Raw genomic sequence first — 136,324 nt, forward strand, 5'->3', positions numbered from 1 at the left:
TAATCCATTAGTATTATATGTATATTCATTATTATAATGAATTCAATATATGTAATATATAATGAATATATATATAATTCTTATATAGCCTTTCATCCATTAATCATCCATTATTAATATATGTGTATTCGATATAAATAATCCTTATTATTATATATTCATTGTTATTACATTCACATTTTTCTTCTGATTTTAAAAGAAATTAAAATGCAAACATTAGTGTGGGCCCTGGGCCTGACGGGAAGGCGGCCCTGGCAGAGCCCTCGCCTAGCGGCGAGGCTGAAGGGGGACCGAGAGGGGTTTGGGTCAGCGGCATCTCCTTCAGTCCCTCCAGCTACACGCACAACCCACGGAAAAACAGTCGTGCTGGCTCTGCAAAGGGGTTTAGGGATAAGCCCCCACCCCCCTCATCGTCCGACCCAGCTGTGGCCCCTAAATACTCCTATCAGCACCAAGAAGGGTTTCCCTGCTGGGGTAAATGGAGGCCTGTCCCGCAGGAGGGCCCTGGCGGAAATGCTTACCGGCCTCCCGCAGTTAGTGCCCCTCCTTGCTCCTCCTCTGCGGGATCGTCAGGCGCCAGGCCCAGAACCTGATCCCAGCGACCGCTCCCACGATCCTGGTTAGCTCCCACTCACCCTTCCACTCCCAGATGCCATTCCCTCAGGAAGGCCAGCCCTGGCTGCCTCCTGCCCCGGCAGGCTGGAGGAATTAGATTATGGGGCACTTAGCGCTGTTTCTAATGACGCATCTGTCTTTATGAAGGCTGATTCACGCCCACCTTTCCCTCTCAGCTGTGATTTCTATGACGACAGCATCCCGTCTGAGCCTGCTCACCAACATGATCTCAGGGCCTTACGCTGTGCCTGGAATTCAGTACATATGGCAAATGAATGAATGAAAAAAATATTTATAATTCCTGAAGTTCCACATAAAGAGATTCAGTCCTTCTAATCTTAAAGGCTTTACATCTCCTGGACTCCTTTTAAAGTACAAATGCCCAGGGGTTGTTGGTTACAAAGGAAATGTAGTCCAGAATGCGCTGGGACGTGGTTTCCTAAGATGGACACACCTGGGACCGGCACAGTGCAGGGGATGCGGAGACACAGTCACCTTCCATGAGAATCAGGCTAGGACCTCAGAGAGTATTTTCAAAGACCCTCCTTTCTTACTTTGGACCTCCCCTCAGGGCCCCTTAATGAAAAGGACCTGGGCTTGGAAGTCTAACAATAATAATAATTGATCCTACATTAATAATTAGATGAATAGTAAGAATATGTGATCCTGCATTATTTTTATTATACTTGGTCACTACAGATTAATCTGGGGAAGAAAACTGAGAAGCCTGCCAAAAACAATTCTACAGCGACACGGTGGGCGCCAAAATCCCCAGCCCTGCCTGTTGCAGGAGCACCAGAGCTTTTGGGTTATTCTCCTGTTGGGAGCTCAGCTCGCCCCTGCAGCCTGCTCTGTCCTGGTGCGCTCCTTCCAGGGCTCCTGCGGCAGTCGCGCCACTTCTCCCCTTCCTAGTCAGATTTTACCTAGACTTTCTCTAGATTTCTGTAGCTAACTATATTCAGTATTTGAGTAGTTGCACATTCATTAGAGAGATCTTCAACCCATAATCGTTTTGAAAAATAAGTAGCACACAATTTGCTAGACGAAAGGCATATTGGGAGAGTGTCATGGAAACTTAGAGACCAGTAAGAATCTGCTAAAAAACAAAATCTGCCATTCTGATCTCTTGGCATAAATTGTTAGTTCAGCTCTAAATTGTGATTTTTAGTGTAATTTCAACTGTTTAAAAAATATTCTCTTATTTTTTGACTTCTTAAGTTTCTAATTCTGGGACCTGTGATATTCATGTGTCCATTATCAAGGGAGTAGTCATGTCTAATTCTTGAATCTTGCTTTATGCTTTCACAGTGATTATTTGAACACTGTAGCCTTGTATCTCTGAATTTTAAGTAGTATTTTAATTAACCGTACTGTGCATCTTACTATTCTCATCATGGTGTTTGTTCAGTATAGATGGACATGAATATGCCCCTTGATCTGGGGGAAATAATTTTTTAACCTATTTTTCTCTTTTTAAGTCTAAATATAACTTATAGTTACCATTATATTCTTCCCTCCATCGTACTTTCACCCTAGAAAAGAAATAATAAAAATGCAGACTTACTCCTTGATAAGTAAGCCAAGTCCTGTTTGGTGTGAATGTAGCATTATTATCAGCAGTATTGAGAAATACCTTGATTGCCAGCAGCCATTTACAGGTAAAAGTGTCTCTTTAGCCATTATTTCTTATTAATTCCCTAAAGTTCCCAGGCCTGCTTCTGGGGAAAGGCATGAAATATAACTAATTCAAATAAATGATGCGACAAGAATAATATTTTCCATTAACAGCAAATATTCGAATGGTTTTGGGGCCACTGATAGGAAAGGAGTGGCTTCTAATTTCAGAGTGAAGATAGTAACATCTAACCTGAGGGCAAAGAGAGGAGAAAGAGCATGCTTACATGGCTATTTTGTCTCTGCCATCTTAATGGGGACTTTTATTTGCTCACGTATGCTAAAAAAGAAATCGTTGAGCAGCTTCTGTGTACTAGGCAGAGAGCTGGTGCCGCGGCAGCTACTACACCCACCTAATTAAGAATTAGGACCAGTCTACAGATAACCAGGACACCAGTGCATTTCTGATCAGGAGAGAAGCCCCACACGCTGCTGCTGGGAATTCAAAGGAAAGGAAAGTGGGTGTTTCTGACTGAGACCAGCAAACACAGCTTCTCAGAGACCCTGAATCAGAACCAGAACAGGAAGGAGGTATAGCAGTTTCCTATCACTGCCGGAGCAGATGCCGCCAACTCAGCGGCTTACAGCAACTTATCTCATAATTCCAGAGGCCAGAGCCCCACCATGAGTGTCACTGGTGGAACCCGGCCTTCCTTGGCAGGGTTCGGCTCCCTTCTGGAGACTCTAGGGGAAAGTCTGCTTCCTGTCCATCTGGTTCACTAACAGAATTCAGTTCTTTGTGGTTGTAGGACTGAGGTTCCTGTTTTCTTGCTGGCTGGAAATTGAGGGCTTTTCAAGGCTTCCAGAGGTCACTGCATTCTTTGGATTGTAGTTCTTCCTCCACCCTCAAAGCTAGCAACAGTTCAAGTGCTTTTCACATTGTCACAACTCTCTACCTCCCCTCTGCCTTCTTCCACATTTAATGACTCTACTGATTACACTGAGCCCATCTGAGTACAGTATAAAATAGTTGTCCCATCTCAATGTCTGTAATCTTAATCACATCTGCAGTGTCCCTTTTCATGTAAAATAACATACCCATGGGTTCTGATATTAAGGCATGGCCATCTTTGGGGGTCCACTCTTCTACCTACCACATATGGGTAAGATTTCAACCAGGAGAGAAACTGGGGAGATGACATCCAAGCCTGAAGAGGCAGGAGCAGGCTGCAGAGACAAATACCATGCAGGAAATAGCCGTTTCATTTGACCCGCGGTCTAGGATTCATACACCCACACAAGTGCACGCACAGAGTGGAAGAGCACAAAACCATGCCAGAAGAACATTCTTTCACTTTATCATGGAGGACGTCAGCTATCAGAGTCTAGGCTTTATTCAGTTGGCAACAGGGAACTCCTGAAGGTTTTTGAGCAGGCTGCACTTTAGGAAAACGAATCTGGCTTAGAGTTGTGTAGAATGGCGGGGGAAAGGAGAAACCAAAGCTGGGGGCGTCCATTTAGGCCACTGTCCTGGTCCAACAATGAATGGGATTGGTGAGGCTGTGGTCTCCTATCCAAGACCAACTCTTCACCTGTGCTGTAGATGGTATCTTCTGACCTATAGGATGGCAAGGCAATAGGGTATGCTTCTTTTAGTCACTAATTTTGTGGTAATTGCCAAGCTGTGGAGCTCCCCATTAAAAATAAGTCTTCTCAAATAGTGACATCTTACTATGCTGATGGACAGTGACTGCAATAGGGTGTGGAGGGGACTTGATAATATGGGTGAATGTAGTAACCACAATGTCGCTCATGTGAAACCTTCATAAGATTGTATATCAATGATACCTTAATAAAAAAAATAAATCTGCTTGAACCTTCATTTTCCTCCAGCTAGTGCTTTATCACTTTCCTCCCCAGCTGTGTTTCAGGTTTTCTTTATTCTTACTCATCACAAATCTCACCCTCCTAGGTTCTCCTCTCGTCAGTCTACCAATAGAGCTCTCTGCTAAGGTCCAATGATTGCCATGTCTTTAAATCCAATGGGTGCTTTCCAGCTATTACTTTACTTGACTTTTTGGTAGCATGTGTCTCTGTGGATTCCTCCCTCCTTGAAACACTCCTCCCTTTGTTCCTGTGAAACCACATTTTCCTCCAGCTCTCTGGCAGCTTGTCTGTCTCCTGTGCAGACTCACCATCCTCCACCTCAGCATTAACTGTTGCATCTCTTTAACACCTAGGGTCCCCCAACCCCCACACTGCCCATCTAGGCAAATCCCTCCACATCGCAGCTTCAGTGACCATCCACAATCTATGTAGGTAACTCACATGCTTGTACATCCTGATCAGATTTCTCCTGAGCTACAAATCAGTGTCTACAACTGCCTCCATAGTATCTCCACTCCATCTCAAGACACCTCCAAAAACAAACTTAGGACCTCCGTTCAATGGATGGCACCATCATCCACCGATCATAGTAGTCAGAAACCCAGGTGCCACTTCCTTCTCCCTTGGTCAGCACAGGCAATCCATCAGTGGGATCCAAGGTGTCACTGTTGTTACTTCTCTATTTCATCTGCTTTTTTCCACATCCATTGCTACCATCCTGGCTGCAGCTGCATCACCTCTCTCCTCAACACTCACTATTCAGATCAGCCATCTTTCCGTCCTTCCTCTTGGCTCCCACTCATTCACCACAGAGTACCCAGCATGATCTTTCGGAAACATCCGATCCCATCATTCTTCTACTTGTGACCCTCTCATGATTTCCCATCGTTCTGAGTATAAAGACTGAAATCCTTATCCGGGCCCATAGCCCTGTGCAGCCTGATCCCTGCCTGCCTCTCCATCATCACCTGTTACCTCTCACCCCCATTTCTGCACTCCAGTTGCAATGGTGTCTTTCAGTGTTTGAACGGCTGCACCATTTTCCTCCCCCTCCCCAGGGCCTTTGCATGGTAGTTTTCTCTCAGAATGCATTTTTCATCTTGTTTGTTTCTTCTGACCTTTTGCATTTTAGCTAAAGTGCTTCCTGATTTCTTAGACTGGGTCACATCCCCTGTTATGAGATCTCATGTAAAGATATATCTTTCCTTTATAGTATTAATTACAATCCAGAATTTCTATTAGTTTGTAGCACTAGCTGATTACTACTTACCTCTCCCACTAGACTTGTAATCTCCATGAAAATGTCCATTTTCACTGTTTTGTCCCTGGTGTCTAGCACATTTGGGTGCCCAATATGTTGGACAAATTAGGTGTTGCTGGAGAGGTCCATAGCCTGGCGTATTGTAAGCTTTCAATAAATATTTGTTGAGTTAATTTGGTAGGTTGTCAAGACACAAACATGAAAATGTTTAATAAGTGGTTGAAAGTGTGGAAATGAAAATATGGGACTTTGTGATGTACATTGTAACTTTCAATACCCATTGCGAGGCTGTGCTTAACTCCCTTCGGGTTCCCGGGCCAATGCCAGTGTGTGTGTGGTGGGGAACAGCATCTTCCCACACTCAGCACAAGGATTCTCAAGCACCAGCAGGTGTCCCAGAACTCAGCTCAGTTCTGGTGCTATCTGCCCAGAGACAGCACCAGATTCCCCAGTGTAACTCCAGGAGTAAAATCCCAGGGCAAAATACCTCTAAAACCGAAATGAGTCAAAGGGAAATATAAAGTTAAGAAACTTGTTTATTTCTCACAAGCAGTCCTCCCTTCTCTCTCTTCACCAGGCTGCAGCAGAAAAGAGAGCTCCACCCAGCCTCTCCGGTCCAGAGAAACCCTCACATGCCCTTGTAATTACCTACTGATATGAGGATGGCCTAATTCTCCCCACCCCTTGGAAACACCTATTGATATGCAGATACCCTAAGATCAGGCAAGAGATTCTGGAAATATTGCAATTTTACCCACAGACCACCCCTCCAGAAATCTTGCCTCACAATCTACATATTCCCTATCTTCCGCAATAGCACCACCCCTTTTTTTTTTTAGAAAACTGGAGCATTATAACCAGGCTAATAACATAAAACAGCAGCAGTAATAAAATCATGACAGTCCTCACGCCAGAGGCTTTAGCTAGGTTCACAGTCCTGTGCAGATTAAGGCCATAGCTCCCCGAGTCCACAGGCAGGCAGTAGCTGAACAGGTAGGGAGTTCAGAGAATCATCACACGGCAGCTGCAGCCAGGGGGCGCATCCAGGCCACAGGGACCATAGGAGGAAATAACCTTGAGGGTGATAAGATACATGTTTTAATCTGAGACCAGGATAGGCAAATCTTGTCCATCAGGCAGTACGCATGCAAGACAGTGGCCCTGTGACAGGACAGTGGCAGGAGTGGGGTCTCGTCCTGGTCTAGTATACCAGACTTTCACCCCTGTCTCAGTGGGAGTTACAGGTGGATCAACATATAGGGCTAACAGGAGGTACACTCACTGGCCATAAAGATAAAACAAAACTTCCCTTTTGTAAGACTGTCTTACCTCCCGGACATTTTGGGTACACTACCATGATATTTGGGGGCCACTCTGCCGTTACTTCAGGAATACACATGAGGGCACCTTCCAGGCCTTTCCCCCAAGGTGCCAGAAGGGACAGCCTTCACTGGTCCATGTGTTTAAATGTCCAGGGCCACGTCCACTCAACCGTGTTTCCAGGTTTGAATGCAGTAGGGGCTGGCAGCAGGATGTTGCTCTGATGGCCATATCCTGGCTTCAGTAACTCCTCTTTGGTTTGCACACACTGTTGTATGGAAGAGACAGCAATGTGTGTTAGCATGTCCACAGGGCTCAAGGCTCCTTTTCGGGGCTTCTCATTCAAACACTGTAGCACTGTTCGTAAGTGAACTGACTGACCAGCCCATGGACTATTGGTATCCGACTTCAGGCCAGATTCCAACAAACCATTGTTCCTCTCTATCATTCCTGCCCCAGTAGGATTATATGAGTCATGAAACTTCCACTTTATTCCTAATTGCTGCACCCATCCTTGTAACGCACGTCCAGTAAAGTGGGTGCCTTGATCGCTCTCAGTCACCTGCAGCCGGCCATAGGCTGCAAACAGACGCTCCAGACCCATCTTGGTGGTTTGCTGAGCTGCACAATGTGCAGGAAAAGCAACCAATAGTCCAGTAGCCATCTTCAGACAAATCATGGCATACTGATATCCTTCTGATATGAGCAGAGGCCCAATATAGTCTATCTGCCACCTGACAAGGGGTATTGGCCCCTTTACTATTATCCCATGTTGCTGTGGGACAGGGTGTAAGTCCCTCTTAGAGCACACAAGGCACTCCCTCCAGGCTCTGCTGACTTCTTCAAAGGTCAATGGCAAGCTCCATCGATGGGCTACAGCCCACATTGTCATTTGCTCTGCATGCAATAAACGCTGATGTAGCCATTGGGCCCTATCAGAGGCAGGCTTTCCTTCTAGCCAGCGCACCTGGGCCAGTGTGTCTGCTTCATCATTCCCTGGGAAGGCCAAAGGCAAATGGCCAGTCACGTGATATATGGTAACAGCCTTAGTCTGACCAGAGGCCCACAGGTCTTGACACAACTCCTGCCCCCCAAAGGGGCCAGTGACTAACCATCCAGTTGGCATGGTACCATGTTGGTACCCACAGGGTCAAGCCCCAGTAGATGGCCCAGCTGTCAGTGCAGATAACTATGGGGGAGGGCTCCTGGGTGATCACGAGCCACACTGCCCACAGCTCAGCTCATGTGCTGCTCTTCCCCTCTCCATCCTCCATCCATATTGTTTGTTTTAAGATGGAAAGCCACAGCCCTCCACTTTGGGGGCTGACCATGACTGGAGCCGTCTGTGTACCAAGCATCTTCAGGTATAGGGGTTTTTCCCTCCTGATAAGGACTCTCAGCTACCAATGGCTCAAAAGCAAGTTCTTCCTGCTTTCCACTGGTATATGTCACTGGCCCCAGTAAGTGTTGGAGTTCTCCATTTAGGGCTGGTACAAAGGGCACTACGCTGCTGTAAATATGCCCCCCATTTGGCCAGTGCAGGTGTCTGCCACGCCACTCTGTGGCCTTTGGGTCCAGTCTCACACCCACCCTGTGATGGGATAAGTGGTAATTACCCTGGTTAAAGCTGTTCCAGTGATGGGTTCCATAGCCAGCAAGGCATGGTACACAGCAGCCAGTTGCTTCTCTATCAAGGTGTGCCGGACCTCTGCTGCTTTCCATTGTTTTGACCAGAATCCAATAGGTTGGTGTGTCTGTTCAATCTGCTGCCAAAGACCCCATCCATAACCAACCTTAATTACATGAACATCTAGCTCACAGGGCCTTGATGAGTCCATTACACTCAAGGACTGTATGGCCTTGACTATTCATTTAGCAGCAGTAAAATCAGCTACACATGTCTCATCCCAGTCCCACCTGAAGCCCTTCGTACCAACCAGTATAAGGGTTTCAGAATTTGTGCCAAGTGTGGGATAAACACCCTCCAGTAGCCCAAAAGACCCAAAAACTCTTGTAATACTGCCACAGTGGTGGGGGTGGGGAAGCCTGGACCTCATCTATGACTGCTTCAGAAACAACTTTAGTTTTATCTGACCAGACAACCCCCAAGAATTTCACAGACAAACTGGGTCCCTGAACCTTGGTGCTGTTCACAGCCCATCCTTTCTCCTGTAGATGTTGCAGCAGTCTAGGAACTGCCCCTTCTAAATCTGCAGGAGAATCAAACATGAGCATAATATTATCAATATAATGATACAGCCACACCATTTGCAGTTTCCTCCATGTGGCCAAGTCCTGGGCTACAAGTCCATGACAAATGGTGGGGCTGTGGAGATATCCCTGTGGAAGGACAGTGAATGTCCACTGCTGGCCTTCCCACATGAAGGCAAACCTTTCCTGACTTTCCTGTGCTATGTCAATAGAGAAGAAGGCATTAGCAAGGTCCACAACATAACAATATGTCCCCATTTCATGATTTAATGTGTCCATAAGGGCAGCTATTGAGGGGACAGCAGCATGCAAAGGGGGTGTGTCTTTATTCAATTCCCTGTAGTTCACGGTCACATGCCAGGAGCCGTCTGGCTTTCTCAATGGCCACATGGGGGAATTAAAAGGACTGTGAGTGGGCTTTATGATGCCCACCCTCTCCAACTCCTGTAGAGTTTCTCCAATTTCCTTGTGCCCCCCGGGCTATTTATACTGCTTAGTATTTGTCACCCACCAAGGTACAGACAGAGCTACAGGTGGGTGCTTAGCATGTCCCCTCAGAACTTCCTTTACCACATGTACCCTCAGTCTGAACTCACCTGCAGTGGTCTCTAACCACAGGCCCTGCAGGATATCCACCCCCAAAATATATTCAGGGATAGAGAAATGTACACAGTATACATCTTTTGGGGTAAGTGCCCTATCCCCAATGGGATTTGGGCCTTCTTCCCTCTAACTGCCTTACTCCCATGGCCATCTATCACAGCAGGGTTCAGGAAAACACTCAGGGTTGCCATGAACCAGAGAACACTCAGCTCCTGTGTCCACCGTGCCAGGACACATTGTTCATTCGCAGGGGACCAGTGAATTGCTAATTCTACATGTGGCCTCCGGTCCCCACCAAATCCCCCAAGGTGGGGGCCTTGACCCCCACCTCAGTCAAACCATGACCCCCAATCATCCTCCTGTGGGGGTGAGGGCTCGGGTGAATCCTGATTACTGTCACCCAGGAAGTCTTGCTGGGACACAGGCAGGACATGGGGCTTTGCCTCTGGCTTCAGTGTCCCAGACTCAGTGGCTGGAACTGCTGCTCTGGCTTTAATTGGTGCCACAGTTCTAACAAGATCCTATTGGGCTGCCCATCAAGTTTTTCTTTCACCATCCTTTCCTTTATCAAATCAACCCACATCTGGGTCCTCAAGGCTTTCACAGGGTCCTTTGCACCTCTCCTTTCAGTTATAGCCTGTACTTCCTGACATGCTCTTATTGTTTCAACCTCCCCCAGATCTGCTAAAGTATGAGTAGCCTCACTTATGGGTTGCCCTATTTGGGGAGCAAGAATAGTCACTAGGGACCCAAAGAGAGATGTGGGAGCTGTATGCAGCACCAGGTTTCTCATTCCTACGGTGAACAACTCCTCTTCAGGGCCCTGGGGGTCCATATTATAGACGATGTTTTTCATGCCCAATTCCTTCAGTACCTGTTGGAGCTCTGCATACATTTTCCAGCTAGTGGGTAAGTATGGTAAGTCACCCTGATTAGGCCAAACTGCCCTGATGGCTGCTGTCAGCCAATCCAGAAGTGCCTGATTCCCTGAGGTGATGGGCACTTGGCAGCTGCTGCGGGAGAGAAGGGTGTGTCGTCAGGGAAGCCAGTCTACTGATTTCAGAACCAACATAACAATGTTTTCCACCCCCATATCCCAGAGATGCAAAAGCCATGTAGGCAGATGTTCCGATGGCCTCTGCAGATACTGGACGTTCACGTCCACCAACTCATCCTGGGTAAGGGAGCGGAGCACAGAGTGCTCCACAACCTGGGGAGGGGGCAGCTCCTCCCCCTCAGGAGTCTGTGGTTGCTGTGTTTTTACTTTCTTAATTACAACAGTGCAGGCCTTTAATACAGGAGAGGCTGGTGCCTCAGGCAGTGACACCTCCACCATCTCCAGAGCTGAAGGCACCGCTCTTTCCTCCCCTGCTCCCTGACCTCCTGCAGTGCGGGCTCTCCTGCTGCTGCTGCTGCTAAGGAATTTTCCAAGGGCATGACATGTCCTCTCAATAACTGTCTTTCTTCCTTAAGGGCATCCCATAGGTCATCACCCAGCTCCTCCACATGATGCTGAAATGTGTCTCTCTCCTGCCTAAGTCTCTCTCTCTCCTAAATAACCCTTTCTCTCTCCTCAGTAACACTTTCCACTACCTTGACAAAAAGAGGTCCTACAATGCCAACTGCTACACGGCCGCTCAGGGCCTCTAAGCAGTCTTCTATCTCATAAGAGGGCTAATTCTGCCTAGACCAATTCCCCACTAGATGCTCCCCAATTGGAAATCCCACATACAGGGGGTTCCCAAGTGAAGCTGCACCCTCTACTGCTGCAGCCATTGGGGCCTCCCCATCCGTAGAGGTAGCCAGCCTAAGGGTTGCACCCATTTAGACAGAATTCAGGTTCAGCGGTCCTGCCAACTACTGTCAGATGTAACTCTTGGGGGCAAATCTTGGAGCAAAATACCTCTGAAACCGAAATCAGTCAAAGGGAAAAATAAAGTTAAGAAACCTGTTTGTTTGTCACAAGCAATCATCCCTGACTCTCTCTTGACCTGGCTGCAGCAGGAGAGCTCCATCCGAACTCTCCAATCCAGATAAACCCTCACATGCCCTTGTAATTACCTACTGATAGGTAGATGGCCCAATCCTCTCCACCCCTTGGAAACACCTATTGATATGCAGATGCACTGAAACCAGGTGAGAGATTCTAGAAATACTGTAATTTTACCCACACCCAGGTTAAGGTCTCTGTCCTATAAAACTGCCCTCCACCCCCAACTCCAGATGCCGGTCATCTGGCATGTTACCTGTGCTTCTGACCTTCTGGCTACAGATTGGAGGTTCCCATGACCTCCCCCTTAGGTTCGATTAATTTGCTAGAGCTGCTCACTGAACTCAGGAAAGCACACTTAGCAGTTTTGTAAAGGATACCATAAAGTATACAAGTTATCAGCCAGATGAAGAGATACATACGGCAAGGTCCCCAAAAAAGGAGCTTCTATCCTTGTGAAGCTTGGGGCTGCGTTGATGGCATGTGGGAGCGTTCTGTTTCCCCAAGCATAGAAGCTCTCTCCAACAGAGAAGCAGGATCTTCTCAGATCCTGTGAGGGCTTCATTGCCTAGTCATGATCTACTAAGTTATTGGCCATTGGCTGATTGAGCCTCCAGCCCCTGCCCTTGGGTGGGGTTCCAAAAGTCTCCATTAACATGACAAAACACTCTTTCACCTTTAAGACTTGCCGTGTTTTCAGATATTGTGGGTAAAGACCAAATACACCTGGGAAATATGTATTTGGTCATCTGAATAACCAAATATGTATTTCCTATGACTCACTGTATAGCACCTATGAACACACCAAAAAAATTCCTGTTTATGCAAAACACCAGAGAGAAAGGGTAGGCACACACAGATCTCGTTTTTCCTCATGGTTGCCTGTGAGTGTGGGCATGGACTATGCTCCATCCTTGTGTTCCGTGAACATGGGGCATTGTGCTGCTTTCCACAGAGATAGTCCTCTCATCAAATCTCTGCACTTAAGCCAGTTTAATTTCCTGTCATCTCCTATGTAACTCCGAGGGGAAAATTCCCAGGCAAAATACCTTTGAAACCAAAATCAGTCCAAGCGAGAAGTAAAGTGGGAGAAACCCATTTATTGCCTACAAGCAGTCATCCACTTCTGCTCGCCAGTGTCTCTCATGACCCGGCTGCAAAAGAAGGGGCCCCACCCAACCTCTCTGGTCCAGACATGCCCTCACTCCCCATTGTAACTACCTATTGATCTGGAGATGGACTACTTGTCTCCACCTATTGGAAACACCTATTGATATGGAGGTGCTCTAAGGCCAGGGGAAATATTCTTTTGCAATTTTACCCACATCCTGTCTCCCAAATATTTTTTAGCTCTTCTCCTCCCCCAAGTATTACTTTGATAATGTGTGACCTACAGCTGTACCATCTGACCTTCCCAACTTCTCCATGTACTTCATGTTCTTTTCCCACCATTCTCCCAACTCTCTCCAAAGTCCATTCACGACATGCCTGAAATACAGGCTTTCCCATGACTTTGTTTTTGCCCCTTTAGCCTTCTAAGTATCTTTACTGCAAACTTTGGTTCTTCCTCTCACCGCAGCCTTTCTGAAGGGTGTTAGCCCTGGGACATTTTCCAGGTTCTAACCCCAAACCTAGAAACTCTTCTCCTCCTGGCGCTACCATCTATTGGTCACAATCTGCATCATGGCTCCCTGACGCTCAGACTTCCCTTTCGCTCTTTGAAATTTGGCAGCCTCTCTGTCACTGGCCCCCTTCCATTTCTGCATATGAAACCACCTTATCATACATACTCATGGTTTTCATTATCAAAACCCATTTGTCAACATCTGAAGATAACACACTCACTTGTTCTTTTCAGATCTGGTTTATAAAGCACAATGCAAGGTCTTGAAAGCAACTGTTCAGTAACAGCTAAAATAAAATTTAGTAGGTAATATTAAATTGAAAGTTAAAAATCAACCATGAAAATGTTTCTTTTACAATTACACAATTAAATAGTTACTGTTGATTTAGATGACCTCAGATGTTTCCCTTTGAAAATATCAATTTTGTTACAGAAATTGATTTTATTAAGAGGTTGAGCCTTACACTTTTTGTTCTTCCTAGATTTTACCAGTGTTTACTGCAAAAGATTACAGTTTTGAATGTAAACCTTTAGAGCATATATATACATATAAACCTTTTTGTGGAATTTTTTGACAACATCCTGGTCATGTCTGAGAATGAAATGCAAACTTCAGCCATTTATAAACCTAATGAGAAATAAGTAGGTTAACTGTTGTTATCATAGCTCACTCATCATAAAAAGTAAGCTAATGGAGGATGTGGTAAGAAATAATGTTAAGTGTCAACATAAGAAGTCTTTAAGTGCAGAATGTGATTTTAATTTTGACAGTGTTTCTTTGAGGTTTCAGGGAAATAAATCTTAAATTGTTAAGCAGTCCTAACTTATGCAACCACATAATTCTCATCTGAGAAGCAGAGTGCCTATTCAGAGAATAAAACCACTCTCTGAGTTGTTGAAGGTAGCAAGAAAGACAGGTTTTCAGACACTGGCAAGGTGCTAGCCACACTGTAAAACTTGCTGGGACCCCAGGCCTTCCTCTTAATATGCATTAGAGGTCTTTGTCAAATTTTCCAGGAGGTTCTGTTTTCCAAATGGCTAAAAGTAAAGCCATTAGAAATAAGTTAAAATCAGAAAGTTTACTCTCTCAGTATTTTTAATATTGAAAAACACACATAAGAATTGAAATTTAAGACTGGGGATTTTTTCCCATTGGTATCAAAACTGTTTTCATTATTATAAAATATAAGAGTTTGTACACTTAAAAATGGTTAAAATGGTGAATTTGATATTAGGTGCATTTTACCAATATTTTAAAAAATAATAAAACAAATTAAATTTTAAAAGAAACCTAGCAATGGAACCTTCTAAATAAAGTCTTTAAAAAATATATAAGATATAAAACATTTCTGGTTATTCTTCTTCTATCTTTAATCTACTACTCTCTTAAAAACAGTCATAATCCACTTTCCTGTAAGTCTGACGTCCAGTAATGCACCCTTTGGGAAATGTCCAGGATCCAAGGAAGCCAAAGCTCTTCTCATAGCATCGGAGTCATAGCTCTTCTCTGCATAGCAAAGGCTTTTAGGAATAGGAAGTTCTAATAGCTCTTCACATAGTTTTGAAAAGCTACACAATCTTTCTCAGCCAACAGCAGATTAAAGCAGAAAATTAGTAAGGTGTAATATATTATTAAAGATTGGAATCTTGATAGCAGAGAAAAAGAAGAGCTGATTACCTAGCAGAGGCAACAAAACTAACAATAAAAAAATCCCTCAAAAAAACAAACAAGAGAGGGAAGGGAATTTGGGAGTTATTGCTTAATGGATACCAGAGTTTTAGTTTGAGATGATGAAAAAGTTCTGGGGTGGAGGGGATGGTTGCACAACATTGTGAATGTACTTAATGCCACTGAACTGTACAGTTCAAATGAGCTAAAATGGTAAATTTTATATTATGTATGTTTTATCACTGAAAAAACAAAACAGTAAAAGAGTTTGTCATTGAAACAGTCTTGAACTAATATCGTTGGTATTGTTAACTTCTGTAGAAGTTCCTATGAGTTAGCAGAACCAAAAACTCCAAAGAACAACGAGCCAGGTGATCTCTCGCGCGGACACAGAGTGGTTGGTTAAGAGAAAAAGGCAGTCCTCTAAATTTTGATATTTGAGATATTAAAGCAGCCTCTTAGTGCATTCAATGCATTTAAATTAGCAACTAAATAGTTCTTTCTGTATAGTTTTATGGGGCGACTATGGTCCCTGTTTATTTATTATAAATTCCTGGTGGAATTTGTAATCTAATCAAAGAGACAAACTCTATGGCTATAAAATGAATTAAACAAATCAGTGTGGCATGCCTTCTTTCCTAGTTTTCTAGGCCTTTCATAATCTAACCCTACTCTACTTTTTCACTCTTCCCCATAGAGAACATTCTTTTGCAGTTAGGCAGATTTGCTAAGTCACCTCTACAAATTAGAAACAAGGAGACCTTTTCTTTCCAAAAGCATGAAAATTCTGTCTTGAGAGACCAGAGCCTGCTTTCAGGGAGTAGGTATAAAAAGGCTGAGCCATAATCAGGATTTTTGCATTCACAGTTGGGGCAGGTGTGGGGAAAGCAGGTAGGCAGATTTAGGGCATATTCCACAGGAGCCTCAGAGAGAGCCCCTGAAATGTCCTGGCCCCACAGCTACAGGGGCTCACTGGTGAGAAGATTCTCTCCGCCTGCAGGAGGCGGCCTCTTTCTGTTCTGATTGGTGCTAGCGACACAGGTCTCTGGGCTCCCCTCTTCCTCACTCAGAAAAGACAGTTGGCCTTCCCTCAGACGAAGTATCAGGGAGTTAATTTGGTTTCAGTTTTCTTATTTTTGAGTACATTGTAATCATGACTTTTTAAGATTACCTGAAGAAAGCCTTGAACTTCAATGGTTCCAAACTCTCAGGTCAGGCCTGACACGGTTTGAATTCCAGCTTTTAGACCTTGAGTGACTTACTTGACAAGTACTTTGTGTTTTAGGGTTATCTTCTATAAAATGGGGTTAATAACATGGTTGTCTAGAGGATTAAGTGAGTTAATATGCAAATTTAGGGCAACACCTGGTATAGAATAGGGACTTAGACACACATACACATATATATATACTATGTTAATCAATTAATTTATATGGATGACATTGTCACTACTGTAGGCCTTGTGATCAGCTGGCCTTATGTTACCTCTCTCTTTTCTCCCCTTCTCAGCTGGACGCATTATTTAGATGTACTTGTTTAGCTGATTATTTAATTTAAACATAGGATTGTTTTAACTATTTTATTCAGAAGTATCAGGAATTGTAAGACAAAAATCATTCAGAATCACTATACCCAGAGACTACCACTTTTAACATCTGGCTGTATACTTTTCTGGGCTTGAAAAGAAAATGTATACTTGTGTGTGTGTGTATTATGCACACACAATATTTCTATGTTATAATCTATATACTATTGATCGTATGTGAGCACATCTACAGGACTCTAAGTTCATGTGGTTTTGCTGACCATAGTACCCCCTGTGCCTGGTTTTGCCCATGTCTCATAACAGGTACCTAAAAAATAAACCCAAAAGATCTGAAGCAATGAATGACTCCATATCAATAAACACATATCCACAATAATAATAAATATAATCATTAATCATATTCTCTTATATAGATGCATCAGTTTCCCCAAGAAAGCCCCTATTTGGAAACTTACTTGTTTCCAATTTGTTCATATATGTACATATTTGAAAAATGTACAAAGATGTTTTTCAAAAAAGCACAAAGGATAACACAGCACATATTATTGAACCTAACCACCCAGAGTCAACAAATTTTATGATCTTGAGTTTTGCTTCACCTTGTAAACTGTAAAAATAAAGCATGGGGGATAAAGTTGAAGTCTTCATTTTTCCCTATCAGTTTAATTTCCCTCCTTCCTCCCACACAGACAGCAGCTGTCATGAATTTGGTGTGTACTCTTGCAGTCCATGTCTATACTTACATGAAGTATGTGATTAGGTCCTGTGGGATTTGGTTTATTTATACATATGTATCATAGTGTATACATAATTTTGCAATGTGCTTTTTTCCATTTTACAGTGGTCTTGAATCCTCTCTACCATCATGTATCCTTTGAAAATGACAGAGCTAGTTCATTCAGTTAGCTATTTTATATATTTCATCACTTATCTACCTTTTATTTACCTACTTCCCCTATTGCTGGGCATTTAGGTTCTTCCTGATTTTTCACTATTGCAAGCAGTATTATAATGGTCATGTAAGTTTTAAATTTTATTAGGTGTTTTACACAATTTTAAAGTCCAGTTCCTTTTATTTACAATATTTCATTTGACCAGAAATGTTTTATTTAATTATGTTTACATCTTGGAAGACAGAGCAAGGGCAGAACCTTTGAACATACACAAAGACTGGCTGCCAGCCCTCTGTCTTGGAGCTGGGATGGAGAAGGTACGGTCAATGGGTGGGTGGAGAGGTACACATGTGCACAGGTGAGTGCAAGGGGGTCAGTCACAGATTACCAACTGGAGACTTCAATTGTGCAAGATGCCTGGATAGAGGAAAGAATAAGGGTGAAAAATAAAATTGAATTCTGAAGATTCCCAGTAAGAGCTAAGGCAGAGGGCAAGGCTGAAAGCCTGGGTGGGATTTAAAGAGGAAGAATCGGAAAGCGGCTAAAATAGTCTGAAGATGACGACCTTCAAGACTATTTCTTTGGAGATCAAATTTTTAAATTTCACAAGTTTGTTAGTTAAAAAGCAAACCGGGTTGGTTTTTAATAATATATTAACCCTCATCATCACCTGCCAGGGACTGTTGGCCTAGGAAGTGTGAGTAATGTTTGGAGAGCCAGGAGTGGATTAAGGTTTGGCTTCCCGTCTATTATTTCGACTCCCATCTCTGCATAATCTCTGCATATGTCCTTGTACTAAATCCATAGCCTTCTCAACAAAAAGGCAGTCGAGTGGGTGAAATGCAAAAGCCACAATCTCCCTTGTTGGTAGACATCACTGCTATATTTCCATACATCATAAAAAAACTTCTCATGAACAAAATATACACAGCACGGGGGGTTGATTTTTTTTAGAACTGATTAAATCGGATATGTATCCGACACCGTTCTTTATTGCTTGGTTCCATGGACGAACAGCTGTTCACTTTTCTGCCCTTAACTTTCAGTGTTGTGCACCCATTCGGGAGCTCGGGGGCTCCCTCGGGCCTGTGACGGTACCTCTCTCGCCTCAGCCGGTGTGAGATGCTTAAGAAACCAGCGGCTTTAACGACAGAGTTACCAACTTTCCCTACAAGGGCAGACGAGGGGGCAGTTCTGGAGTTGGGGGCGGGAGGCGAACGGGCCACAGGGCCCATGGGCCGGCGGGGAGGCCGCGCAGGTGGCGGCGGCTGCCCGGCCGCGAGCCGGGGGCAGGAAGCGGCGGCGGGCGGCGGCCGAGCGGCAGGGCCGCGGGCGCCCCGCCCGGGCTGGTGTGCGGCCGAGAGTGACGCGGGAGGCGGGGTCACGTGACGCCCGTGGAATGCCAACAATGTAGCGAATGTCCCGCTTGGGTCTGTGCGTCGGGACCTCGGCGTGAGCGCCCCGAGAAGATGGAGCAGCCGCCGCCCGCGCCGCCGTCGCTTGGGGCTCCGCGCTCCCCGCGGGGCCAGCTGCAGCTCCCGCCGCCGGCGCCCGGTCCCGCGGCGCGCGAGGCCCCGGAGCCACGGGCGAGGGCGGCCCGGCGGGCGTAGACCGCGCCCCAGGAGGTGAAGGGGCAGGGGCGGGGGGCGTGCGGCCGCGGCGGCGGCCCGGGGAGGGGCTCGCGGTGCTGCGCTCCCCGGCCGCTCCGGCCCGGCCCCGGCAGGGCGCCGACTCCGCCGGGCGGCCCGGCTGACGGGCAGCGGCGGACGGCCGAGGAAGTTCGTCCGGAGGAGCCCGCGCCCTTCCCCCACGGCCCCCGCCCGTCCCGGACCTCGCCGCCCCCGCCGGCAGCCGTCGTCGCGGGCCGAGCGGAGCCAGGGGCCCGGGGAAGTTGGGGGCCGCGCCGCTTTGTTGTGCGTCGGGCGGCCGCGGTGGGGGTGGGGGGTAGCGAGCGGGGCGCCCCCGCCTCCGCTGTCCCGGGGCCGGGCTTTCCCCAGGCGCCCCGCAGCGCGGAGGCGGCGGGCGGCCCCGACAGCCCCGGACTCCCGGCCGCCGCGCGCTCCGCTCCCACAGGCCGCCCGCCGTCCCTGCGGAGCCCGTGCCGCCTGCGGAGCCCGTTGCGCAGCCCGCGGCCGCTCGCACTTCTCCGGTCGCAGCCCGAACTTCAGGGACGCTTTCATGGCGCGGCGAGTGGCGCCGTTGCATAATTTGCTTTGCCTGCGCCCTAGTTGGGCGACTTTTCCGGAGCTGGTCTCTCCTGCCGCCTCGGGCGCCGGACTCGGATGCGGGCTCCGGGTGTTCGCGTCCAGCCGCCCTTGGGGACCTGGGCGAGAGCAGCGCCCTCGGGGAGGCTGGAGAGCCAGCTTGCAGCAACCCTCACGTTTGTTAGTTCCAGGCGCGCGGTGCAGGCGAGCAGGCAGGGCCCCCAGGAAAGTAAAACACACCTGTAGGCGCGGGGTCCCGGCTGTGCTGGGCTGCCGGCAGCACGTCCAGAGAGGCCCTAGAGTTTATGGCAAACATAACGGTGAAAGTACACTTTACTTGCAGATTTTGTTATGTTGACAAAAATCTTAAGAACTTTAACGTTTTCACACTCAAGTAGGATCTATCCGAGAGCGTTCGTAAAGTAATGTAATAGTAATCTAGTCTTTTGAAAATTACGTAACCTTAACTATTAAACTAGAGAATAACATTTGGTAGGTAAAAATTCAATGGCCGAACAGCTCTCTCCCCAAAGCATTCATCAAATATGTACATTTTAAAAAAGAAAGCTTGCTCACATTTTACTAAGAAACCTCAAAGTACTGAATGGTAAGTCGCACCATGTGTGCGATCTTCGTACAGGTGTTCTGTTTAAATTTCAACTTGGCATATGTGGGGGCTTCCTTTAGTAATTGAGAAAAGTAACTCATGACGTAGTATTAGGAAATCTGTACTAACTAGATCTTACTCCGTATTTTTGGTGAATCTCACCTTAAATGTATGCACAATGGATTACCATTTTTGAGTGCTAAATCCAAGTACAGTTGTTTTGCATCTTCAAAATTTTTTCTTTGGCAAGTGTAATAAGGTAGTAACAGAAAAATCTTCCACAATAAGAATGCAGAAGCTGTTGAAGAAAGCCTGTTTTAAATTCTAATTAATAAGACCCTATAATCTATTCAGTCTCATAAAATTTGGTTTCATTATCCAGGTATATAGAGAGAGCACTGTTTTTTTTTATTAAGGTATTATTGATATACACTCTTATGAAGTTTTCACATGAAAAACCAATGTGGCTACTACATTCACCCATGTTATCGTGTCCCCCCGATACCCCATTGCAGTCACTGCCCATCAGTGTAGTAAGATGCCACAGAGTGACTATTTGCCTTCCCTGTGCTACACTATCTTCCCCATGATCCCCCTGCCACCATGTGTGCCAATCAAAACACCCCACATAATACTCCTTGTCCCTCCCTCCCCACCCACCCTCCCCTTGGTAACCACTAGTCCCTTGGAGTCTGTGAGTCTCTTGCTGTTCTGTTCCTTTAATTTTGCTTCGCTGTTATACTCCACAAATGAGGGAAATCATTTGGTACTTGTCTTTCTCCACCTGGCTTATTTCACTGAGCATAATATCCTCCAACTCCCATCAATGTTGTTACAAATTGTAGGATTTGTTTCTTATGGCTGAATAGTATTCCTTTGTGTACCACCTCTTCTTTATTCATTCATCTACTGATGGACACTTAGGTTGCTTTTGTATCTTAGCTATTATAAATAGTGCTGCAATAAACATAAGGATACATATATGAATCTGGGATCCTGTATTCTTAGGGTAAATTCCTAGGAGTGGAATTCCCCGGTCAAATGGTATTTCTATTTTTAGTTTTTGAGGAACCTCCATATTGCTTTCCATAATCGTTGAACTAGTTTACATTTCCACCAGCAGTGTAGGAGGGTTCCCCATTCTCCACATTGTCGCCAGCATTTGCTGTTCTTAGTCTTTTAGATATTGGCCATCCTAACTGGTGTGAGGTGATACCTCATTGTGGTTTTTATTTGCATTTCCCTGATAGTTAGTGATGTGGAGTATCTTTTCATGTGTCTGTTGGCCATCTGAATTTCTTCTTTGGAGAATTGTCTGTTCATATGCTTCACCCATTTTTTAATCAGGTTATTTGCTTTTTGGGTGTTGAGGCATGTGTGGTCTTTATATATTTTGGATGTTAACCCCTTGTTGGATATGTCATTTACAAATATATTCTCCCATACTGTAGGATGACTTTTTGTTCTGTTGAGGTGTCCTTTGCTGTACAGAAGCTTTTTAGTTTGATGTAGTCCCATGTGTTCATTTTTGCTTTTGTTTCCCTTGACCGAGGAGATGCGTTCAGGAAAAAGTTGCTCATGTTTATATTGAGGAGATTTTTGCCTGTGTTATTATCTTCTAAGAGTTTTATGGCTTCATGACTTACATTCAGGTCTTTAATCCATTTCAAGTTTACTTTTGTGTATGGGGATAGACAATAACCCATTTTCATTCTCTTGTACGTGGTTGTCCAGTTTTGCCAACTTGTCGAAGAGGCTGTCATTTCCCCATTGTATGTCCATGGCTCCTTTATCGTATATTAATTGACCATATATGCTTGGGTTTATATCTGGACTCTCTATTCTGTTCCATTGGTCTATGGGTCTATTCTTGTGCCAGTACCAAATTATCTTGATTACTGTGGCTTTGTAATAGAGCTTGAAGTCAGGGAGCATAATCCCCCCAGCTTTATTCTTCCTTCTCAGGATTGCTTTGGCTATTCGGAGTCTTTTGTGGTTCCATATGAATTTTAGAACTATTTTCTCTAGTTCATTGAAGAGTGCTGTTGGTGTTTTGATAGGGATTGCATTGAATCTGTAGATTGCTTTAGGCAGGATGGCCATTTTGACAATATTAGTTCTTCCTATTCATGAGCACGGGATGTGTTTCCATTTCTTAGAATCTTCTTTAATTTCTCTCATGAGTGTCTTGAGTTTTCAGGTTATAGATCTTTCACTTCCTTCATTAGGTTTATTCCTAAGTATTTTATTCTTTTTAATGCAATTGTGAATGAAATTGTTTTCCTGATCTCTCTCTCTGCTAGTTCATCATTAGTGTATAGGAATGCCTCAGATCTCTGTGTATTAATTTTGTGTCCTGCAACTTTGCTTAATTCAAATATTAGATCTAGTAGTTTTGGAGTGGATTCTTTAGGTACAATATCATGTCATCTGCAAACAGGGACAGTTTAACTTGTTCTTTACCAATCTGGATGCCTTTTATTTCTTTGTTTTGTCTGATTGCTGTGGCTAGGACCTCCAGTACTATGTTGCATGAAAGTGGGGAGAGTGGGCATCCTTGTCTTGTTCCCCATCTTGAAGGAAAAGCTTTCAGCTTCTCACTGTTAAGTATAATGTTGGCTGTGGGTTTATCATATATGGCCTTTATTATGTTAAGGTACATGCCCTCTATACCCATTTTGTTGAGTTTTTATCATGAATGGATGTTGAATTTTGTCAAATGCTTTTTCAGTATCTATGGAGATGATCATGTGGTTTTTGTCCTTTTTGTTTATGTGGTGGATGATACTGAAGAATTTTCTAATGATGTACCATCCTTGCATCCCTGGAATAAACCTACTTGATCATGATGGATGATCTTTTTGATGTATTTTTGAATTCAGTTTGCTCATATTTTGTTGAGTATTTTTCATCTATGTTCATCAGGGATATTGGCCTGGAATTTTCTTTTTTTGTGGTGTCTTTGCCTGGTTTTAGTATTAGGGTTATGCTGGCCTCATAGAATGAGTTTGGAAATATTCCCTCCTCTTCTACTTTTTGGAAAACTTTGAGGAGGATGGGTATTAGGTTTTCACTAAATGTTTGATAAAAATCAGCGGTGAAGCCATCTGGTCCCAGCATTTTGTTCTTAGGTATTTTTTTGATTTTCAGTTCAATTTTGTTGCTAGTAAATGGTCTGTTCAGATTTTCAGTTTCTTTCTGGGTTAGCCTTGGAAGGTTGTATTTTTCTAGAAAGTTGTCCATTTCTTCTAGGTTATCCAGCTTGTTACCATATAATTTTTCATAGCATTCTCTAATAATTGTTTGTATTTCTGTGGTATCCATAGTGATTTTTCCTTTCTCATTTCTGATTCTGTTTATGTGTGTAGACTCTCTTTTTTTCTTGATAAGTCTGGCTAAGTGTTTTATCTATTTTGTTTATTTTCTCAAAGAACCAGCTCCTGCTTTCATTGATTCTTTCTATTGTTTTATTCTTCTCGATTTTATTTATTTATGCTCTAATCTTTATTATGTTCCTCCTTCTACTGACTTTGGGCCTCATTTGTTCTTCTTTTTCTAGTTTCGTGAGTTGTGCATTTAGACTGTTCATATGAGATTGTTCTTCTTTCCTGAGGTAGGCCTGTATTGCAATATACTTCCCTCTTAGCATGGCCTTTGTTGCATCCCACAGATTTTGCAGTGTTGAATTATTGTTGTCATTTGTCTCCATATATTGCTTGATCTGTTTTAATTTGGTCATCGATCCATTGGTAATTTAGGAGCATATTGTTAAGCCTCCATGTGTTTGTGGGCTTTTTCATTTTCTTTGCATAATGTATTTCTAGTTTCATACCTTTGTGGTCTGAGAAGCTGGTCAATTTGAATCTTTTTTAATTTACTGAGGCTCTTTTTGTGGCCTAGTACATGGTCTGTTCTTGAAAATGTTCCATGTGCACTTGAGAAGAATGTGTATCCTGCTGCTTTTGGGGGTAGGTTTCTGTAGATGTCTGTTAGGTCCATCTGCTCTAATGTGTTGTTCACTGCCTCTGTCTCCTTACTTATTTTCTGTCTGGTTGATTTGTCCTTTGGAGTGAGTGGTGTGTTGAAGTCTCCTAGAATGAATTCATTGCATTCTATTTCCCCTTTTAATTCTATTAGTATTTGTTTCATTTATGCTGGTGCTCCTGTGTTGGGTGCATATATATTTATAATGGTTATATCCTCCTGTTGGATTGATGTCTTTATCATTACGTAATGTCCTTTGTCTCTACTGACTTTCTTTGTTCTGAAGTCTATTTTGTCTGATACAAGTACTGCCACTCCTGCTTTTTTTCTCCCTGTTAGTTGCATCAAATACCTTTTTCCATCACTTCACGTTTATTCTGTATATGTGTTTGGGTTTGAAGTGAGTCTCTTGCAGGCAGCATATAGTTGGGTCTTGTTTTTTTTTTTTTAATTTTGAGATCATTAATCTACAGTTACATGAAGGACATTATGTTTACTAGGCTCCCCCCTTCACCAAGTCCCCCCCACATACCCGTTCACAGTCACTGTCCATCAACATAGTAAGATGCTGTAAAATCGCTACTTCTCTTCTCTGTGTTGCACAGCCCTCCCTGTGCACCCCCACCACACTATACATGTTAATCGTAATGCCCCCTTTCTTTTATCCCGCCCTTATCCCTCCCTTCCCACTGGTCCTCCCCAGTCCCTTTCCCTTTGGTAACTGTTAGTCCATTCTTGGGTTCTGTGATTCTGCTGCTGTTTTGTTCCTTCAGTTTTCTTTTGTTCTTATACTCCACATATGAGTGAAATCATTTGGTACTTGTCTTTCTCTGTCTGGCTTATTTCACTGAGCATAATACCGTCTAGCTCCATCCATGCTGTTGCGAATGGTAGCATCTGTTTTTTTCTTATGGCTGCGTAATATTCCATTGTGTATATGTACCACATCTTCTTTATCCATTCATCTACTGATGGACATTTAGGTTGCTTCCACATCTTGGCTATTGTAAATAGTGCAACAATAAACATAGGTGTGCATCTGTCTTTTTCAAACTGGAGTGCTGCATTCTTGGGGTAAATTCCTAGAAGTGGAATTCCTGGGTCAAATGGTATTTCTATTTTGAGCATTCTGAGGAACCTCCATACTGCTTTCCACAATGGTTGAACTAATTTACATTCCCACCAGCAGTGTAGGAGGGTTCCCCTTTCTCCACAACCTCGCCAACATTTGTTGTTGTTTGTCTTTTGGATGGTAGCCATCCTTACTGGTGTGAGATGATATCTCATTGTGGTTTTAATTTGCATTTCTCTGATGACAAGTGATGTGGAGCATCTTTTCATGTGTCTGTTGGCCATCTGAATTTCTTCTTTAGAGAACTGTCTATTCAGCTCCTCTGCCCATTTTTTAATTGGATTATTTTCTTTTTGTTTGTTGAGGTATGTGAGCTCTTTATATATTTTGGATGTCAACCCTTTATCGGATCTGTCATTAATGAATATATTCTCCCATACTGTAGGATACCTCTTTGTTCTATTGAGGGTGTCCTTTGCTGTACAGAAGCTTTTCAGCTTGATATAGTCCCATTTGTTCATTTTTGCTTTTGTTTCCCTTGCCCCGGGAGATAGGCTCAAGAAGAGGTCACTCATGTTTATGTCTAAGAGATTTTTGCCTATATTTTTTTCTAAGAGTTTTATGATTCCATGACTTACATTCAAGTCTTTGATCCATTTCGAATTTACTTTTGTGTATGGGGTTAGACAGTGATCCAGTTTCATTCTCTTACATGTAGCTGTCCAGTTTTGCCAGCACCATCTGTTGAAGAGACTGTCATTTCCCCATTGTATGTCCATGGCCCCTTTATCGAATATTAGTTGACCATATATGTTTGGGTTAATGTTTGGAGTCTCTATTCTGTTCCATTGGTCTGTGGCTCTGTTCTTGTGCCAGTACCAAACTGTCTTGATTACTGTGGCTTTGTAGTAGAGCTTGAAGTTGGGGAGTGAGATCCCCTCCCACTTTATTCTTCCTTCTCAAGATTGCTTTAGCTATTCGGGGTCTTTGGTGTTTCCATATGAATTTTTGAACTATTTGTTCCAGTTCATTGAAGAATGCTGTTGGTAGTTTGATAGGGATTGCATTGAATCTGTATATTGCTTTGGGCAGGATGGCCATTTTGATGATATTAATTCTTCCTAGCCAGGAGCATGGGATGAGTTCCCATCTGCTAGTGACCTCTTTAATTTCTCTTAAGAGTGTCTTGTAGTTTTCAGGGTATAGGTCTTTTACTTCCTTGGTTAGGTTTATTCCTAGGTATTTTATTCTTTTTGATGCTGTTGTGAATGGAATTGTCTTCCTGATTTCTCTTTCTATTAGTTCATTGTTAGTGTATAGGAAAGCCACAGATTTCTGTGTGTTAATTTTGTATCCTGCAACTTTGCTGTATTCCAATAATTAGCTCTAGTAGTTTCGGAGTGGAGTCTTTAGGGTTTTTTATGTACAATATCATGTCATCTGCAAATAGTGACAGTTTAACTTCTTCTTTACCAATCTGGATTCCTTGTATTACTTTGTTTTGTCTAATTGCCGTGGCTAGGACCTCCAGTACTATGTTGAATAACAGTGGGGAGAGTGGGCATCCGTGTCTTGTTCCCGATCTCAGAGGAAAAGCTTTCAGCTTCTCGCCATCAGTATGATGTTGGCTATGGGTTTATCATATATCACCTTTAGTATGTTGAGGTACTTGCCCTCTATACCCATTTTGTTGAGAGTTTTTATCATGAATGGATGTTGAATTTTGTCAAATGCTTTTTCAGCATCTATGGAGATGATCATGTCGTTTTTGTCTTTCTTTTTGTTGATGTGGTGGATGATGCTGATGGACGTTCGAATGTTGTATCATCCTTGCATCTCTGGGATGAATCCCACTTGGTCATGGTGTATGATCCTTTTGATGTATTTTTGAATTTGGCTTGCTAATATTTTGTTGAGTATTTTTGCATCTACGTTCATCAGGGATATTGGTCTGTAGTTTTGTTTTTTGGTGGGGTCTTTGCCTGATTTTGGTATTAGGGTGACGTTGGCTTCATAGAATGAGTTTGGGAGTATTTCTCCTCTTCTGTTTTTTGGAAAACTTTAAGGAGAATGGGTATTATGTCTTCTCTGTATGTCTGATAAAATTTCGAGGTAAATCCATCTGGCCCAGGGGCTTTGTTCTTTGGTAGTTTTTTGATTACCGCTTCAGTTTCATTGCTGGTAATTGGTCTGTTTAGATTTTCTGTTTCTTTCTGGGTCAGTATTGGAAGGTTGTATTTTTCTAGGAAGTTGTCCATTTCTCCTAGGTTTCCCAGCTTGTTAGCATATAGGTTTTCATAGTACTCTCTAATAATTCTTTGTATTTCTGTGGGGTCCATCATGATTTTTCCTTTCTCATTTCTGATTCTGTTGATGTGTGTTGACTCTCTTTTCCTCTTAATAAGTCTGGCTAGAGGCTTATCTATTTTGTTTGTTTTCTTCAAGAACCAGCTCTTGGTTTCATTGATTTTTGCTATTGTTTTATTCTTCTCAATTTTATTTATTTCTTCTCTGATTTTTAGTATGTCCCTCCTTCTGCTGACCTTAGGCCTCATTTGTTCTTCTTTTTCCAATTTCGATAATTTTGACATTAGACCATTCATTGGGGATTGTTCTTCCTTCTTTAAATATGCCTGGATTGCTATATACTTTCCTCTTAAGAGTGCTTTTGCTGTATCCCACAGTAATTGGGGCTTTGTGTTGTTGTTGTCATTTGTTTCCATATATTGCTGGATCTCCATTTTAATTTGGTCGTTGATCCATTGATTATTTAGGAGCATGTTGTTTAGCCTCCATGTATTTGTGAGCATTTTTGCTTTCTTTGTAGAATTTATTTCTAGTTTTATACCTTTGTGGTCTGAAAAGTTGGTTGGTAGGATTTCAATCTTTTGGAATTTACTGAGGCTCTTTTTGTGGCCTAGTATGTGGTCTATTCTGGAGAATGTTCCATGTGCACTTGAGAAGAATGTGTATCCTGTTGCTTTTGGATGTAGAGTTCTATAGATGTCTATTAGGTCCATCTGTTCTAGTGTGTTGTTCAGTGCCTCTGTGTCCTTACTTATTTTCTGTCTGGTGGATCTGTCCTTTGGAGTGAGTGGTGTGTTGTTGAAGTCTCCCAAAATGAATGCATTGCATTCTATTTCCACCTTTAATTCTGTTAGTATTTGTTTCACATATGTTGGTTCTCCTGTATTGGGTACATATATATTTATAATGGTTATATCCTCTTGTTGGACTGAGCCCTTTATCATTATGTAATGTCCTTCTTTATCTTTTGTTACTTTCTTTATTTTGAAGTCTATTTTGTCTGATACTAGTATTGCAACACCTGCTTTTTTCTCTCTGTTGTTTGTATGAAATATCTTTTTCCATCCCTTGACTTTAAGTCTGTGTATGCCTTTGGGTTTGATGTGACTCTCTTGTAAGCAGCATATGGATGTGTCTTGCTTTTTCATCCATTCTATTACTCTGTGTCTTTTGATTGGTGCATTCAGTCCATTTACATTTAGGGTGATTATTGAAAGGTATGTACTTATTGCCATTGCAGACTTTAAGTTTGTGGTTACCAAAGGTTCAAGGTTAGCCCTTTACTATCTTACTGTCTAACTTAACTCGCTTATTGAGCTATTATAAACACGGTCTGATGATTCTTTATTTCTCTCCCTTCTTATTCTTCCTCCTCCATTCTTCATATGTTGGGTGTTTTGTTCTGTGCTCTTTTCAGGAGTGCTCTCATCTAGAGCAGTCCCTGTAAGGTGCCCTGAAGAGGTGGTTTGTGGGAGGCTAATTCCTCAACTTTTGCTTGTCTGGGAATTGTTTAATCCCTCCTTCATATTTAAATGATAATCGTGCTGGATACAGTATTCTTGGTTCGAGGCCCTTCTGTTTCATTGCATTAAGTTTATCATGCCATTCTCTTCTGGCCTGTAAGGTTTCTGTTGAGAAGTCTGATGATAGCTTAATGGGTTTTCCTTTGTAGGTGACCTTTTTTTTCTCTCTGGCTGCCTTTAATTCTTTGTCCTTGTCTTTGATCTTTGCCATTTTAATTATTATGTGTCTTGGTGCTGCCCTCCTTGGATCCCTTGTCATGGGAGTTCTGTGTATCTCTGTGGTCTGAGAGGCCATTTCGTCCTCTAGTTTGGGGAAGTTTGCAGCAATTATTTCTTCAAAGACACTTTCAATCTCTTTTTCTCTCTCTTCTTCTTCTCGTACCCCTATAATGCAGATATTGTTATGTTTCGGTCATACAGTTCTCTTAATATTCTTTCATTCCTGGAGATCCTTTTATCTCTCTCTGCATCAGCTTCTTTGCGTTCCTGTTCTCTATTTTCTAGTCCATTAATGGTCTCTTGCATCTCGTCCATTCTGCTTTGAAGTCCTTCCAGAGATTGTTTTATTTCTGTATTCTCCCTCCTTAGTTCTTGCATATTTCTCTGCAAGTCCATCAGCATGATTATGACTTTTGTTTTGAATTCTTTTTCAGGAAGATTTGTTAAATCTATCTCCCCAGGTTCCTTCTCAGGGGAAGATGTAGAAGATGTTGAAGATATCTGGGTTAGTCTTGTCTGGATCAAAATTTTTTGCCTTTTTGTGTTGATAGGTACAGTGGTATGCTATTGACTCGTTTGTCAGCTGGGAGAGCCAAGACTTTCCACTTGGCTCCTGGCCTTTCTTTACTGAGACAGCTGCAACCCCTAGTGGCTTGTGTTGGGCAATTGCATGTAGAGTGGGTCTCTGTATCTTGCCCGGCCGGTATGGAGGAAGCTCCCTTGCTGTGGGCGTGGCCAGCCTCAGGCGGCTGCTCTGCTATGGTGGGGCCCCGGAGGGGTAATGGACGGGGGGCTGTTTGTCTGTTTACCTCCGTGAGGGGTCTCAGAGCTGTTGCCCAGGGGCTTAGTGTGCCCAGAGTTCCCTGGAATTTCCAGCTGCTGGACTGTGACCCGGGATGCTTCCGTCCAGTAGTGGGGTCCCTGTCCCTTTAAGACTTTCAAAAAGATCTCGCTTTTCTTTCTCCCAGGGGCGCTGGCTGTGGGACCCACTCACAGGTCTTACTGTCCTGCTTCCCTAGTTTCCAGCACCCCATGCACGCACTGTGTTTCTGCGCTCTGGTGCGGATGGCTAGGGCTGGGTGTTCAGCAGTCCTGGGCTCCCTCTCCCTCCCCGCTCCGACTCCTCTCTTCCAGCCGGGATCTGGGGTGAGGGGTCTCGGGTCCCGCCGGGCCATGGCTTGTATCTTCACCTTTCACCAGGTGCTGGGTTCTTGCAGGTGTGGATGTAGTCTGGCTGTTGTCCTGTGTCTTCTGGTCTCTCTTTTAGGGATAGTTGTATTTGTTGTATTTTCAAAAATATATATGTTTTTGGGAGGAGATTTCCACTGTCCTACTCATGCCGCCATCTTGGCTCCGCCTTGGGTCTTGTTTTTTTATCCATTCAGTGACTCTGTGTCTTTTGATTGGTGCATTCAGACCATTTACATTTAGGTTGATTGTCAATAGGTATGTACTTATTGCCACTGCAGGCTTTAGATTCGTGGTTACCAAAGGTTCAAGGTTAACTTCCTTACTATCTAAGAGTCTAATTTAACTCACTTGGTATGCTATTACAAACACAAACTAAAGGTTCTGTGTTTTTCCCTCCTTTTTTTCTTCCTCTGTTCTTTATATATTAGGTATCATATTCTGTACTCTTTGTCTATCCCTTTTTTATTACCTCTTGTGACAGCTATTTAACCTTAGCAACACTTACATCTGTAGCAGTCCCTCCAAAATACACTGTAGAGATGGTTTGTGGGGGGTAAATTCTCTCAGCTTTTGCTTATCTGGAAATTGTTTAATCCCACCTTCAAATTTAAATGATAATTGCCAGATAGAGTATTTTTGGTTCGAGGCCCTTCTGCTTCATTGCATTAAATACATCATGCCACTCCCTTCTGGCCTGTAAGGTTTCTGCTGAGAAGTCTGATGTTAGCCTAATGGGCTTTCCTTTGTATGTGATCTTATTTCTCTGTCTGGCTGATTTTAGTAGTCTGTTCTTATCCTTTATCTTTGTCATTTTAATTACTATGTGTCTTGGTGTTGTCTTCCTTGGGTCCCTTGTATTGGGAGATCTGTGCACCTCCATGGCCTGAGAGACTATCTCCTTCCCCAGATTGGGGAATTTTTCAGCAGTTACTTCCTTGGAGACACTTTCTATCACTTTTTCTCTGTCCTCTTCCTCTGCTACCCCTATAGTATGGATATTGTTCCATTCAGTTTGGTCACACAGTTCTGTCAGTATTCTTTCATTCTTAGAGATCCTTGTTTCTCTTTATGCCTCAGCTTCTTTGTATTCCTCTTCCCTAATTGCTATTTCATTTATCATCTCCTCTACTGTATCTAATATGCTTCTAATACCCTTCATTATGTTCCTCAACGATTGGATCTCCATCCTAAGTTCGTTCCTGAGTTCTTGAATCATTTTCTGTACCTCCAGGAGCATGTTTATGATTTTTTATTTTGAAATATCTTTCAGGAAGATTTATTAGTTCAGTCTCATTCAATCCTTTTTCTGGTGTTGAGATTTTGCTTTGAACTAGGTTCCTTTGACGTTTCAAATTTGTATGTGATGCCCTCTAGTGCCCAGCAGCTCTTCTCTCTTGATCTGCTTAGCCTCTGGAGCAATGTCGGGACATTGGAGGTGGCAGGGGAGCAGTGTTGGTACCTGGGGGGAGGAAAGAGGTGTTTCTTGCTTCCCGGCTGCTATGCCTGTCTCCACTGCCATAACCAGTGGGCCGAGCACACAGATATAAGTCTCTATGCTTTGTATTTGTAGCTGCTGTAGGCAGCGCTTCCCCCTGGCTGGCCTGATGCCAGGGCAGGGGCTGCCGGTTTGCAATCCATGTGCAGGCTAGCTGGGAGAAAGGCACAACAGGCTGCGTATCATGGTGGGGGGCCTTGGAGCTGCTTAGCCAGCCAGGGGGATGGAGCACCTGAAGATCGTTTAAGCTCCCAACCTGCTGGGCAGAGTGTACCCGGACAATTTGTCTACCTGTCCTTTCTCCTGAGCAGTAAGCTCTGTGCAATCCTTGCCCCTTTAGCAGCCCTGTTGCTTTTAGGAAGTCTCTCAGACTGCCCGCCCAGATCAGCTGGATATGAATCCCTGTTTTCCACGAGCAGCTGGAATCTCAGTCTCTCCAGGTATTCTGCCTGTCTTAGCTTTCCAGTCCCACTAATTACCACAGCACCATGCAGTGTAGGTTCGTGCTCCCAGAGCAGATCTCCAGAGCTAGGCGTTCAGCAGTCCCAGGCCTCCACTCCCTCCCCGCTCTGTTTCTCTTCCTCCCACCAGTGAGCTGAGATGGGGGAGGGGCTTGGGTCCCACCTGGCCACAGCTTTGGTATGTTACCCTGATCTGTGAGGTCTGTTCTTTCTTCCAGGTGTATGCAGTCTGGTGCAGTCTTCTTTCCTGTTGCTCTTTCAGGATTAGTTGTATTAATTATATTTTTGCATTATATGTGGTTTTAGGTGGAGGTCTCTTGAGAGAGCACTGTTTAATGAATATGCCAACATTCGTCTGAAATTTAAATTGCTGAATGTTTAATAAATATCAAAATGTCAGGCAACTTAAAATGGTGTCTAAGCAGAAAACATCATGCAAAATTATTTAGGTGAATTACTAGAATCTTGGGATTTGAGAACTGGAAGGTATTCTTCCAGCCTCTCTTGAGTTTGAAATAGTTTTGATTTGAGTGTGAATTGCAGTTGTACAAATTTCTCTCTTAGCAAAAACCACAGGGTTGGTGGGAGGGACTTTACTTTGGTGGGAGGGGAATGTTTTTACAATAAGATGCCTTGTTATTTTAAATACTGTGTTGTGAATAGTCAGCCCTAGGCTCCTAAATTCCACTGTGGGAGAGGAGGGTGGGGTAGTCGTGGGGGTGGGGGGCGTTGAAGCTGATAGATTCATCAAGAACACAGGAAGGATTTGGGGAAGCTTTGATGGGAGTTCTGCTTTGTATTGGAAAAACCAGACCAACGCAGGTGTTGAAAAGCTGCTTTTGTATTTTATTTCATGGTTATAATAGCGTGAAACTTGAAGAATATTCTTTACTGGCTTTTAAAAAATAGTGGGCTTGAGGGAATACATAAGGTAAATTTAGTGCATTTAACTTTTTCTTGACTTAATTTGTTCTTAAAAGGAGCAAAATACCCTGATCAGCAGAATGAAGGGGTTGGGTTTGATAATCTCCAGAAAGACTGATTTCTAGCTCTAAAAGTTTTTCACATCACCTTATTAAAAAAGCCTTTTGCTTAATAATCCCTCTGGACATTGCTGAGCCTCCAAATCACACAAGTCTGGGAGCACCATTCCTGTCGGAGGCTGTATGGGTGATGCTCTAAGAGAGTCTTTATTACACAGGACACCTGCACCTGTGATGGCTCCAGGCGTTTGAAGGTAGCCCTGCTTGGGGCCCTAGTGTCAGTAAGTGTTAGCTGTTCTCTCAGGACTTTTCAAGCTACTGTTATTTGATTTTTTGTTTCATTTCAAAAGTATTATTAAAACAAGGTAATGTTGGAAACAAAGATAATAGCTATGATGCTAAAATTAGGATGGGTTTTTGACACATCTTCATGTTTGCCATTCCGTATATGAAAATTTTAAGTTGCTTACCATCTGGCCCATGTCAACCCAATTGTGACTGGTGTTTTTGAATTAATTAAATACTTCTTGTTTGTATGTTGTCAGTATTTGACATGTACTTTTCTGGAAGACAAACCATCTCGAATTTTATAACAATTATTTATATTTATTAACTAATTGCTATGATTCTGTGGTATAGTGTAGATCTATAGTCCCTAAATTAGGATGGTAAAGATCTTCTTAAGAATGTAAGTTGGCTTTTGAATGGAATGATCCTCTGTTTGGAGTATTAGCATCACTGTTATCCTGAGCAGGAATGCAGTGGACCAGCAGGTGCCATTACTAATTCCCTCTGTCCTACCTCCTGAGTCTCACTCCTGTGTTTTCATTAAATGTGCCCAAGCAGTACCTGCCCCTTCCCAGCATTGTCTGCCTGTTCAGTTCACTCCCCTACATTTGAGCCTTTTCGCAGGAAGTTCTGCTCCAAGAAAGCTTCCCATTTCCACCATCAAATCTCAGCCCTTTTGCCTTTCCAATTGTGGAGAAATAATCCTTTGTCTAGGAGGCTTTCTCCAGATAGGCATATGCACTGGGATTCTTTGGAAAGTCAGCAGCGTTCCCACTGTCCATAGCAGCGGCTCTCAGACGGGGTGGTTGTTGGAACTCCCTAGCTGGGGTGTATCTGAAACTTGGAGGGGAGGGTGTGCAGAGGAGGTGCTGCTTTCTCAAAGACTGAAAACCGCTGTTGGGGTTTGAACTGAATGTAAGGAGACCCGTCCTGTATAGTTGCTTCCTGTTAGGAATGTTGCAATGAACAGATAATAAAAATATGTTTACAACCTGGTTACTCCATGTGGTAATCTTGAGTCTAGACTTCTAGGGCCCTTTTCTTATGCTGTGATTCACAGCAATACACATTATATCATGTAAATGTAATGTACAAAGCTAATAGAGAATGTGGTAGTTTGTTTTTCCCCTGGTTTGCAAGCTTCTTTAGATGTGAGACCCTGTTCCACCTGGGTGAGACCTCATAATGTCCAGCACGGTGCTGGCATACATGACACTTTTACAGCCATGGAACCTTGTGATTGCACTGTTTATTGGAGCATATTCCTAGATCCCACAGGAATGAGATCATTGATTTCCTTGAAGACCCTCATTATGAGGGGTAGCCCCCGTTGTGTGCTTCCCTAGCTGGGACAGTGCTGGAGAGGTATGTCAGCATGGTGGTTTATGATCCTGACATTCACAGTTTGCCTGGAGGCCTGGCCGATCTGCCTGATGTAGTTTCAGCTTTACTAGTTAATTTAAATAATCACCGGAATTTGGGGTCCAAGAAATACCAATGTGTGCCATTCGTGCAGGTCCTGTGGGGCACGGGTTGGGTTGGTTCCCTCGTTGGTGCTTCGTGTGTGCGCAGCCAGGGTGGGTTCATGGAGCACAGAGAGAAATTAGAATAAAAATTCTTGAGCATCTGATAGCATTTTCCAGGATTGAATTGAGAATTGGAATTGGGTTTGGTTAGGGCCAGATTAAGGGCTGCTTAAAATACTGCTGCCACATTGTTTATGATAGCCACCTCTATTAAGTGTTGGATCTAGTTGTGTCTCAGCTCCAGATTTGAAAATGAAGTTTTTGTTTTGTGAGTTATGTTACAGTTTTAAAATTCCAGTGTCTTACAGTTTCTTTTAAAGTATATTTAAATCAATTGATGATGCCAAAGAAATTTCCAAAATTAGATTTACTCTGCTCAATACCCCCATTTTTAAAGTCCACATCCATGAGGACTTGGGAAATATGAATTTACGTATAAATTCATGATGAAAGAACTTACCAAATTATATAGTAGTGTGTCAGGGTAACTCATCTCCAGCTGCAATCCTAATTTGATGAATATTTTCATGAAAAATTCTTTCAGAAGTTTATAATTTTGCTATGAAATCAGCTGTCTTCAAACTAAAGCCTAGAATACAAGGTCTCAAGCTGAGAAGACACTCTCATTCTGTATGAGACTGAAGGGAAGTTTCATCCCTTCCAGATTATTCAGGCAAGAGCAGTTTGCCCATAGGTCCTGTTTGACATCTTCACTTGAAAAGACAGGGACGGGAGCTGCGGTGGTCCTGGGGCCAGAGCCCCCGTGAGGCTGTGGTGGGTGGCGGAGAGGAAACGACGCTTGGTGTCCCCCCTCCCTGTGCTCAGAGTGTCTTCCCAGGCGGTGGGTTCATGGAGGCTCACTGAAAGGTTCTTTCAACTTTTCTGTATGTTTGCAAATTTTCACAATAAAATGTTGAGGGGATAATAAAAGGAAAGAAACCCGCATATTTGATCTGGATTCTGTGTAAGGGAACATCCACTTGGTATATGTCAGCTCATGCATATCTACAGACATCAACACAGAAATGTTTAGTCTCTCCTGTACTAGCTGGCTTTATAATTGGGATGTTTGTGGAGACGTGAATACTTAAAAACCCCAGCTCTCTCCAGGAGCGTGCCTCTGTGGAAGCTGCTCCCACTGTGTGTTGTGGTGTCCTGGTGTGGAGGTGGCACTGCGCTGGGATGGGTGCGTGTGCCCAGCGGTTAAGCCTCTCTCTGTGAGGGGCGTTTTCCCCACCCTAGCGCCCGGCTGCCAGGCCCAATCTTCATTGTGGTGCTATGTTTAGAAGGGGGAACCGTGGTTCAAACACTAATGAGCTAGGTGTGAATAATTAGGTGACCTTTTTTTCCATTATTTTATCAAAGAAAATATACATAATATTTATTGTTGAAACCATTCATAAGCATGCAGTTCAGAGAGCTTTGGCCCCCATGGCGCTCACAGTGCAGGTGATTCAGGAGAGAAGTAGGCAGGTGGGTCGTTGCACACCCTGCTGATGCCTCGGAGGTGGGGGGGTGCTTTGAGTGAAGAGCAGGGCCTATGAGCTTGGGTGGGCAGGAAGGCCCGTCTGCAGAGGGGCTTCTAAGCTGAGGCTTCTAGGAGTGTGAGTGAGCCGGGCTGAAATGGTATCTTTGGCAGAGAGCACAGTCTTGCCAGGTTTCAGAGGTTGGGAAAAATTTCATGACTCTGACTTGCACAGGGTCACACAGATTGAACCTGAACAATCAGTTGGCATGCATTCAGCTCCTTAAAGCCCAGGTACCGCTCAGAACCGAGCCTCCTGGGCCTGGCTGCAGACTTACGCTAACCAGTCTAATGCCTCGTGAGCTTGGGCGGCCTAAGCAGTAGCACAGTTTGCAGAATCTCCAGACCGTGAACAATCCAGATGTTCTTTGGTGACAGAATGGATAAATAATTATCGTATAACTCATACAACAGAGTACTACTCAGCAGCAAAACATGGCAAATTATCACTATACACAATGTGTATGGATAACCAAACAGTGTTGAACAAAATAAGCTAGACACAAAGTGTAATTCCATGGATATGAAGTTTAAAAACTGGCCAAACTGATCCTTGGTGTTAGAGACCACGAGGGTGGTTTCCCTTGAGGCATGGGCCTGCTGGAGGCTGGGGCCGCCGGGCACTGTAAGATACATCCCTTGATCCAGATGCTATTTGTAAGGGTGTATTCTTTGTGAACATTCATTGATCTTAAGATTAGTGCACCTTAAAAAAGGTGTTAAACTTAAATTAAAAACGTTGCTCCTCTCCCCCTTCCCCTGGAAAGCCTTGCTGCTGTCCCAGCTTTCAGTAGTTTCCGTTGTTTAGAGTGAATCCCAGGGAGAGCTGTCAAGCCTCAGAGCCAGCCACGGCCCCTCGGCTGTCCCGGCTCCCTTTCTGACGGCATGGCTGGGCAGGCAGGACGTCCACATCCTGGCTTTAACTTCCTCACAGCTTTTTCTTCAGCATGGACCGTCTCTGTGGCCCTTCTCTGTGGCCCTTGCCCTTAGCTGAGTGGAAAGCAGCTTGGTCTTCCTTTTCAGTCTGCGAATGTCACTTGGCGGTAAAATAAGGCTTATCACAGACTGCTGCTCCTCTAAGGAATGCCAGTTGGGAGGGCATGAGCTCCCCAGTCCCTCACCTAACTGCTCCACTTACTGGCTGAGCAGACAGGTGACTAGCTGGGGAAGCGTCCCATATGCTGGTGGCCCCCTGTCCATGCCTTTAAGCCTGGACCTCTGGCCAAAGTGTAACTAGCTCCTGAAGCCCCCTTCTCCCTCCCGGGGGTCGCTGCTCTGCACCCAGGCTTTCGTCATCTAGTTGGAGTGTTGTGGTTGTCCCTTCCAGTTCACCTTCCATTTGGCATCCAGACTCAACTATCTAAAGGGCACTTCTGGCCAGTAGTGGCTCCCCATTCTCTGCATTGAATCCAGACAGTTAACACGGCCCTGAGGGTCCTTGCCAGACAAGCCCCTGTAGTTCTCCACAGTCTCCTCCCTCCAAAATGTGATGGGTGGACCCTGCAGGCTTCACATTCCTTTGCTCCTTTGCATATGCTGTTCCTTCTGCTGGATTCCATTCTTCCCTACACTCAGATTTGGTTATCTCTACTTCAAAGTTTTTCTGACTTTCTCCTTTATTCTCCCATCTGTTAGATGGTATTTTTTTTTCTCCTCCTGGGCATCTCTGTTTCTTTGAAGCTATTTATTTGCCTACCTCACATTCACCTCACACTGGACCGTAAAACTTGGTGCAGGGTTTTGTTCTTGTTTGTCCAAGAAGTGCCTGAGACAGTGGCATTGGATAAATGTTTGCAAGGAAGATAGGTGGTTGGATGGGTGAATACATGCATTTTGACAGGGAAGAAACCCTCCTACATATTGTCAGGCCCCTCCTTTGCATGATTATTTATTGTGAAGATGGTATGATTTAGGTCTTCTGTATTTTAGTTTTCAAAAAAAGAAAGCTAAAGTTTGGAAACAAAGTAATTTTGTGTGAATTCCCATAGGAAAATATGTACCTCTTCTGCATGTTCTCAGACATACCAGGTCACCCAGGGTTCTCCATACACGCTTGGCAGCTCCTTGAGAATCTCTCCATTTTTCTTGGAATGTGAACTTACGATTTCAGAAAGTTAGGTGTCTCAAAACAGATGCTTAGACCACTAAGCCACTGAAAATGAGTATGGTTGCAGTATGCCCCATTTTACACCAGTTAGGCAGAGCTCTAGCCCAGCCTCTGGTCCACAGGGGAGACTCAGCGATCCCTGGATCTAATATATTGCTCACTGTCTACATAGTCTTCAAACAGTCATTTCACTGATTTTAATATGTTAGATGTTATTTATTAATTAAAATATGGGTTTCATATTGAAAAATTTAGTGTGGTTCTTTCTAAGTAAAATGTCAGTTAAATTGAGAAAAGAGATACAGGTATACCTCATCTTTTTGTGCCTGCCTTTGTTGAGCTTCACAGATACTGCTTTTTTTTTTTTAAACAAACTGAAGATTTCTGGCAACTCTGCATTGAACAAGTCTATTGGTGCCATTTTTCCAACAGCATTTGCTCACTTTGTGTCACATTTTGGTAATTCTCGCAGTATTTCAAACTTCATTATTATGTTCATTGTAGTGATGTGGGATTGCCGATTTTTGCTGAAAGCTCAGATGACGGTTGGTATTTTTTAGTCATAAAGTATTGTTAAGGTATGTACATTGTTTTTTAGATATGCTATTGCACACTTAGACTACTGTATAGTGTAAGCATCACTTGTGTATTCTTCTAGGGTTCCCGGACCCCATTCCAGTGTGCATGCATGTGGAGGGTTGGTTCCCCCATGCACAACACCAAGTATTTCTTGGACACCTACAGGGTGACCGAGAACTCAGACACTGTCTGCGTGGAGATAGCATCAGATTCCACAGGTTTAATGGCTCAGTCCTACAAGACTTCTACTTCAGTCACAAGTCTGAGGCTGTTACCTGTCTTCTGAATGGCCAGCTACTGGCTGGAGGTTCCAGTGAACTCCTCCTCCTGTTTGATTTATTTACTAGAGCAGCTCACAGAACTCAGGGAAACATGTACATTTACTAGCTTATTAAAGGATATGATAAAGGATGTCAATCAACAGCCAGATGAAGAGACACATAAGGTGAGGTTCTGAGCGAAGGAGCTTCTACCCTCAGGGAGCCTGGAGCCCAGCCTGGTGACATGGGGACGCATTCTGGTTCCCCAAGTATGGAAGCTCTTTGAAAAGGAAAAAAGGAGAAAAGGAACCAAAAAGCTGTTCTGAAGGTGTCATTGCATAGTCTGATTGACCTAGTCATTGGCCATTGGCCAATTCAACCTCTCCAATTCAACCAGCCCTTTGCCCACCCAGAGGTTGGGGGGTGGGCTGAAGGTTCTCCCCCTTCGTCACCTGGCAACCAGCCCCTGTCCTTGGGTCGGTCAGAAAGTCTCATTAACATAAGACACCCATTTCAGGAATATTTCCTGAAGCATTTTCAGGAACCATGGATGAAGACCAAATGTATCTGAGAAGTATCTTTTGGTCATCTAAGTAACCAAATATATATTTCTTAGAAGTTATTATATCACACATATGCACTGGGAAGCCAAAAAATCCATTCGACATGCTTTATTGCGATACTTATTTTATTGCCGTGGTCTGGGATCAAACCTGCAGTGTCTCCAAGGTGTGCCTGCAGTTAAAACCTTTTAGGACCTTTTATCTTCCCACCTTTATAAAAGCAATAGTAATTCTACTGTCGTTTCTTCAGGTTTGCTGTTGTATATGATTATGCAATAAATCTATATAAGTTAATTCGCATAAAACTCTTAGAAGAGAGCCTGGCACATAATAAATACTGGCTAGCCTCAATTGCTCTTCACATGAAGAAGTGTGTGAGGCAGGGTCACCTTTTTTTATAGCTCTCCTTTTAAAAGGATGCACTTTTTGGATTCGTTTTTCTTTGCTCACTCACTAGTAATCATCCTCCCAAGACTGCTCATTGAGTTCTGTGGAGTTACAGGGAGTAGAAGGGGTGAGGGAGAAGAGGCGGAAGGGGGGTCTTCAGGTATGCACCCAGAGGCCCTGCAGACCTTTGCTGCCAGTGGGATCAGCGCTTGGGTCGTGGCAGTGAACTCCGTGAGTAATACTACATGAATAATAGCACAGATTACCAAGGCTTGGTATGTCTCTAGTGCTGCTAATAAGTTAGGTGCATTGTCCGACTCAGGCTTACCACTGTCTCGTTACGGAGTGCTGTCATCTGTTTCACAGAGGGAGTGTTAAATGACTTGTCCGTGGTCACCCAGCCAATGCATGACTTAAGACAGGCACTGCCTCCAGTACAGCTGCTTGCTAAGGGCAGTGTCAGGCTGATTTTCTTTTCTGAATGCAAGAACAATCATGTATTTGTGAGTTAGGCCTGTTAAAATACGTTTGTGACATCTAGTTCTATGTAAAGAGGCTGTTTCTATCTGAGGTAGTAAGTGATCTGTACTAATAACTTTTATAGATACGGCCATCTGTTGTTAGTGTGGTCGCAGTGTGCTCTGAGAAAGAAATCACCCACACACATTTACCAGTCCCTTCCAAATAAGCATCAATTTCAATAAGAAAGATATTTTCATATTTAGAATAAAATCCTGAGTAGTTGACTACTTTATAAAAAAATCAAGGAAGTAGTTGCCTTCAAAGACTCATATATGCATTGTATTGAAACTACTTGAAATACAAGACATCTTTAACATGACAAGTTTTGTGGTTTCTTTCAGGAAATTTGGGAGGGTTTTCTAAGGAAAAATTTCCAAAGATGTGGAAGGGACCACAGGTTCAGGTGGGTGGAGGGGTTAGTAAAGCCATAGGGATAAAGGACAGCCAGGTAGAGCAGAAGTTGGTTGGCTATTAGGAACAAACCAGAAATCCAAGACGCCATGTAGAAAGTTTTTTTGTTTGTTTGTTTCCTCTTTTAAAATTTATTTTACATTTTTATTGAGATATAATTGACATGTAACATTAGTCTTAGTATACAACAAAAAGGGAGATTAACAAGAGAAAAACGAGAGAGGTGTGTTAACTTCTGTGCACCATGTCTGTAACACATGGGAGTCCCCAGGATGAGATGAGTAACTCCAAGGGCGGTTGGGATTTGGGCTCCATAAGCCTGACCTAGCAGGGGAAAGGGAGGGGGCGAAGGGGCACGTACAGAGAAGCAGACAACTTTTGGGGAGGAAAAATGGGCCTTTAGGAGAATAGATGGGAGATATGCGAGTTTGTGACAATGTCTATCTGCCTAGGTATGGTGCTGACTTCTGGTGTCCCAGAAGAACAATTAGAACTGCTTGGCAGATGGGGTTTATGACCCAACTTTTTTAGGGTGGCTCTGCTTTTAGGCAGATAAGGGATTCCAGAAACTCAGATGCCTTCAGCTGAAGTTAATTCTTAGGCATATGCAAAATGGCACATTTGGGGATGGCATGTCCGAGTCCCCAGCAACGTTAACTTACATTATTATGTAGAGTACATTGAAGAAGACAGACGTGCAGTGGACAGGCAGCTGGAAATATGGAACTGGATCCCAAAATATGTTCAGGATAAAGATAAGGATATGAGAATTACAACAATAGTGTTCTTGGTTGAAATGAGCGGGCAAAAATAAATACTGAAAATGTTTTCAGCGTATTACCAGGTGGATGTTTATTTTCTCTCACTTGCTTCTCCCTCAGTTCTTTCCCCCACAAGACTGTGAGGTCCTCAGGGTAGGAACTGTGTCTTATTCCTGCTTGTGTCCCAGTGCCCATGACAGTACCAGGAATATGAGGTCAATAAATATTTGCAGAGAGTATTTGAAGAAAAAATACATAGGAGAAAAGAGTTTTTTCAGAGAGCTGGTGAGGGCAAAATGGATGATACTGACTTGTTTTGATAAAATGGAGAAAGACTTGATGGACATTTTATAGGATGGCTTCCAATCTTTTTTTTTTTTTATTAAGGTATGATTGATATACACTCTTATGAAGGTTTCACATGAAAAAACAATGTGGTTACTACATTTACCCATATTATCAAGTCCCCACACATACCCTAATGCAGTCACTGTCCATCAGTGCAGCAAGATGCCACAGATCCACTTAAGTGCCTTCTCTGTGCTACACTGTTCTCCCTGTGATCCCCCACACCATGTGTACTAAACACAATACCCCTCAGTCCCCTTCTCCCTCCCTCCCCACCCGCCCTCCCCCACCCCTCCCCCTTTGGTAACCACTAGTTCCTTCTTGGAGTCTCTGAGTCTGCTGCTGTTTTGTTCCTTCAGTTTTGCTTCATTGTTATACTCCACAAATGAGGGAAATCATTTGGTATTTGTCTTTCTTTGCCTGACTTATTTCACTGAGCATAATACCCTCTAGCTCCATCCATGTTGTTGCAAATGGTAGGATTTGTTTCTTTCTTATGGCTGAATAGTATTCCATAGCATATATGTACCACTTCTCCTTTATCCATTCATCTACTAATGGACACTTAGGTTGCTTCCATATCTTGGCTATTTTATAAAGTGCTGCGATAAACATAGGGGTGCATATGTCTTTTTGAATCTGAGAAGTTGTATTCTTTGGGTAAATTCCAAGGAGTGAGATTCCCTGGTCAAATGGTATTTCTATTTTTAGTTTTTTGAGGAACCTCCGCATTGCTTTCCACAATGGTTGAACTAGCTTACATTCCCACCAGCAGTGTAGGAGTGTTCCCCTCTCTTGGCATCCTCGCCAGCATTTGTTGTTCTTAGTCTTTTGGATGGTGACCATCCTTACTGGTGTGAGGTGATATCTCATTGTGGTTTTAATTTGCATTTCCCTGATGATTAGTAGGATGTGGAGCATCTTTTTATGTGTCTGTTGGCCATCTGAATTTCTTCTTTAGAGAACTGTCTCTTCATATCCTCTGCCCATTTGTTAATCAGGTTATTTGCTTTTTGGGTGTTGAGGCATGTAAGTTCTTTATATATTTTGGATGATAACCCCTTGTCGGATATGTCATTTACAAATATATTCTCCCATACTGTAGGATGCCTTTTTGTTCTGTTGATGGTGTCCTTTGCTGTACAGAAGCTTTTGAGTTTGATGTCGTCCCATGAGTTCATTTTTGCTTTTGTTTCCCTTGCTCGAGGAGATGCGTTCAGGAAGAAGTTGCTCATGGTTACATTCAGAAGATTTTTGCCTATGTTGTCTTCTAAGAGTTTTATGGTTTCACGACTTACATTCAGGTCTTTGATCCATTTTGAGTTTACTTTTGTGTATGGGGTTAAACAATAATCCAGTTTCATTCTCTTGCATGTAGCTGTCCAGTTTTGCCAACACCAGCTGTTGAAGAGGCTGTCATTTCCCCATTGTATGTCCATGGCTCCTTTATCATATATTAATTGACGATATATGGTTGGGTTTATATCAGGGCTCTCTAGTCTGTTCCATTGGTCTGTGGGTCTGTACTTGTGCAAGAAAATAATTGTCTTGATTACTGTGGCTTTGTAGTAGAGCTTGAAGTTGGGGAGCATAATCCCCCCTGCTTTATTCTTCCTTCTCAGGATTTCTATTCAGGGTCTTTTGTGGTTCCATATGAATTTTAGAATGATTTTCTCTGGTTCGTTGAAGAATGCTGTTGGTATTTTGATAGGAATTGCATTGACTCTGTAGATTGCTTTAGGCAGGATGGCCATTTTGACAGTATTAATGCTTCCTATCCATGAGCACAGGATGTGTTTCCACTTATTAATATCTTGTTTAATTTCTCTCATGAGTGTCTGATAGTTTTCAGAGTATAGGTCTTTCACCTCCTGGGTTAGGTTTATTCCTAGGTATTTTATTCTTTTTGATGCAGTTGTGAATGGAATTGTTTTCCTGATTTCTCTCTCTGCTAGTTCATTGTTAGTGTATATGAATGCAACAGATTTCTGTGTATTAATTTTGTATCCTGCAACTTTGCTGAATTCGGATATTAGATCTAGTAGTTTTGGAGTGGATTCTTTAGGTTTTTTTATGTACAATATCATGTCATCTGCAAACAGGTACAGTTTAACTTTTTCCTTGCTATTCTCTATGCCTTTTATTTCTTTGTGTTGTCTGATTGCTGTGGCTAGGACTTCCAATGCTATGTTGAATAAAAGTGGGGAAAGTGGGCATCCTTGTCTTGGTCCCCATCTTAAAGGAAAAGCTTTCAGCTTCTCACTGTTAAGTATAATGTTGACTGTGGGTTTGTCATATATGGCCTTTATTATGTTGAGGTACATGCCCTCTATACCCATTTTGTTGAGAGTTTTTATCATGAATGGATGTTGAATTTCATCAAATGCTTTTTCAGCGTCTATGGAGATGATCATGTGGTTTTTGTCCTTCTTTTGGTTAATGTGGTGGATGATGTTGAAGGATTTTTCTAATGTTGCACCATCCTTGCATCCCTAGAATAAACCCTACTTGATCATGATGGATGATATTTTTTATGTATTTTTTAATTTGGTTTGCTAATATTTTGTTGAGTATTTTTGCATCTATGTTTGTCAGGGATATTGGTCTGTAATTTTCTTTTTTTGTGGTGTCTGCCTGGTTTTGGCATTAGAGTGATACTGGCCTGATAGAATGAGTTTGGAGGTATTCCCTCTTCTTCTACCCTTTGGAAAACTTTAAGGAGGATGAGTATTAGGTCTTCACTAAATGTTTGATAAAATTCAGCGGTGAAGCCATCTGGTCCAAGCATTTTGTTCTTAGGTATTTTTTTGATTACCAGTTCAATTTTGTTGCTGGTAATTGGTCTGTTCAGATTTTCTGTTTCTTCCTTGGTCAGACTTGGAAGGTTGTATTTTTCTAGAATGTTGTTTATTTCTTTTCAGTTATCCAGTTTGTTAACATATAATTTTTCATAGTATTCTCTAATAATTCTTATATTTCTGTGGTGCCCATAGTGATTTTTCCTTTCTCATTTTTGATTCTGTTTATGCGAGTAGACTGTTTTTTTCTTGATAAGTCTGGCTAGGGTTTTATCTATTTTGTTTATTTTCTTGAAGAACCAGCCCTTACTTTCACTGATTCTTTCTATTGTTTTATTCTTCTCAATTTTATTTATTTCTGCTCTAATCTTTATTATGTCCCTCCTTCTACTGACTTTGGGCCTCATTTGTTCTTCTTTTTCTAGTTTCATTAATTGTGAGTTCAGACTGCTCATATGGGATTGTTCTTCTTTCCTGAGGTAGGCCTGTATTGCAATATACTTTCCTCCTAGCACGGCCTTGGCTGCGTCCCACAGATTTTTGTGGTGTTGAATTACTGTTGTCATTTGTCTCCATATATTGCTTGATCTCTGTTTTTATTTGGCCATTGATCCATTGGTTATTTAGGAACCTGCTGTGAAGCCTCTATGTGTTTGTGGGATTTTTCATTTTCTTTGTGTAATTTATTTCTAGTTTCATACCTTTGTGGTCTGAGAAGCTGTTGGTATAATTTCAATCTTTTTTAATTTACTGAGGCTCTTTTTGTGGCCTAGTATATGATCTATTCTTGAAAATGTTCCATGTGCACTTGAGAAGAATGTGTATCCTGTTGCTTTTGGGTGTAGAGTTCTGTAGATGTCTGTTAGGTCCATCTGGTCTAATGTGTTGTTCAGTGTCTGTGTGTCCTTACTTATTTTCTGTGTGGTTGATCTGTCCTTCAGAGTGAGTGTAGTGTTGAAGTCTCCTAGAATGAATGCATTACATTCTCTTTCCCCTGTTAATTCAGTTAGTATTTGTTTCACATATGTAGGTGCTCCTGTGTTGGGAGCACAGATATTTATAATGGTTATATCTTCTTGTTGGATTGACCCCTTTATCATTATGTAATGTCTTTTTTTGTCTCTTGTGTCTTTCTTTGTTTTGAAGTCTATTTTGTCTGATACAAGTACTGCAACTCCTGCTTTTTTCTCTCTGTTAATTGGATGAAATGTCTTTTTCCATCACTTCACTTTTAGTCTGTGTATGTCTTTGGGTTTAAAGTGAGTCTCTTGTCGGCAGCATATAGATGGGTCTCATTTTTTTATCCATTCAGTGACTCTATGTCTTTTGATTGATGCATTCAGACTATTTTCATTTAGAGTGATTATCGATATGTATGTACTTATTGCCATTGCAGACTTTATATTCTTGGTTACCAAAGGTTCAAGGTTAACTTCCTTACTGTCTAAGAGTTTAACTTAACTCACTTGATATGCTATTACAAACACAATCTAAAGGTTCTTTTCTTTTTCTCCTCCTTTTTCTTCCTCCTCCATTCTTTATGTATTAGGTATCATATTCTGTACTGTTTGTCTATCCCTTGATTGACTTTGGGGATAGTTAATTTAATTTTGCATTTGTTTAGTAATTAGCTATTCTTCTTTCTTTGCTGTGGTTTTATTACCTCTGGTGACACCTATTAAACTTTAGGAACACTTCCATCTATAGCAGTCCCTCCAATAGACTGTAGAGATGGTTTGTGGGAGGTAAATTATCTCAGCTTTTGCTTATCTGGAAATTGTTAAATCCCTTCTTCAAGTTTAAATGATAATCTTGCCAGGTAAAGTAATCTTAGCTCAAGGCCCTTCTGCTTCATTGCATTAAATACATCATGCCACTCCCTTCTGGCCTGTAAGGTTTCTGCTGAGAAGTCTGATGATAGCCTGATGGGCTTTCCTTTGTATGTGATCTTATTTCTCTCTCTGGCTGCTTTTAGTAGTCTGTCCTTATCCTTGATCTTTGTCATTTAATTACTGTATGTCTTGGTGTGGTCTTTCTTGGTTCCCTTGTGTTTTCAGCAATTACCTCCTCAAAGCCACTTTCTATCCCTTTCTCTCTTCTTCCTCTGGTACCCCTATAATGCGAATATTGTTCCGTTTGGATTGGTCACACAGTTCTCTCAATATTCTTTCATTCTTAGAGATCCTTTTTTCTCTCTGTGTCTCAGCTTCTTTGTATTCCTCTTCTCTAGTTTCTATTTCATTTATCATCTCCTCCACCATATCCAATCTGCTTTTAATACCCTCCATTGTGCTCTTCAATGATTGGATCTCTGACCGAAATTCATTCCTGAGTTCTTGGATATCTTTCCGTACCTCCATTAGCATGTTAATAATTTTTATTTTGAACTCCCTTTCAGGAAGAGTCATGAGGTCCATATCATTTAAATCTTTCTCAGGAGTTGTATTAACAATTTTACTCTGGACAAGGTTCCTTTGGCGTTTCATGTTTGTATATGGCGCCCTCTAGGGTCCAATAGCTCTACTGCCCCAAGCCTTCCACTCCCTCCCTGCTCAGTTTCTCTTCCGCCAGTGAGCTGGGGTGGGGGAAGGGCTTGGGTCCCCACAGGCCACAGCTTTGGTATGTTATCCTTTTCCATGAGGTCTGCTGTTTTCTCCAGGTGTATGCAGTCTGGCACAGTCCTCTTTCCTGTTGCTCTCTCAGGGTTAGTTGTATTAATATTTTTGTATTATATGCTGTTTTAGGAGGAAGCCTCTGTGTCACCTCCCACACCATCATCTTTAATCCTAATCTAGAAAGTTTAACTATAAATACTCAAACTGTGGATTTCAAAATGAAATTATATTATAATGAAGTATTTTAAATGAGCCGTCAATTAATACCATTATTCTTGCCCTGAGTTGAATATTAGTCAACATTAGCTTGTGGAGATTGACTTTATTGCAGATTACATATCACAAGAGGCATCTTGCGATAACCCTGGATGTCAGGCGCTTTAACCAGTTGAACAGTGTTCTTACCATTTTTGAGAGGCGATGTGTTTTCTCTAATTATCCCAAGTGGATATTGTCAAGATCTTTGTCCATTTCTGAAAAGTATTGACATGTGTAAACCGCAATGAATATTTTCTTTCCATTTTCTTTTTCAGATGGTGATGATCTTCAAAATGAAGATTCTGGAAAATTTTAGGTTCTCTATAGGAACTACAAAAATTGAAGGAAAGGAATTTTTCAGAAGGAAATTGTTTTGAAAGTATGTTTACAACTGACTGATACTGTTGACAGATTTTTTTCTTTAATAAAACATGTTAAGAAGATCGTATTTATGCTAAAAGGAAACTGGACTAACAATGAGGCCAAAGACTTTTCCTGCCACAACTTATTCTGGAAATAGCCGGCAGCGACTGCAGGAGATCCGCGAGGGGTTGAAGCAGCCATCCAAGTCTTCCGCTCCAGGGCTGCCTGTGGGGCCAAGCCACAGCACTTCCCTGGACGCCAAAGTCCTGGGGGGCAAGGATGCTGCCAGGCAGCAGCAGATGAGAACCACCCCAAAGTTCGGGCCTTACCAGAAAGCTCTGAGAGAAATCAGATACTCCTTGTTGCCTTTTGCCAATGAATCGGGCACTTCCACAGCTGCAGAAGTAAACCGACAAATGCTGCAGGAGTTGGTGAATGCGGGATGTGACCAGGTAGGTCTGCCCTCCCTCGAGGCTTCCTGTGGTGGTCTGTACAGTAAGTGATCCGTTTGGAGCACAGTTGAGACAGTCAAGGATCCTTTGCTTGCTGCTTGAAGGCTTTTAACTGGTGACTCACTGCTCAGAGGAATGTTTCTAGGTTAAAGACCCAAGCCCTTTAAATGTGTCATGAACTGTTTTCCATCTTCTCTCCAAAAGGGCCTTTTTAGCTGTTTTTCCTTTCCAGGCAAGATCCAGAAATTTCTAAACTCTCCTAAAATTGTACCATGTGTATTTTCTGTTTTGTCTTTGTGAAGATGAAAAGGGCTTTTACACTTAGCCCTTTCTTGAGTTTATTTGGGTTTATTCTGTGCTGTCATAGTAGGGAAAGGCTGCTTACCTTAACTTCTTTTTGAGGTGTGCATTTTTTTAGTTAGTTAAGGGGAAGGTTAATTAACATGAATTGGCTCTTCCTTGAGTGTTTACTGCTATTTTAAAAAGTATACTGCTGCTGACAGTATATATGCTGTCATAGTAGACAATTAAGCAAATGAGAAAGACTAAAAAATAAAAATATTGAGAAATCATCAAAATGGTGTCAGCACAGTATTAACTTCTCAGTTGTTAAAGAATCAAGAACATAATAATGCAGGTGGCACCAATTATCCATAAATACACAACTTATAGCTTATATATTTATGACCCTATAGCAGTTCAGAAAGCTGAATAAAATCCATGTTGAGGGGCAGGCTCATACAAAATGGAATTAGTGTCCAACCTGGTAAAAATGTAAGAGTAAAAAGTATGTGATCGCCTTATAAAATGACTTCTGAAAACTGGTGCTTCATTACCATCATCTTAACAGTCACAGTTGCATGGAAATAAACTAGTTTTTTTTTTTTTCTGCCTTGGAAAATTAGTTAAGATTTCATGCTCAAAGCACATCAGGATGTCTTGGCTGCTTTTAGTTTCTAGAAATGACCTAATTTCATACTCCTGGCATCATAGTCACAGGAAAAGGCTAACAATGCCTTCTTTATTTCCAAAGGCAATCTCAACCCACTTGTAGTTTATGACTATAGAACTCAACTGGACAATTTAATTTCTCGGATGATATGTTTGTGAAACTAATCATGCAATTTAGTAGGGTGCTTCCTTGACACTTTGGGATATACTGGGATTAACTTATGTATAGCAAGCATTGTTATGTTGAGAGTTGCTTTGGTAAAGCACAGGGTCCTGAATGATGTGGTGAAGTGTTTTAGCAGTGGAAGCTGACAGCACAGCCATGATCTTTTTCATTGTGAAAGTATGAAGTTAAATATGCTGCCAAGTGCTATCCCCTGACAAACAGAATTTGATAGTTTTGAAAATAGGAAGGAGCAGTCTGGGTACTGGAATAAGATTGCAGTGACTTGAAACCCAACAGCTTAAAATCTCCTATAAATCACTTGCAAACAAAAGAGGTAATCAGAGCTGGGGTGTTCTTTGCAGTTGTGTTTCAGCTGTGATAAAAAGAAACAAGTCGAGCAAATAATCCAAAATACAGGTGGGATCTCATTATGGTAAAATCCATTTGTGATAATTACAGTGTGAGAAATAATGAAACTGGTGCTGTTTCTAATACAGTAAAATAAAAATACAGTAAAATTAAGGATCATGGCACCAATAAAGTTCCCATCGACATTGAATTTATGTTAATTGCTAGCACAAAGGACCTTATTTACCATATTTCATGCTTCTGAAATAATTCCATCAGTTTGTTGTATAGTGTTGCTTTATCACTTAAAACAGCTCTGCCTTCGCCTTTTGCTTCAAACACAGACTTTTTTTGGTCTGGATAGAGGGTATATTTGCTTTCAGAAAATTGTAGTTGTCAAATCATGTGAACCCAAATAATGTGAGAGAAAAAGATTAACAGTACTTCTAGAGTTTGTGTGTCTTGGATAAAGCAGATTATTAGAATTCCAATATAATAGGTACAGAGAATTCCTATTGTTGCAGCTTTTCCCCTTTGTCTCCTATTGTATTGTTTTCAATTTAGATTCAGTTTTGTCCTCTAGCATTTAGAGTTTAAGTGCCATTTTTAACCTTATATTCTTCAGAATGGCAATAAACTCCACATTTTCCCAAGGCCTTGCAGGTATTTAGTGGTGATATACACTTACCTGTGCAGTATTTATCTGTTGCATGTGCACACAACTGTATTTTTTCCCCATCTTATTTGATCTAAGACGTATTGAAAATACTTGAGTGTTTACAGGTGAGTGTTTTTTTTTAAATTTGTTATTAAAATAAAATTTATATTAGAAAAGTACATGATTCTTAAGCATATAGCTCAGTAAATTTCACCCAGCAGATTACACCCATGTAACTTGCGTGGGTAAGTATATTTTTAATTAAAATATTTTTAAGTGGAAATATATGGAAAAAGCAAAAGACTTTTAAGTATTTTTCGTTTAATGATATAACATGTATGTCAAGGGATACAATGCCCGTAAGTCTTTTGTGCATAAATTACTAAAGGCTTATGAAAATTTCTAGGGAAAAAAAACCAAGGCCAATAGTTTTTATTGTGAGTGTCATATTTTATATCAGTGGATACTTTTCTTACTGACATATTTTAAATTTAGCTTTTACTTTATAATCCTTATAAAATTTAGTTTCACCTCTTCTTTTAACCGTTTTATTTTAAACTACAGTTGATATGCCATGTTACATTAGTTTCAGGTGTAGAACATAGTGACTGAACAATTACATGCATTTCAAAGTGTTCACCGTGATAAGCATAGTTACCAGCTGTCACCAAAGATAATACTCTATCATGGACTATATTCCCTATACTGTGCTTCTCATTCCCGTGACTTAACTTATTTTTTCAAATGACCATATTATGAGGTTTTCCCTCTTACTTCTGGACAAAGTTTTAAAAACCACTAATTTGCAGTGGTGTTAATAGGTGTGATCATCCTGCCTTTCTGGAAGTGTGTGACTCGTGTTCTCGCTGCATTGTGCTGAGTTAGCAGGTGCGGTGATAGTGTTGGGGGACAGGCTCACGGCTCTCAGGGCTGCGCAGAGGGCCCTGGCAGGCTGGCCCGGGGGCCTTGTGAGAGCAGGGCTCCTGTTCAGTAGTTGCCTAGGGTCACCCATGGTTCTTGGGCCCCTTAGGACAGCCCAGCATGTTATCACATCATGTGAGAAATGCCTTTCAAATGTGAGTACTAGAAAATGTTTTTGCTTCCCTTGAGAAATTGGCACCTGCTTCTTCTGTGCGGACAGAGACCTTTGCTGTTGCTGAGCCTCCTCACTGATCTGCTGTGAGGGGCACCAACTGCGTCAGCTTTGAAGACTCGAGGGCTCTGGCCTGTCAAAGCTGTATTCCCCCTCGTCCTGAATTTCTGTGTCAGTAATTTTCTCTGTTACAATTTTCCTAATCCTGACTTAATCCAGTTTTTCTTCACTTTATTGTATGTGTTTTACTGACTTAAATCTTTAATAGAATGAGGGTAGGAAGAAATGTAAACAAAAAAGTTGACTTATTACACCTAATTTGGCCTAAAGAAAAAAAAGCCAATAGTCAGGATGTGCACTGTGGCAGGCTTCCTGAGAATAATGATCCCAATACCAGATCAGGGGGGTTCTGGCTAGTTGGAAAAGGGGGTGAATTCTTTGCATTCTCAAGCAAAAAGTACAGAAAAATGAAATTTCTTAACTTTAGTCATACAACTTATTCCTTGACCCGGGTCCTCTGCCAAATAAGAGCACTGCAGATGGCATGGTGTGTGGGGCATGTGCATCTCACAGGAAGGACAGCAACTGGTGCCTGCAGCAGCCTTGTGTGCCAAGGGCTGTTCTAGGCACTTGCTCAGATACCTCACTGGAACTACACAGCAATCATTTGAGATGGATTCCAGTTGTCATCCCAGTGTTTCAGAGGAAACGACAGCTTGGGGGCAGGTGTCAGGCAGGTGGCTCAAGCTCTCGCCTGCTCCCTACCCCCAGCTCTTATGGACCTTGCATCTCCAGCAGGTGTTGGTTGGACATGCTGGTTGCATGCACTTGAGAGGAAGACTTGAGTGCCCCCTAAGTGCGGACACCCAGCATTCATCTCCTGCAGGCGTTTGCTCCTGGCCTCATTGTGGGCCATTGCTGCCACTCTGGGTCTGTGCTTGCTGACGGGTGTGCCATCCTGTGTGGCCTTCTCTGTGACTTCTTTTCCTCCTCGGCCCCCTGTCCAGCGAGGCATCCATCCCCTGCCCTCACGTCCACAGGCAGCGTTTGATCAGCCCCTCCCAGTGCCATAGCCCTCTCGCACCCAGGCCAGCCCTCCCTCCCCCGCAGCCTCCTGCAGGGGTGCCTGCCCGCCTCCACCTGTGCCTCAGGCTGCAGTGTGCCCTGCTCCCCAACACACTTATCCCTTGCTTATTTGGGGACTCTTTCAACATATATTTTGTTAGCTAGTAATATCATCTCCCATCTTCCCCTGTGTGGATTTGAACATTTGTTATGGTTCAACTCAAATCGTTTTTGATCACAGGATCTTCTAGATTCTTCCTCCTGGATTTGAGCCAGTCCTATTCCAACTTCCATAGTCACTTATTTCTTAGGGTGCTTAATGCCTCGGGTCTCACATTGTCAGATTGTTGTGCTTTTGTCCTATTTGCCTGTTGTCTGTAGCTTCTCTCAGTGCCTAGACCTGTGAGTATCCCTGTGCGTCCAGAAGGCGTCCTGCACAGCCTCTTGGGGGGCTGTGCTCAGGCAGCATCTGCTGAAGTGGTGACAGATGAGAAATGAGAGCATTGCATAGATGACCGCATTACTGTTCCACACTGGAACCCTCACCTGAATTGGGTATTTCACCAGTGAAAAAGATAAAAGTAATTGAGGTAAAATGTACCTTTGCTCCTTCTCCCCTCTGAAAAGGGAACCACCCTTCAGTGTCACTGCATGCCTAGGACTGCCCTGAAATCCTCCTGAGAGGAGACCGAGAGAAGCAGCCCTCGGGACGGGGTGTCGGTAAAGGGACAGGAAGCCGCACTGCAGTGGCTTGGGGTGCAGCAGCAGTTCTTGCCTTTTACCCCTCCTTCTTTTTTTTTTACTCAAATTAAATTTAGCCCTGGCAGACGATGAACTATACTTTTTTAAAGTAGGGTTTAAATGGCTTTGACGACACAGGCAAATTATACCTTTGCGTCGTGACACCCACCCCCACAGACGGCCCCCTATTAGCTCTGATAGTATGCGCTCATACTGTGTGGAAGTTTGGAAAATAAAGAGAAGTAAAATAAGAAAAGAAATAATTGCCTTTAATTTTACCAGCCCAGATATGACCACTCTGAACGTGTTGGTACAAAAGTGGCCAAAATATTTCTAATTAATGGAAATGAAGGGAAGTGAGGAAGGATGTGCCAAGGGTGACACGGAAACAAAGGGATCACGAAACACTGTCTACGGCAGGAGCCTGATTCCGCCGTCACAGACACTCATGAACCCTGTGAGTGATTATTCTAAAAAGGAAAAGATACTGTCACTTCCCTTCTGGAAACCTTTTGCACTGTACTTGGGGTGAAGTTCGTGATCCATGGCAGGGCCCGCCCAGCAGCCTCAGGTCACATCTTTTTCCTGCATTTGGTGCTCTGACCCTGGCAGCTTTATGGCCTTTTCTGACTTCCCAACACTGACCTCTCCTTGCCTGGACAATGCCCACTCTTCTTTGAAGGTTTGCCTTAGTGTCATGGCTTCAGAAAAGCCTTTTCTCATTTCCCTGTCTAAACTCAAATCCCTCTGTTTTGCTGTCTTCCATTACACCCTTCATAGCACTTGTCCAGTTTGTTACTAAATATTATTTGTGTCTCCTTTAGATTTAAGCCCCATGAGTAGTGGCTTTGTTCTAGTCACTATTTTATGGGACTGAAAACCGTAAACTCTCAAAAATATCTGATGAATGAGTGAAATGCTACAAACAGATGGTCAGTGATTTATTGTAAACAACTCGTGTTAAAAGGTAAACTGAGGCATGTTCAAAAAATTTTAAGAATCCATTTGACCAAAATCAGTTGAAACAGGGCAGCACCAAACCAGATGTGATTAGGAACAGCACTTCACCAACAGGAGCTGGTAAGACTTACGAGAACAGAGAAGCACAGCAAGGGCATCTGACTGGTTATAGCTTAAGCAGTTGCCTTATTTGGGAAAGCCTAGCGGCTGCTTGTGATTCCTTGTCCATAGGTTTTAATTTCTTAACCTTGAGGCTTTGCAGGCTCAAGACTTTGAGGCTTTTGGTTTTCTTATCACTAGGCTGACAAGGCATTAGAAGCACCTCAGCCTAAAGGCTTCCTTGTTTAACACGGGCAGAGACCATACTACTGCATAAGTCTTTATGGCTATCACTGATTTCCTTAGAATACATTTTAGAAATGGAATTACTAGAACAAATTGTAAACGTATTTTTACAGTTTTAAATTTATATCACCATCTTTCTTTTTAGAAAAATTTAAACTGCATTTATATTTCCAACCCTGCCAATACTGTATATTATTTCTATTATTATTGCTGCTAAAAAACAAAAAACATCTGTTTGTCAACATAATAGTTTGGTCTTTATTCTTAATTGTGGTAATAAGTACATGATAATTAAAAGAAAGTGGTACCTGTTCTTCTATTTTAAGCAGCAGCAGCAAGCTGTGGTATTGTGAGGGAGCTCTTACTAAGTGTCTGAGATTGGACTGGTTTCCTATGAAAATGGGTTGCAAAGTCAGTACAGAAAGACCAAAATGCATCTTTTCAGTCCTCCCTGGACGACTTAGCATATGTGGGCCAAGTCCTGGGCTCACACAGGACTCTGCAGTCCCAGTAGATTTGCAGGAGAGCATTTGGCAGACAAGTAGGCAAGGCCTGCTCTCTGGGGCGAAAGACAAGCCGAAGAACCCCAGAGCAGCGCCATCTGGACGTCCTGCTCAGTTTGCTGCATCAGAATGTTCTGGGTGCAAATCAGAGCTTCCTGGCTGCTGTGTAGGGGTCAGGGGCTGCAGGTGTGCTGAGGGGTTAGCTCCCTATCAACCTTCTTCCATTGCTGCCATCCTTCTACCGTCTGATCTCCACTTACCAACCTTCTCCCTTTATCCTAGTGTGCAGTGCAAATCTTAGCATTTTCTATATGTACTATGTCTGAAAAATGTTGAGGATCACAAATGTCATTTACTTAATACCTGTAATATCACACTGAACAGTTTCCTACCTAGATATTGTTTGCTGTTATATATATTGTCGTGGGCCATTTATTGGCTCTTGTCATCTTAGAATGTGCTTCATGATCATTTTACTGTATTCTGTGGTGGCGTTCCTTACCCCTGACCAAGTGCTGTGTAGGCAGATACCATAATAGTGCTGTGGAAGGACTTGGAGCAGTTATTTGGTCCTCTTTTCCCTGTATCCAGTGGTTTTGCACCTCGGCGAGTATTGAAAAATACTGCTGCATAAGCCCCAGCCAGAGATGTAATTCATTTGGTGAGGAGTGGGCCCTTAAGGGGCCCCAGGTTGTGACTAATGAATCGTTACTGCCTAGAACCTCAGCTCTGTGCCTGATTTCCTGGATTGGGTCCTGGAAGAATGATGCTAAGTTCTGAGTCTCGTGTTCGCATGCAGCCTGTTTGCAGCTCCTTCTTAAACTGTTTCTGTCTCATCAACCTGTTTATTGATTGGTAGTATGTGTGGAAGAGAAATATTTTTTGTAATTACGTTTTGTCCAATTTATAATTTTAAATAATTGACTTCTTTTTTAGTGGGGCAATTTTATTTTTTATAAGTGTTCTTAACATCTTTCTTGTAGTTGTGGGAAACTATAGGGAGTTTGTCTTCCCTTGGCACCTTTCTCCCACACCCTCCCCTCACCCCCAGCGTCTAGCGTAGCCCTGGATGCCCGGCAGGTATCTGCAGCCGTCAGAGTCCGATAGACTCTGTATTTAACTTCCGGCAGCTTGCTCTGAGTATGATTTGGGAATTGAATTAATAAGCTGCTGGTAACAGATCCCCAGCTACTGAGCTTGATACCCATAGGTGGAATGTAAAGCTAGGCTTGAGGATGGCGGGGTGTGGCCAGCATGACGGTGCTGCAGTGACGTCAAGGGCCCAGGCCCCTCCATCAGTTCTGCTTCCTTAAGGGGAGGCTTCCGTATCGGAGCCGACTGCGTGGCCCCTCCCAACTCACTATTCCACGTAGGAAACATGGGAGGAACAGCAAATCAGGCTGCTCTAGCTCTCGCTCCTTAAGAAGCTTTTCCCCATACCTCACTGGCCAGAACCTAGTCACTTTTTATGTCACTTAACAGGAGGTTAAGGCAGTTTTGGAAATGTATACTTTAGTTAAGCATATGGCTGCCCCTAACAAAACTGGGCTTCTGTTAGTAAGGCTGAGAGGGAAGGTGGATCCTGGTTAGGAAACCAGAGCATAATCAGGTGTCGTACTGGCTATGTGTGCCACCACTGGCCAACAGCTCACTTCTCTGAGCCTCATGATTCTTCATTTTTTAGGATAATAAGTACTCCTACCTCATAGGTTGTCCTGCAGACCAGATCGACTGTAAGTGCCTGGCACATGGTAGGCATACAAGGGATGGTAGGCATATAGTGTTGTGTGTGATCAGTCTTAAAAATCTGTGACATGGTGGAGGGCTGGGCTGCAGGAGCTTCCCAGTGAGAGTGCCCCCTCGTCCAGCCTCAGGGTTGAAGGCCATGTCTCCCCATAACCACATGGGGGAGATTTGCCCGACCTTGGGGAATGTGTGTGCCTTGTGGTCTTGATATGTACTTGGCTGCTTATAACATCAGAAGAATTACTGATCAGGTGGCAGAAATACAGGTTGTTTAGAACAAAAGTAAATGATTAACAGTGACAAAATTGCTCCAGCCAGCAAGTAAACATTCAATGTAAATTTAAAGTAAATTCATTTGATTTATAAAAGCTTTTATTCAGCAGAGAGCCATTGTAAAGCTAGTGGCATTTGGCGTCCGGGAGGCCCAAGAATGTGGCCCCGCGAACTAGAACAAAGCAGCCTCTGTGCCAGCCGGCAACCTCACGTGACTTGCAGGAGGCTCCGGGACAGTGTGTGCGCCTCTGCCACCTCCACACCACATGGCTTCATTCAGCTCTGTTGTTTTGGTGTTCCCACTATTTTTCTGGTGTTTTTGGTTGGAAATGTGCAGGGCCGTGCAAGAGGTTCCCACCCTGCCCTCACCTGGGTTCTCCTGAGTGGTGCCCCTGACCCAGGGTCTCTTCTAGTGAAATTTTCCTAAGACATGACAATCAGCCACTCAGTACTCGCCTCCATCCTTCTACCATCTGATCTCCACTTACTGAACTTCCTCATTCCGTTATGAATCCAACCCCCCTGCTCCAGCTGTGTCTGCCTCTATATACAACCAAATGCCACAACCGTGTGACTTTCTCCGGGGATGGCTGTACTCACGCTGCTTACGCCTCCTGGAATGCACTCCCTGCCGGCCCAGCCGCGCACTGCCCACTCAGGCCCCACTGCTTCCTGGATTCATCATTGTGACCTTCCCCAGCCACCCGTTCCAGACTGGCTGGGTCCTCCCTTTACCGAGTCCCCGTCTTCATCAGCGCTATCCAGGCAGCCGTGGTAGGTCTGCAAGGGTCTTAGCGGTTATAGAGCCTGCTGGCTGTTTTCACAGTTAAATTAACCGAGACCCAGGGAGGTGATACGGTCAGTTTAAGGCTGTACAGCAAGTGGGGGGCAGAGCTGAAGCTAAAATCTCTCGGTTTTGCCCATGAGGATTGAAAGAGAGAGAAAAGAAATAACTCTCCCCCACTTATAAAAACAAGATATTTTATAAAAACAAGATATTTTATAAAAACAAGATATTTTCATACGGCAAAATCCACCCATCAACCCACTCTCCAAGGATAATCACTATTACTTGGCCATATATTTCTGTTTTTGTTCTGGTTAACATTTTACTTTGGAGAAGTTTTTAAAGAAGTACAGCATAGTGAAACCCCATGTATCTATCAGTGAGCTTCAACAGTGATCAGCATTCTTTCTTGTTTTATCTATCTCTGAAATATTCTTTTAAATAAACAGTTAATTGAAGTATAGTATCTATTTTCAAATAATTACCAAACATCGTATCATTCATCAGCCATATGTACTTAAATATACCTTTAAAAGACAAAGTAAAATCATAACCATAATATGTAACCACATTCAACAAGTCAAACATTTAATTTTAATGTAACTTTTCATGACTACTTAATCTTTCACAACTTACTGTATAAGTGAAATTAATATTTTTTGAGCAATTACTATGTATCACTTAATCCTATCAGCAAGCCCATGAGGAAGGTCCTATCATTAACATTTTACAAATGAAAAAACTGGATCTTAGGTTAACTTGCACAAAATAAGTAATTTACTTACTAAGTAGTAGAGCTGATGATCAAACCCAGCTCTGGCTATTTCTTGTTTTATATCCTGAATACTTTTCCTTCAACATTTATATACAGATCATTTCTTCATATCAATAAAAACATTATTCTAGAATGTTTTCTGTGCCATATGGTAGTCTATCATCTGTCAGAATATGAAAATTACTATATTTTTGGGCAATGAGATTGTTTCCAGTTTTTTACTATTGTAAATAATGCTACAGTGAGTATGTTCATTAATAAATTTTGGCATCTCTACTGCTTTCCTTTGGCTGGACTTTTGAAAGTAAATTACTCCAGGAACCTTGTTCTAGAATTGTTTCATGCAAGTTAGTTTTGTCTAGAGGTTGAGTAACATTCAGCAGTAGGTCACACGGTAATAAGGGACTGATAGAACCTAAAGTTCTATCACGTTTTCAGGCATTCTTTTAGCACGTTTATTGAACACCTACGAGGTGTCATGTACTATGCTAAACCTTGAGGATTCAGAGATATCTGAGACCTGAGATCCTTCCTCTTAATGCCTGGTTGATTCTGGCTGCACTCCTTCTCATTTACCAGTTGAAAACTCTATGGAAAGTATTTCTGCTAATGGTAGAGGAGATACTGGTGGCAGGGACTCTCATTCTGTAACAATTGTAAAAACTAAATTTTTTTAATTAAATATTTAAAGACATAGGAGGTGTCCAAAAACAGACATGCCACAGGAGAGGTTTAATCTCAGAAAACTAATGGGAAGTGTTAAAATTAGAAGCTTGTGGCTTTCTAGCCCAACGGCTTTGTCTGACTCCCATAGCTGTAGAAAATGGGAAGGGGAGAGGGAGAAAAACCTCAGCTTCACTGGCTAAAGATGCCAGAGACCAGAGTTTGGTAGCTGGAAATTACAGAAGTGAAACTTACGTTCTGAATATAAACTCTCAGAAATCCCTGGCAGAAGTTAAGCTGTGTGTGTGTGTGGCGATCCCAGGGGGTCAGTGAGAAATCACTACCTTCAGAACTGAGCAGAATGCAACATCACTGCTGTTTAGTGTCCACAGTGTCCAGTTAGCATCTGTTATTACTGCACATGCAAAGCAAAAGGAAAGCGACATCCTTACTCAGGAAGTAAGGCCATCGATAGAAACAGATTCCAGGTGGAGCCAGATGTTGGCTGTAACAGAAAATGAATTAGAAGAGCTGTTTTAGTTAAAATGGTTCAGATGTTTATTTTTTACACAAGTTTTTTAAAGCTATTAAAATATGTTCAAAAAATTGAAGGAAAACATTGTCAGAACTATTAAAAGAGCATAGAGTATTAATGAATGCACAAACTCAGCAGAGAAATGGAAACCACAAAAATGGAAATCCTAAGCTGCAAAATACAATAACTAAAGTTTTCAGATTGAGTGGTTTCAACATAAGATTAGGTATGGCAATAGAAAGACTCACTGAACTGAAATATAGATCAGTAGAAATTGCCTAACCAAAAACCTTGTAGAAAAAAATTGAAGAGAAATAGAATCTCAGAGACCTGTGATACACCATAATCCAGTGTATGGGAAATTGGAATCCCTGAAGGAGAAAAGCAATAGAAAAAGACAGAAAAAAATATTCGAAGCAGTAATTTCTGAAAACTTCTGAAATTTGGTAAAAAACTTATAAGTAGATACTGAAGAAGCACAATAAATCCAAACCAGGATGAAAACAAAGAAAGCTACTCCTAGACATACCATATTTAAACTGATGAAGGCCAAAGATAGAATCTTGGAAGCAGCTGGAGAAAAGTAATGTGTTATATACAGAGGGATGTACATAAGACTAACAGCTGACTTCACATCAGAAAGCATAGAAGCTGACTATATTGGAGTGACATATTCAAAATGCTGAAGGAAAAAAGTCTACCCATTGAGAATTCTGTATATTGCAAACTGCCCTTCAGCAATAAACATGAAGACATTTCCAGATAAACAATTCTGAGAAAATTTGTCACCAGACCTGCATTAAAGAAATGCAAAAGGATATGTAGGGAGAAATGAAGAGCACAAGCAATGGTAAATATCAGTAAGTACAAAAGGTTCGTTTATTCTTTTTAATATCTTTAAAAGATATAATATTAAAAGCAAAAATAACACTGTAATGATGGATTTATCACACATATAGATGTAACACTATGGGTAGGGGGTTAAACGGAATTATATTATTGTAGGGTTCCTATATTTTTTCTTCCATAATTAGAAATTAATATTCTAGTACATTGTGATAAGTTGAAAATGTACAGTGAGCAATAATTAAAATATAATTCAAAGGGCTAGAGCTACAGCACTAATTGAGGAATTAAATAGAATACTAAATATCTTATTAATGTGAAAGAAGGCATGGAAGAAAGAACAAAGGAACAAAAAACAGATGAGATAAATAGGAATGGCAGACTTAAATGATACCATATTAATAATTACATTCACTGAAAAGGGATTAAGCGCCCCAATTAAAAGGTAGAGATTGTCATACTGAATGAAAAAGCAAGATCCAACTATATCCTGTCTGTAAAAACATACTTCTTAAGTAGGACACAAATAGACTGAATGTAGAAGTCTGGAAAAAGATATGCAAACAGTAAACATAAAATAGATGCAGTGGCAATATTAATATCAGACAGTACCCTTCAATATGAGTATTACTTGAGACAAAGAGGAACAGTTTGTAATAAAGGGATCAAAACATCAGGAAGGTGCAGTGAGTATACACCTGAAAACAAGAAAGTCTGAAATCAGAAGAAAAGTCTAAAATCAATTATCTGAGTTTCTCCCTTGGGGAGCTAGAAAAAAAGAGCAGTGAATTAAACCCAAGGTGAGTTAAAGGAAACAATAGAAAGAGTGAACAATAAGAACAGACAAAACAGTAGAGAAAAATCAATAAGATTACTAAACCTGTAACTAAACTTACCCAAAAAAGTGCACTAAGGAGACTTTTAAAAAGTACATAGATTGGAAAAGAAAATTGTCTTTATTTGTATTTGACATGATCCTGTTTGGAGAAAATCCTAAGATCAATAAGATTATTAAACCTTTAACTAAACTTACCCCAAAAAGTGCATTAAGGAGATTTTTTTTTTTAAGTACATAGATTGGAAAAGAAAATTCTTTATTTGCATTTGACATGATCCTGTTTGGAGAAAATTCAAAGGAATCTAGTTTAAAAGTACTAGAACTAATAATTCCTATATAATAACTTAGCAAGGTCATAGGATACAATGTCAATATGCAAAAATCAGTATTTTTCTGTATATTAGCAATAAACACTTGGAAATTGAAATTTAAAATGTGATTTCATTTATAATGACATTAGAAATATGAAAGGCTTATGGATAAACTTAACAAAATACAAGACATATACTTAAAACTACAAATCTGAATGAGTTAAAGGAGATCTAAATAAATAGAGAGATATACCATGTTCATGGATTGGGAGATTTAATACTGTTGGATGGCAGTTCTCCCCAAACTTACATATAGATTCAGTGCAATCCCAATAAAGCCACAACAGACTTTTTAAAAAAATTAAAATTGACAAGCTAATTCTAAATTCATTTCTTACTCTGAAGAACCTAAAATTACAAAAACAATTTTTAAAAGAACATAGGTGGAATACTTAAACTACCTAATTTTTAGGCAACACTGGTCAAAACTTTGGACTGTAATAGACTCTAGAATGACAGTAATAAAGCCGTATGATATTAACATAAGGATAGATATACAGATGAGTAGAACAGAATACAGGGCCCAGAAATAGGCCCATACTTTCAGCAAGGGTACCAAGGAAATTCAATAGGCAAAGAAAGGTTTTTGTTCATTTTTTAGCAAATGGTGTTAGAACTGGATATCTTAATGGATAAAAATTAACATTTGCAACCTCACCATTCACAATAATTAAGTCAAAATGGATTATAGACCTAAATACAAAACTTTTAAAACTTCTAGAAGAAAGCCCTCTTTTGAAATCTTGAAAAAGGCAAAGATTTCTTATATCCAACTTAGAAAGCAAGGACTATAGAAGGAAAATTGATAATTTTGACTTCCAAGATTAAAAATCTTTGCTCTTCAAAAGACAACATTAAAACAACAAAAAATTCAATCCATGGGATAAGAAAAAATATTCCAAATACATATTTTGGATAACAACTTGTTTTTGGAATACATAAAGGATTCCTACAATTCAATAATAAAGTAACAAAAGATTTTAAAATAGGCAAAAGATTTGAGCAGATGTTTCAGAAAAGAATATAGAAGAATGACTAATAAGCTTATGAAAAAATGCTCAACATTCTTAGTCATCAGGGAAATGCAAATTAGAACCACAGTGAGATACTGCTACATACTCAGAAAAGATACTTCCTTTTTTAGTTGAAATATAGGATACAATATTATATTGGTTTCAGATGTATAAAGTAGTGATTCAACAATTATATACATTACAAAATGCCCATTGCAGTAAGTGTAGTTACATCTGTAGACTATAGTATTGACTATATTCCCTATTCTGTACTTTCATCCTTGTGACTGATTTATTTTATAATTACAAGTTTGTACCTCTTCATCCCTTTCATCTATTTTGCTTACCCCCTACCCCTTTCTCCTATGGCAACCACCAGCCTGTTTTCTGTGTTTATGAATCTTTTTCTGTTTTGCTTGTTTGTTCATTTGTTTTTTAGGTTCCACATAAATGAAATTTTATGGTATTTGTCTTTTTCTGACTGACAGATTTCACTTAGCATAATACTCCCAGGTCCATCCTTGTCACAAATGGCAAGGTGTTTTTTTTTTGGCTTTTTTATGGCTGAGTAATATTTCATTATATACATATGAGAGATCTTCTTTGCCCATTCATTTATCAATGGCCATAGGTTGCTTCCAAAGAAAGAATACAGTTTTAAAGTCTGATAATAACTGAGTGTTGTAGATGTGTAGCAACTAGAATTTTCTTACACTTCTTGGTGGAAATGTAAAAAATGTATATAGTTAAATATACACCGACTAAACATGTTATTCCTCTCGTATGTATTAAAGAGAAATGAAAACACATGTGTACAAAAAGCCTTGGGCATAAATGTTCATGGCAGATTTATTTGCAATAGCCAGAGACCATCAACAGCCCAAATGTTCATTAACAGGTAAATGGATAAATGAATCTTGGCACATCCATACAATGGAATACTACTCATCAATTAAACCCATGGGATCACTTATACAAGCAACAGCATGGGTGGATTTAAAAATCATGCTGCATGAAAGATGCTAACCACAAAGTAAGATTATAAAGGATTTCCTTTTTATAATATTTGGGAAATGTCAGCTCATTTATAGTGACAGGAAGTAGGTCAGTTGCTGAGCAGGGTGGGGTGGAGGGAGGGAGTACAGCAAAGGAACACGGAAAGTTTCAGGACCGATGGGAGTGCTCTTTGCCTTTGTTGCGATGGTGGTTTTGCTGCTCTACACGTCTTGCCTTCACTGAGCTGTTCAATTACAATGGATGCAAATAGTTTTGTTCTACCCCTTCTTACACCCTGGAGGAGGGTGGGGCATCAGACGGAGGTTCCAGAGACTGTTACTGATCTCATGGCAGTGCTCTTTTGGGCCAGTACTCTCAGAGGTGGCTTAAGAATGATTAGGCTTATTCTTGGGGTGGGGGAGGGGAAGGGGAGAGGAAGAGTCTCTTCCAAAATGTTAAGCAAAATCGAGGTCAAAAGCAAACTGTACTTTAAAAAACCTAATGATATGGGCCCTATCCAGTGCTTTCTTACCCAGAGTCAAGACTGATGGATAGAAGCAGTCCAGCCTTACAGTGCCATGTGGCCATCTGTGATACGGCTCCACAGCTCTTCGTCCCTCTAGCCTGGAGCATTATGTGAGGGGTTATGGAAATAATTTCACTCCTTCCTCTGTACTTAGGATGGGAGACCCCATCTATGAATCAGCTGACCAGCATAAGTTTGTACCATTCTAGATGACGACATGAGCAATGTTAAGACCCAGACCTGTCTGGGTCAATAATTTGGGAATCCAGAGCTAACAAAAACCAGACAGTTTGATGGTATGCCACATCACATGTCATGAAGAGGAATAAACATCTAAATAATCCTATGTAGAGGAAGACAGTTAACAAGATGGCTCCACTAGACTCAGTACCTTTCCTCCCAAGAAACCTCCCACAGGTATTCCTACCAATGTGTCCTTGCCCAGTCCCCCCAGACACCACCCCAAACTCTTCTCCATCAGTGTACATAAATTATACATCATTAAAGGTATAAATCTCACTGGAGTAGTAAATAGCAGGTTAGACATAAAGGAGTACTGATGCAATTGATGATAACCTGCTAAATAAATTTTTTTAAGTTATGTGGGAAACCCTAGTTTGGTGGGTGCTACCTAAGTGTGGTAGCTCAGCAAGCATCTGATGCTCCCAGGCCTGCACTGCCCAGCTGGGGCCTGAGCCCCAACGGCTGTGGAGCCTTGGAAATGCTTGTTTGCGTTGAGATAAGCACTGAGTCTCCAATACATACCTAATTTGCAAGACTTCATGCAAAAAAGAGAACATAAAAGATATCAGCATTTTAATGTTGGTTGCATGTTGAAAAGATATATTGGGTTAAAGACTATATATTAACATTAATCCTACTTTTTTCCTCTTAAGTGTAACTTAGGAAATATGAAAATTACTGTGTGGCTTACGTTGTATTTCTGTGGGACAGTGTTCTGTCAGTGGTGACAGCAAAGCTGAGAACATCCTCAGTCACTCCAGTGCTCTGGCAAATCGCCCCAAAGGGGTGCTCTTTTAGATGTTTTCTGCCCAGGCTGCTCACACTAAAACTGACCTCACTAAAAGTTCAACCAACTTAGAAAGGGTAACTTTTATAAATGGTACTTATTGTCATTTTATTACTATAAAGTAGTAATATACATTCATTGCAGTAGGCACTGCAGATGAAGAAAACAAGCAATTGACAGTCTTACCTCTGAAAGACAACCACTGGTAAGATGAAAAGTTTTAGAATGAGTATTTTGATAAATAGACCTTCATTCTTTTTGTATGCATACATTTTATGGATTACCAAACAATCTGATTGTTTTTTACTTTTACTGAGGCTTTAGGTTTATCATTTCACGAGTTGCTGCTGCTTTCCATATTCTACCTCTTTTTCTTCTTGTGTTTAAACCCATTCGTGTTATTTTTCAAATTGATATTTTATTTTTCACAGTTACATATTTAACTTTTTTCTGTGGAAGTCTGTGAACTCACTGCTGGGACCCCTCCCTCAGAGGGTGCCAGGATGCCTGCTTTGTTTTTTTCCAAAGTCTTCTGATGGTTTTTTCTTAGCCAATAGCACAAAATGTGTCAGTACTTGGATCTCCCTGCAGTCCGTTTGGAATTCTAAGAGCTTGTTGCTTTGCTGATCCTCTGTTTCAGAAAACTCAGGAACTAAATGTTCTCAGTAAGAATGTCAGTTCACTACCTAATGTGCACTGGTGATACGGAGCAGACGGTGTTGAATGAATACAGGTCCAAGCTCCAGGCAATCCGAGGCTGTTCCTTGCCGTTGGCACGTGTAAAGCAGAGGCCACACACTGAAAGAAAGCCCGAGGGTCTTTTTTTTTTTTTTTTTTTTTTGCGTGTGTGTGTGTGTATGTGTGTGTGTGTGGTTGTGTCTTCTACCCCACAAACTCTCATAAAATGTTTTGAAAAATTGTTTCCAAGTTCTAAAAACCAGGTTTCACATTAAAATGTGGGCTTTTAGTTTCCCTTGAAAAATAGAAGCCATGACCTGCCCCTCTCATCTGGAAACTGGTCCCAGGGCCTTTGGGTGACCTTTGCGCCCTCCGCCACAGCTCTGGTTTAATGCTGGCGCAGGCAGAAGTACGGCCTCCTGGAGTCCATGCACCAGGCCCAGCACCACTGTGCGTCCCGGATGACAGTGAAGGGCCCACCGTGGCCGGCCTCCCTGGGCGTCCTGCCCCAGGACACTGCGCTGGGGACGCGGGGAGAAGCCGGGGAACCTCCTTCCCTTCCCGGAAACCCAACTCCCACCTGTGAGTGCTTAGGGATGAAAACCTGATGCTCCACCACCTTCCGTGTTTACCAAGGGGAGAGAAGATGAAAATGCCCAAGTGGGCGGGATGTAAGACCCCAGCCGCGGGCAAGGCGTCCGGCTGAAGAGTAAGAAGGGGGATTTTCATGTCTGTCTCATTTATGTACTGTCATGGTTATTTCCTTTAAAGCAGGGCATCGTGGCCCCCTCCACCCCACCAACCCCACCCCGCTGTCCACCACCACCAGAGTGTCTGGAAAATCCCTTTGTGAACATAATGGGGGTCTTTTATTCTCTATCCAGGGGGAATAAACTCTGTTTATATCAGCCTCAATTTCTCAAAAACATAGAAATGACTCCCCCAACCGTTTCATATCTAAGTCGATTTTGTGTTTCTGTACTGTCCCTCACTTCTCTTCCGCTGCTTGCTTGAGAATTCAACTTCTCTGACTCGGTAGTAGACACAGGATTCCAAAAAGCATCTTGACAGCTAGAGAATAGGCTTGAGTCTGACTTTGGGGTAGTTCACTTCGTCTTTTCAGACATTTGGAAAGGGACCGGGATTTATTGTGTGGTGGTCACAATGAGGGCTGGTGGGAGCACGGTCCGCACGGACCCTCTGGCCTGACGTGAAGAAGGGCTCTCTAACAGTGCAGTCTGCAGGTGAGAGCAGGGCAGCAGGCCACACGGCCAGTGTGAGAGAGACGTGCAGAGCTCAGTTTGGGGAAGTGTAGAGAGATGGTAAAGGCGGGAACTGGAGCAAGAGTTCTCAGTCCTGCCTGCATGGTAGACTTGCTCTGGGACCCCAGAAACACGGGCACGTTCTCTCTTTGTCTCACATGCATGGGCTCACACAGCCAGCCTGGGTGCCAGATGCAGAAGTTCTGGTTTAATTGGTCTTGGAGGGGTTCTGGGCACTGGTATTTTTAAAAAACTTAACCCATGAGATATCACCTCACACCAGTTAGGATGGCTAATATCAAAAAGACTAGGAACAACAAATGCTGGTGAGGATGCAGAGAAAGGGGAACCCTCCTACACTGCTGGTGGGAATGTAAATCAGTTTGACCATTGTGGAAAGCAGTATGGAGGTTCCTCAAAAATCTAAAAATGGAAATACCATTTGACCCAGGAATTCCACTCCTAGGAATTTACCCTAAGAATGCAGCAGCCCAGTTTGAAAAAGACATATGCACCCCTATGTTTATCACAGCACTATTTACAATAGCCAAGAAATGGAAGCAACCTAAGTGTCCATCAGTAGATGAATGGATAAAGAAGATGTGGTACATATACACAATGGAATATTATTCAGCCATAAGAAGAAAACAAATCCTACCATTTGCAACAACATGGATGGAGCTGGAGGGTATTGTGCTCAGTGAAATAAGCCAGGTGGAGAAAGACAAGTACCAAATGATTTCACTCACATGTGGAGTATAAGAACAAAGAAAAACTGAAGGAACAAAACAGCAGCAGAATCACAGAACCCAAGAATGGACTAACAGTTACCAAAGGGAAAGGGAGGAAGGGTTGAAAGGGAGGGAGAAGGGGAATAAGGGGCATTATGATTAGCACACATAATGGGGGGCTGGGACACAGGGAAGTCAGTATAGCACAGAGAAGACCAGTAGTGACTCTTAGCATCTTACTATGCTGATGGACAGCAACTGTAATGGGTATGTGGTGGGGCCTTGATAATGGGGGGAGTCTAGTAACCACAATGTTGCTCATGTAATTATATATTAATGATATCAAAATTTTAGAAAAGCAAAAAAAACACTTAACCCAGTTAACCTACTGGACTAGTGTCTGCCTCACCTTTCTGTTTCACGTCGAGGTGAAATTTGCCCCAGTTACTTTAGTGTCTCAGATGAAATCAGCCACACTGATTTAAGAACAGAAGTATGGAAGAAAAGTCCAAGTACAGATTTTTGTTACTTCCTATCACAGTATTTTGTGAAACTGGGAAGGTTGAGGAGTTTCACCTTATCTGCCTTGTGACACAGCTGGTTTCTGCGGTGCTGAAGCGAGAGCCCGGGGGCTCCTGGGGGAAGGCAGCTGACAGGTGCGCTGGGCATGGAGGGCAGGGGTGCCCAGCGGCCTGCGTCCTCAGCCAAGCCCGAGATGGTTTTGCTCTTCCATGTCCATGCCTACTATCTCATAGTAGTAAATTCCTCCTGTATCAGTGCAGCCTAGCCCAATAGCCCACACTAACAGATGCTGTGAGTGGGATAATCCTTTACAAATCAGAAAGAAATTGCTTTCATTTATTTCCATAAACAGTATTTTAAAAGTAAGTCTACTTTCTCAATGAATTCTAAATGTCTGACATGTGCCTGAGGGTATGTCTTATGCTTTGGGACCTTTCAGAGCTGTCAGTTTACATATCTATTAACCAACTAGCTGACGATCTTGTGTGTCAATGAAATCAATCCAGAGGACTGAAAATGAGACCAGTTTAAAATTTGGTCCATGTTGCCACAGTAGCTTTAAATTTATAGGATGGAAAAAGGATCCTAGCACCTAATTGAAGGGATGGCATTTTCAAGTCTCACATTATTAGTATGAAGCAATGTGTCATCTTTTTAGGGGAAGGTGTTGGTTCCTGACAGCACCAAAGCATTTTTGTAAAGCATTTTTTAAACGGCAGAGTGAAATCTTTGAATTGATCAAAGAATCAATTTTCTGGGTCTTGAAGAACAATGCAAAAAATCACATCTATAAAAGGGTTAAGTGTTGTTTTTATGAAATTGTAAGTCATAGAACAAGACAGTTCTGCATAAAATGCTAACTTTGCCTGCATGGTAGAATGGCAGGGACAGGCTTGTGTCCCCCTCATCATGCTGGCACTTTGCTAAGGGCTTTCCTGGTGGTGTGTTTCCCCCTGTAACTACTGTGATGCTTAAATTCCTAAGAAGTCTGAGTGAAGCACTTAACAACGAAGATTAATTTGTTTCTAGTTTTCCCATATTCTGCGGGACATGTTCTGTCTCGTGAGTAATTTGGTGCTCTAATTAGTACGTCTGGGAACAAATGTGTGGCCAAGGGTTGTGCACAGTGGGGTCGTTTGTCCTGATGTCCCTCGTTGTAGGGAACTGGACTTCACAACAGGCAACAGGGTTGGCGGTTAGGAACTCTGCCAGTGGTAGAGAGTCACTTCAGGTGCCCTGTGGAGTTTTATAAATAAGAGATTTTCTGGCTGATTTCTCACAATGAAATTAATAAACTGATCATTTGCTACGAGTGTAGAGAAAGACTTTTACTGGAGACTGCGCTCCTCGTCTTAGTATTTATGGCAGAGTGCTGGTAGTTCCTGGGTGCAGGGCAAAGGTGAAGTTCAAAGTGAGATTTTTTTTCCTAGCATTTTAAAGGAATAAGCTGGTATAAAAAGGGAAGCTGCTGAATGTAGAAAATGAATTTTTGACAATCCCCTGAATTCTATTTATAAAAGCTACATAGAAAAAAAGTTTAAAGTTGGGCACTAGTGAAGCTAAAGATACTTTGCTTGTCTTCTTATTACAGAAGTTCATGAGAAGTTTTTTTGGGTTTTAGGTGAGCTGCGGTGTACAGCATGGATCACTATGCCGTTAGCTGTGGTAGGTGTTCTTAGTTGTCTGTGGGTGTCTTTCTTTCAGCATGTCTCAGAAATTGTGCACAAAAGGGTAAGGGATCCAACCACTGGCAGAGTCCCAGTCCTCACAGCCTCTGACCCATGGGGCTTCTTCCAGGGCAGGATCTTTACAGGGACAGCCAGCAGCACGAGAGGAAACCGCACCCAACACCAGGAGCAGCTTCTGCCTGGCTTGGTCGGTCCTCTAGCTGGCGGTCCCTCAGTCTCTCCCACCAGCCTGGACTTTCACTGCCAGCAGCTGGAGTCGGCACCCATCAGCGTGAGGGATTGGAGGGCGGAGGAAGCATAAAGGAAGGAGGGTGTCACTGACCCATCCTTGCCCTGGTGCAGTGCAGCGCATTCCAGTACTAATTTAAATATTACTGGACCAAGAGAATTACGTAGTTTTACCTAGAACACAGTAAATTTGAAATTCAAAAGGGATTCTTACTGATTCAGCACATGTATGGAGCGCCTGCTGTGCACCAGGCACTGTTCTAGGCCCCAGGGATACAGTGATAAACACAGCAGACCCAGTGGGCCCTCTTGGAATTTACAACCAGCCAAAATATACTTTTGAGTACTGTCTTTCAAAACTAATATTTGTCATAAAACAGACAAGATCTTAGAATTTTGCCCAGATGAAAAAAGAATGTTATATGTTATTTGTGAAGTTCTGAGAAAGGAATTTTCATTTAGTTGAATCTGTAAAGTTAAACCACTCAACAACCATTCTTTTTCTTTTAAGTATCATATTCCTTCTTTCCTTGCTCTGCGATGTTTACTTCTGTTGCTCAGATTGGACTTTAAGGTTGATAGCAGCAGTGCTGGCTGCAGAAACAGGTTTTTCCGTTTCAGTGGAATCAGCAGAACTCATGTCAGTGGCTGGGTGCTGGTCCGTGCCTGCCTGGCTCAGTGGCTGGGGCACGCATTGCCAGTGAGGTGCTCTTCAACCCACGTCTCAGCGTCCCCACCAGCTGCCGGTTAGCCTTTCTGGCATGTACTTGTCTAATAAATACCAAGCATATACTTTTCATTCAAAATACTTCCTTCACAGCATCCCTTAGCAAAGCTTCTGCTCTGTGCGTACTTCAGTATTTAGCTAAGCCAAAGCATACGGCAGGGAGGGCTGCTGTTTTGGTTTTTCAGCCTGACTGCATTATTACTTTCTTTGGCTCACATGTTTCGGTACGGGAATCTGTTTCAGAGAGGTCATTTGACCTGAGTTCAGCTGGTTGCATTGCTAATTGTCCTCTGGGAGGACAAGGGAGAAGGAAAGCCTCGATTCCCTTCCCCTCCAGGGAGCCGTGACTACTGCCACAGACCTCATGTTGTCCTGTTCTTGTTTTTCAGAATAATTTTGTTCTCTGCTTTTTTAAAAATTAGACTTAATTCCACTTCCTTATTTTGTATATGTAACACATGTTACATGTAACATGAGCTATACAAATTTTTTTAAGTCAGCTTTATTTATTTATTAATTTTTGGTATCATGAATCTATAATTACATGAGGAACATTATGTTTACTAGATTCCCCCCATCACTAAATCCCCCCCACATACCCCTTCACAGTCACTGTCCATCAGCGTAGTAAGATGCTGTAGACTCACTACTTGTCTTCTCTGTGTTGCACAGCCCTCCCCGTGCCCCTCCCCCACATTCTACATGCTAATTGTAATGCCCCCTTCCTTCCCCCCACTCCCACCTCCCGCTATCCCTCTCTTCCCACCCATCCTCCCCAGTCCCTTTCCCTTTGGTAACTGTTAGTCCATTGTGGGGTTCTGTGATTTTGCTGCTGTTCTGTTCCTTCAGTTTTTTCTTTGTTCTTATACTCCACATGTGAGTGAAATCATTTGGTACTTGTCTTTCTCTGCCTGGCTTATTTCACTGAGCATAATGCCCTCTAGCTCCATCCATGTTGTTGCAAATGGTAGGATTTGTTTTCTTCTGATGACTGAATAATATTCCATTGCATATATGTACCACATCTTCTTTATCCATTCATCTACTGATGGACACTTAGGTTGCTTCCATTTCTTGGCTATTGTAAATAGTGCTTGATAAACACAGGGGTGCATCTGTCTTTTTCAAACTGGGCTGCTGCATTCTTATGGTTAATTCCTAGAAGTGGGATTCCTGGGTCAAATGGTATTTCTATTTTGAGCTTTTTGAGGAACCTCCATACTGCTTTCCACAATGGTTGAACTAATTTACATTCCCACCAGCAGTGTAGGAGGGTCCCCCTTTCCCCACAACCTCGCCAACATTTGTTGTTGTTTGTCTTTTGGATGGTGGCGATCCTTACTGGTGTGAGTTGATATCTCATTGTGGTTTTAATTTGCATTTCTCTGATGACTAGCGATGTGGAGCATCTTTTCATGTGTCTGTTGGCCATCTGAATTTCTTCTTTGGAGAACTGTTCAGCTCCTCTGCCCATTTTTTAATTGGATTATTTGCTTTTTGTTAGTTGAGGTGCAGGAGCTCTTTATATATTTTATATGTCAACCCTTTATCGGATCTGTCATTTATGAATATATTCTCCCATACTGTAGGATGCCTTTTTGTTCTATTGATGGTGTCCTTTGCTGTACAGAAACTTTTGAGCTTGATATAGTCCCACTTGTTCATATTTGCTTTTGTTTCCCTTGCCCAGGGAGATATGTTCATGAAGAAGTCGCTCGTGTTTATGTCCATGAGATTTTTGCCTATGTTTTTTTCTAAGAGTTTTATGGTTTCATGACTTACATTCAGGTCTTTGATCCATTTGGAGTTTACTTTTGTGTATGGGGTTAGACAATGATCCAGTTTCATTCTCTTACATGTAGCTGTCCAGTTTTGCCAACACCAGCTGTTGAAGAGGCTGTCATTTCTGCATTGTATGTCCACAGCTCCTTTATCATATATTAATTGACCGTATATGGTTGGGTTTATATCAGGGCTCTCTATTCTGTTCCACTGGTCTATGGTTCTGTTCTTGTGCCAGTACCAAATTGTCTTGATACTGTGGCTTTGTAGTAGAGCTTGAAGTTGGAAAGTGAGATGCCCCCTGCTTTATTCTTCCTTCTCAAGATTGCTTTGGCTATTCGGAGTCTTTGGTGGTTCCATATGAATTTTTGAACTATTTGTGCAAGTTTGTTGAAGAATACTATTGGTATTTTGATAGGCATTGCATTGAATCTGTAGATTGCTTTGGGCAGAATGGCCATTTTGATGATATTAATTCTTCTTAGCCAAGAGCATGGAATGAGTTTCCATTTGTTAGTGTCCTCTTTAATTTCTCTTAAGAGTGTCTTGTAGTTTTCAGGGTATAGGTCCTTCACTTCCTTGGTTAGGTTTATTCCTAGGTATTTTATTCTTTTTGGTGCAATTGTGAATGGAATTGTTTTCCTGATTTCTCTTTCTGTTAGTTCACCATTAGTGTATAGGAAAGCAACAGATTTCTGTGTATTAATTTTATATCCTGCAACTCTGCTGAATTCAGATATTAGTTCTAGTAGTTTTGGAATTGAGTCTTTAGGGTTTTTATGTACAATATCATGTCATCTGCAAATAGTGACAGTTTAACTTCTTCTTTACCAATCTGGATGCCTTGTATTTCTTTGTTTTGCCTGATTGCCATGGCTAGGACCTCCAGTACTATGTTGAATAACAGTGGGGAGAGTGGGCATCCTGTTTTGTTTCCGATCTTAGAGGAAAAGCTTTCAGTTTCTCGCTGTTAAGTATGATGTTGGCTGTGGGTTTGTCATATATGGCCTATGTTGAGGTACTTGCCCTGTATACCCATTTGTTGAGAGTTTTTATCATGAATGAATGTTGAATTTTGTCAAATGCTTTTTCAGCCTCTATGGAGATGATCATGTGGTTTTTGTCCATTTTTGTTTATGTGGTGGATGATGTTGATGGATTTTGGAATGTTGTACCATCCTTGCATCCCTGGGATGAATCCCACTTGGTCATGGTGTATGATCCTCTTGATGTATTTTTCAATTCAGTTTGCTAATATTTTGATGAGTATTTTTGCATCTACGTTCATCAGGGATATTGGTCTGTAATTTTCTTTTTTGGTGGCATCTTTGCCTGGTTTTGGTATTAGAATGAGTTGGGAAGTATTCCCTCCGCTTCTGTTTTTTGGAAAACTTTAAGGAGAATGGGTATTATGTCTTCTCTGTTTGTCTGATAAAATTCTGAGGTAAATCCATCTGGTCCAGGGGTTTTTTCTTGGGTAGTTTTTTGATTACCGACTCAATTTCTTTGCTAGTAATTAGTCTGTTTAGATTTTCTGTTTCTTCCTTGGTCAGTCTTGGAAGGTTGTATTTTTCTAGGAAGTTGTCCATTTCTTCTAGGTTTTCCATCTTGTTAGCATATATATTTTCATAGTATTCTCTAATAATTTTTTGTATTTCTGTGGGGTCCATGATTTTTCCTTACTCATTTCTGATTCTGTTGATGTGTGTTGATTCTGTTTTTCTCTTAATAAGTCTGGCTAGGGGCTTATCTATTTTTCCATTTTTTTCAAAGAACCAGCTCTTGGTTTCATTGATTTTTTTCTATTGTTTTATTCTTCTCAATTTTATTTATTTCTTCTGTGATCTTTATTATGTCCCTCCTTCTGCTGACTGTGAGCCTCATTTGTTCTTCTTCTCCCAGTTCCAGTAATTGTGACTTTAGACTGTTCATTTGGGATTGTTCTTCCTTTTTTAAGTAGGCCAGGATTGCTATATACTTTCCTCTTTGAACTGCCTTCGCTGCATCCCACAGAAGTTGGGTCTTTATGCTGTCATTGTCATTTGTCTTCCTATATTGCTTGATCTCTGTTTTAATTTGGTCATTGATCCATTGATTATTTAGAAGCATGTTGTTAAGCCTCCATGTGTTTGTGAACCTTTTTGTTTTCTTTGTACAATTTATTTCTAGTTTTATGCCTTTGTGGTCTGAGAAGTTGGTTGGTAGCATTTCAGTCTTTTTGAATTTACTGAGGCTCTTTTTGTGACCTAGTATGTGGTCTATTCTGGAAAATGTTCCATGTGCACTTGAGAAGAATGTGTATCCTGTTGCTTTTGGATGTAGAGTTCTATAGATGTCTATTAGGTCCATCTGTTCTAGTGTGTTGTTCAGTGCCTCTGTGTCCTTACTTATTTTCTGTCTGGTGGATCTCTCCTTTGGAGTGAGTGGTGTGTTGAAGTCTCCTAGAATGAATGCATTGCATTCTATTTCCTCCTTTAATTATGTTAGTATTTGTTTCACATATGTTGGTGCTCCTGTATTGGGTACATATATATTCATATGGTTATATCCTCTTGTTAGAGTGACCCCTTTATCATTATGTAATGTCCTTCTTTGTCGCTTGTTCCTTTCTTTGTTTTGAAGTCTGTTTTGTCTGATACAAGTACTGCAACTCCTGCTTTTTTCTCCCTGTTATTTGCGTGAAGTATCTTTTTCCATCCCCTGACTTTTAGTCTGTGCATGTCTTTGTGTTTGAGGTGTGTCTCTTGTATGCAGCATATAGATGGGTCTTCCTTTTTTATCCGTTCTGTTACTCTGTGTCTTTTGATTGGTGCATTCAGTCCATTTACATTTAGGGTGATTATTGAAAGATATGTACTTATTGACATTGGAGGCTTTAGATTCATGGTTACCAAAGATTAAGGGGTAGCTTCTTTACTTTCTAGCCATCTAACTTAACTCTCTTATTAAGCTGTTACAAACACAGTCTGATGATTCTTTATTTCTCTCACTTCTTATTCCTCCTCCTCCATTCTTTATATGTTAGGTATTTTATTCTGTACTCTTTTGTGTTTCCTTTGACTGCTTTTGTGAGTAGTTGAGTTTATTTTTTGCCTTTAGTTAGTATTTGGTTGGCCTGATTTTATTTTCTCTGTTGACATCTATTTAGCCTTAGGAGTGTTTCTATCTAGAGAAGTCACTCTTAAATACCCTGTAGAGGTGGTTTGTGAAAGGCAAATTCCCTCAGTTTTTGCTTGTCTGGGAATTGTTTAATCCCTCCTTCGTATTAAATTGATATTCATGCTGGATACAGTATTCTTGGTTCAAGGCCCTTCTGTTTCATTGCATTAAATATATCATGGCATTCTCTTCTGGCCTGTAAGGTTTCTGTTGAGAAGTCTGATGATATCCTAATGGGTTTTCCTTTGTAGGTGACCTTTTTTCTCGCTCTGGCTGCCTTTAATACTCTGTCCTTGTGTTTGATCTTTGGTATTTTAATTATTATATGTCTTGGTGTTGTCTTCCTTGGGTTCCTTGTGTTGCGAGGTCTTTGGGCCTCCATGGTCTGAGAGACTGTTTCCTCCCCCAGTTTGGGGAAGTTCTCAGCAATTATTTCTTCAAAGACACTTTCTATCCCTTTTTCTCTCTCTTCTTTTGGTACCCATGTAATGCGAATATTGTTCCATTTGCTTGGTCACACAGTTCTCTTACTACTCTTTCATTCCTGGAGATCCTTTTATCTCTCTTTGCCTCAGCTTTTCTGTATTCCTGTTCTCTGATTTCTATTGCATTAACTGCCTCTTGCACCTCATCCAGTCTACTCTTAAGTCCTTCCAGAGATTGTTTTATTTCTGTATTCTCCCTCCCTACTTGTTCCTTTAGCTCTTGCATATTTCTCTGCAGGTCCATCAGCATGGTCATGACCTTTTTTTTTGAATTCTTTTTCAGGAAGATTGGTGAAATCTCTCTCTCTAGGCCTTCTCTCGGGGGTGTCTGGTTAATTCTAGACTGGACCAAATTCTTCTGCCTTTTCATGGTGATAGAGGTAACTGTAGGCAGGAAGCATGTGTGTCAGCTGGGAGAACAAAGTCCTTCCCTGCTTGCTGGATGCCTTGCCCTTCTCCACTGCCTGTGTCAGTTACCCACACTCCAGGAGCAGCCTCCGGGTTAATCCCCTAAGCTGCTGTGGGCGGGGTCGCTGTCAGGGTAGCCCAGAGCGCTGTGGGGAGTGGCAGGCGCACCAGGTGTGCTCTCCTGCGAGATTGGTGCCCCTTCACACGTTGCCCCGGTTTCTTCTGCCTGTACCAGGCAGCTGCATGCTGGTGGCAGCCTTTGGGTGTAGCCCAGGTGGCTGCACACTAGGAGGAGATTCTGGGTGGCTGCTGGGGCCGTGGCTGCTCCTGGGCTACTGTGCCACCACTGCAGGCATGCTTGGCCTCTGCTGCCACCAGCTCGCCCACCTGCTCCTGGGCCGCTCCGCCGCCACCCTCAGGCTACTGGGCCACTGTGTCAGGGCCGCACCGGCCGGGGAAACAACTGAAGGCTGCTTATCGCCATGAGGGTCCTCAGAGCTGCGCTGCCGCCCAGGGGGTTAGGGCACCTGGAGTTCCCTGGGATTCCCAGCTGCTGGGCTGAGTGTGCCGGGACGATTCCGTCCAGCTGTGAGGTTCCTGTCCCTTTAAGACTTTAAAAAAGCAGTCGCTTTTCTTTAGTCCCAGGGGAGCTGGTTGCCGGGACCTGCTCGCAGATTTTGCTTTTCTGTTTCTCTAATATCCAGCACACTGTGCACTGTGTGTCTGCGCTCCTGCTGCGAGGTAATAGAGCTGGTTGTTTAGCAGTCCTGGGCTTTCACTCCCTCCCTGTTCCGACTCCTCTCCTCCCCCTGGGGAGCTGGGGTGAGGGGAGCGCTTGGGTCTCGCTGGGCCACGGCTTGTATCTTACCCCCTTCATGAGATGCTGAGTTCTCGCAGATGTAGATGTAGCCTGGCTGTTGTACTGTATCCACTGGTCTGTCTTTTAGGAATAGTTGTATCTGTTGTATTTTCAAAAATATGTATGGTTTTGGGAGAGTTCCACTGCCCTACTCACGCTGTCATCTTGGCTCCTCCTTGGAGCTGTACACATTTAATGGGAGGACAAGAAAAAGGACGTTTCAGAGAGTAAATAAAAAGAAGATTGAAATGTAACTGCAAAAGAGGCATCAGTACAACCAAGCTCTGCAGGGGCCTCGGGGCAAGGCAGGACTTTGTGCCACTGAGAGCCATCCCAGCCGCACCTCTCAAACGCCCTACCGTTCCCTTTCCTGCCAGTTTCAGGGCTTGTCTACAGAAAATTCTCTTTCTGTAGATTCTGGAATTAGCAAACACTGATTTTTGCTTTTATAAGATACAAGTATTCTCTCCAGCACATTCTGCTCACATTTTGTGATCGAGCATATGACTCAGGCTTCCAGCTGGGTCCAGTGCTGCGGTCCAGCTGGGCCTGACATCATGGGTCTGTCCCTCTAGTGAGTGGTTGGTTACTGGGAGCTGCTGAGAGCAGCCCTTCCTCCCCTGTCACTGCCCTGATTGGCTTAAGTAGCCCAAGCAAGCAAGCAGGGAGCGTTCCAAGTACAGAACATCCCTCCTACTGGAATGTCACTCCTGCGAGCACAGGGGCTTCTGTCTGCTTTGTCACTGCTGCATCCCCAATACCTAGACAGAGCCTCTCATCATTTGGTTACTTAGTACCTCTTTTGAATGAATGAAATGTAAACAGCTGAGATCACGAAGCCATTGACTTGAAAAGTCTCTGTACCTTAACTAGTTGCTTTGTAGTAGAAAGAGGTATTTTGAACTTCTCACCACCCTGCAAACCGTGTTATCTTTGTCTAAGTTTGGGTATGTTTCTAATCTGTTCCAGTCTCAGTTTTTCCATCTTTGAAATGTGGCTGGTAGTGCTTATTTCATAGGGTGATTATGGGTTGACAGGAGATGGCGAGGCTGAGTCCTGACAGCACTGTCCATCCCATTGTCCTCTCATATGGCCCTTTTCCTTTAGAAATATGCCAGCAGCTTATGTTTGTGGACTGTCCAACAATGGCATAAATGGCAGATCTTAAGAATTTACTTTTAAGGTAGGAACAGTACTAGGTAGAAAATTTAGCTAGAAAATTTCCTAGTGGAAGAGTGAAGCTTTTGGTAGATTATTAACGAATGAAATGTTTTGTCATTTCCAGAATTCTGTTAACTACACTAGCCAGCTGATATTTTGCCCCCATATTTCTCAGAGTTGAGAAAGAAGCACAATAGATTCTTTTTCAACCCCTGGACTAAGGCAAAGTCTCCTAGCAGTAACACATAGTGAGAACACTGCTCTGAGTGTCCATCGCATGGAGTCACTCAGCTGTCCACAGTAGGTGTTTTCTCAGAGAAAGTGCCAGTGGGCCTGAGGACTTGCAAATTGTATTTCCTGATTTTTAGTTTACTAGCTCTCTGTCCCTTTGGGTATGGTGACTGACTTAAAATACGTGAATCTCCCTCTAATGAGGAGCATTACCTCCTGCCAGGTCACCGGCAGCAAAGTGTCAGAGCCTGTGCCTCACAGCGCCTGAGACCCGCAGAGGGCGGAGAGGACATATACATGCTCACTCTGAACCAGGAGTTGGCACACACGCACCATCTTTAGAAGTCAGTCTCAGGAAGCCAAGGGGAGGAAAAGGCATTTCCAGAGAACCCAGAGAAGGAGTGGGAGGAAGTAAGAGGGCCTCAGGCCCTGATACGATTCGGTGGTTGTTTGGCATTTCTGGAAAAGTTGTCATGCGCCCACCACTCCGCCGCAGCCGCCACGAATGTGTGGGTATGTGCTGTGATTTTTTGAACTTGTACAAAAGAAGGGTCATGTACTGTTTGATTTGTTTGTTTTGGCTTTGAGTTGGAAAACTTTCTCAAGTATCCAGTGATTTTGGCTGTTCATATTCGGGAGGTATTAGAAATACTGTGTGGTGGGGCCTGCAGACTGGAGCATCCTGTATGGAGAGCAGGCTGGGAGCTTCCCGCGATGGCTGGAGTCGTGTCTCGGGGGCCCTTTGGTTTTCCTGGCAGAGGGTCCCCCCGTCTGTGAGGTGTGGGGGACCAGACAGGAGGAGAGCGGAGGGGCCAGAGCGAATCCAGGCCTGTGCGCCTCTTCTTCCTTCCGCCCTGTCCCTGAGCTGCCTGTCTGCCCTTGCTGGACTCTAGTACCGATTTCCCGAGCATCCTGTGTCCCGGGGGGGACAAGGCAGAGTGGGGTCCTGAGGGCCCAGGGGCTCTGCCCAGCGCCCTCTTCCCCACCACGCGCCTCTCCCTCTCCTGCCTGTGGGCTCACAGTGCTTGTGGGCAGACAGCCCACTTTTATAAGGGGGCAGTGGCTGCCCATCCACCTGCTCTGAAATCCCTTCTTCTTTACAGCGACTGGTGCACAAGAGCTGTGATGAAAAGCTGCACAGAGGAATGAAAGAGTAATTTGGTGTGGCTGATGCATCATGTGTAAGCTCAAGTCCTATAAATGTTTTTGTTACCCACTCATTGTTTTTACTTAATGGTATATTGTAAACATTTTCCACGTCATTGAATATTATTCTCTAACATATTTTTTGAAGCAGTGTTGTAGTCCACTGAGTGGTTGATAGACCTTAGTTTATTTTAGGACACTCTGGTTTTTTGTAATTTTTTCACCTATAAGCAACACCCAAGGGGATGCACTTTTACTTACCTATTTCATTGCTAGACATGATTTGCTGGGCCAATTTTCAACAGATTTCGAGTCAGTTTGTCAGAGGGATTTCTGGGGAGGAGGGGTGGGGAGACAGGAGCAGGTACAAAGGAAGAGTGGGTCATTGAACACTCTGAAAGGTCTCCAGGGCTCTGAGTCAGACGTGGAATGATGCTTACTTCCACCCTCCAAGAGCTGGCAGGGTGCTGGGGAAGCCAGGGCATGAAGGAGCTGTGCTTTTGCCTGTCTGTTCGTTCATTCATTCATTGCTCACCAAGCATGACTGAGCAGTTCCTGTTTGCCAAATGCAGTGGGTACGCTTGTGAACATGGCTCATTTCTCCTAGAGACCCACTTACAGGGTGAGGAGATGGGATTGTGATGGAGCACACACTGGGCCAAACAGAACCTGGGCCTTGGTTTTACTGCTAAATATTTTTGGTGATGATTGATGATGGTGTAATAGTTCAAACATTTTTAAAAGAGTAAATAATAGAACACTTCCACGTTTGTTTCAGAGACTTGCAGACAGAATCCTGTATGTGTAGCCAAGCCTCTCTGTGCATCCTCACTTTCTTTTTTTTTTTTTTTTTTTTTTTTAGATAATTATTTTTTATTGAAGGGTAGTTGACACACAGTATTACATTACATTAGTTTCAGGTGTACAACACAGTGATTCAACATTTATATACATGATAATTCTAAGTACCAGCTATCACCATACCAAGTTGTTACAATATTTTGACTATATTCCTTATGCTATACATTACATCCCGGTTGCTTATTTATTTTACAATTGGAAGTGTGTACTTTTTCTTGGTTGTTGTTGTTAGGGCATCTCTCATATTTATTGATCAAATGGTTGTTAACAACAATAAAATTCTGTATAGGGGAGTCAATGCTCAATGCACAATCATTAATCCACCCCAAGCCTAATTTTCGTCAGTCTCCAATCTTCTGAGGCATAACAAACAAGTTCTTACATGGAGAACAAATTCTTACATAGTGAATAAGTTACATGGTGAACAGTACAAGGGCAGTCATCACAGAAACTTTTGGTTTTGCTCATGCATTATGAACTATAAACAGTCAGTTCAAATATGAATACACATTTGATTTTTATACTTGATTTATATGTGGATACCACATTTCTCTCTTTATTATTTTTAATAAGATGCTGAAGTGGTAGGTAGATACAACATAAAGGTAGAAAACATAGTTTAGTGTTGTAAGAGAGCAAATGTAGATGATCAGGTGTGTGCCTGTAGACTATGTGTTAATCCAAGCTAGACAAGGGCAATAAAACATCCACATATGCAGAAGATTTCTCTCAGAACAGGGGGGGTGAGGTTCTAAGCCTCACCTCTGTTGATCCCCAATTTCTCACCTGATGACCCCCCTGCGACTGTGCCTGTCTTAGGTTGTTCCTCCCTTGAGGAATCTTACCCGTCTCTGGCTAACCAGTCATCTTCCGGGGCCATACAGGGAAATGTTAAGTTGGTAAGTGAGAGAGAAGCCTTATTGTTTGAAATGGTTAGCTTTTTATTTCTTTGCATATTTATGCCCTGTGGCTTCTATGCCCAGCATTTCTCTTGAGGTATCTTTACCACTTGGAGGAGTTATGATACTCGGTAAATTTGATATGAGGCACGAATTCTATTTAAGAATTCGTTGTAATTAGGAAGAAAGAAGAAAAGCTATAGAAGTAGCAGGCGGGAGAAAACATGGGAAGATTGATTATTTCTTTGACATATCTTCTTGTAGAGTAACTTCAGCATGTATAGATTTTAAGCTACTACTTAAATTGCGCACACACATTAACATAATAGGAGTATAGTTACATAACCAAAGCATACCTGTAATTACCAGCCATCTCCAGTGAAACCAAGAAAACCAGTTAGGCACCCTAGGCATTTGTGAAAACTTATCAATGATATGATGGTTATTATCTAACTGAATTTGAGTAGTTTGAGAAAAATCAGACAAATTAAAACAACCCATTCCTGGGCACTGTTCACATCCCATATGTTCTTTTAACAGTAAATAGTCTGTAGTTGTAAGATTTTGGAGCGCTACAATTTGCACTTCTCCTAATTCTTGGTTGAGTTCCAACAGTATAGATCCAGTCAAATTTGTTGTTTTACTGTATGCACAGGCCAGCTTAGATATCTCCTTCATTCCCATGGCAAGTCCAGGAGCTGGTGGGATGAGTGCATCTACAGCTGTAGCAGTGCGTGGATCTTTGTTGGGGTTTTTTGATGATCATCTTCTGGCATGAGTCTTCCCGAGAGTGCTGATGTTGGAAGTTCTCTTTCATATCGTTTCTTAGTTCATTTTCGGGGTAGCCAAATTAGGCTTTGATCCTCTGTATAAACACAAACAGACCCTTTGCCTACACTTTTATATGTCCTTTATATCATTGTGTAGAACTCATTAGAGGTCACCACATAGGAACTGCATTTTTTTTTTTTAATCATTAATCTACACTTACATGACGAATACTTTGTTTACTAGGCTCTCCCCTATACCAGGTCCCCCCTATATACTCCTTTACAGTCACTGTCCATCAGCGTAGCAACCTGTTGTAGAATCACTACTTGTCTTCTCTGTGTTGTACAGCCCTCCCCTTTCTCCCACCCCGCTATGGATGCTAATCTTAATACCCCCCTACTTCTCCCCCCCTTATCCCTCCCTACCCACCCATCCTCCCCAGTCCCTTTCCCTTTGGTACCTGTTAGTCCATTCTTGAGTTCTGTGATTCTGCTGCTGTTTTGTTCCTTCAGTTTTTCCTTTGTTCTTATATTCCACAGATGAGTGAAATCATTTGGTATTTCTCTTTCTCTGCTTGGCTTGTTTCACTGAGCAAAATACCCTCCAGCTCCATCCATGTTGCTACAAATGGTTGGATTTGCCCTTTTCTTATGGCTGAGTAGTATTCCATTGTGTATATGTACCACATCTTCTTTATCCATTCATCTATCGATGGACATTTAGGTTGCTTCCAATTCTTGGCTATTGTAAATAGTGCTGCGATAAACATAGGGGTGCACTGATCTTTCTCATACTTGATTGCTGCATTCTTAGGGTAAATTCCTAGGAGTGCAATTCCTGGGTCAAATGGTAAGTCTGTTTTGAGCATTTTGATGTACCTCCATACTGCTTTCCACAATGGTTGAACAAGTTTACATTCCCACCAGCAGTGTAGGAGGGTTCCCCTTTCTCCACAGCCTCGCCAACATTTGTTGTTGTTTGTCTTTTGGATGGCAGCCATCCTTACTGGTGTGAGGTGATACCTCATTGTAGTTTTAATTTGCATTTCTCTGATAATTAGCGATGTGGAGCATCTTTTCATGTGTCTGTTGGCCATCTGTATTTCTTTTTTGGAGAACCGTCTGTTCAGTTCCTTTGCCCATTTTTTAATTGGGTTATTTGTTTTTTGTTTGTTGAGGCGTGTGAGCTCTTTATATATTCTGGACGTCAAGCCTTTATCGGATGTGTCATTTTCAAAGATATTCTCCCATACTGTAGGGTTCCTTTTTGTTCTATTGATGGTGTCTTTTGCTGTACAGAAGCTTTTCAGCTTAATATAGTCCCACTTGTTCATTTTTGCTGTTGTTTTCCTTGCCCGGGGAGATATGTTCAAGAAGAGGTCACTCGTGTTTATGTCTAAGAGGTTTGTGCCTATGTTTTCTTCCAAGAGTTTAATGGTTTCATGACTTACATTCAGGTCTTTGATCCATTTTGAGTTTACTTTTGTATATGGGGTTAGACGATGGTCCAGTTTCATTCTCCTACATGTAGCTGTCCAGTTTTGCCAGCACCATCTGTTGAAGAGACTGTCATTTCGCCATTGTATGTCCATGGCTCCTTTATCAAATATTAATTGACCATATATGTCTGAGTTAATGTCTGGATTCTCTAGTCTGTTCCATTGGTCTGTGGCTCTGTTCTTGTGCCAGTACCAAATTGTCTTGATTACTATGGCTTTATAATAGAGCTTGAAGTTGGGGAGTGAGATCCCCCCTACTTTATTCTTCTTTCTCAGGATTGCTTTGGCTATTCGGGGTCTTTGGTGGTTCCATATGAATTTTTGAATTATTTGATCCAGTTCATTGAAGAATGTTGCTGGTAGTTTCATAGGGATTGCATCAAATCTGTATATTGCTTTGGGCAGGATGGCCATTTTGACGATATTAATTCTTCCTAGCCATGAGCATGGGATGCGTTTCCATCTGTTAGTGTCCCCTTTAATTTCTTTTAAGAGTGACTTGTAGTTTTCAGAATATAAGTCTTTCACTTCTTTGGTTAGGTTTATTCCTAGGTATTTTATTTTCTTTGATGCAATTGTGAATGGAGTTGTTTTCCTGATTTCTCTTTCTGTTGGTTCATTGTTGGTATATAGGAAAGCCACAGATTTCTGTGTGTTGATTTTGTATCCTGCAACTTTGCTGTATTCCGATATCAGTTCTAGTAGTTCTGGGGTGGAGTCTTTAGGGTTTTTTATGTACAGTATCATGTCATCTGCAAATAGTGACAGTTTGACTTCTTCTTTGCCAATCTGGATTCCTTGTATTTTTTTGTTTTGTCTGATTGCCGTGGCTAGGACCTCTAGTACAATGTTAAATAACAGTGGGGAGAGTGGGCATCCCTGTCTAGTTCCCGATCTCAGCGGAAATGCTTTCAGCTTCTCGCTATTCAATATAATGTTGGCTGTGGGTTTTTCATAGATGGCCTTTATTATGTTGAGGTACTTGCCCTCTATTCCCATTTTGCTGAGAGTTTTTATCATGAATGGATGTTGAACATTGTCAAATGCTTTTTCAGCATCTATGGAAATGATCATGTGGTTTTTGTCTTTCTTTTTGTTGATGTGGTGGATGATATTGATGGACTTTCGAATGTTGTGCCATCCTTGCATCCCTGGGATGAATCCCACTTGGTCATGGTGTACGATGGTTTTGATGTATTTTTGAATTCGGTTTGCTAAAATTTTGTTGAGTATTTTTGCGTCTACGTTCATCAGGGATATTGGTCTATAGTTTTCTTTTTTGGTGGTGTCTTTGCCTGGTTTTGGTATTAGGGTGATGTTAGCTTCATAGAATGAGTTTGGGAGTATCCCCTCCTCTTCTATTTCTTGGAAAACTTTAAGGAGAATGGGTATTATGTCTTCCCTGTATGTCTGATAAAATTCCGAGGTAAATCCATCTGGCCCGGGGGTTTTGTTCTTTGGTAGTTTTTTGATTACCGCTTCAATTTCGTTGCTGGTAATTGGTCTGTTTAGATTTTCTGTTTCTTTTTGGGTCAGTCTTGGAAGGTTGTATTTTTCTAGGAAGTTGTCCATTTCTCCTAGGTTTCCCAGCTTGTTAGCATATAGGTTTTCATAGTAGTCTCTAATAATTCTTTGTATTTCTGCGGGATCTGTTGTGATTTTTCCTTTCTCATTTCTGATACTGTTGATTTGTGTTGACTCTCTTTTCCTCTTAATAAGTCTGGCTAGAGGCTTATCTATTTTGTTTATTTTCTCGAAGAACCAGCTCTTGGTTTCATTGATTTTTGCTATTGTTTTATTCTTCTCAATTTTATTTATTTCTTCTCTGATCTTTATTATGTCCCTCCTTCTGCTGACCTTAGGCCTCATTTGTTCTTCTTTTTCCAATTTTGATAGTTGTGACATTAGACCGTTCATTTGGGATTGCTCTTCCTTTTTTAAATATGCTTGGAGTGCTATATACTTTCCTCTTAAGACTGCTTTTGCTGCGTCCCACAGCAGTTGGCGCTTAGTGTTGTTGTTGTCATTTGTTTCCATATATTGCTGGATCTCCATTTTGATTTGGTCATTGATCCATTGATTATTTAGGAGCGTGTTGTTTAGCCTCCATGTGTTTGTGAGCCTTTTTGCTTTCTTTGAACAGTTTATTTCTAGTTTAATGCCTTTGTGGTCTGAAAAGTTGGTTGGTAGGATTTCAATCTTTTGGAATTTACTGAGGCTCTTTTTGTGTCCTAGTATGTGGTCTATTCTGGAGAATGTTCCATGTGTACTTGAGAAGAACGTGTATCCTGTTGCTTTTTGATGTAGAGTTCTGTAGATGTCTATTAGGTCCATCTGTTCTAGTGTGTTGTTCAGTGCCTCTGTGTCCTTACTTATTTTCTGTCTGGTGGATCTGTCCTTTGGAGTGAGTGGTGTGTTGAAGTCTCCTAGAATGAATGCATTGCATTCTATTTCCTCCTTTAGTTCTGTTAATATTTGTTTCAGGTATGTTGGTGCTCCTGTATTGGGTGCATATATATTTATAATGGTTATATCCTCTTGATGGACTGAGCCCTTTATCATTATGTAATGTCCTTCTTTGTCTTTTGTTACTTTCTTTATTTTGAAGTCTGTTTTGTCTGATACCAGAATTGCAACACCTGCTTTCTTCTCTCTGTTGTTTGCTTGAAATATCTTTTTCCATCCCTTGACTTTAAGTCTGTGCGCGTCTTTGGGTTTGAGGTGAGTCTCTTGTAAGCAGCATATGGATGGATCTTGCTTTTTTATCCATTCTATTACTCTGTGTCTTTTGATTGGTGCATTCAGTCCATTTACATTTAGGGTGATTATTGAAAGGTATGAATTTATTGCCATTGCAGGCTTTAAGTTTGTGGTTACCAAAGGTTTAGGGTTAGCTTCTTTACTGTCTTACTGTCTAACTTAACTCGCTTGTTGAGCTATTATAAACACAATCTGATGATTCTTTATTTCTCTCCCTTCTTATTCCTCCTCCTCCCTTCTTCATATGTTGGGTGTTTTGTTGTGTGCTCTTTTTAGGAGTACTCCCATCTAGAGCAGTCCCTGTAGGATGCCCTGTAGAGGTGGTTTGTGGGAGGCAAATTCCCTCAACTTTTGCTTGTCTGGGAATTGTTTAATCCCTCCTTCATATTTAAATGATATTCGTGCTGGATACAGTAGTCTTGGTTCGAGGCCCTTCTGTTTCATTGCATTAAGTATATCATGCCATTCTCTTCTGGCCTGTAGGGTTTCTGTTGAGAAGTCTGATGATAGCCTGATGGGTTTTCCTTTGTAGGTAACCTTTTTTTTCTCTCTGGCTGCTTGTAATACTTTGTCCTTGTCTTTGATCTTTGCCATTTTAATTATTATGTGTCTTGGTGTTGCCCTCCTTGGATCCCTTGTCATGGGAGTTCTGTGTACCTCTGTGGTCTGAGAGGCCATTTCTTCCCCTAGTTTGGGGAAATTTTCAGCAATTATTTCTTCAAAGACATTTTCTATCCCCTTTTCTCTCTCTACTTCTTCTGGAATGCCTATGATTCTTATATTATTTCTTTTATATTGATCACTCAGCTCTCTTAAAATTCTTTCATTCCTGGAGATCCTTTTATCTCTCTCTGCATCAGCTTCTCTGCGTTCCTGTTCTCTGTTTTCTAGTCCATTAATGGTCTCTTGCATCTCGTCCATTCTGTTTTGAAGTCCTTCCAGAGCTTGTTTTATTTCTGAATTCTCCTTCCTTAGTTCTTGCATATTTCTCTGCAAGTCCATCAGCATGGTTATGACTTTTGTTTTGAATTCTTTTTCAGGTAGACTGGCTAAATCTATCTCCCCAGATTCCTTCTCAGGGGAAGATGTAGCAGGTGCCGAAGCTGTCTGGGTTAGTCTTGTCTGGATCATATTTTTTTGCCTTTTCATGTTGACAGGTGCTATTGACTGTCAGCTGGGAGGGCCAAAATTTTCACTTACTACTGGCCTTTCTTTACTGGGGCAACTGCGACCCCTAGTGGCTTGTGTTGGGTAATTGCGTGTAGACTGGGTCTTTGTGTCTTGCCTGGCCGGGAGGGAGAAATTTCCCTTTCTGTGGGCGGAATTTGTCTCAGGCTGCTTCTCTGCTTTCGCAGCGCCCGGTTGATGGATGGGGGGGCTGCTTGACTGTTTGCCTCCGTGAGGGGTCTCAGAGCTGTTGCCCAGGGGGTTAGTGCACCCGGTTTTCCCTGTAATTTCCAGCTGCTGTACTGTGACCTGGGTTTTTTCCGTCAAGCTGTTAAGTCCCTGTCCCTTTAAGACTTTCAAAAAGCCCCCGCTTTTCTTTGTCACAGGGGCATCAGCTTCGGCACCCGCTCAGAGGTCTTACTCCCTGTTCCCCCAGTATCCAGGGCCCCCTGGGCATATACTGTGTCTGCGCTCTGGCCCGGATGGCTGGGGCTGGGTGTTCAGCAGCCCTGGGCTCCGTCTCCCTCCCGCTCTGCCTATTGTTCTCCCGCCGGGAGCTGGGGGGAGGGGCGCTCGGGTCCCGCAGTCCGGGGCTTGTATCTCACCCCTTTCACCAGTCGCTGGGTTCTCGCTGGTGTAGCTGCAGTCTGGCCACTGTCCTGCGTCTTCTGGTCTCTCTTTTAGGGCTAGTTGTGTTTGTTGTATTTTCAAAAGTATATATGTTTTTGGGAGGAGATTCCCACTGTCCTACTCAGGCCGCCATGTTGGCTCCGCCCTGCATCCTCACTTTCTTCACTCCCTCCCCAGAGGCAACTACTGCCCTAAATTAATTTTCTCATTTCCATTCCCATTTTATACTTATCCTGCTGATACATACTATGACCAATCTACAGTATCGTTTTACAAGTTTTTAAAGACTCTCTATGCAATATAATTTTGTAACTTGCTTTTTTCATTCACATTATGTTTCTGAGATCTGTGTTGATAGAAGAGGCTGTAATTCATTTTCATTGCTGAATTATATTGTGTTATTTAATTATATCACCCCTTGTATATCCATTATCCTTTGATGGACATTTAGGCTGTTTCCAATTTTCCTTTACAAATGAAGTACAGTGAGCATTCCTTTGTACGTGTTGTTGTGAACGTGGAAATTTCTCTAGAGCGTATGCCTAGAATAATTTCAGGGTTATCAGATTTGTGCAGTCAAGCATAACTTTACTAGGTGTTGTCGAAGTATTCTGTGTGGCTCTACCTGTCCACACTCTGTCCCACCATTTATCAAGGGGAATCTCTATCATTAGGAACACTTGGTGGTGTCAGACACTTCAAATATTTGTCAGTCTAATGAGTGCAAAATAGGCCCTTATTTTTAAAAATGCAGTTCTGTGATTACTAATGATGTTGGGCTTCTTTTGACCATTTTGCATTCTGACTTTACCACTGACTGTGTGAACTTGGGAAATAATTACTCATTTTGGGCCTCAGCCTCCTGAATTTGGTGAAACAGGAGTACCCTCATCCTAGAGTTATCTAAGAATTGGAGACCACATGCACAGCTCCTGGCTGTACTTCCATCTCAGTGCTGAGTCACTCTGCCGCAGTTCCCAGCAGACGGCCTTCACATCGAGGAGAACCCCCTGGTGGGCAGGGGCCAGTAGGAGTCCCATTGGAGCCGAGAGGTCCCTCTCTCCCCCGAGACCAGGAGGAGTCCCGTGCAAGCACCCACCGTGGACGCTGTACTCCAGGGGGTGTCAGCTGTCTGCAGGGTGGCTCTGCCCGGTTAACTGAGCTCCTCTCCTCCCCTCACACCCTTACAGCCTGTTCTCTGCAGAAGTCAGGTCTTAGGCTCTCAGGTGGCTTCCTTTGTCACTCAGGGAAAAAGCCAAACTCCTGATCGTGGCCTGTGCGGCGAGTTTTCACACTGGCTTGTCACCCATTTAAATGCCAAAATAAATTTAAAGGATTGTGACCAGCATTTGAAAATCACGAAAAAGTGTGGGATCAAGAGTGCCGCCTGTAGCTAGTGTTGGGTCAGTTGCATCGGTCACGTTCACACGCCCTGGCTCTGCACGTGAAATGCGTCATTCCCTGTGGTCACAGGCCGGGCAGCCTCCCCGCCTGCACGCAGTGTGGCTCCTGCCGCCTTGGCCAGCCTGCTCTGTCCTGGGCACGTCGGACTTGCCCTCCCCTGGACACCCTTGTGCCCGCCTCAGGGCCTGTGTGATCGCTAGTCCGGCTTCCTGCAGAGACCTTTGGGGCTCAGGCCACCATGTTCCCATAACAGAAAGGCCTTCAGTCATGTTGTAAAATAGTAAGCCACTCACCCAACACACTCCCTGTCACCCGTGACTCTTTTCTCCAAAGCACTTGTCACCATCTTAACATCCCATGTATTTACTTGTTGTTTGTTGTTGCTAATCCTATTAACATGTGTTTCTCAGTGCTACTTACCTCCATCTCCCCAGGGCCTAGAATGGTGCCGGGCACACGGGGGCCCTCAGTAGATGTGTTTCTTTCGTGAGTGACTGAGTAGTGGGCTTTCCGTAGGGGTTATCACGGTCCAGTAGGGGCAGGCTATGTAAACCAGTAAGTACAACACGGTGACTTCTGTTTGATAATGGTATGTGCAAGGCATTCTGGTACAAGACTAAGAAGCAGTTCTGCTGGGTTGGTTGGTACCGGGCAGGAGGAGAGGCCTCAGGAAGAGGCTTCATGGTGGAGAGACGGCTTGAGCTGAATATACAGAAGTGTGTTGGCATTTGTCAGGCAGGAGCTGGGAGTGAGCTGACATTCCAGCACGGGAAGCCTTGTGGGCAAAGATCCTAGATGCCACTCTGCACGGTGGATTTCTGTGATGCACGTCAGAGTGGCCCGTCATTCAATGCAGCCCACGTGGCAGGTTAAGGCTGGGAGTGGGGGGTGGGGGGGCGGACAAGCAGAGGCCACAGCGGCAGTGACGTGCAGTGGGCCCTGGGGGGGGTGTTCTAACCACAACCAGCAAGGCCCAGGAGAGAGCGGGAGCACCGGAATCCAGGCACTAGCAGAATGGGTGTTTGTGTGAGAGGGTGGGGTCCCTGCATGAAAATTAATACTTAATTTTCTGAACATGATAAAAATAATACAAACTTTTCGTAGAAGATTTGGAAAATGTGGGAAGTATGAAGAACGTGAAGCTCACGTCTAATGCTCCTGCACAGGGGCAATGCCAGCGTTACCATCGCAGGCCGTCTCCCGCCCGGCCCGTCTCATTGTAGCCTCATTAACAGCGGGAAGTTCTCTCCAGTGTGAGAAGTTTTGTGAGCTGATGAGGTGGGGAGGTCCGGAGGCATCGAGAGCTGGTGACAGTCCTGGGCGTGGAGAGTGGTGGACACGGAGCTGGGTGTTCTTGATCTTTTTGTCATTTTAGAGGAAGGCACTATTAGCCTTTTCCCAAGATGGAATCACATGACTTTCAGGCCCCTTATGTTTAAACCAACCAGTCAGAACCTCTCTACCTCCCTCCCACACACATCCTATCACCACATCTGGCCACAGCTGGCCACAGTCTGCCATGGCCGCTGCGGGGCACTGGCCTGTGCTTCACCCCTGCACTGGAGAGAGCGTCATGGCCCCACTGAGGGCTGTGAAGGACCTGCAGATGCCCGGGTTCACTCCTCGGTGCTCTAAGAAGCAGCACTGATAACCTTCTTCCTTGGAAAAATTGGGGGCAGAGAGAGGCATGTTGCCATCTGAACTTGGTAAAAGCTATTCTTGCCCTATTGGGCACAGCAAGAATTTAAGTGCAGCATTCTATAACATTAACTACATATTTTTTTATTAAGGTATTATTGATATACACTCTTAGGAAGGTTTCACATGAAAAAACAATGTGGTTACCACATTTACCCATATTATCAAGTCCCCACCCATACCCCAATGCAGTCACTGTCCATCAGTGCAGCAAGATGCCACAGATCCACTATGTCCCTTCTCTGTTCTACACTGTTTACCCTGTGACCCCTCACACTATGTGTACTAAACATAATAGCCCTCAGTCCCCTTCTCCCTCCCTCCCCACCCGCCCACCCCGACCCCTCCTCTTTGGTAACCACTAGTTCCTTCTTGGGTTCTGTGATTCTGCTGCTGTTTTGTTCCTTCAGTTTTCCTTTGTTCTTATACTCCACATATGAGGGAAATCACTTGGCACTTGTCTCTCTCCACCTGGCTTATTTCACTGAGCATAATGTCCTCCAGCTCTATCCATGTTGTTGCAAACGGTAGGATTTGTTTCTTTCTTATGGCTGAATAGTATAACATTAACTATATTCAAATAAAATGTGCATACATATTTCTTTTCTGTTTTTAAATTGAGGTGTGATTGATGTACGTTACATTAGTTTCAGGTATACAACATAATGATCGATACTCATATATAGCGAGTGATCACCACAGTGAGTCTAGTTAATATCTGTCACCATACAGAGTTACAAAGTTTTTTTTCTTGGTGAGGACTTTTAATATCTGCTCTCTTAGCAACTTTCAAATATGTAATACAGTATTATTAACTATAGTCACCTTGCCGTACATTACATCCCCGTGACTTATTTATTTTATAATTGGACGTTTGTACTCTTTGAGCCGGGTTTTTTGTTGTCTAAGAGTACATTGTAAGTGAGATCTAGTATTTGTCTTTCTCCCTCTGACTTATTTCACTTAACATAATGTCCAAGATTCATCCACGTTGTCACAAGATTTCTTTCTTTTTTATGGCTGACTAATACTCATGTGTGTGTATATGCTATATCTATATCTATATCTATATATGTATACACACATACACACACCACATTTTCTCTATCTGCTCATCCATCATTGGACACTTTCATTGCTGCCATATCTTGGCTATTGTAAATAATGCTGCAGTGCAGATATCTTTTTGAGTTCGTGTTTTCATTTCCTTTGGATGAATATCCAGAAGTGGAATTGCTGGATCATGTGGTAGTTCTGTGTTTAATATTTGCAGAACCTCCGTACTGTTTTCCATAGTGGCTGAACCAATTTTCATCCCCAGTAAACAGTGCACAAGGGTTCCCTTTTCTCCACGTCCTTGTCAAACATATTTTTTTTAATATAAGAAAATTTATACCTATTGTTTGGCCATGCATATCCTGACATTTCACTGCCAACAACACAGAGTTTTTAAGAAATTATAACTGGTAGTCACAGTCAAGTTTTAAACAAAATGATTGGATTTTAAACCACTGTTGGAAATGGAAACTTGTAACAAGATTCTGAGCCTTTGGATATGTGAATTAACTCCCAATATGTATCCATTTCAAAGTTATACTGGAACTTTTTCTGAAAAAAGTTAACTTTTTTACGCACTCTGTTACGGTCGGGTGGTGGTCTTGCTATGTTTTCTCTGTCTGCTATCTTTTCCTGCCCACCAGGAACTTCCTCAAGTATCCTGGGCTAAGGCAGAAACATAAAAACTAGATAGGGGATTTCAGTTGTCACTATCATATTTCATAGTGAAAATATACATTTTAATAAATACACTGTATTGAACATATTATGTTGTATCTTTCAAGGGTACTTTGCAAAAGTAGGAGATTACTGTCTTCCTTCTTAGATGAGTCTATAGCTTTCTAGAGCTTCCCATTTATTTGAAAGCATTTAAAAAATAACCACAAGGATGAGAGCTCTGTGTACACTGTATCTAAACATCCCCTCTGCTTATTGCTTGTGGACTGACTGTCCCCAACAAAGTGAGACAGAGGCAACATGGAGGGCTGGAGAACGCACAGAAAAACAAAAACAGCTGCTCATTCAAAAAGTGAAGGAACGAAGCTTCAGGGTCAGTGACGAAGGTACGTTTTGGTGGGGCAGACCCAGGTGCTGTGTTCGGGGCCGGTGAGTCTTACAGGTGCAGTGTCAGCACTTTATGGGCAGCGTTTGTGTGGAAGTGAAGAGCAGCCAGCCTTCCCACATATTCAGAGGACTTGATTTCAGAGCTAGGATTGGCTTGCAGCCCAACAGGAGAAATCTGTTCTTCCAGAATCATGGGTTAAGCTTCAGCTTTGATGACTAGTCTCTCTTTCAGCCATGTGATGCTCCATCTGGCTCAGGCTAGTCCTTCATACTCTCATCGCAGCAAGTACCTTAGGTGGCAGACAGTCCTTCGTGGAGTTGAACCTGCCATCACGTGCCCTTTTCAGGGATGTACACAGTGAGTGTTGGCGACCAGGGTTGGGTACTGCTGTGTCGAATAACTATGTGCCATCTCTGCACAGTTTCCTTGCCGCTCACCAATGACTGATTCCCTGTCTCACTCACAGACCCCTGGCCTGTCCCTTCATGCTTTAATTTGTCTTCCTCAAGTATCCTGGGCCAAGGCAGAAACCAAATCCTTTCCTTTATAAACACCTTTTCCTCTGAAGGTAGAGTTCCCAGCAAGAGTAAATTAAAACCCCAAATTAATTTACCTCTTAATTCTGCTCCTTATCACTGAGTAGTACCCGTCCAGGCACGAGACGACATGTAGCAGGTGGCCTTTCTCTTCCCTTTCCTTAGTCACCTGGCTCCATTCCTGTCAAAGACAGCACTGGAAGTTCAAAGTTAAGTTTGCAGATGAACCTCCTAGCTTGGCAAGCCTGCCTCCTGGACCTTTGTCCTGACCTCCGGACCTGCCTTGAAAGGGAAAGCAAACCGCATTAATCCCAGGATCAGTGCAGTCCTGGCCACCTGAGCCTGGCCAGAGCAGGAGCCAGGAAGCCTAGCGTGGGTCTCTCAGCATCCGTCTGGGTCGGACCGCACTCTGTTATGGTCGGGTGGTGGTCTTGCTATGTTTTCTCTGTCTGCAATCTTTTCCTGCCCGCCAGGAACTCTGTTGAGCTGTCTTTGGAATTCTGCCCACCCAGTCCCATCCTCCACCTGGTATTTATCCTTCAGTTCATTCTGTGAAAGTGTGTGTCTCTCTGAGTGTTAGGTTTTCTTTTGTGTTGAGAAAACACGGGCATCTACTTACTCATGACGTCAAGCCTCAAGCTGATGGTCACCAGAATTTTCCCTAGAATTCTGTCTCCTGTGGGACCTCAGTCCCCCTGCAGATGGCACCATTCCTGTGCTGTCTGCCTGGGGCTCCTCATTTCCGCAGGCACTCAGAACACCAGGGCTTGTCTCTGCCCCTGGAGGCAATGATCTGGATTTCCTTTGCCTTTTCCCTGGGCAGTAGAGATTGTTTGAGAGACTTCATGAAAGTAAGGCACATGGTAACTCCCCTGTGCTTTCATGGATTTGCTCATTTTGGGGGGCAAATTGTACAAGCCAAATTTTACAGTCCCTGTTGTCTTTCTTAAAACAGGAACGTCTTGGTGGGGGAGGAGGCCCTCTGGAAGGGCCCAGAGCGAATTCTGCCTGATGAAGCTCTCACGCCATCTCTGTTGGGCTGTGGCTCTCGGTCCTTGGGTTAGGGTGCTGCTGGATTACCCCTTGGTGCTTTCGGAGCCGGAGGGCTTCCTGCCAAGGCCCCGGGCACCCAGAGGCTGGGGCTGGGGAAGCCCACAGCAGTGCTGCCTTCCTAAGCCCAGACAGTAGGCTAACCGGGTGCATGCAAGTTCCTGCCTACATGCACATGGTGGGGACCCCGTGATTCTCCTTTAGAAAACACGGCCACTGACAGCATGTGTACCATTACCTTTCTTGAAGCATTTTAAAGTGTTTTTGTATGTTATATTCTATTTTCCTATTACTTTCATTATTGGAAAAAAAATAGGATTGTGTTTTTCTCAAAAAGAAATTGGATGTAAGTCATCATAATAGCTATACCCAAGAGTTTGGTCAAATATTAACCCAACCAAATATTTATTTGAGGGCCTGCAGTTTTAAGACCATGTAAAAAGGTAGTACTTACTTCTGGCTGTGTAGCCAATTGTGACAGATAAATGCAAAGCAGGCATATTATTATTGGGGTTATAATAGGGAAACTAAAATAACGTAATGGAATATACTAGAATAAAAACATGTTTATTTAGGTTCTCAAGCTTCACTGATAACATCAGCAATCAATACTGGGATAATCTTAGTTTTTGATAGAGTATTGTTTCTTGGCATTTTGTTAAATCTGTTAATAATAAAAATCTTACATACCTGAAAATTTAGCTTTTCAGAAAACTTTCTGATCTTAACAGAAATTGGGCTTATATTTGGGCAGAAATCTAGTAGCAGACCAAATAATTTGAAGTTTAAGATAAAATAAATAGGTAGATATATTTTCTAGACTATACAATGCAGAAAAAGAAGTAGAGTCAATTATCAGTTATCCATTATTGTAAAACAAACCATTTCAGAATTTTTCGTGGCTGACAAACAATAATAATTCATGATTTATTATCCTCTGGGTTGGCTGGCCTCCCCTGGGTGGTTCTTCTGCTCCATGAGGCGTCTGCTGGGGTTCTGGGTGGCTCAGTCCATGGGGAGCTAAGCTGGGGTTGAACGTCCAAGCTGGCATCCCTCACATGTCAGAGCTGCAGCAGGGCAGGCCGGGGCTACCGACACTGGCTGGGCCTCTTTCCAGCTGCCCAGGGACCCAAGCAGTGAAACAGAAACAGCCACACCTCTTGAAGGCTAGGTTCAGAAATGATACCATGTCACTGTTCCTTCCTTCCACTGGGGCAAATTCCAGGCCAGCCAAGATTCCAAAGGGAGAGAGGAGATAGACTCCCCCACCAGGTGGGAGCTGTGGCCTGTACACACAGGGATGGTGGAGTTGTTGGTGGGAATGATGGCTCATCTTTGGACAGTTAGGGACACATGAGAAGAAATACAGGACCCAGGAGCCCTGAAACTGTGTGTGTGTGTGTGTGTGTGTGTGTGTGTGTGTGTGTTACACTAATAGGGAATTTGGGCATATTAAGTTTCCATGGAATGTGTTCACTTGTCTTGCTAGGAGCAAAAGTACAATCTATAAAATTTTAGCAAGCATCCGTTGACAGGAACTTTGGGATTATCTTGTGAAATCTTGCCCTCTCATTGGACTCACCTATGATCTGGAGAATTTTTGTCATCTGCCTACAATTATTTTATTTATTTTAAAAAATTTTTTATTAAGGTATGATTGATATACACTCTTATGAAGGTTTCACATGAAAAAACAATGTGGTTACTACATTTACCTATATTATCAAGTCCCCCCCATACCCCAATGCAGTCACTGTCCCATCAGTGCAGCAAGTTGCCAGAGATCCACTGTGCCTTCTCTGAGCTACTCTGTTCTCCCCGTGATCCCCCCACACCATGTGTACTAAACACAATACCCCTCAGTCCTCTTCTCCCTCCCTTCCCACCCGTCCTCCCACACCCCTCCCCTTTGGTAACCACTAGTCCCGTCTTGGAGTCTCTGAGTCTGCTGCCATTTTGTTCCTTCAGTTTTGCTTCATTGTTATACTCCACAAATGAGGGAAATCATTTGGCACTTGTCTTTCTCCACCTGGCTTATTTCACTGAGCATAATGTCCTCCAGCTCCATCCATGTTGTTGCAAATGGTAGGATTTGTTTCTTTCTTATGATCTGCCTACAATTATGCAGCTAGATAATATAGGCAGTTTTTAATAATGGGACTTAAAATATGCACAAGTATTCTTATTGTCTTACCTTCTTAAACAAAAAAATCATTGCATATTTCAACATAAAACAAATTAAGTCAAACTTTTTTTTGTCTCATGTTCTAATCAAGCCCTGGTTCATAGACTTAATTAATTTGTTCATAGTTACAATACTAAGAGATATGACATTTTGTACATAAGCATTTTTCATGTTCTTTACACTATTGAAAGTTGTGTGCTTTGTTAACTGCTGCACACTTAGTGCCAAGAACGGTAATAGATGCTCAGTAAATATTTGTCCAGTAAAAGAACTGTGACTGTACGAAGCATTTTGATGGCTGTATTAAGTGTATTCTAGGAATACATTATTTTTCAATTTTTTTATTAAAATATAGTTGACATTGTTACATTAGTTTCAGCTGTACAACATAGTGATTTGACAATTACATTCATTATTAAATGCTCACCATAATAAGTGTAGTTACCATCTGTCACGTACAAAGATATTACAGTATAATTGACTGTATTCCCTATGCTGTACTTTTATCCTCATTATTTATTTATTTTATAATTAGGTCTTACCCTTTGATACTGTTCACCTAGTTCATCCAGCTGGCAGCCACCAGTTCTCTATATTTATGAGTCTATTTCTGTTTTGTTTGTTTCTTCATTTGTTTTGTTTTAAAAATTTTTTAGATTACACACATACTGAAATCATATGGCATTTTTCTTTGTCTCTCTGACTTATTTCATTTAGCATAATACCCTCTAGGTGCCCCCATCTTGTCACAAATGGAAGATTTCATTTTTTTTTTACAGCTGAGTAATATATATGCCATATCTTCTTCATCCATTCTTCTGTTGATGGGCTGTTAGGTTGCTTCCATATCTCAGCTATTGTTAATAATGCTATACTAAACATAGGGGCATGTATATCTCTTTGAATTACTGTTTTTGTTTTCTTCAGGTATATTCCTAGAAGTAGAGTTACTGGGTCATATGGTAGTTTTTTTTTTAGTTTTTGAGGAACCTCCAAACTGCTTTCCATAGTGGCTACACCAGTTTACATTCCCACCAGCAGTATCCAGGCTTCCCTTTTTTTCACATCCTTGCCAACAAGTGTTATTTTTTGTCTTGTTGATATTAGTCAGTCCGACTGATGTGAGGTCAGAGTGGTGTGGTTGTGGTTTTGATTTCCATTTCCCTGATGACTAGTGTTGTTGAGCATCATTTCATGTGTCTATTGGCCATCTGTATGTCTTTGGGGAAATGTCTGTTCAGTTCCTCTGCCCATTTTTTAAATTGGATTATTTACATTTTTGGTGTTGAATTTATGAGTTCTTTATATATTTTGGATATTAACCCCTTCTCGGATATTTCATTTGCAAATTTTCATGGTGTTGGTATTGATGGTTTCCTTTGCTGTGCAGAAGCCTGTTGGCTTGATGTAGTCCCACTTGTTTATTTTTGCTTTTGTTTCCTTGTCTGTGGAGACGTATTGAGAAAAAAATTGCTAAGGCTGACGTCTAAGAGTTTACTGACTATTTTTTCATCCAGGAGCTTTATGGTTTCAGGTCTTGCAGTCGGGTCTTTAATCCACTTCAAATTTCCTTCTGCACATGGTGTGAGACAGTGGTCCAGTTTCATTCTTTTACCTGTAGCTGTCCAGTTTTCCCAACAGCATTTATTGAGAGTCTTGTCTCATTTATATTTCTTGCCTCCTCTATCATATATTAATTGACCATGTAGGCATAGATTTTATTTATGGACTCTCTATTCAGTTCATTGGTCTATGCATCTGTTCTTGTGCCAGTGCCACACTGTTCTGATTATCATAGGTCTGTGTAGTGTGAAAACAGGGTGCAAGATATTCCCAGCTTTGTTCTTTTTTCTCAAGATTGCTTTGGCTATTTGGGGGTCTTCTGCAGTTCCATTGTAGGGAAATACATTAATTATAATTGACATAATCATTCTATCATTGGATATTTAGGCTCTTTCTAACTGCTGCCCCACCCCTTCTATTTGAGGGGCTGATTTATTCTGACAGACATCTTTTTTTTTTCCTTTTTTTCTTTTTTCTTTCTTTCTTTATTTTTTAAATTTATGTTTACTAGGCTCTCCCCTACCCCAAGTCCCCCCCAAAAACCCCATTGTAGTCACTGTCCATCAGCATAGTAAGATGTTGTAGAATCACTACTTGCTGACAGACATCTTTTTACAAATTGATTTTTAAAATAGAATTCTTTGAAATTAGCATGAGAATGAATTTCAAGAAGTAAATACTAAGTCAGGGTACAAAGATAATACTTTTTATACTTATTAACAAATAATTTGCATCAGATATCTCCATCAAAAATGTATCACTGAGGAGTTTCACCAGTCCATATATCTCTATAATTATTTGTTTAATTTTGGAGCTAACAATAGTTAGCAAATGCTATTTGATTAGTGTAGTGTTTCTCTGATCATGGGCAAGGTTGAAAACTGTTCATGTTTGTTTGATTTTAAGCCAGATTTCTTCTTCATTCCCTACCTACAAGTTACTTAAAAAATTAATTTTCTCCCAAAGTGCAAAGAAGTCACCCTCCCTAGTGTGGCCTGCTGAATAAGCTCTCTGGGTGTGGGTGCTATGGCGTCCAGCAAGCCTCTGGGGCCTCCACCAGGGGTGGATGTTTCCAATAGTTGCACTAATGTGAAGTAGTAATTAATTTTCTTTTTATGTACAGACAGTGGAAATTCAAGAGTTTCTTCTCTTTCTCTTCTCTGTATTTTCCCAGCCATCACTGGGGCACACACAAAGAGGAGAGCCCATGCAGAACTCTCTGTTCTCTCTGGGGAATACGTAGACACAAAGTGTGGTGGAGGCTGGGTCTGCTGGGCTGGCTGGTGATTCACTTCCATTCCACCCAAGGCCTGTGTTTCTGATTAAGATTTGACAACCCCGGGCAGGATGCTCTGAAACACTGTGTTCTGCTGTGTTTGCAAAGGAACTTCTGGAAGCTTTTCGTTCCAGAGATGCAGCAGCAAAGCCTGCGAGAGCACGTGGGCTTAGAGCGATTCCTCCTGCTGCCCCAGGCATAATTTTAGCTTTATTCTTCACCTTTCCGTGGGCGGACGGTAATTTACTGTAAGCCCCCTGCAGCAATACCATGCTTCTCATTCTGTATTTTCTTGTTCTGTTGTCTTCAAGAAACCTAGGCTTTGGATCAGATTTCTTTTTTTTTTGCAATTACATTTTTTTTTTGGTATCATTAATCTACAATTACATGAGGAACATTATGTTTACTAGGCTCCCCCCTTCACCAAGTTCCCCCCACACCCCATTGCAGTCACTGTCCATCAGTGTAGTAAGATGCTGTAGAATCACTACTTGTCTTCTCTGTGTTGTACAGCCCTCCCCGTGCCCACCCCCCCACATTATACATGCTTATCATAAAGATTTCTTTTTAAGGTGAAGATGAGAAACAGCTCCCACTTTCACAGCTGGCTGTGCTGCCTGTTTCTCCTTGACAAGCTGAGGTGGTGTCTGTTTATTCAGTGGGTGTGTGGGGGTAGTGGTGGTGTCTGAGGCCCTAGGAAGCTACTAAAGCCATTCACCCCCAGGACGGCAATGCTCAGGTGGCTGAGTGGTGCCAAGACCCTTTTCCTCCACCTTAAGTTTGAACCTAAATACTTAAATACACACCTTAAACTTGATAGTGTGTATGAGAAGAACTGAGCGACAAGCAGACAAATAGAGGCCCACACAGACCCAGCAAGGCCAGAATTCTGCATTTCTAGTTTTTCAGCCAAAACTCATAGTTGGATGTTACAGTGTTGGGATATGGCTTTGCTAACATTTGAAAAATGCTTCCTTACCATGAACAGGGGCAGGAGAGGATCTCCTTAGGAAATTCCTTCCATTGTACATAATAACTTCTCACTGAATTTAAATTACTCTCAGCCCTCTGTGAATGCCCATAGCATAGTTGAGCTGTGTAGAGTGTGTGAACCACCTTCTGCCTTCCTCTGAGTTATGAGTCATGAATCGTAGGGGAATGGCTGGGTTTGGCCCAGCCCTTCCCAGTGGGCCCTGTGAGTGGTGGAGAAAATGCGCCTGTCTGAGGCTGACCCGGTCAGGACAGTGAAGGCAGGTGGGTGCCCACCTGGCCAGACCGCACCCTTGCCCCTGGCCCTGGCCGAGCTGGCGCCGAGCGCCTCACTGCAGCTGCGCGTCCCAGGAGCCAAGGCACAGCAGCACCTGTGGCCAGTTCTCCACACGCGGCTTGGTGGGCTCCTGGCCCTGTGCACGCTGCAGGGCTGCCAGGGGCCTGCCACCCCCGGGGAGCTGGTTGCTGGGGAAGGCTGCCCGGCAGGAGGTTCACTGAGGAGCAGGACCTGGACTGGGCAGATGGGACATTAGATCATGCCATACCTGCAACAGAGGCCTCGGTGGATCCCCTGGGAAGGTCTGGAACTGGAGTGCAGACCAGCTGAGATTCTGCCAGGGCAGTGGGAGGGCAGTTTGGCTGCATGCCCGCTTCACCCATGTGGCCATTTGGTCAGACTGCCTCATTACAGTCCTTTATGTATAGGACAAGATATGGGCAAATCCCACATTTGCCAGGATTTATTGTGGCCAAAACCAGTTTTAAGTTACCAATAAGTTGTTGATAAAATGTAAGAGAAGAAAGAAATCTCTTTGGGGAGAGACCTAAGGTGGAATGCTCTTTCCTTCAAAGAACCTTTTACCAGTCTAGTCCAGGTAAAGCTGACAAAAAGTGCTTTTGGATTGGATATGGGATGTAAAGGAAATCTCCAAGTCAAGGTGCTTCCTAGGTTGGGAGAGTGGAGTTGTCATTTGCCGAGATGGGAGGGCTTGAAGGAGTAAGTGGGGTCAAGCTAGGCGTTCCGGTTTACACGTGTTGAAGCTTCTTGCTGCCACTGTAGTACGTGGCATGGCGGGGTCACCTAGGAAGCTAGTTCACACCCTGGAGGTATCTTGTACCGAGTCCAGTACACCTCATTTGGTGGCTTCAACTCCAGCGTGGGTGACTGTCTGCAAGAGAAGGCTTGCTTGTGCACGTGGTGACCAGATTCCTAATGGGTCAGCTTCAGTTTTGTAGGAGACATTAAGTGATCTTAAATGAAGCTTTCTAGAGCACTTTAAGAGAACTGAGTTATACTTAAGATTTTCTTGGTGCATGTTAATAGGTCACACAAAGTGTTCAAACTCTCGTTAAATCTGCTGTATTGCTTGACTTTAAACCATTAATAATTAGTCAGTGGTAAGCAATACAGTAGGTGCACATTAGGACAGCTTTAAGATTTTGTGAACTTCCTCAGAAGAGGCTCTCCTGAAGAATGCCCTAGGTGTGCAGACTGGGTAACAGAGTAATACTTACCTGGGGTCTGTTTAAATCCCCTTCAGCACGTGTTTTGGGGCTTCATCTCCATCCTCCCACAAGGTGGGAGGCGGCTGCCTGGGAGAGCCGCAGCGTCCGGCCCACTCCCCGCTTGCAGCCCTCCTCCTGCTGATCCCAGCAGAGTCTACACTTGGCCGTTTGGCCCCTCACTCACTGAACAGACATCTGTACTTCCCCTTAACCTTCAGTTGCACCCTCTCCTTAGGGCAGGGCTACCTGGCCCTGCTTACATCTTAGCGCTCACAGGAGATGATAATATTTACATGGCAGCCAGAGGCAAGCTGGAGAGGCTAGAGGTGTCTGCTGAAGCTTGGTGACAGAACTCATTACACTTGTTTTTATAATTTGGTAAGAAGAGTAAAATATAAAGCATTAGAAATATTAAATATTGAGTCTGTATAAAATCTATAAAAATAATCTTTACATCCTTTACCAGAGACACTTAAGATATTTCTGTGAACTGGAGAGCCAGCTCTTAAATGGGGCCGCTTTGAGCTATGCTGTCACCTCCTTTAACCCACGAGCAGCCCTGTCCACCTTGTTTTACAAGTGAGGAAACAAACACTCAAAGTAAGTAAATAACTGGCCGAAGGCCGCACAGCTGCCAAGTGGCAGAGGGGACGTATGAGGCCCGGTGCTCTGGCCTCCGCATCCAGGCTATGTGCCGCCATGCCATCCTGCTGCCTTGTCCTGATCAGGTGTACATTGGAATAGCCATGTACAGTTCTAGATTAAGACATTTAAATTACGGTCTTGATGCGTTCTTGAGGAAGGGAAGTGAGTGGCCAAGGCCCTCAGCTTGGCTCCAAGGCCCCGACGCCAGGAGTCAGCCTCAGCTCCCTCACACCATCTCCCACCAGCCTCTTGCTTCCCCTGACTGCACTTGTCTCTGTACCTTTGCACATGCTTTTGCTTAACCCGAGGGCACCAGGCCCCTCCCCAGCCCGCTGTGCCTGGACGTGGCCTTGGGCACCCTTGCTCCCTGTTGGCTTGCACCTGGCACATGGTGTCTGGCCCACGGCGGACAGTGAGCAGAGGGGGTGGCTTCTACCCTGATTTTCAGTCTCTCCCTTCCTGGCGGCTTGTCCAAGAGAGGAGCCGCCACATTGCCTGTGAGCTTTCTCTCCTTGTTGCTGACTGTTTGGGAGACCGTGGGCCAGCCCTGCTGGGTGTCCAGGGCCTTTGGTGGGTCTCTTCTCTGCATGAGTCTCCTTGGTCTCTGTCACCCCAGCCCTCTCTGATACTCAGCTAGCGGGGAAACGAAGGACTGCACAAGGTCTGCGGCAGAGGCTGGCAGACAGAGGAATCCGGGCTCCTGTGGGCGGCAGGTGCAGGACCACATGTCCTGATTTGGGGAGAGCTTGGGAAATAAAGCTCTGCAGCCTGCCTAAGGTCATCTCAGTATTTGTCAATCCCCAAGCTAGGTTTAGTTAGAAACTAAACAGTTTCTGATAATTTTTATTTAGATTTTCATCAAAATCAATTATTTTCCATTTACATTTTATGGTGAAGATTGGATTCATGATCAGCTTTTGACCATATCAGCTTCCACACATTTTAGCCTCTACATGTCACAGCAATTTCTCCCACATCTCCATGGCCCAGGCTTGCATTTGGTGTAGAATAGTCACCCTGCTATCAAATTCAGTCACCAGTAATCCGATATGTATTTTAGATGTTGTGAGTTAATCTGTGTTGTGTTTTTTCACTCCAATATTTTTCATTATGAATTTGATAAAAGACAGATCAATAGTTTTTGTTTCTTAATTAGTCCATTGGAAGTCGATGAGCAACTTTGTGAAATAGTCAAAATGAAACAGACAGACAGGGAGTGGGGAAGGGACAGCCTGGCAGTCAGATGTGGGGGGATGCCGTGACCCCAGGTGCTGCAGGTCAGAGGTGGTGCTGGGTTCTGGACAGCCCAGGGACCCCTTCGTGTGCCCACTGCCCGTCACGGCAGCCCTGACTTTACTAGCCCCGCTTGATGAGCGGGGTCGGCTCTGCCTGCCGGGGCCCATCTGACCCCCACACTTGTTGCCTGTTGAGCTCAGTGGAAACCACGTTCTGCAGTGAAGAACGGCAGGGAGGACAGGTGGCCCGCCGCCCAGGGGGCTCACAGGAGCCTCCTCCCTCCCAGATCTGTTGTGGAGGGCCACGCTTCCCGCGGAGCACTTCAGTGACGAGTACTCGCTGGAGAGGTGCGTGGGGAAGGCGACGCGTTCGGGAACCGTGACCAGCTGGAAGATGGCCTCCTTTGCTTTCAGCCGATGTGAGTGAGGGGTCATGGAATGCTGGCCTCAGTAGGGCATCCTCTGGCTCCCTCTGTTTTTATTTTCTCCTTTTCTCTATTACAGATGTTATGGGCCTTTTTAGTTTAATTCAAAAGATTTGTATTACTGAAGTTACTACAGAAACTGAAATTAAAGTCAAGACAGCAGCTGCCCCTGTGCTCACCAGGCCCCAGTCTAGTGGGCAGACTCTGAATGCACGGGGACAGACTGGTGATGGGGGAGGACAGGGAGCAGGGAGGGGAGGGGGGGAGGCTAGAGGCTCACCCATGGTGTGTGCTGCAGGGGTGAGGGGCAGGAGGGCAGCTGTGCAGAAGCCCAAGCACATGCTTAGCAGAAAACTTGGCTCATGACCAAGCTGTAGGCACCTGCCCTCCCAGAGGCACACCTGTGCTCAAGCCAGGATTTGGGCACCTGTGGGTGCTCTAGCATTACTATATGTAATAGCAGCCTCAGGCCCACCATAACCCCTGCCCTGTGCCAGGAGGGGCAACTGACCTTCCGAGTTGAGGCCTACGCCTTCTCCCACAGGCAGCTGAGCCCAGCACCCGGTACTGTGTGGGGACAGTTGAGGCAGTGGGCTCCCCTCTCTGGACCTCTCTGCCCAGCAGGTCTGCAGTCACTTCCTGAAGTGACAGTCCTCGCTGCTGTCTTGGTATCTGAGGACCCGAATCAGATAGAGCCTCACAGCCCACTGCACACAGCAGCCCTGCAGGGGGCAGCCTGTGCTGTTGGACGGGTTTGGTGCTCGCTGTCCGGGCCAACTAGAGAAGAGACGGGGTTGTATTCTGGAGGGATTCCGAAATCGCTCTGGACTTCCTTATGCTTGAAAAACCTAGCTATATGTGTATGCGTACTAGCATCTTCCAAAAGTCCATATATAAAAACTATGTATTTGCTAAATGAGGGTGGTGGACAGACCAGGGCAAGACCCAACTGACTGGGTTATTCAGAGGTTTTATTGGATGAATACATAGGCTCATCAGTGTGATTAGGTTTTCTGATTTGCAACATCCCTGTGAACACAAGTCATTATTTGTGGTCTCCTCCTGTTGATTTTCTTGGTTAAGTTCCTAGATATGAAGCACAGTAAATGTACAAATCTTGAAGTCATCGGTTCCCAGTAAATAGGGAGAGAGTTTGAAAGTAGACACATGTTGACTTGGTCAGTCCTGGATGGGCACCTCTTGACATTTAGCAGGTACTGAAGTAATGAACATGTCTGGCAGTTCACCCTGAAGGAAGCAGGAGCTGGCGATCACGTTTCAGGCAAAGCAGAACGAACAGTTAGCACTGATTGAAGGGCTCATGATCAGGGTCAATGCCTGTTGGCACATTTTTAAACGAGTGCTAGAAGCTCCAGGGTGATCCTGAAAATGTGGCTTATATCAGAGCTTTCTCCAGACTGTCGAGGGTTCTTGGCAGACATGATCTCATCCCATAACATAGCTGGGAAGGTAGGGAGGCTGCCACATTACCTCCTGTCCACAGGTAAGACACCGAAGTGTTTACTCATGAACCTATTCTGTCTCTCCCCACAGCTCTTTCAGGTTTTAAACACTTGCCCTTTCTGCCAAGCCAAGTGCTGCCTTTGAAAAACAGCTCTGTTCTTATTACCATTCCCAGTCTGCCTCGTCAGCTGTCACCTCATGTTCCCGTGCTCCGGATTCCGCCTCCTCGCGCACACCCCACGTGTCCGCCCGCCTGCCGTCACCTGGGCCCTCCGTCTCAGGCTGTCTCTTCCTCGCCCCTTCTCTCTCCCACTGTCTTGTGACATCTCACGCTTGCATTGCTAAGAATACAGGCACGGGTCATAGCCAAGTACAGCCAGGTCCTTTGTCCTGCTGCCCAGCAGGGATATGGCTGGGAGTGGAGAACTCAAGTTTAATGTTATATAATCAGATGGACATTAAGCACTTACACTGTCCAGTCACTATTAAATGAGTGGATACATTCCTGAGGAACTGGTGTGTCAGGGTCCCAGGTCCTCCCAGTCCCCGGGGAGGAGACAGGCACATGGACAGTCAGGGCTGACACAGATTGCAGGCGCACAGTGCTCTGTCCAGGGGACAGCAGGACACAGCAGGGCCTGGGCAGTTCCAGGTCAGCCTTGAAAAGCTCAGAGTGAGGAAGGCAGGGAGACAGCTTCGTTCTGTGTCAGAGAAGCTGCTGTGCTTCTCCAGTGTGGCCTCTGAGTCTTCCTGCAGCCGAACAGCCCTGCAGTTCCCCCAGCGTCCTGGGGTGCCTCAGCACCCTCCCCCTGGCTCTCTCCACTCTGAGTTACAGGGGTCTCCTTTTCCATGCTCCCTTCTGGCCTCACAGACCCCTTATTCTCTGCCACCCTGCCTTCTGCATTTCTGTGTCCTCCTGCCTGCCCACCCCTCAGCCCCCACTGTGCCCAGTGTTCCCTTCTGCAGAGCCCCCTGTTGCTCCTCTGCCCTGCCCATCCTTGTCTCTAGGAGGCTGGCCCTCTGGGGGTTCTTTCTCCATCCTTGTGCGTTCTTCTTGCCCACAACTCAGAGAGCTAACTGCCCCCCTGTCTGCCTGTAGCCTGGCCTGTCCCAACCCCCACCTGAGAATGCCTCTGGCTCTGCCCAGATTGCTCCTCTCTGAACTAGAGCCCTGCTGGAAGCTTCCACAGCTGTGCTTAACTGGGGCGCAATCCAGGACAGGCTGGCCCCCGCCTACAAGGCCCTCTGCCTCCTCCTCAAGCCCTCACTCCCCAGGCCCCTGCTCTGCCGAGCCTGGCTTTTCTCTCTGGCACTTCCTGTCTGCCCACATCCTGTCTGTCCTTGAAAAGCCACCATCTCCTCCATCTCTCGCTTGGCAGGAGGAATCTCTGTCCTCTAACCCTCATCTACTTTACCTGCATCTACCCACAGTGGTCACCAGTTTCTGCCTGAATTCATCTCACAGTTCTTTTAAAGGACCTGCCCTGTGCCAGCCGCCACGTCACCGGCTGCTTTAGTCACATCTTCTCTCTCCCCAGCCGCCCAGGGCCCCGAGTGCAACTGCTGCAGCCGGCACAGGGCATCGTGAACAGTAGGCATTCAGTAAGCTTTCCACAGATGACTCTGGCAACCGTTCCCTTCCCTGGGGGCATGTCACCTGGTCCTGACTTCAGCGTTGCAATGGTTCCCCTTCCAGGTTAGGCTGCAGGTGGTTCTGGGTTAAAGCCAGCTTCTCTGACTTCTACCCTTCTTCGCCTGAAACTTCTAGTTTTGGGTTTATCCACAAAGCAGAATTTATCAGTCTAATCATGGAAGCTTTCTAAGGAGAAACAGAACTTACGATTTTCTCAGGTACCCCCCCAAATCCCTATATGTTCAAGACCCACACTAAACAGTCTATAGTTTGGCATGTGTTCAAAGCTTGTCATTAGGCATCTGAGGACGTGTAGCCAACTGTGCTCCTTCTGAGACTTGTCTGCAGCTTGTTGCAGGGCCCAGCAGTCACAGAGGCGAGTGAGCATCACAGGCACGAGAGGGAAAGCAGGTGGCTTTCTTTTAAGATGACGCTCCCTCGCACCTCCCTTGGAATTACCTGTGTGCTCCCCTCCCAGGAGATGGCTGGCAGAGCCCTCAAGCAGACCGGCAGCAGGAGTATTGAAGCCGCCCTGGAGTACATCAGTAAGATGGGCTACCTGGACCCGAGGAATGAGCAGATTGTGCGTGTCATTAAGCAGACCTCCCCAGGTGAGCCCAGACCAGCACCGCTGTGCGTGGAGAGGATCTGTGATTCAAACACAGACCAGTGTGCAGGAAGGCGGGCCCACGGGGCTGCGCGCAGCAGACTGTCCCTCGGTGCACTGCCCCTGGGCGTGAGCGAGCGGGACTCCCACGGGGCCCTCCCTCCCCTGCCTGAAAGAATCTGCGATCCTTCTGGGGTGGGTGGGGCGTGTGCTTGTTTTGTTCTGTTTTCTTTCATGAAAGATTGAAAACTCACTGGATGTTAAAATTAGGCAACCCGGCAGAGAGAGTAAAAGTGTTCTTTTTACTTTCTCTTGGGCCTGTGATGGGGGCCAGGATTTAAAAAGGGAAGTTAATTTCACGGGTTCTAAAACCTTTGCTCACACCGTAGCCCCCGCGGCGGGCCGCCCGGGGCAGGCGCCTCTCAGAGCCGGGGCACGGCCCCGAACCTCCCCCGCCGGCCATCAGGGAGTGCCCCTCTTCCAAGACGGAGCAAACGGGACAGTGTTTCGGTACTTGAGGTCCCCACAATAAGGGATTCATGATATTCAGCAGAAAGAGTTTTCCTTATTTTGTGGAAGGCCTCGGAGAAAACCCACTTCATCTGTTGGGTGAGAGATTTACACAGGCTTTGTATGTTGTATTTTCACTTTTAAAAGGACACAAATTTCTGTTTTCTTCTTGATAGAAGGAATTTCCATGACCGGTGCCCAGCTGGCCATCCATGTCACGCGCTCAGGGTCTCAGAGCACAGCTCCCCAGGGGCGCGGCAGCCCCCGCTCTGGGACTTAACACATTTGCCCTTGATGCATATTTGCTGGTGCATCCCCTCCGCCAGGAAGCCATGTCTGGCTGTGACTGGCATGACACCATGGCTGCCGAGGGTCTTGGCTCTGCCAGGTAGTCCCGTGAGGGGTGTCCGGTGGGCAGGGCAGAGCCTTCTGACCCCGAAGGTAGCCCGGATCACCCACGGCAGAATTCGGCCAGGGCCTGGGCCTTCAGTCTTAGCAGAGCCGAGCCGGCCGCGCAGCCCCTCTGACGTTGTCTTCCTGTTCTCTCCTCTGTAGGAAAGGGGGCCGCACCAGCCCCCGCGCCACGGAGGCCGAGCTTTGAAGCCGCGGCTGGCCCTTTCCCGCCCTACCGCCAGGCGGGCGCGGCAGCCTTCGAGGGCGCAGGTGCGGGCGCGCTGCAGGAGGGGCCCCGCCAGTACGCTGACTTCCTCCTCGCGGGGGCCGGCGCACCCGGCGGTGCTCAGCCCCCGCCCCAGGGCTACCCTGCCGGCATGGAGGCCTCGGGGATGAGCTTCCCTGTGGCCAGCCCTGGAGGCCCCCACTACCGGCCACATCTGCTGGCGCCGGGGGAGCCCGTGGGCTACGGCGTCCAGCGCAGCCCCTCCTTCCAAAACAAGGAGGCGGGAGGGTACTCGAACCTTGCGGCCAAGGGCCCGGCCGGGCAGCCCGGGGCTGGCCACGCTTTTGCGCCTTCGGGAGCTGCGGCAGGCCTGTACGTGCCACACCCGCACCACAAACAGGCCCCCCAGCTGCACATGGTGGGTGCCCGGGGCCAGGTGTTCGCGAGCGACAGCCCGCCCCCGAGTCTGATCGCCCCCTCCAGAAACAGCCTCACCGTGGACCTCTACGACATGAGCAACCCTGCCCTGCCGCAGTGGCAGTCCTCGCTGTCCCGCCGCGACTCTGTCCAGAAGCCGGGCCTGGAGGCGCCCCCCCGCCAGCACGTGGCGTTCCTGCCCGAAGGGCCTGTGCCCAGCAGAGCCAACTCCTTCAACAGCCACCAGCAACCCGTGGTCGCGCCCGTCCGGACAGGGCTGTCCGGCAAGACGGAGCCTGCCATGCCCTCCCCCAACACCATCACAGCCGTGACGGCCGCCCACATCCTGCACCCCGTGAAGAGTGTGAGAGTGATGCGGCCCGAGCCCCAGACAGCCGTGGGACCCTCCCATCCAGCCTGGGTGCCAGCGCCCTCCCCAGGGCTGGAGGGCCTGGACTCCCAGGAGGAGCACCCCCTGCCTTTGGGGGGCACCGGTGCATGCCCGCTGGAGGTTGAGTATGGCAGCCCTGATGTGAGGTGCCCACCCCCGCCGTACCCCAAGCACCTGCTGCTTCAGAGCAAGTCCCAGCAGTTCGATGTGGACGGCCTGTGCGTGGATGTGGAGCAGGGCCTCCGGGGCGCCCAGGCGGCAGAGGCCCCTGAACGGAGTGACAAGAGCCACAAAAACGCCAAAGGGGACAAGGCGGGGAAGGATAAAAAGCAAATCCAGACCTCTCCTGTCCCTGTTCGGAAAAACAGCAGAGATGAAGAGAAGAGAGAATCCCGTATCAAGAGTTACTCACCGTATGCTTTTAAGTTCTTCATGGAGCAGCACGTGGAAAATGTCATAAAAACCTACCAACAGAAGGTCAACCGGAGGTTGCAGCTGGAACAAGAAATGGCAAAAGTAATTTCTCATTGCATTGCCCTTTGGGGCCTGGCTCTTCCCTAAGTAGGTAGCAGGACTCACAGCAGATGCCTTCGCACTTCTGGCCTCACGCACTTTTATTACACACCATTGGTGTTGCAGGGAGATGATCTGGCCATGGGGGGACACATGGAAATTGCAAAGGTGGCTCCTCCAGGGGTCAGTGACGGCTGTGTGTGATGTAGCCAACAGCAGATTACCAAGTTGATTCTTAGGATGTGTCCTTATTTACTAACAAAATTTATTGAGTTCTACCAACTAGTATAAAACATTTTCAAAGCAGAAACAACGTTTGAGGTTTTATAAATTTAAATTAAATTGTGGGATTAATAAAGAAGAAGTACATATCTAGTACTGACCCATTTAAGCCTATAATTAGCAAATGATGTTTTAAGTACAGTTTGGTTGAAACTAAACTGTTAGAGAAGGTAATAATGAATTATTTCAATTAAAATGCTATAGTTAATTTAAATCACAAAGCCAGTCATTTCAAATTCTAAAAACTAAATGTGTGCTACTTCTTTCTGCTGTCCCATTTTCACTGACTTTTTTTCTTTTCTGTTTTCCTTTTTTCCCTGAGCTATTAAAATACTAAATTGCTCTTAGAGTTCCAGGAATTCTGTGGCCCCTTTTCTACGGATTTTTATTTATTGAGGCTCCCTTTCGTTTTATAGCCCAAAGTCACCTATTTTGTCACACTCCCTTGGATTCCAGATTACTGTGTACATATAGATACAAAGAACAAAGCTGATCATTATCTTGCTTGTAGTATACGGGATCACTCTGTGTCCTGTAAGTCAGGTCAGGGTCCTCTCGGTTCCAGGGAGTCCCCCGCCCCAGCCGTCCCCCATCGTGCAGCTCATCTGCTGTGATGTCCCTGTCTCCCTTCTCCGCAGGCTGGGCTCTGTGAAGCTGAGCAGGAGCAGATGAGGAAGATCCTCTACCAGAAGGAGTCTAATTACAACAGGCTGAAGAGGGCAAAGATGGACAAGTCCATGTTTGTGAAAATCAAGACCTTAGGGATCGGTGCCTTCGGAGAAGTGTGCCTGGCCTGCAAGGTGGACACTCACGCCCTGTACGCCATGAAGACACTGAGGAAGAAGGATGTCCTGAACCGGAATCAGGTGGCCCACGTCAAGGCCGAGAGGGACATCCTGGCTGAGGCAGACAACGAGTGGGTGGTCAAACTCTACTACTCCTTCCAGGACAAGGACAGCCTGTACTTCGTCATGGACTACATCCCGGGGGGCGACATGATGAGCCTGCTGATCCGGATGGAGGTCTTCCCCGAGCCCCTGGCCCGGTTCTACATTGCAGAGCTGACCCTGGCCATCGAGAGTGTCCACAAGATGGGCTTCATCCACCGAGACATCAAGCCAGACAACATTCTGATAGATCTCGATGGTCACATCAAGCTGACAGATTTCGGCCTCTGCACTGGATTCAGGTGGACCCACAATTCCAAGTACTACCAGAAAGGTACTTTCCTTCCTACACCTACACAGAACTGACCCATCAGGCAGTGACTCCCTGCCCTGCTGGCTCCTGGTCATTTTGAAATTATCTGTTACTCCGTTACTTCATAATTTGATGTGACGTGCTTTTTCTCCCTGAAGAAATAGTATGATATGTGTTAGAATTTTTTTTTTAAGTTAGTGGATTTAAGCTTTATTATGATATTTTTAGGACAATGGCTGTGGTGTATCACAGGGCCTTTGTGGGGAGCCACCCTCTTCCCTCGTGGAACAAGCCTTGGGCCCCCAAGGAGTCCTCTTTTAGGGCTGCCCTCAGTCCGTCTGTGGGCACAGGTGTCGTTTAACTCCATCTCCTTGTTTATTATCTTTTCTATGGCTCAGATTCTTAAAATAGGAATTCTTATACTATAGCTCAGGCTTCTATTCTTTAATTCAAAACTAATCCTAAGTCATTTAATTAATTCCCATTTTCTGGCATCAAAATCACTTTTGTTCATATTTTTAAAATCCTCTCATGCTTTTTTCTGTGTTCATCTTAAAACATGTCCTGTCAAACAGGTTTTTGTTTGTCTCAGACTTCTGGCCTGAGAAAGGCTAAAAATGACACTCTCCCGTTATCTAAGCCTCTCTTGCTCAGCGTCACACTGTCGCCTCAGCCCTGCACCCAGCGTCACCTTCACTCCTGTCCTGGGGTTTGTGTTTACCTCCAAGCTTGTGTCTCACGCCTAGGAACTGTAGGCCACCCTCGGGAGCAATTGGGGAGGGTTCTTAATTTTAATGTGGCAGGAGCTGAACTGAGTTACTTTACCTTTGAAGCTATATGGATTTAGCTTCATGGATGAAGCTATATGGAATAGTGAAAATTTACTTGGTTTCTATTCTCTTCTGTCACCCTCCTGAATCCTGGGTGAAAGGGAGCCACATCAGACAGGACAGCATGGAGCCCAGTGACCTCTGGGATGATGTGTCCAACTGCCAGTGTGGAGACAGGCTGAAGACTCTGGAGCAGAGGGCCAGGAAGCAGCATCAGAGGTGCCTGGCTCACTCCCTGGTCGGGACCCCGAACTACATCGCGCCAGAAGTCCTCCTCCGAAAAGGTGCGTGCCTCCAGCCCCTCACAGGTTAGCTGCCGGCCGGAGGCCACCAGACAGCAAGCCCCTGGGGCCAGGTGGCCACCCCGAGCCTCTCCAGGCCCAGCTTACAGGACTGTCATTACCACCTTGGTATTTTGTATCCATGAAACTTGAGAGCGGAAGTTACTCCTTTAGCCAACAAATGTCCAGTGCCTCTCCTGTCTGTTTTGGGACTGCCCTTGTTTCCACTGAGAGAGAAAATGGCCCCCCACCCACGAGCCCCCACTTGCCCTTCCTTTGGCTGGGAAGTGATCGGTTGGGTGGAGGTGGAGGCTTTCTACCTGGAGCCCCAGGAAATCACTCCAGAACTGATTTTGGCAGAGTCGTATGATAGAACGGACGCTGAGGATCGCAGGGACAGTACTCAGTCCGCCTGATCAGTGTGATTCCAGGCTGAGCTTTCACTCTACCTGCCCAGGCTCCTGGCTGGTTGTACCGTCTTCAGCTGGTTGTTAAGTGCGACAGAGTACAAATGCTGTTGTCCTGCACTCCTCCCGTCAGTGCAGAAGCACCTTGATTTGGGGGAAATAGCATGCCTAAATTATAGATTCTCAGTAAAACCAGTCTCCTGGATGGAATACTCTGTTCTGGAATGCTATGACATCCTGACTGAGGACAAGAGGACTCTTTCAGTGATCAGTTGCATGGCCCATTGCAACCGTGCTTTGTTTGATCTCATCTCTGTGATAACCCAGAGATCGGTGGACTCTCTTTTCACCTGTGTTGTTTTAAGTCTTTGGAGCCTTGATTCTCGGTTCTAGTCTGAGTTTTCTTTGCTAGCTCTGGTATTCCAAGGCAAATTAGTTACTTACTCAGCCGCTTAGGTAACAATATCTACCTTGATGCGTTGTTGTGAATGTCAGCCTTGCTTCCCGATGAAGGTCTCCTCCCCTCCTCGCAAAGAGGGCAGTGGGGGAGGACATCCGACCTGCGTCCCCCGTCCTCTGCGGCGCCCAGCATGTGCAGCTGCCCCGAGGAACCAGTGGTTGGAGCTGTTCTGCAGGCTCAGTGCCAGACTGAGGCAGGGAGCTGGATGGAGGGGAGCTGAAGGAACCCTACCCGCAGCTCCTGCTGGCAGGTCTTAGGGTCCAGCTCACACTTGGCAAGGTCTAAGTGACATAAACACTGGAGCATGGCTTGGGCTAGGATGGGGGCTCTGGAGGAAAAGTGGAAGACGTGAACCTGCTCTACAGTGTCCTCGAGGCTGGCCCTGGCCCCTGCTGCCTCCTGGGAGCTCTGAGGAGGGCCAGGGTCCCTGGGCGCCTCTCACAAAAAATGCACCTTAGGTGACAGCCTCCTTTGCCGAAGTGCTCCTCTTCTCCACTTCTCCATATTCCTCAGTTTCTTCTCAACTGACCTAGAACACCTCCCCAGAAGCCCTCATGACTGAGCACAACTGCCATTCTCAGGTCACAGCACATTCTGTTTTTAATTAGTACTGTTTTAGTTTGTGTCTGTTTGTATGTTCAAGATAAAATTATGCTTAGTATTGTTACTAACAATTACAGTAATATTTTTAATTAAAAAGTATTACTGCAAAAGCACCCTGTGTTTATCACAGACTAATGACTGAAAATAAGGAAACACGAGTGAGCGCACTCCTTCCTGCAGGGAAACTGTCTCTCCCTGGCGTGGGTCCCTTCCAGCCTTCTGGTCTGCGCCACACGTGCAAGGAGGTGCACTTTATGTTGGTCGGTTTTCGTTTACATACCACGTATGCTGTCTGCTCGTGCTTTCCCACCTAATGGTAAATGAGTATTTCGGGGTTTCATACAATTCTTCTTCAGGAAGAATACATGCCTGCGTTACAACTAAGCGAGCCTTTGTCTTCCAGGATACACCCAGCTCTGTGACTGGTGGAGCGTCGGGGTGATTCTCTTCGAGATGCTGGTGGGGCAGCCGCCCTTTCTGGCCCCTACTCCCACAGAAACCCAGCTGAAGGTAACTAGGGAGGCCTGCATCTGCTTGCTGCAGAGATACCTGGGTTTCTCATGAACCCCTCAATCTTTGATTGACATTTGACCTTTATTCTGTATAGTGTAGGAATGCCAATTGTATATGATGGGATTTTTTTAAGTATTACTGTTATTACCTATTTATGTATTTTTTATTTTAATAAGTAAAGCCACAGAGTTAGACCTGAGTCTTAATACGTATGTGTATCTGAAGTTTTACTTGAACCATTGGGCCTCTGCCATCTTGGTGTTGCCAGGTGAGAACTGTGATAGAGGGAAGCAGTAAAGGTACCCTGCAGACACATTCTCTGTACCACCGACCTCGGGCCAAAAAACACAGACTTTAGTAACTATATCAAAGAAATCAGTTTGCTTATTTGCATGTTATGGTAGTACTATCTGCAAAGTATCTGTCACGTGGTCAAGCTAGTTGTGCATATTTCTAATATTCACTTGAGGTAATTAAATGATTATTTTGCCAATTAATCATTTAATACTGAATAATTCATTTGAGAATGATGGCCTTTTACTCTCCAAAATAAATTATTTGATTACTTAAGAAGGACCAAATTGAGAACCTGATGAAATCTTTGGAACTTCTCAGAACAAAACAAGGCACTTACCCACTGATATGTTTACTAACAATTCTAGGAAGTATTCATATGCCCCAGAGTCCATGGTAGACCTTATATTATTAACCCCTTAGTTAGAAAAAGAGGAACGTCCAAACTGTTTGCCACAGTGGTGGTACCATTTTACATTCCCCCCAGCAACACACAAAGGTTCCAATTTCTCCAGATCCTCACTAACACTTATTTTCCTTTTTTTTTTTAAACAGTAGCCAACCTAGTGGGTGTGATGTGGAATCTCACTTTGGTTTTGATCTGTATTTCCCTAATGACTAGTGATGTTGAGCCTCTTTTCACTGGCTTATTGGACACTTGTATATCTTCTCTGGAGAGATGTCCATTCAAGTTCTTTGCCCTCTGTTCTGCTAGTCAGCTTGCTTGTTTTTTGTTGTTGTTGTTGAGTTGTAGGAGTTCTTTATATATTCTGGATATTAATCACTTATCATATATACACTTTGCAAATATATCCTCCCATTCTGTGGACTGATTGTATTTTCACTCTGTTAGTAGTTTCATTTGAGGTAAAAATGTTCTAAATTTTGATGAAGTCCATTTTATATGTTTTTTCTTTTGTTGTCTATGCTTTTGGTATCATATCCAAGAAATCATTGCCAAATCCAGTGTGTGGAGATTTCCCACTACGTTTAATTCTGTGAGTTTTATAGTTTTAGCTCTACTAAAACAACTACTCAGGTTCAAACCAGCCTTTTTACCCCTGTACCCCACCAATGCCTTGCCCAGTACCTGATGACCCCAGCCGGTAGCCAGTTGTATTAATCCTGATTCTAAGTACAAACATAAAGAAGTTTTTCTCTTCACAGTAAACACAGATCTATAACACAAATGCATTTACCAAACATCCACACGGGTGGTCTGTGCAGTTGCACATCATAAGCCCGAGGCCAAAGCCATTAGTGTAAGCTGTTTTCTTCTTGTGAGGTTGCTCTCTTTTTAAACAAAATCCCAGTTGACCAGCTCTAGAGCACAGTAAGTAGTGAATGAGAACCATGCACCTTCAACAGAAATCTGTTGCCACAAGGTAAAGAAACAGCTCATAGAAGAGACCAGTGTCTTCATTTTTGTGAAGAACACAAAAATTCTTTTGCTGAACAGTATTTTGGATAGAAGATGAATCTCTCCTGGTCTGTATTTGGCTGCATGATCCTTTGCCTCAGGTTGTGAGCCCCCACTTAGGGCCACGCTGGTCTTTCACAGCTGCTTAGGTCCACAGCCGCTGTTCTGTGGCTGTCCTGTGAAGTTCCTTAAACGTCGCGGCATCACATACGGCCCCGGAACTGCCCTGGGCTGGCCTTGAAATGTGGAGAGAACTAAGCGTCTGGTTCTGCTGTCTCTCCAGGTGATCAACTGGGAGAACACACTCCACATTCCGGCGCAGGTGCAGCTGAGCCCCGAGGCCCGAGACCTCATCACCGCGCTGTGCTGCGCCGCCGACCGGCGGCTGGGGAGGAACGGGGCTGACGACCTCAAGGCCCACCCTTTCTTCGGCGCCCTGGATTTCTCCCGGGACATCCGGAAGCAGCCGGCCCCCTACGTTCCCAAGATCAGCCACCCCATGGACACCTCGAATTTCGACCCCGTGGATGAGGAGAGCCCGTGGCGCGGCGCTAGCGCAGACAGCTCCAAGGCCTGGGACCCGCTCGCCTCCCCGGGGAGCAAACACCCCGAGCACGCGTTTTATGAGTTCACCTTCCGGAGGTTCTTCGATGACAACGGCTACCCCTTCCGGTGCCCGAAGCCGTCGGGAGCAGAAGCCGCGCAGGCCGAGGATGCCGACGCGGAGAACCCCGACCCGGCGGGCCCGGCCGCGGGCTGCCAGCCCGTGTACGTGTAGGCGGCGCCCCGGCGCCTGCCCCCGAGGCCCGGGGTGCCCGGAGCGCCAAGTCGGCCGGGTGGCGGTCAGTCCGTTGATTCCTTCACTTGAAATTCTGGTCTTCACCAAAAAAAACCCCAAACAAACAAGCTTTATGAAAAAGGCTCAAGTCCAGCAGATCTTCATTTCTACATTCTGCTGGAATCGGGGAGGGCAGGTTGCCAGCACTGCTTTGGATTGGCCTTTGAGGACCTTCACTGCATTAAAACAATATTTTTTAAAATTTAGTACAGTTTAGAAAGAGCACTTATTTTGTTTATAGCCATTTTTCTTACTAAATTATAGGGATTAACTTTGACAAATCATGCTGCTGTTATTTTCTACATTTGTATTTTATCCATAGCACTTATTCACAGTTAGGAAAAGACATAAAAACTGAAGAACGTGTGATAAGAAATCTCTGTGCAATAATGTAAAAAAAAAAAAAAGATAACACTGTTCTGATGTTACTGATAACATTTTAGTCACACAGTCGTTTTTGTTTTATATTTTTCCCACATGTCATAATTGTGCTATAATGTTAAAAGCTGCTTCCCCCCCCCCCCACTTTTTGCATATTAAAGTATAATAGAAAGTGTGAGCAAGGTGATTATGTGGGTGTGATTTCAGATGCCTGGTGTGTAGAATACTGCATGAGCAGGGTTTTCCTATTATGAAATAACCGTATCTTGCCATTCACAGCAGGTTCTGTGAATATGCTTTTACTGAGTATCTTTAAATGAGATGTTCTAGACAGTGTGCTGATAAAGTATCGTGTGGGTGAATTCTTCTCTGTGATTGTATCCCTTACTGTTTTGTTAAAGAAATGCAGATGTGTTACTGAGAACCGGTTTTTGTGTGTGTCTTGGCTATGATTGGATTCTCCGGGGGCGGGGGGTAAACTTGAACATTTGTCGTATACTGAGCTTGTATACATCCAAGGGATTACTTAGCTCTGCCAGCACAGTGTGAGTTCACCACGGAGCCCTGTCCATTCCGCAGGCCAGTGCGCTCTCGCAGCCTCGGTGTAGGTGATACGGGGGATCCCATAGCTGCCACCCTACTGCCAGCAGATGCCCGCGCTGAAAGGTCCCTGTGATACCACCGCTCCGATTGTCTTAGCTCAGGTGGTACCGGGACAAAATTCAGTGTAGGGTTCTTAGACATTAGTTTTTGGGTGTGCTTTGAAGTATCAATCTTACCTTGGTTTTAAATACACATTTTTCTAATCTTTGTGAAACAGCAAGGCTATTCAAAGTGACATTAGAGTAAAAAAATAATTAAGCCATATGTATTTTCTTAGAAGTGTAGGTGTATATAGAACTACATAAATACACAAAATATTCCTTATTTCAAATTAGTATAATTCCTATTTAAAGTGATTTATATTTGAGTAAAAAGTTCATTTTTTTTTTTTGCTTTTTAAAAATCTGATGCATCATATTTTTCATTACGTTATTCCACATATTTTTCCTTGAAGTCTTTAGCATAATGTATCCATTATTTAGTATATATCTAGACAACACCACCCATGAGTTTATCAATGTCTAAACTAAAAAAAAAAAAGATTTCTGTGTACTGGTTTACATTTGTATGAATGGCAAATTCTGAAGTCTGCTGTGCTTGTATCGTGACTGTCAGTATTTTCGCTATTTTATAGTAGTGCCATGTTGTTATTTACAGCGCTCTGACATACTTTCATGTGGTAGGTTCTTTCTCAGGAACTCAATTTAACTATTATTTATTGATATATCATTACCTTTGAAAAGCTTCTACTGGCACAATTTATTATTAAAATTTTGAATCCAAATCCCTTGGTGTCATGTTCTTACTGGATTTTTAAGTTCTTGCTTTTATCGGTGTGGCTGTATCATCCCCAGGCTTTTCCCAGTGCTTCACACGCAGCCAGCGTTGTCGAGTGCTGGCGGAACTACTGTGGCAGGAGGGGACGAAGGAGCGTGCAGGGAGATCCAGCTTCCCGGCCACACACACAATGTCCCAACAAGGATCAGTTCTGCAGCCCAGCTTCTCCGAGATGGGAGACAAAATAAGCCTCATGCAGATTGCTGGGAGGATCAGGTGGGCTCTCAGACTTATATGCTAGGTGATCGATCAGGAACAGGGGCTGATTCCCCTCAGGAGACAGTTAAGCTGAGGATAAGTACAGCACCCTCGCCTTTGGTTTAAAAGGGTTGGTGATTTAAGAAATTCAGAAAATATAATAGTTTGTTTTCCTTTGGGTTAGTCTTTTGAATAGTAGGTACAATCACATAGTTTAAAAATCAAAATGTATAAAAGGATATACAACAAAGTGTTCCCTACTTATTTTCCCAGTCGTTCAGTTCACTCCCCACAGACAATAAGTGATACTAGTTTATTGTGCACCCTTAGTGAAATGGAACATTATAACGTACACACCACAAGAAGTTAAAAGTATACATTTTTGCCTCTTTTACACAAATGGGAGAATGTTTTATTTTTCTGGGACTATTTAGTGATCTTAATGACATAAACTCTTCATGCTTTCTTATTACTGCATGGCATTCCATCATGTGTTATAATCAAACCAGTCCCATAGTGATGGACATTTCAGTTTCTGATCTTTTTCCTTATTTTTAATTTTTTAAATTTTAATATTAATCTACAATTACATGAAGAACATTGTTTACTAGGCTCCCCCCTTCACCAAGTCACCCCACACACCCCATTACAGTCACTGTCCATCAGCATAGGAAGATGCTGTAGAATCACTAGTTTTCTTCTCTGTGTTGCACAGCCCTCCCTGTGTCCCCCCCCACATTATACATGGCTAATCATAATGCCCCCTTTCTTTTTCCCCGCCCTTATCCCTCCCTTCCCACCCGTCCTCCCCAGTCCCTTTCCCTTTGGTAACTGTTAGTCCATTCTTGGGTTCTGTGATTCTGCTGCTGTTTTGTTCCTTAGTTTTCCTTTGTTCTTATACTCCACATATGAGTGAAACCAATTGGTATTTGTCTTTCTCCGCCTGGCTTATTTCACTGAGCATAATACCCTCTAGCTCCATCCATGTTGTTGCAAATGGTAGGATTTGTTTTCTTCTTATAGCTGAATAATATTCCATTGTGTATATGTACCACATCTTCTTTACCCACTCATCTACTGATGGACACTAGGTTGCTTCCATTTCTTGGCTATTGTAAATAGTGCTGTGATAAACATAGGGGTGCATCTGTCTTTTTCAAACTGGGCTGCTGCATTCTTAGGGTAAATTCCTAGAAGTGGGATTCCTGGGTCAAATGGTATGTCTATTTTGAGCTTTTTGAGGAACCTCCATACTGCTTTCCACAATGGTTGAACTAATTTACATTCCCACCAGCAGTGTAGGAGGGTTCCCCTTTCTCCACAACCTCGCCAACATGTGTTGTTGTTTGTCTTTTGGATGGTGGCGATCCTTACTGGTATGAGGTGATATCTCATTGTGGTTTTAATTTGCATTTCTCTGATAATTAGCGATGTGGAGCATCTTTTCATGTGTCTGTTGGCCATCTGAATTTCTTCTTTGGAGAACTGTCTGTTCAGCTCCTCTGCCCATTTTTTAATTGGATTTTTTGCTTTTGGTTTGTTGAGATGCATGAGCTCTTTATATATTTTGGATGTCAACCCTTTATTGGATCTGTCATTTATGAATATATTCTCCCATACTGTAGGGTACCTTTTTGTTCTATTGATGGTGTCCTTTGCTGTACAGAAGCTATTCAGCGTGATATAGTCCCACTTGTTCATTTTTGCTTTTGTTTCCCTTGCCTGGGGATATATGTTCATGAAGAAGTCACTCATGTTTATGTCCAAGAGATTTTTGCCTATGTTTTTTTCTCGGAGTTTTATGGTTTCATGACTTACATTCAGGTCTTTGATCCATTTCGAATTTACTTTTGTGTATGGGGTTAGACAGTGATCCAGTTTCATTCTCTTACATGTGGATGTCCAGTTTTGCCAGCACCATCTGTTGAAGAGACTGTCATTTCCCCATTGTATGTCCATGGCTCCTTTATCAGATATTAATTGACCATATATGTTTGGGTTAATGTCTGGAGTCTCTGTTCTGTTCCACTGGTCTGTGGCTCTGTTCTTGTGCCAGTACCAAATTGTCTTGATTACTGTGACTTTGTAATAGAGCTTGAAGTTGGGGAGCGAGATCCCCCACCCCCACTTTATTCTTCCTTCTCAGGATTGCTTTGGCTATTCGGGGTCTTTGGTGTTTCCATATGAATTTTTGAACTATTTGTTCCAGTTCGTTGAAGAATGTTGTTGGTAATTTGATAGAGATTGTATCAAATCTGTATATTGCTTTGGGCAGGATGACCACTTTGACGATATTAATTCTTCCTAGCCAGGAGCATGGGATGAGTTTCCATTTGCTAGTGTCCTCTTTAATTTCTCTTAAGAGTGTCTTAGGTGTATAGTTTTCAGTGTATAGGTCTTTCACTTCCTTGGTTAGGTTTATTCCTAGGTATTTTATTCTTTTTTATGCAGTTGTGAATGGAATTTCTCTTTCTATTAGTTCATTGTTAGTGTATAGGAAAGCCACAGATTTCTGTGTGTTAATTTTGCATCCTGCAACTTTGCTGTATTCTGATATCAGTTCTAGTAGTTTTGGAGTGGAGTCTTTAGGATTTTTTGTGTACAATATCATGTCATCTGCAAATAGTGACAGTTTAACTTCTTCTTTACCAATTTGGATTGGTTGTATTTCTTTGTTTTGTCTAATTGCCATGGCTAGGACCTCCAGTACTATGTTGAATAATAGTGGAGAGAGTGGGCATCCCTGTCTTGTTCCCGATCACAGAGGAAAAGCTTTCAGCTTCTTGCTGTTTAGTATGATGTTGGCTGTGGGCTTATCATATATGGCCTTTTTTATGTTGAGGTAGTTGCTCTCTATACCCATTTTGCTGAGAGTTTTTATCATGAATGGGTGTTGAATTTTGTCGAATGCTTTTTCAGCATGTATGGGGATGATCATGTGGTTTTTGTCTTTCTTTTTGTTTATGTGGTAGATGATGTTGATTTTCAAAAGTTGTACCTTCCTTGCATCCCTGGGATGAATCCCACTTGGTCATGGTGTATGATCCTCTTGATGTATTTTTGAATTCGGTTTGCTAATATTTTGTTGAGTATTTTTGCATCTATGTTCATCAGGGATATTGGTCTGTAGTTTTCTTTTTTGGTGGGGTCTTTGCCTGGTTTTGGTTTTAGGTTAATGTTGGCTTCATAGAATGAGTTTGGGAGTATTCCGTCTTGTATTTTTTGGAAAACTTTAAGGAGAATGGGTGTTAAGTCTTCTCTGTATGTCTGATAAAATTCCGAGGTAAATCCATCTGGCCCAGGGATTTTGTTCCTGGGTAGTTTTTTGATTACTGCTTCAATTTCTTTGCTGGTAATTGGTTTGTTTAGATTTTGTGTTTCTTCCTTGGTCAGTCTTGGAAGGTTGTATTTTTCTAAGAAGTTGTCCATTTCTTCTAGGTTTTCCTGCTTGTTAGCATATAGGTTTTCATAGTATTCTCTAATAATTCTTTGTATTTCTATGGGGTCCGTCGTGATTTTCCTTTCTCGTTTCTGATTCTGTTGATTTGTGTTGACTCTCTTTTCCTCTTAATAAGTCTGGCTAGAGGCTTATCTATTTTGTTTATTCTCTCGAAGAACCAGCTCTTGCTTTCATTGATTTTTTCTATTGTTTTATTCTTCTCAATTTTATTTATTTCTTCTCTGATCTTTATTATGTCCCTCCTTCTGCTGACTTTAGGCCTCATTTCTTCTTTTTCCAGTTTTGATAATTGTGACATTAGACTATTGATTTGGGATTGTTCTTCCTTCTTTGGTATGCCTGGATGGCTATATACTTTCCTCTTAAGACTGCTTTGCTGCATCCCAGAGAAGTTGGGGCTTTGTGTTGTTGTTGTAATTTGTTTCCATATATTGTGTGATCTCTATTTTAATTTGGTCATTGATCCATTGATTATTTAGGAGCATGTTGTTAAGCCTCCATGTATTTGTGGGCCTTTTTGCTTTCTTTGTACAATTTAGTTCTAGTTTTATTCCTTTGTGGTCTGAAAAGTTGGTTGGTAGGATTTCAATCTTTTGGAATTTACTGTGGCTCCTTTTGTGGCCTAGTATGTGGTCTCTTCTGGAGAATGTTCCATGTGCACTTGAGAAGAATGTGTATCCTGTTGCTTTTGGAAGTCGAGTTCTATAGATGTCTGTTAGGTCCATCTGTTCTAGTGTGTTGTTCAGTGCCTCTGTGTTCTTACTTATTTTCTGTCTGGTGGATCTGTCCTTTGGAGTGAGTGGTGTGTTGAAGTCTCCTAAAATGAATGCATTGCATTTTATTTCCTCCTTTGGTTCTGTTAATATTTGTTTCACATATGCTGGTGCTCCTGTGTGATGTTTTTCTATTATAAATAACACTGGAATAAATAACTTCTTATAGCCATCATTGGGTGTGCCAAGAATGCAAGGCCCTATCCACCCATTGCACGGATTGTTTCTCAGGATTGAATTTGCAGTGAGCAGCCTTGAAGGAAGAGGTAATGTCTCCCCTCCAGGACAAAAAGCAGGCTTGCTTATGCTTGCTATAAAAGGGGTGGATTTCTCAAGCTCAGTGCACCCCAGCAGAATCCGGGCAGGTCTCCTGTGCTTCTGCTGTGGGACCCTGCGGCAAGGACAATGCGTAAAGATGCTGGTGCTCATGCTGCTTAACGAGCTGTAGTTCTGTGTGTCTGATCCAGGAGGCACTTGTCTTATTCCAGGATCCATGAAAGACTTACAGGCCAGATCACTAGTTAAATGTACGGTAAAATGAAATTAGAGCTGACAACAGGTTATTGTGCCAATATATACTCCTAAAAGAAATATGTGGGGTATTTACTTAGAACCTTGAGCCTTGCCAACCACAACTTTTTGATCTTTGCCCATTGACTAGGTTAAAAAAAAAAAGATGTCTTGGTGTAATTTTACTCAAAGTAACTCTTGCTTTGAAAGGCTGAACACCTTTGTGTATGCATAATATCCGTTTGCATAGCTTTAAAAAGTGATATCCTAATTTCATGCATTATTTGAGTGCTGATGCCTAAGGCCTTCCTCAGAGAACCCCAGAAGGTTGCCATTCCCTTCTCTTCTCCTGCTTAGCTGAAGTGAATTGTTTGGCCTATGGCCACATAGCAGATTACTGAGAACAGGCTGCCTCTGTGTTTTTGACAGAGTCCATAAGAGGTGATAGTCTGGTCAGTGTCACAAGGGCACAGCTAAGCCTGGCTTCAACATATCTGTGGTCATTGTTGGGTGTGACTGGAGTGTATTGAGGGAACAAATACTTACTGCATTCCTTCCAAGTTTCCTTCTTTACACTTGTATGTAATGTGCCCCTTGACATGCAAATCTAAATGTAAATCACAAAGAGAAATGGCCAGCGTGGCTTCCTCTGTACCTCCTGTGTTCTGAACCATTTTTCAGCTGCTAATTTTTGAAATGGAATTTACCAAAGTCATTCTACTTCCTCCAGATTTGACTTATAAATCTGACTCAAAGCCCCACTACTTATATATTACTTCCACTGGTAAGATTCAGCATATAAAAAAATCTTTGTTATTAAGTGTATTTTTGTAAGTGTACTATGCTGGCATTATTTGCGTTACATCATTTCCTATCAGTAAATAATCTTTCCTTACGAAGAGAATTTTCCATTTCCAAAAGTAGCAGTTTGAACTTAGTGCACAGAATGTGCTTATTCACTATAGAAAGAAAAACTTCATTGTTACTGGACAGCGGGAAGAATGCATATGGTCCACTGCTAAAGGGAGAAAACTAGCCAGAACAGCAACATTATTTTTCTTTGGCAACTCACATCAGGTAATGTTCTGATACTGGTTTCTGCCATCAACTGTACTTTAGAAAGCTCAGGGGAGAAGGCAAGCCTATGGCATTTACTGATGGTACTGCTTACAGTGTTCATTCTTCTGGATGTTCTTAGGTTTGTTTGTTAGCTTTTCTTTTCTTTTTACAAAACAACGTTTATCCATTCTTTGAGGGCAGGTCAACTGGTGACAAATTCAGGTCTCCTTCATCTGAGAATGTCTTCATTTCTGTTTTTCCTGAATGATTTTATGTACATATAATTGGAGTATAATCCTATTTGAGATACAGGATTCTGGGTTGGTAGTTCTTTTCTTTCTGTACTTAGAAAGGTTGTGCTACTTCCTTTCAGCCTCCATGGTCTCTGATAAGAATCCAATGTCTTTCCTCTGGTTGCTTTTCAGAAGGTTAGCTGTGATATGTCTTGACTTGGGTTGGGTTTTTCTAGTCTTACCTTCTTAGTGGTTCACTTAGCTTATTTAAAATCTAGGCTTATTAGCTGAAAAGCTTCTGTACAGCAAAAGACACCATCAATAGAACAAAAAGGAACCCTACAGTATGGGAGAATATATTTGAAAATGACACATCGATAAAGGCTTGACGTCCAGAATATATAAAGAGCTCACACGCCTCAACAAACAAAAAACAAATAACCCAATTAAAAAATGGGCAGAGGAACTGAACAGACAGTTCTCCAAAAAAGAAATACAGATGGCCAACAGACACATGAAAAGATGCTCCACATCGCTAATTATCAGAGAAATGCAAATTAAAACTACAATGAGGTAATGAGGTATCACCTCACACCAGTAAGGATGGCTGCCATCCAAAAGACAAACAACAACAAATGTTGGCGAGGCTGTGGAGAAAGGGGAACCCTCCTACACTGCTGGTAGGAATGTAAGTTAGTTCAACCATTGTGGAAAGCAGTATGGAGGTACATCAAAATGCTCAAAACAGACTTACCATTTGACCCAGGAATTCCACTCCTAGGAATTTACCCTAAGAACGCAGCAATCAAGTTTGAGAAAGACCAATGCACCCCTATGTTTATCACAGCACTATTTACAATAGCCAAGAATTGGAAGCAACCTAAATGTCCATCGATAGATGAATGGATAAAGAAGATGTGGTACATATACACAATGGAATACTACTCAGCCATAAGAAAAGGGCAAATCCAACCATTTGCAGCAACATGGATGGAGCTGGAGGGTATTATGCTCAGTGAAACAAGCCAAGTGGAGAAAGAGAAATACCAAATGATTTCACTTATCTGTGGAATATAAGAACAAAGGAAAAACTGAAGGAACCAAACAGCAGCAGAATCACAGAACTCAAGAATGGACTAACAGGTACCAAAGGGAAAGGGACTGGGGAGGATGGGTGGGTAGGGAGGGATAAGGGGGGGGAGAAGTAGGGGGGTATTAAGATTAGTATGCATGGGGGGGGTAGGAGAAAAGGGAGGGCTGTACAACACAGAGAAGGCAAGTAGTGATTCTACAACATTTTGCTATGCTGATGGACAGTGACTGTAAAGGGGTTTATAGGGGGGACCTGGTATAGGGGAGAGCCTAGTAAACATAATATTCGTCATGTAAGTGTAGATTAGTGATACCAAAAAAAAAAAAAAGCAGTTCCTGTGTGGTAACCTCCAATGAGTTCTACACAAGAGTATAAAGGGCATATAAAAGTGTAGGCAAAGGGTCTGTTTGTGTTTATACAGAGGATCAAAGCCTAATTGGGCTACCCCGAAAATGAACTAAGATACGATATGAAAAAGAACTTCCAACATCAGCACTCTCTGGAAGACTCATGCCAGAAGATGATCATCAAAAAACCCCAACAAAGATCCACGCACTGCTACAGCTGTAGATGCACTCATCCCACCAGTTCCTGGACTTGCCATGGGAATGAAGAAGGAGACATCTAAGCTGGCCTGTGCATACAGTAAAACAACAAATTTGACTGGATCTATACTGTTGGAACTCAACCAAGAATTAGGAGAAGTGCAAATTGTAGCGCTCCAAAGTCTTACAACTACAGACTATTTACTGTTAAAAGAACATAAGGGATGTGAACATTCGCCAGGAATGGGTTGTTTTAATTTGTCTGATTTCTCTCAGACTGTTCAAGTTCAGTTGGACAATATCGACCATATCATAGATAAGTTTTCACAAATGCCTAAGGTGCCTAACTGGTTTTCTTGGTTTCACTGGAGATGGCTAGTAATTACAGGTAATCTTTGGTTATGTAACTATACTCCTATTATGTTAATGTGTGTGCGCAATTTAAGTAGTAGCTTAAAACCTATACATGCTGAAGTTACTCTACAAGAAGATATGTCAAAGAAATAATCAATCTTCCCATGTTTTCTGCCGCCTGCTACTTCTATAGCTTTTCTTCTTCCTCCCTAATTACAACCCTTAAATAGAACTCGTGCCTCATATCAAATTTACTGAGTATCATAATTCTTCCAAGTGGTAAAGATACCTCAAGACAAATGCTGGGCATAGAAGCCACAGGGCATAAATATGCAAAGAAATAAAAAGCTAACCATTTCAAACAATAAGGTTTCTCTCTCACTTACCAACTTAACATTTCCCTGTATGGCCCCAGAAGATGACTGGTTAGCCAGAGACGGGTAAGATTCCTCAAGGGAGGAACAACCTAAGACAGGCACAGTCGCAGGGGGGTCATCAGGTGAGAAATTGGGGATCAACAGAGGTGAGGCTTAGAACCTCACCCCCCCTGTTCTGAGAGAAATCTTCTGCATACGTGGATGTTTTATTGCCCTTGTCTAGCTTGGATTAACACATAGTCTACAGGCACACACATGATCGTCTACATTTGCTCTCTTACAACACTAAACTATGTTTTCTACCTTTTTCTTGTATCTACCTACCACTTCAGCATTTTATAGAGAAATGTGGTATCCACATATATATCAAGTATAAGAATCAAATGAGTATTCATATTTGAACTGACTGCTTATAGTTCATAATGCATGAGCAAAACCGAAGGTTTCTGTGATGGCTGCCCTTGTACTGTTCACCATGTAACTTATTCACTATGTAAGAATTTGTTCTCCATGTAAGAACTTGTTTGTTATGCTTCAGAAGATTGGAGACTGACGAAAATTAGGCTTGGGGTGGATTAATGATTGTGCATTGAGCATTGACCCCCCTATACAGAATTTTATTTTTGTTAACAACCATTTGATCAATAAATATGAGAGATGCCCTCTCAAAAAAAAAAAAAAGTACACACTTCCAATGGTAAAATAAATGAGTAACCGGGATGTAATGCATAGCATAAGGAATATAGTCAAGATATTGTAACAGCTTGGTAGGGTGATAGCTGGTACCTAGAATTGTCATGTATATAAATGTTGAATCACTATGTTGTACACCTGAAACTAATGTAATGTAATACTGTGTTTCAACTACCCTTCAATAAAAAATAATTATCTACAAAAAAAAAAAATATATATATATAGGCTTATTTCTCTAGCCAGGTCAGAGATGTCCTAAGGCATTGTTTCACTGGGTTCTTGTTTATCCCTGCCCTCCTCCTCTCCTTCCAGGACCCTGATGATACCAGTATGATATCTTCGGTTGTCATTGGCAAGGCTGCGTCATTTCCCCAGTTTTCTCTCAGCTGTTGAGGTTGGTAATGTTTATTGCTCTATTTTTAGTTCATAAATGTTGTCATCTCTCCCCTCCATTCTTAGTTGGCTTTCATTAACACTGCCCTGGCAAGGAAAAAGGGCCGTACTGCTTCATTACTGCCTAATGAAGGTAGAAGTTCCCACTCGGCTTCTTTTTGGTGTTTAGGGATCAAAACAGTCTTTTGTGTGAGCAGGGGCGGGAGCTCTCCATGCTGTGTCCGCCGACAACACATGCGATGGCCTCATCGCCCCTGGGGAGGCCGCCTCTGACACCACCCCTGGCAGGAAGGGAGGGGGATGCCTCGTTACTGCTGGTAGATATCGCGTCCCAGCTCCCCATGCTTTCCACTTAGACTGCCGCGTTGGCAAAGGTGTTTGTGGGGTAAATTGCAGTATTTCCAGAATCTCTCCCCCAGCCTTAGTCCATTTGCACATATTGCCGCCAATTCACACAGCCTCCGGGGCAAGGTATGGGAAGCGGCTCTTCTCTTCTCTCCTCCCCTGGGTAATTGGTCGGGCGCCTGGCAGTAGCAGCGGGTCTGCCAGTGGAGTTTCTCGGAAGGGGCAAGAGGCAAGCGCACCTCGTGACCGCAGAGGCGGGGATCGCGAGTGGAGGCCAGAGGGGATTAACGGACCCAGGCCTCATTGGAGCAATAGAGGGTTTCTTCCAATCTAGCCTTTCCTTTAGACTGACACTGGTTTATTTGCCTTGGGCCAGGAGCACACTTTCCCCTGCTCTATACCTGGAGTAAGTTGGGTGGACTGGTGACCCCAAAATCTGTCTTCATGGGTGCAGTGTTTGGCAGGCTGCCACTGGAGATGTTGGAGAGACACCTGGGAAACCCTCTGTGGATGGCGGGCCTTCACGCAGGGATTCCCCAGTGGGGATTTGGTCTGGAGTATAGTGTCTCCTAGACAAGTGGCCCCTGCCCAGAATTGGGGAAGGGTGGAGCTAAGCCAACAGGCAAGGCCTTGCAGGCCTGAGCATAATGGACCCATAAGGCCTGTGCACTAGATGTCCATGGAACCAAAGATGGTTATGGAAGGGGCCTCTGGCAGAGGCTTGAACACACCTGCCAACCTATTGGATTCTGGTCACAACTATGGGAAGGAGCAGAGGTCCGGGATACCTTGATGGAGAAGCAACTGGCTGCTGTGTACCATGCCTTGCTGGCTATGGAGCCCATCACCAGAACAGTTCCAACCAAGGTAACAACCATTTATCCTACCACCCAGTGGGTGCGAGACTGGACCCAAAGGCCATGGAGTGGCATGGCACTGACACCTACACTGGCCAAATGGGGGGCATATTTACAGCAGCACAGCACCCTCTCCACCAGCCCCTTAAAGGGAGAACTCCAGCGCTTACTGGGGCCAGTGACCTACACCAGCGGGAAGCAGGGAGAAGCTGCCTTGGAGCCCCTGGTAGCCGAGGGAAGAGCCCCTCTACCTGAAGATGCTTGGTACACAGACGGCTCCAGTTGTGGGCAGCCCCCAAGGTGGAGGGCTGTGGCTTTCCATCCTAAGACTGAGAGAACATGGATGGAGGATGGAGAGGGGAAGAGCAGCCAGTGGGCTGAGTTCAGGCAGTGTGGCTCGTGATCACCCAGGAGCCCTCCCCTATAGTTGTCTGCACTGACAGCTGGGCCATCTCCTGGGGCTTGACCCTGTGGCTATTGACTGGTACCATGCCAACTGGATAGTTGGTCACCAGCCCCTTTGGGGGCAAGAGTTGTGCCAGTTGTGCCAAGACCTATTGGCCTCTGGTCAGACTAAGGCTGTTACCGTATATTGTGTGGTTGTCCATTTGCCTTTGGCATCCACAGGGAATGATGAAGCAGACACATTGGCCCAGGAGCGCTGGCTAGAAGGAAAGCCTGCCTCTGATGAGGCCCAATGGTTACATCAGCATTTGTTGCTCACAGGGCCGAAGACAATGTGGGCTGTCACCCTCGGTTAGGCTTGCCGTTGACCTTTGAAGAAGTCAGCAGACCCAGGAGCCAGTGCCTTGTGTGCTCTAAGAGGGACTTACACCAAGTCTTGCAGCAACATGGGACAATAGTAAGGGGGCTGATACCCCTCGTGAGGTGGCAGATAGACTATATTGGGCCTCTGCCCATATCAGAAGGATTTTGGTATGCCATGCCCAGTGTGTGTACACAGCCCCTGGCTTGTTGGTTGCTTTTCCTGCATGTCATGCAGATCAGAAAACTACCAAAAGGGGCCTAGAGCATCTCTTTCAGCTTATGGTCACCTCAGGTGATTGAGAGTGATCAAGGCATCTACTGTACTGGACATGCATTACAAGAATGGGTGCAGCAATCAGGGATAAAGTAGAAGTTTCATGTACCATATAACCCTACCAAGGGAGGCATGATGGAGAGGTGCAACGGTGTGTTGAAATCTGCCTGGAAGCCAGACACCAGTACTCTATGGGGCTGGTCAGTTTGCTTATGGACAGTGCTACGGCGTTTGAATGAGAAGCCCCAGGAAGGAGCCTTGAGCCCTGTGGATATGCTAACACACACTGCTGCCTCTCCTATACAACTGTCTGTGCAAACCGGAGGAGTTACTGAAGCCAGGATATGGCCACCAGAGCAACTTTCTGCTGCCAGCCCCAAGTGAACTAATCCCTGGATACTGCTGAGTGGACACGGCCCTGGACATTTTGTCACATGGACCAGTGAAGGCTGGCCCTTCTGGCACCTTCAGGAAAAGGCCTGGAAGCTGGCCTTGTGTATATTCCTCGAGTAACAGCAGAGTGACCCCCAAAGATCATGGTAGTGTACCCAAAATGGCCAGGAGGTAAGTGCATCTTACAGGAAAGTTTTGTTTTATCTTTATGACCAGTGCATGTGCCTCCCATAGCCCTATATACTGACCCATCTATAACTCCCACAGGGAGGGGGGTGAAGGTCTGGTAAACTAGGCCAGGATGAGATCCCATTCCTGCCACTGTCCTGTCACAGGGCCACACTCTTGCATGCATCCTACCTGATGGACAGGATTTGCCTCTGCTGGTGTCATTAAAACACGTATCTTATTGCCCTTATGGTTATTCCCTTCTACAGTCCATGTGGCTTGGGCCCACCTCCTGGCTATGGCTGCTGCTTGCTGAGTGTGCCAGAGCTCCCTGTTTAGCTGGTGGCCTCCTGTGGAATGCACGAGTCATGGACTTAATCTGAGTAGGATTTTGAACCTAGCTGGATCCTGAGGCTTGAAGATGATCTGTTTCTGTTATTGTCTGTTATTAGTCTGGTTACAGTGCTCCAGCTTTCTCACTCAGGGGGCATTGTTGGAGATTGGGAGTGAGTAGATTGTAAGGTGAGAATTCTGGAGCAGTGAGTTGTGGGGTAAATTGCAGTATATCCAGAATCTTTGCCCTGGCTTTAGCCCCCTTTACATATATGTGGCAGCTTCGCACAGCCTCGGGGCAAGGCATGAGGACAGCTGCTCTCTCCTCCCCTCCATTGCATAATTGGTCTGGCGCTTGTCAGTCACTGGGATCAGCCCTTGGCATTTCTCCCGGAAGGGGTGGGTGGAGAGGTGAGCATGCACCATGACTGCAGAGACAGGGAGCGGGAGTGGAGGCCAGAAGGGATGACTGGAGCCGGGCCTCATTGTGAGCAATAGAGGGTTTCTCCCAATCTACGCTTTCCTTAAACTAATTTCGGTCACATTGGTTTATTTGCCCCAGGCCGGGAACACCACTTGCCCCAAGAGCTACAGTGTTACCAGCCAATGGGGATGAAAACTCCAGCTTGTATTTGGGGATCTTTGAAATCACCCTGGCAGGCATGCCAGGGAGACTCACTGAAGCCTTGCAAGGGTGGAACTGTAGGATCCCCAGTTGGCTTTGCAGACATGGGTTGGGTGGGTGGGCGCAGCTTTTTCTGTGGCAATTGGCTGGAGTAGAGCTGTTATTCTCTAAAAGCTGTCTGGCTCGTCTAAGCCTTTCCTCTTCTGGCTAGAGGGAACCAGCTTTTGAGATGACTCTTCGTATGTACTCATTGACATTCCTGGATTTCTGGCTTCTTCAGCTCCATGTCTGGAACACAGAAGCAAAAAAAAAATTCAGAGAACTCACCACTGTGTTGTTCCTTGGGTGCTGAGGTCCCTAGCTGCTCTGCCCCCTCCTCTCCACCTTCCAGTGTCTTTTGCTTAGTTTATGAATAATGTCCAGGAGTTTTAGTTGTTCTTAGCTAGAGAAATAGGGAAAAGTATGTCTACTCCATCTTCCTGGAAATGGAAATGGATTTCAATTTCAAGTTCAACTTTAACTAGTTAAAATTAAAAAATCAGTTCCTCAGTCACATCAGCCATACTTCATGGGCCTAATCAGGATCAACATGTGGTTTAAAAGCTACCATATTGAACAGGAGAGATCTGGGAGAATAGTGTGCTAGTTTTGCATTAATCCTTGCATTGATAAACATCTTGATGAATTTTGGGACAAGTGTAAGTTTAGCCTCGATCTCCTTCCTGTGTGTCATTTACACGTAGGCAGTAGAGAGCCCTCCTCAGGGAGCAGAGTCAGCCAGACCTACAGTGCACCCAGTATGCCTGTGGCCCGTCAGCTCTGCAGTAGTCCTTTCCTGCTGTTTGCTCAGGCTGCATGGCACTTCTTGTCTCTTCAAGATGGTGACTGGTGTCTTCAGAAGGATCATGATAGCCCACAGTTCTAAGACAAGCGCAGCAGACTGTGCAGGTAGCATGCCTGCCACAGCTGCCCCTCACTGGCCTTGCCAGACATCACTAATCAATCAAGACGCACTTTCTGGCTGAACCCAGACTCAGCCTCAAGGTCCAGCTTGGTGCTTGGAACAGGTCTTACCAATCAACTGAAATAGGCACTTGAGATAACACCTGGTTGTCACTTGTTTTATAACAAGATCTTATTCTTAACTTTCCTATTTCTTCCTTTGACTCTATTTTCTCTTACCTCATATTAAAGCCTTAACTCTCATTTAT

The 136,324-nt window shown here is 43.6% G+C and overlaps 1 protein-coding gene across 1 annotated transcript; it reads left to right on the plus strand.

Annotated features, from left to right (window-relative positions):
- Positions 1-18,603: 18,603 nt before the first annotated feature.
- Positions 18,604-121,609, plus strand: LATS2 (large tumor suppressor kinase 2). The gene is made up of 8 exons (XM_036910137.2): positions 18,604-18,858; positions 48,503-49,042; positions 110,135-110,267; positions 111,329-112,716; positions 113,634-114,216; positions 115,127-115,309; positions 117,180-117,286; positions 119,287-121,609. The coding sequence occupies exons 2-8, from the start codon at positions 48,704-48,706 to the stop codon at positions 119,779-119,781; spliced, it is 3,228 nt and encodes a 1,075-aa protein (XP_036766032.2). The 5' UTR covers positions 18,604-18,858; positions 48,503-48,703; the 3' UTR covers positions 119,782-121,609.
- Positions 121,610-136,324: the final 14,715 nt, after the last annotated feature.

This window comes from Manis pentadactyla, chromosome 2 (assembly GCF_030020395.1).
Source record: "Manis pentadactyla isolate mManPen7 chromosome 2, mManPen7.hap1, whole genome shotgun sequence".
Lineage (NCBI taxonomy): Eukaryota > Metazoa > Chordata > Mammalia > Pholidota > Manidae > Manis > Manis pentadactyla.

Excerpts from the sequence above, each read along its gene's own strand:
- LATS2 (XM_036910137.2), top strand. The coding sequence starts at position 48,704 with ATGAGGCCAAAGACTTTTCCTGCCACAACTTATTCTGGAAATAGCCGG. Across the intron at positions 112,717-113,633 it reads TGGAACAAGAAATGGCAAAA|GCTGGGCTCTGTGAAGCTGA; the intron begins GTAATTTCTCAT and ends CCTTCTCCGCAG. Across the intron at positions 114,217-115,126 it reads TTCCAAGTACTACCAGAAAG|GGAGCCACATCAGACAGGAC; the intron begins GTACTTTCCTTC and ends CCTGGGTGAAAG.